This window comes from Schistocerca cancellata, chromosome 1, assembly GCF_023864275.1.
Source record: "Schistocerca cancellata isolate TAMUIC-IGC-003103 chromosome 1, iqSchCanc2.1, whole genome shotgun sequence".
In the NCBI taxonomy this organism is placed as follows: Eukaryota; Metazoa; Arthropoda; class Insecta; order Orthoptera; family Acrididae; genus Schistocerca; species Schistocerca cancellata.
This window is the reverse complement of record NC_064626.1, coordinates 397,084,058-397,228,236: the sequence shown is the minus strand read 5'-3', so window position 1 is coordinate 397,228,236 and position 144,179 is coordinate 397,084,058. Positions and strand designations below refer to the sequence as shown.

Sequence of the window (144,179 nt, the reverse complement as noted above, 5' to 3'; positions counted from 1 at the left end):
AGGGAGTGACAAAGGAGCGAGGAGGACGGCGTGAGAGATCTGACCGGCGAGTAAGACGAGGACTTGCACAAGCGGAGTCTGGCGAGTGATTGCTGGGCATACTTGTGGGCCAATCTGAATCTGTGGCTGACTTGGAGCGCCGCCTCCGTGAGTAGCCTGGCCAGCCAGCTAAGGGACGTGGCACACTGAAGAGAGAGTTGAAGCCAGTTTCGCTATGCTAAAGTCTGGGCTCCCTTTGGAACTGGAAAGCTTCAACTCCGATGGTGAACTCCAGTTTTGAGGTCTTAAGTGTTATTATTGAAGACTTTTCAGTTTCCTATTTGGCTTTTACTTAATTTAAACTACCTGATCTCTATTTGGTAATATTGGTTAACTGAAGCTGTTACTAAAAAAGGCATGGCTGTTTTCTATTTGGTAATTTTATTTAACCAGAGCTTTTATTAAAGAAGACTTGCCTCTTTTCTATTTGGTAATTTTACTTAATGCAAGCTGTTATCATGGATGGCCTGCCGGTTTTTGGTAATATTAATTAACTCAAGCTGTTATTAAAGAACGCCCGCCTGTTTCGTATTTGGTAATTTTACTTAACTGAAGCTCTTATTATTGAAGGCCTGCCTGTTTTGAATTTGGTAATTTTGCTTAACTGAAGTTCTTATCATTGGAGGCCTACCTGTTCCACATTCGGATCTATTTTACTTAACTGAAGCTGTTATTAAAGAAGGCCAGCCTGTTTTTATTTAGTAACTTTACTTAAGTTGTTATTAAAGAAGACCTGCCCTTTTTCTATTTGGTAATTTTACTCAGCTCAAGCTGTTATTATTGAACGCCAGTCTGTTTTGCATCTGGTAGTTTTGCTTAACTAGAGCAGTTATTAAAGGGGGGCTGCCTTTTTTCTATTTGGTACTTAACGGGAGCTGTTATTACTGAAGCCCTGCTTGTTCCCTTTTAATTAAATTAAGAACTACTTCATAATTTTAGTTAGTCGAAACTCTTATTAACCAAGGCCCTCCTATTTTTATTGCCCTATTATTGAGATCTGGTATCTTACTTAATCTGTGTTCTAATTAACTTAAATTGTGTTGCCAAAGACCTACCTGTTTCAGAGTTATTATGTCAACTAGGTAATAACAGGAAATAACACGTAATGGTAGATGGGCCCTAACCTTTCGCATTACATCGCTTTATCCATAATTGCAGGTTTGAACTGGTGTTGACAGGGTGTCGTTGAACTCTATTGGCAGGGAGGGTTATAGAATTCTCTACTCTTTCTCTGATCATTTGTTGTTTCCTATGATCATCTCCCTAGTGCGTAAGGTTCCCTTATTTTCTGTTGGGCATTGTATTAATTTATTTCGTTGTTCGCAGGGAGCTAGCCTGCTATGGATCCATAGGGCAGCTCTGGAATCGGTCATCTAAAGAAGGAGCACTTGCCGCATGAGCTTAGAATTCGGCAGCTTAGCACCGAGGGTATTGTTCCAGAGCTGGCGGCCAGGTTGCCGCTGCGTTGGGCACCCCGCTTTGCGTGTTGGCGAGCACTATTTGGGAGGTGTGTGTTCCGATAACATTTCCCCGGCGTTGGATGAGGTGCAGCATAGCATGTCCTTTCTGCAAGACAGTCATCCTCCTGTTATGCAAATTTGTAGAATTCTGGCCCACGTAGCACATTTGGGGAATCTTTTGAGGGATATTATGAAAGGTCTCTGTTGGATTCCTTTCATGTTTAATTTCTTAAATCTGTTGCCATTTATGGAATAAATTCCTCTTCTAAATGTACTGTGGCGTTTCTGACTATCTGGGAGGAGACTGAGCAGTGGAACGTGTTACTTTTACACATAAACAAGAACGATCAGTCACACTACTACACTTTAAAGCACAGTTTATATGTAATTCTTATATGTAATTCATGTCACACAGTCTCATACGGAACCTACATCCGCTTTCTTTTATATACTGTATATGATAAGATACTGTCATCCCCCTTCCCTTTTGTGTGAGAGGATGAATGAGCATATGTATTTCTAGTTGCATGCTTGAGGGTAGCAGACAAGGCTGTCTGCTAGAGAACAGTAGGACCAACGTCGGAACAGGTAGCTACGCTTCCTAAAAGCAAAGAGGTTTCTTATCCTTAGTGTGGTCCTGTCCGTCCGTTGTCATGTTGGTATAGGAAGCTGCCCCTCTGGCCACTTCCGTTGGTCTTTGTGAGCCACCCTCAGGAAGCACGCTCGGCAGTTGCAGTGTGGCCGTGGCGAGCGTCTGAAGTGGTAAGATCTCCGGCTAAGCGCGTGTCTGTTAAGTCCGTAGGACAATGGATTTCTTAAGTTCAGCCTAACTGAAAATTTAATCACCTTTATTTCGGGTTTAGGTCTAAAATATCCGATGTTATCTTAAATTGCAGCGCAGTATAATTCTCGTGTGAAGTTCAGATTATTTTCCGGTAGTTGCTTTGTTACTACTTTGTGAGTAAAGTGGAACTACGTGTTGATCAGTAACTCTAACTAAGATGAATCTTAAATGCGAATGCTTGTGTGATTATAACGTCTCGTCTTGACTATATTTTCAATATAGCAACTTTTCTTTATGTTCAGCCCACGTGGGGTGTACTTTGCGAGACCACTACCACGTGCTTATATAACTGTTTGACCCATCAGGTTAATAGTAAGACATTAGTAACCAGTTCAAGGTTTTTCTTTTGTCAATTGCTTTTCGATCTAATGTATTTTAATTATCAAAATTATTGTGGAGTTGTACGCTTTGTGTAAACCAAGTCGACCACGTGAAGCATGTGGTGTAATCATCAAAGTAGCCCTCAGCTATTCTTTTTGCGAAGACTTCACAAAGAGTTAATATGAATTTAGTATACCAGTGTGTGGTAATTACATGACGGACAGGATTGTGGTATGAACGTAATTTCTTTGGGAAAAAACTGAATCTGTTGGTTGTGGTTAATTTCTTCTTGCTTATGTTTCAATGTTCTTCGTGTGTTATTTTATGAATGGAGTGTTGTATGCAGTTTTCCAAATCTTGGCTCCATATTTTATGTGTTCGTAAGATTACAATCTGACATTCTTTTCAATCGTAAATAAGGCACCAGCTCAGTTATAACTCACGTATAATATGCTGAAATTTCAATGAACAATCTTAAAATAAATTTCCAAATATAAACTGATTTCTTTCTTTTTATTTAAATTCTCCTTTATATATATATATATATATATATATATATATATATATATATATATATATATATATATATATATATTACCGGTTTTGTATGACTATTAGAAGATTATCATTAATGTTAGTCTGCTTGGTAAACCTAGACTAAATATCTGATGAAACAGTTGCCCAGTAATCCACGGTTAACGTCCCCAGGCAGATCACGGCTTTTAACCCACTTTCATTGTCAATTAGCACCGAATTCAGCATACAAAATTAAAGTTACAATCTTACAATTATCTCCTTGAAACTTAGGCAGCCTGAAGTTACCAGGGTGGGGCAGTTGAGTGATATAGCGAGAGATTTGCAGGTCCAAGCTGCGTTCTTAAGCCTGGAAAGTCAGGAAGCGGGAGCAAGTTCAGCAGCTACACCAAATCAGTTGTTTAATCAGGCGTCCAGGGCCCAAGATTTAGGTGGCCCTCCGGCTAATCATTTCGCTAGACTACTCATCCCAATAATGTGCCTATTCAGCGGTATTTCAGGGTTTTAACTCGATACCTTGGACCATGTCCAGCAGTTTTCGTTGCTGTTGGTGTATACACATTTCATGCGGATGCCTTGGGGACGCCTCACCATGTGATATTAGCATTACTTTACCCCTTGGCGAAAGGTACTGTGAGTGATTTTATATCTGAAGTCCTCAAGCGGACAACTAAAGGGAGTGATTGTCGACAGGAAGCTCTCGTTACGGAGTAAGTATAGTTCACAAAATTTAAGTTGGTTGATTTTAAATGCAGTTACAGTGCCCAGGTCAAGCAAGCGTCGCAATGGAGAGGAGTAATATTGAGGAAGCATGTTTTGTAACAAGTGTCTACCCTCACTGTGGGTGTGCTTGAATGCAAATAGTACTGGCGGGAGCAGGCATCATTTGAACCGCTGAGCCAGTATGTCGAGCAAGTGCGCCTAGCCACCTTGGCTCTTGGAATGTCGGTTTCGGAACTCAATACTGTATCAAACATTTTGGAGGGCATACATCCCGTCGATAGGTCGCGCTTGGCCTTTTCTTCCCGCCCCACTTGCTTCCTGGAATTGCAACCATTGACTGATTCCACTGAATCCTTGTCATTCGCCGATGAGAAGCGGAGGCGTGAGGAGCACTTGGAAACTTCTCCGCCCACTTCGAAAACTAGTAGAACTCCTCAGGCATCCAACACATTTTCTGGGAAAGGTTGTTTTCGGTGCGGCGACCGCGATCGCTTGGTGCGCGAGTGTCCCGCGGCACGAGCTCCTAGAATCGGCAAAGGGCGCCAGATGAAGAAAGGGGGCAGGCGGGGATTATGTCCGTCGGAGGCGTGCGGTATGATGAGTGCGTATTCAAGCTCCCTCCAGATCTACCCTCCCTCTTGTCTGTACCCGTCTAGGACAAGAACTCTTGTGCGAGTTGTTGGATTCTGGTAGCTCCGTGCCCCTGTTGTATTATAATTGGTATCTGGAGTTTGGGCATTTGTCTTATTTATCATCCGTGCGCCTGTGCCCTCAGAGATGTCATGTGGCCAATGCGCAAAAGTTGTCTCCGGTCGGCGAGGTGCGCGGTAGTACGTCCATTTGTAATTTCTCATGGCACGTTAAGCTCAAGCTTTTTAAAGATCTAGCGCTCAATTTGTTGCTCGGTTGTGATTTTATTCAGAAAAGTTGATTAGTTCTCGACTTTGTGAGCCACACCTTCTATTTTACAAGATACCGTTTGGCTCCTGCTATTGCGGAAGTGTGGGGGATACGGTAAATTGTAACCACGGTGAGTCTCACTTGGCCCATCTTGCGTAGGGGCAGGCAGGGCAGTTGAATTTATTAGGGGAGTTTCCCGAGGTTTTCCTCTAAAAAGTTGAGGGTCACTAATGTCACACAGTACCACAAGCGCTTAGCTGACTACATTCCGGTGCGGTAGTCTCCGTATCACCTCTTGCCACCAAAATTAAAATCTCAAGACAAACGTTCCTAATGCTCAGGGCCAGGACTACAGACCGGAGGTTGGTTATAGACTCCTTAGTAAAAAGGTTATCTTGAAATCTGTCCCCTTGCCGGATCTTCACAACTGCTTTCAAAAAAATGGTTCAAATGCGTCTGAGCATTATGGGACTCAACATCTGAGGTCATCAGTCCCCTAGAACTTAGAACTACTTAAACCTAACCAACCTAAGGACATCACCCATATCCATGCCCGAGGCAGGATTCGAACCTGAGACCGTAGCAGTCGCGCAGTTCCGGGCTGAAGCGCCTAGAACCGCACGGCCACCGCGGCCGGCTACAACTGCTTTAAATGGTTTCCGAGGGCTAAGTGGTTCATGGTGCTTGATATCAATCAAGCTTGTTGTCACATTCCTCTTACGGAGGAGTCTAAACATGTCACCGCGTTCTGCACCGACTGGAACCTTCATGAGTTTAAGTGGGTACCATTCGGCTCGTCCACTAGAACGGCTGCTTTATCTCGTTTGTTAGATCATATCCTGGGGGACTTAAAGTATTCTCTTGTCTTCAGTTACCTGTCATTCAATGTTTTCCTCTATAGTCTCTCGTTCGAGGATCATAATTCCCATTTTCAGGTGTCCTCTCCAAGTTTCGGGATGTAGGGTTGACCATTAAGCCGCCCAAGATTACACTTGCTAGGAAACTGGTGACCTGCCTGGGCCATTTAATTTCCAGGTACGGCATTAGGACTGATCAGGAACGCATTAAGATGTCGAAGAAATTTCCTCAGCCACGAAAAAGGAAGAAGATGGGCATATTTATTGGGTGGCAATTATTTTTACCGTTTTGGCTCTGATTTTGCCCAGATGGCCGCTCACCTGAATAAACTGGGTACGAAGGCGGAGAAATGTGTCGGGGTGAGAGCCAACCGGCGGGTTTTGAAGCTGTCAAGACCACTGTTACCAACTACCGGTCTTAGTCGTCCCGGATTTCGGAAAAAGATTTATTGTTCAAACAAATGCCTCCGATGCTGGTATTGCTGCAGTTTTGTTACGGGAGGATCAAGGCATAAGATGCCAAATACCTTTCAGGTCTAGGAGGCTGTCTGGTACTGAGATGAATTACTGCTTTTATGAGTACGAAGCGCTAGCGGTGCTCCTCACCATAGCACAGGGAGTTTGGTATCGAGACGGACGAACAGGTCCTAAGTTAGATGTTGCCTCGACGCAGAAAAACTGGTATGATAGCCACGTGGGTGGTCCGCATCTCCGCGTTTTATTTCCAGATGCGAAACGTAACAAGATGTGACGACCAAGTCGCCGACGCCCACAGTCGCATGTTTCAGGAGAAGACGACTGTCGAGAGTGAGGGCGTTAGTGAGTCACATCCACTTGTGCATACCGTTTTATCTGAAGTTCCCCCGTTGTTCGTGGACCTTACAACCAAGAGGATGAAGATCCTTTGTGGGATGCCTTAAGAAAGTGACTCTTATCCGGTGGTGAGGTTAACGACTAATCCATCAGGAATGGCATAAACGCGCTACTGAAGCCGGGGACTTTAAAAATTGTTTACCTCAGGAGCTGGCTCATGCCATTTTCCGTTATTTTCATGTTTCTCTAGTGGGAGGACACCTGGGGCTCTGTAAAACCTTGGAAAAGATTAAGACTCACTTCACTTGGACCCGTTGTTTACGGATATCAGGCGAATAGCGGGTGAGTGTGAAGCCCGTAAGAAGACTAAACCCAGTAAAAGTCCTCCGAAGGAGCTGTTACATTCTGAGCACGAGGATAACCCTATGGACAGACTCCTTGTCGATTACGTGGGACCTCTTCCTCGTACCAGGAAGGGGAACCGATATATTCTGATAGTGGTTGATACATTTTCCAGATTTGTATTGTTAATCCCTAGTCGTGGGGTCACGGCGACCACTACCATTGCACATCTGACCAACATCTTTAGCTGGTTTGTGCTCCCTAAGGCGTTTTTTTAGCGATAACTCTCCCGCGTTTTTTCCGAACACTATAAGCAGTTTTACTTTCGTAACACGCAACCACCACGCCGTATTATCCCCAGGCATCTTTTGGCGAGAGTGAATCGCAGCCTTAAGCCAGATTTGATCATTTACCATCAAAAGTCTCCAAGTGACTGGGACACCACTTTTCCTTGACCCAATTTTGAATTTACCAATGCGCAGCACGTTCCATCCAAGGCAGTTCCTGCGACTCTCTTGTTTGCATACCGCGTCAATTCTTTTCTATCCAACTTGTAGAATATCAACAACCTCCATCCTTCGTCCGTTACTCCTGAAGATCTTCGGGAAAATTGGGAATGGGCCAGGAATAACATTAGACGCGGTGATATAACAGGAATAGACGTGGTGCAGAGCTCGGGAAGTGCACTCCTTTTTGCGTAGGCTCAAGATCTATCATCAAAATTGAGGGTCTGTTTAACTTGCTTGTCGCCGGCAGCTGTGGCCGAGTGATTCTAGGCGCTTCAGTCCGGAAGCGCGCTGCTGCTACGGTCGCAGCTTCGAATCCTGCCTCAGGCATGGATGTGTGTCATGTCCTTATGTTAGTTAGGTTTAAGTATTTCTCAGTCTAGGGTACTGATGACCTCATATGTTAAGTCCCATAGTGCTTAGAGTCATTCGAACCGTTTTAACTTGCTTGTCAGGGCTCTGGCCACTGGTAAGGTCCCCAGGGTACACCTTAATCAACTTATGTCCGTTAATTAACCTTTCCCTCTTCTGCAGGTTGCAACACGTTCCATTCGTTTAAGGGGGGGGGGGGGGAGGTTGACCGTGGCGGGGTTGTTGGCGTCGCCTTTCGATTTCCTGGGGCCACTAGCTTCATCTGTCGTGTGATACCCCTTTGGTTAGAGGCTACCAAGATCTTTCCTCAAGGTTGTTGACGGGGATGAAGCGTGGTGTGGCGTGGTGAGTTGGGGAGTGGTAATGGGGTGAGGATGACGGTGTGAGAGGTCCGGCCGGCGAGTAAGGCAAGGACTTGTGCAAGCGCCTTGGACACAGAGTCTGACGAGCGGTTGCTGGGCATATTTGTGGGCCAGTTTGAAACCGTGGATGACTTTGAATGATGTCTTCGTGCGTAGCCTGCACAGACAGCTAAGGAACGTGTCGCCGATGAGAGACTTGAAGCCAGTTTCGCTGTGCTGAATTCTGGGCCTCCTTTGGAACCGGCAAGCCCTAACTTCGATCATGAACTCCAGTTGAGTTTAGGATTTTTGAGGTCTTAGCTGCTATTGTTGAATACATGCAGCTTTCTATTTCGTTTCTACGTAACTAAAGCTGCCTCTTCACTATTTGGTAATATTAGTTAACTGAAGCATTCATTGAAAAAGGCCTGACTGTTTTCTACTTGGTAATTTTACTTAACCACAGCTGTTCTTAAAGAAGGCCTTCCTGTTTTCTATCTGGTAATTTTACTTGACTCAAGCTGTTATTAAAGAAGGCCTGCGTGTACTTTATTTAGTAATTTTATGTACCTCAAGCAGTTATTATTGAAGGCCTGCCTGTTCTCTATTTGTTAAACTTAGTTAACTGAATCTGTTGTTAAGAAAAAGTGCATGTTTTGTATTTGGTAATTTTAATTAATAGACGCTTATATTAAAGAATGCACGCCCGCTTTATGTTTGGTAATTTAACCTAACTGAAGCTCTTATTAAAAAAGGTCTGAGTGTTCTCTATTTGGTACGAGGCTATATCATTGAAGGCCTGTCTGTTCTGGTAATTTTGCGTACCTGAAGTATTTATTAAAGAATACATGCCTATTTTCTGCTTGGTAATTTAACTTAACTCAAGCTGTTACTATTGAAGGCCAGTCTGTTTTCCATTCGGTAATTTTGCTTCACTGAAGCTTTTATTAAAGAAGGCATGCCCGATTTCTATTTGATAATTTAACTTAACTGATTCGGTTTTACAGTAGGCCTCCCTGTTTTCTGTTGTTCTTTTTTTTTAAATTTTACTTAACTGAAGCTTTTTATTAAAGAAATCGTGCCTGTTTTCCATTTGGTATTTTAACTTAACTCAAGCTGTTATTATTGAAGGCCTTGACTGTATAGCATTTCGTAATTTTTTGTAACTGAAGCAGTTATCATTGAAGGCCTGTCTGGTTTCTATTTTGTAACTTTGCTTAACTGAAGCTATTATTATTGAAGGTCTGCCTGTTTTGTGTTTGGTAATTCTACTAAAGTGAAGGTGTTATCGTTGACGGCCTTTCTGTTTCTGTTTGGTAGTTTTACTTAACTGGAGTTATTATTATTGAAGCCCTGCTTGTTCTGGTTTAACTAAATGAAGAGATGTTTCATAATTTGAGTAAGTTGAAATTCTTATGAATCAAGGTCTTCCTCATTTTATTGTCTTAATATTGAGTTCTGATATCTTTCTCAGTCTGTTTTGTAAATAAGTGAAATCGTAATTGCCAAAGTCTACCTATTTCAGAGGTGTAAGTCAACAAGATAGTAAAAGGAAATGACACATGGTCTTTGGTCTTACATCCCTTTATCCGTAATAATAGTATAGTGGATGCTGTATTGAGAGTCATGTGCTGTGGCACAGCAGAAAGAACTCTGCCTATGATAGTAGCGTAGTTTGTAAAATGGGAACAGGGTAGAAAAGTAAAATTACGAACATTTACAAATTTCGCAACATGATGTTTGTAGTAGAGTATATACTGTGTAAGTAACTGTTGTACACCTATAGCCATTGTTTGGAAATTACTACCTTTCCGATTTCTGTACATTGCAAAGACAAGGAACTCTGTCGTCGTCTTTTTTTGTTTTATTATTCGTTTTGTCCCACACGTTCGCCCTTCAGTGACCTGCTCATGTATTTAATTTTCGGAAAATTTAGTATATTCCATTAGTTCCGAAATCAGTTTTCTATGTCTGTTGTTTGCTAAAATTGGGTATGTTAGAGCGAATGTAACAGATGTTAGCTAGATGTTTATTGTTTACAATAAATTGGCAAATAATGTGAAATATGTCTCCAGTTTCGTACAAACACTTTCCGTCTAAATATGTGGCGAATTCTAAAAACATTATCCTCTCTCATCATACATTGCTGGTGGTTGGGAACATCGATCGACTGTGTGCCAGTTAGTCTCTAATTCTACGGTCGTTACGCATGTATGGAGCTGGTTTATCTGAAAACCTTTATAAAGAAAGAGGCACATTGCCTTTAAGGTAATTTCTTCCATTAAACTTTTCATATGTATTCCTCGAACAGTCGCTACTCTCATTAATCAATCCCAGACATAATTAACATTCGAAATCTGGCGAAAGGTATGTCAAAAAAAGCTCTGAAATTTCTAAATTGGGCCTTATCTTTTCTTGCTGCCTAGACAGTAATTATAGTTTCGCTTAAGAACTCCACTTTCAGGCATTTTGGCACATATAGAGAGCAATCAGTTACATAATATCGAGATCCACGAAATAAAGTACTAAACCCTCATTGTTAGGTTTTAAATCTCTAGCTGCAGTCGTGTTTCCAGACTGATCTATGATGGTTGTGTTGCACTAATCAAAGATATTCGCTGTTGGTGTAGTAAACAGAACCAGGTTCCCATAAAATTAGTGAATGTGACAATGTGTACATTGAACGACTCTCTTGTGAAACCATGTTTGCTGAAAGGTTTTTTGCTTTTATCACCGCATTATTTCACCAGCGACAGGTGTCTCGACTAATTATGATAAACCCCGTATATTGTGTGCCCACGTTGTTCCGCAACGTTTTAGTTCGGACAATGTTGCCATGACATACGAGCAGTGTTATTTTTGATCTGTAACATGTCTTAATTTATGGGCTGTCCAAACAGGTCAAACTACCATTCCGACAACAATCCATGAAACCTAAAACAAAGATTGTAGAGCAGATTCTCTGGCCCGAGTTGAGCACATGGGTAGTATCTGAGACCAACGATCGCGTTGAAAAGACCCACTACAAATATACGTACGTTTCGTTCATGAAGGAACGCTTCTTGTTTTGAACTGATGCACATTTTAATCATCATTATAATTGTTCTGGCTCTGAGCACTATGGGACTTAACATCTATGGTCATCAGTCCCCTAGAACTTAGAACTACTTAAACCTAACTAACCTAAGGACAGCACACAACACCCAGCCATCACGAAGCAGAGAAAATCCCTGACCCCGCCGGGAATCGAACCCGGGAACCCGGGCGTGGGAAGCGAGAACGCTATCGCACGACCACGAGATGCGGGCTATAATTGTTTTGTTAAACTTACCAAAAGAGGGCTAAAAATTCGTATGGAGGTTATCTGCATGTCACTAGTAACAATGGGTTGGGGGTTGTTTGGGAAGGAGACCAGACAGCGAGGTCATCGGTCTCATCGGATTAGGGAAGGACGGGGAAGGAAGTCGGCCGTGCCCTTTGAAAGGAACCATCCCGGCATTCGCCTGGAGCGATTTAGGGAAATCACGGAAAACCTAAATCAGGATGGCCGGACGCCACTAGTAACAATGGATGTTCATTTAACAACGGATTTTTCACCACTGACAGGAACAAATGTACACTGAGATAACAAAACTAATGGGATATCTCCTAATATGGTGTCTCGTCTCATTTTGATAGGCGTAGTGCAGCAACTCGACCAGAAATGTACTCATCAAGTTGTTGCAAGGCCCCTGCAGAAACATGGAACCATGCTGTGTCTATAGCCGTTCATAATTGCGAAAATGTTGTTGATGCAGGGTTTTCTTCCCTAACTGGCCTGTCGATTATGTCACGTTTGTGTTATTTTGGATTCACGTTGGGCGATCTTGGTGACCAATTCATTCGCTCGAATAGTGCAGAATATTCATCAAAGCAGTCACAAACAATTGCGGACTGGTGACACGTCGCTTTGTCACCCATAAAAATTTCTTAGATGTCTAGGAACAAATGGTCTCCAAGTAGCCGAACATAGCCATTTCCAGCCAATGATCGGTCCAATTGGACCGGACGACCAAGTCCATTCCGTGTAAGTACAGTCCACACCATTATGGAGTCACCACCAGCTTGCACAGTGCCTTGTTAACAACTTGGCTCCATGACTTCACGGGGTCCGCACCAAACCCTACCATCAGCTCTTACCAGCTGAGATTGGGACTCATCTGACTAGGAAGCGGTTTTCCAGTCGATATGGTCAGAAGGTCAAGAGAGGCGCTGCAGCAGATGTTAGCAAAAGCACTGGCATCGGTCATCTGCAGCTATAGACAATGAACGCCAAATTTTAGTGCTTTGTTGCAACGGATGCGTTTATCGTAAGCCCCTCATTGATTCTGTGGTTGTTTCAGGCAGTGTTGCTTGTCTGTTGACACTGACAACTCTACGCAAACGCCGCTGCTCTCGGTCGTTAAGTGAAGGCCGTCTGCCACTGCGTTTTCCGTAATGAGAGGTAATGCGTAAAATTTGGTATTCTCGGCATACTGAATTCTCTATCGATTTCCGAAATGGAATGTCTCGCATTCAAAGTCTGTTAATTCCCGTCGTGCGGGCATGATCAAGTCTAAAACTTTTTCACATGAATCACTTGAGGAGAAATGACAACTTCACCAATGCACTGACTTCGTATACATTACGTAGAGATACTAGCGCCATCTGTATATGTGCATATCGCTATACGATTTTTTTCAAACCTGTATGTAACGGTTGACTCTTCTAGGAGCGTACGCTGTAGCGAGCAAGCCTTACCGTGAGGCCTCGCGTTGGACATTGCAGATGGATGGGCTTCTCGGTGAGACTACAGCTACTAGACCGCGTTGAAACTCCGTTGATTCATATCGTGCAGCCATAATAACGTTCGAAAATTTTTCACATGAATCACCGGAGTACAAATGACAGCTCTGCAAATGTACTGTCCTTTCATACCTTGTGTATGCAATACTGCTGCTATCTACAGGGTGGTCCATTGATTGTGACCGGGCCAAATATCTCACGAAATAAGAGTCAACCGAAAAAACTAGAAAGAACGAAACTTGTCTAGCTTCAAGGGGGAAACCAGATGGCTCTATGGTTGGCCCGCTAGATGGCGCTGCCATAGGTCAAACGGATATCAACTGCGTTTTTTTTAAACAGGAACCCCCATTTTTTATTACATATTCGTGTTGTACGTAAAGAAATATGAATGTTTTAGTTGGACCATTTTTTTCGCTTTGTGATAGATGGCGCTGTCATAGTCACAAACATATGGCTCTCAATTTTAGACGAACAGTTGGTAACAGGTAGGTTTTTTAAATTAAATTACTGAACGTAGGTGCGTTTGAACATTTTATTTCGGTTGTTCCAATGTGATACATGTACCTTTGTGAACTTATCATTTCTGAGAACACATGCTATTATAACGCGATTACCTGTAAGTACCACATTAATGCAATATATTCTCAAAATGATGTCCGTCAACCTCAATGCATTTGGCAATACGTGTAACGACATTCCTCTCAACAGCGAGTAGTTCACCTTCCGTAATGTTCGCGCATGCATTGACAATGCGCTGACGCATGTTGTCAGGCGCTGTCGGTGGATCACGATAGCAAATATCCTTCAACTTTCCCCACAGAAAGTAATCCGGGGACGTCAGATCCGGTGAATGTGCGGGCCATAGTACGTTGCTTCTACGACCAATCCACCTGTCATGAAGTATCCTATTCAATACCGCTTCAACCACACGCGAGCTATGTTCCGAACATCCATCATGTTGGGAGTGCATCGCCATTCTGTCATGCAGTGAAACATGTTGTAGTAACATCGGTAGAACATTACGTAGGAAATCAGCATACATTGCACCATTTAGATTGCCATCCGTAAAATGGGGGCCATTAACCCGTCAAGGTCGCTGAGGTTCCACTTGTCGCAGCCATCGTGGATTTTCCGTTGCCCAATAGCGCATATCATGCCGGTTTATGTTACCGCTGTTGGTGAATGACGCTTCGTCGCTAAATAGAACGCGTGCAAAAAATCTGTCATCGTCCCGTAATTTCTCTTGTGCCCAGTGGCAGAAATTTACACGACGTTCAAAGTCGTCGCCATGCAATTCCTGATGCATAGAAACATGGTACGGGTGCATTCTCAACACCGACGTTTTTGAGATTCTTGATTCTCCCGCAATTTGTCCGCTACTGATATGCGGATTAGTCGCGACAGCAGCTAATACACCTACTTGGGCATCATCATTTGTTGCACGTCGTGGTTGACGTTTCGCATGTGGCTGAACACTTCCTGCTTCCTTAAATAACATAACTATCCGGCGAACGGTCCGGACAAATAAAAAAAAATGGTTTAAATGGCTCTGAGAACTATGGGACTTAACATCTGTGGTCATTAGTCCCCTAGAACTTTGAACTACTTAAACCTAACTAACCTAAGGACATCACACACATCCATGCCCGAGGCAGGATTCGAACCTGCGACCGTAGCAGTCGCGCGGTACGGTCCGGACACTTGGATGATTTCGTCCAGGATACCGAGCAGCATACATAGCACACGCCCGTTGGGCATCTTGATGACAATAGCCATACAACAACACGGTACCGACCTTTTCCGCAATTGGTAAACGGTCCATTTTTAACACGGGTAATGTATCACGAAGCAAATACCGTCCGCACTGACGGAATGTTAAGTGATACCACGTACTTATACGTTTGTGACTATTACAGCGCCATCTATCACAAAGCGAAAAAAGTGGTCCAACTAAAACATTCGTATTTCATTACGTACTACACGAGTATGAACTAAAAATGGAGGTTCCTTTTTAAAAAACGCAGTTGATACCCGTTTCACCTATCGCAGTGCCGTCTAGCGGGCCAACCTTAGCGCCATCTGGTTTCCCCCTTCAATCTAGACGAGTTTCGTTCTTCGTAAATATTTGTTTGATGCTTATTTCGTGAGACATTTGGCCCGCTCACTGTCAATGGACCACCCTGTAGAAATGAGCATATCTTTATTACATGACTTTTGTCACCTCAGTGCGTTGGAGCTTGAGAAACGACAAGCAGGGAAGTTCCTCTACAACTGCACAGGAATCAGCTACTGCCTTGTAGCATGCAGAATACTAAACCCCACCTGTCTGGTTGGGGTATGTCCGCTGCTAGGCCAAGCTTCTCTACTTGCGCAACTCTCCCTGATGAAGTAGGTCAGTGTTGCTCTTTTCCTTCCACGGATCAGACATGCTGTATGTCGCGAGGCATTGTATCTTCTAACGGGAAGAAGTTTCATCAGCACTTTCCATCTAGCACCAGGGGAAATTTTTATTCCGCTTTGTGGACACTCGAAACTCTCGCAGCGTCTGAAAACGTCTGCTCGCCCCTTTCGGCGGCCCATCGCTTCTCGAACGCGCAGCTTTCACCAAAGTAGCGGCGCCGTGCAAAAAGCCCGGGGCGGCGCCAGGCAGAAGGTGAGCGCGGGGGCGGCGGCGGGGGGCGGCGGGGGCGGCGGCGGGGGCAGGTGGAACGCAGCATGCGGAAGGGACGCGGAGGCCTTTGCGTTACCGCGGCACATCCTGAGGAACGCCCGGAATCCGCCACGAAATTTCACCGCCGAAAAAAGGAGTTCCGCAGGCTTAATGGCGTAAGTGGCGCAGGAATTCCGTCCGGATAGCTCGGCCTTCCGTTACAAGGCCGCCAGCTAGTTTTTACCACGTTCTTGAGGCGAAATAAAAACTACGTTAATCTCAGATTTATTGCTAATTTTAAACGTCCTTCTTGTAGCACAAATTTCTGAAGAGCTAAGTTGTTTTTATTTGGTCGAAGTGTAATTTCTTAATTCCTTGAAGTTTCTGCTACGTTTATGATACCGTTTCCTCAGACTTGTAAATTCACTCGTAGCATACCTTGCAGAAACGTTATGTAAAAGTCGAAGTACAATTTCTTTCCCGTTTGCACAGACGAAAGATGTTTTTGCTGCGTCTACGAAATACCTACCACATACTTGTACAATCTTCACTAACGGACCCTCCAGAAATGCAACGTAAAAGCTTTCACCTCAACTGCATTACATTTGTAACTGTGTGAATAATCAGGAAGCCTTGCTTGGTATTCAATGGAAGAGGGAGTTTCTTCGTTATGTAATTCCTGGATAGAAGGGCAGGCATTTGAAGTCATAGCGAAAACGTTTGACAAAATACGAGGAGTATGAGAAAAGTAATGAGACTGCTTTTTATCTACAATTTTTTTCCGATAACAGTATTGTCTCCTTCAAAGAAATACCCTTCGGCAACTACGCACTACGGAGTCATTCTTCCCAGTCTAGGCAGCAACGCTAAAAGGCTTTAAATGCTAGGGCCTTTAACATGTCGGTCACATTCTTTTGAATGTGCTCCAGAATCTCAAGATGACGTACTTTTAAGACAGTTTTCAATCTAGGGAAAAGAAAATAGTCACAAGGACTCATATCAGGTGATATGGGTCCTGTGGAACAATGGAAATGCCTTTTGAGGTCAAAAACTGCAGAACGAAACGACCGTGTGACACGGGGCCGTGTGGTATGCAGCATCGATATCCCTACAATGTCCGGTCTCACTAGATTCACTCTTTTCGTGAGCCTTTCAAGGACATCTTTGTAAAACACTTGATTGACTGTTTGTCCTGGAAGAACAAACTCTTTAGGCATGATACCGCTACTGTCAAAAAAGCACATCAGTATTGTTATGATCTTTGATTTGCTAATTCGAGCTTGTTTCGATCGAGGAGATGTCTCAGTGTGCCACTCCTCACTTTGGCTCTTTGTTTCAGGATCGTGCTCAAAAATCCTCGATTCGTCACCTGTGATCACACGAATGAACCATTCGTGGTCATAGTTAATCATTTCAAGAAGATCAACGCACACGTTTCTTCGATTGTCCTTCAGCTCAGTTATCATGTTTTCGGCACCATTTTAGCATGCACTTTTCGCATGTGCAAAACTTCTGTCAAAATTTGATGTACAATGAAAGTGTTAAACAGGTCATCCATTGTCATTGTGAATCGTCTGTCTGATCTCACAGGTGTACACATACGCTCGAGGTTTCCGTCGGTTTTTGTAGCTGAAAACCTTTCTGAGCGAAGTTCATCATCAGCGTGTTCTCGGCCTACCAAACATGATTTGTGCCGGCGAAAAACTTGAGCTCTTGACAAGGAACGTTCCCTAGAGGCCTGTTTCAACTTTCCAATGGTGACACTTGCGTGTTCCTCAAGTTCTGCATAAAACTTGATCATGTAATCTGGCCCTAAATTCCGCTGCTCCATTTTTGTAACACACAAAAAAGACAACACCTCACTGATGGTGCTCTCAAAAACCACGAGATGATTGTTTGGGGTTTAAACTCTGAAAGAGCATCCGGAAGGAATAAACACACCTTAAGTAGAACAAAATAGCGTTGCCAGATTGCCCGCAATGTTGACAGTCCCATCACTTTTCCCACACAGTTCGTTGGCTACGTAATTGTTACTTATTGACTACTGATGATTACAGTCGAAAGACAGCTGCCGTTGTCTTATTTCCGTATCGCGTGATACTTCTGTAGCTAAACTGGGTGGACAGGGCACAGAAATTTTCGTTGATTTTATTGACAGCGACGATTTACTTCATAAAAAACTAAATGTGTGGTTCTGTAAGCATCAGGCAGAACTATGGAAGTTTGTGAAAGCTATAACTAAATCCCTTAACTTAGCTATGTGCTTATGCGTCTTCAGACGTCTTATTCTAAGCACAGTATTGTGATGGTATACCTAGTCGTCTTTTTATCGTGCTGCGAGTTGCGCCGATATGTGCGTCATACACGCTGCCTCCTCTCCAACAGGGCTGTCCGAAAAGCGAGTACACGTTTCAACATAACTCACAGCACCTGGAAATCCTCCTGCTTCTTTTTAACTACACTTAGTACATGAAAGATTTGGCTGCAGTGAAAATGTAAGACTATCTGAGGAATCTATTATGGCCTGGATATTTATCTATAGCTGTGCCCGAGACTTCGCAAGCATGGGATTAGTCTTTGACTTACAGAGCTGCTCTGGACAAAAAGTTTGTAGCAGTATGATTGGGGACATAAACGAACAGATTGTTTGCTACACAGACACTGGAGAGCTGGCCGTGTAAAACCTAATTGACACAAGTTCCACTTGTGCACTTTTTATTGTCATGGCATAACACAAGTTCGCAGGGAACTGATCACGTTTAAAGCGAGATGGTAAGCTGTTAGGAATAACTGGGACTGGGCTTATGGGAAACTAGCTCACCTGATCCACTTTCCAACAAAATTTCCGCTCTTCTGATGTTACTTTGGAGAGAAGTATGATAGAAATAATTTTAAGCCTCTGTGAGTGAAAGGTTCTGACGAGCGAGATAATTCTTGCAGTCTCCATCTGAGGAACGTCACGCCTCGCGTTTTGAAGGAATTTCCAAAGAGAAAGTTAAAGCGTAATGTTTTCGTGTCGCAGCAACTCTCGCCTTACGACACTCGTTGGGTTCGTGAGTCTGCATATTTCTCAGTCATTTAGGTGTCCGTGTGTATTCAGAAAGATTCGATCATTTTCTAGGCATTTTACTCAGAAACAAAACAAAATAAAAATATAGCGAGTAGGTTCCCAAATCACAAAGCAAACATAATAAATTAGTTTCCACTATCAAAGAATATAAATAAAACCTATGTCGTTAAAAAAGTTTCAATATACAAACGAAATTAGTAAATCCACATATTATAACCAAGTAAATTCAATGTCAGTCTGAATTCTTAAAGATAAGATTGCGCTACTTATTTCCATCACTGACGTAGACTTCCCAAAATTACTTCTGTCACTAAGTTAAAAATCCAACAGCGCCATTTATTCGTTCTTTGGTGTACTACGAAACTAACAGCACCGTCTCCTGTTTTTTTTTTTTTTTTGGTGTACTGTGCGGTGATGATTAAACATCCGAACTACTAAGCTCAGCACACGATTTTAGACAGGACTCTAAATCACGATATCTTTTTTTCCGTATGGCAATCTTGATGAAATAAAGCCTGTATGTTGGCCCAAGCTAAGCTCTAGTTATCTGTGAAAATCCAATGAACGTTCGTTTAGTAGCTTTGGAGATAAGCGTGGTCAAACAGACACGACAGATTTACAGTTTTATTTTTGTTGTTATTATTTGATTGTAGAATGAACATTAACACTACCTGACCCCAATTTCATCGATAATATTCAGAAGCAGAAAATGCTTTCACAGTGCAACGGAGAATATAAGGGGAGACTGAACAAATACTGAAATGCATTCAAAATTACGATCACAGTTTCTAATTCCCTGCCACAACCCATCGGTGTAATTTTGGCTTGAATAGTCGGTATATGACTTGCGAATGGTTCAAATGGCTCTGAGCAATATGGGACTCAACATCTCAGGTCATAAGTCCCCTAGAACTTAGAACTACTTAAACCTAACTAACCTAAGGACATCACACACACCCATGCCCGAGGCAGGATCCGAACCTGCGACCGTAGCAGTCTCGCGGTTCCGGACTGCAGCGCCAGAACCGCACGGCCACCGCGGCCGGCTATGACTTACAATGAGGATATAAAATCTCACACTATTCACAATTGGGCATGAATTACTAGTTGGTTATAATTAAAATTTCGCTACTTGTGAGGGCCCCATGAAGAAAAGTGTGACCTTAGGACAATGAAATCTCGTGGAAACATTTGTAAGGACTTTGGCAAGAGAATTAATGAATATACCATTGAAGAAACACATTTTAATTTCCACGTGAGACGGTAACATTTGTTAACTGCATATCGTGTTTACGTTCCAGATTACAAACGTTGCTCAGTGTGGCAATCATCTGCATCCATGGCAGCATGGAATCGCTCTGGAGATTGATCTACTGCTGTCCGAAACAATCGGTGACCATGGATTGTTCAGCTGTAGTGACACAGCTGTGTTCTGCTTGAAGATATCATATTGCGTCCAGCATTCTCGGCGGTGACAGCAGCAACTTCTTCAGCATTTGCGCTGACGAGCACTTCGCGGAGCAATTCCCAAATCTCGAATCAGTTCCAACTTTCGAATCACGTTCTCCAACTCCAATGCGAAAAGAAGCCCTCTCCGAATTCCTTTAATAGGCCGAAACTCACGTAGAGCAGCAGGACTGTTGTTGTTGTTTTGATAAAACAGCTTTGTGAGTAAAAACTTGCTCCCCTTGTACAGATACATGTTGACTGTCTGTTAACAGACTGTGTTTAAATTCTACGACGCCGTACCAGTACTGGCGCCTAAGCCATGACGCTAACGCCACTAACAACACAAATCCTGCATAGCACAGTCCGAACATCGTTACTACGAGGGCTGTGCAGAAAGTAAGTTACGATTGATTGCGAAATGAAAATCACAGTGAAAATCAGAAATGTTTCATTTGTAACAGTTAGCTACACCTTTCAGCTACTTCTCTACGTAGTCGCCGTTCTGACTCAGACATTCGTCGTAGCGTTGTACCAACTTTCCAATACCCTCATCATAGAAGGCAGCCGCCAGTGCTTTCCGCCAATTTTCTAAGCTGGCCTAAAGCTCGTTGTCTGTGCCAAAATGTTGTCTTCATAGCCAGCGGTTCGTTTGAGCAGAGATGAAACTCAGTGGGAGACATTTACGGGCTTTATTGTGGGTAACCAAACATTTCCAATTGAAACGGTGCAGGAACATCTTCATTGCCCCTGCAGAATGAGGCTGAGAATTGTCTTGAAGAAGAAACCGCAAGACAGTTATGTAATGTTGGTTGCATAGCTTCAGGGGAAAATTCTCACCAGCTCTTCGTACTTGGCGGGAGATACAATTTTCTATAACATCTTTACGCGCTCACTAAGAGCTCAGGAATAAAAAGAGCGACATAATTCTACCTAGAGTCATACTAGAGACACTGCCCAACACATCTTTGCAAAGCTTTATCGGATTTTCATAGTCGTTTCCATTTCGCGATCGATCGTAGCTTACTTTCTGGACAGCCCTCGTATAAAACAGGGAACCCATACAATAGCTGGCCACTGTGGCCGGGCGGTTCTAGGCGCTTCAGTCCGGAAGCGTGAGGCTGCTACGGTCGCAGGTTCGAATCCTGCCTCGGGCATCGATGTGTGTGATGTCCTTAGGTTTATTAGGTTTCAGTAGTTCTAAGTCTAGGGGATTGATGACCTCAGATGTTAAGTCCCATAGTGCTTAGAGCCATTTGAACCATATAATTAATAATTTTACGTCTTCACTGACTCAAGTACTGAAAGTTTCATTATAAACACCCTGTGCAGTAGTTACATGAAACATTTTAAGGATCAGTATGAAGTCTCGCCAATACTAACTTATCTTACGCAAATTCATGAAATGATCTGTAGCAGCCATATCTTCATCAGAACTCGTCATGAGTTAGGAGTTGAATTATACTTCGTGGTACAAAATTAATACGAACCAGCAGAAGATTATGCTACTTGAGTTAAATATAAAACGAAATTCATAGTCTAACGATCACACACTGTGGACTGAGAGCAAACTGATAGAATATGAAAGTAATGAGGAGCAGCAGAAATGAGGTTAGCAGCGAACGTAACATCAAACCGCAGAGTAGCCAACGTGAAGTAATCTTTCTACCTCGTAAGCAAAATAGCTTGACGGACGAAGTAGGGACATAAAAAGCCTACTATCACGGGAAAACAGGGCATATATGGTCATAACAAGTCTACTGATATCAAATATCTGTCTTAATTTAAGGAAGAAATTTATGAATACATACATTTGGAGCACAATATTGTATGGAAGTAAATGGAGAACCGAAAAAGAAGAGAATCAAACTGTTTAACATGCAATACTATAGAAAAGTGTTGAAAAGTCGGGGGACTGATAAGAAGAGACGAAGCTCTCCGTTTAATCGGCGAAGAAAGAAATATGTGGACCAGAAGAAAGAACATGACGGTAGGACTTAAGATATCAAGGGATAAATTATGTTAGTAGACTTAAAAAACAGTGTTATAACGGATACACGCTAAACTAAAAGTACCAAAGTAATGAGGAGCAGCAGAAATGAAATTAGCTAAGAAAGTAACATCAGACCAGAAGACCGCAAAGTAGCCGACAAAAAGTAATGTTGCTATTTGGATAGTAAGATAACACGACTGACGACTGGTTGTGCCTTTTCAAAGACATTCTTGTTAGCGAAATAACGGAGAAATTAAATCTAAATGGCCGGACGGGGACTGGAACCACCATCCTCGCAAGTAAGAGTCCAGTGACCTACCACTGCGCCACCTTTCTCAGTGGAGAATCGATCGAGCCCTTACAAACTCGCGACTGACGAACCGTGAATTTCCAAACACATCAGCGCAGCCAAGATGGCAAGAGAAAGAAGAAGAAATACAAGCAGACCACGGCCCTGCAAAACCGCCCGGGAACGGTTTTATGTACACCCGGGCGGGTGACGTCACGCAACGCGGCCGCAGCGAGAGGCTTTTCAGCGGTGGTGGGCATCCGTTTTCGTGTCGCTGTCATACCGGATCCGCTAACGACCTGCCTACTGGAGGCTGCCGATCGGTATTACAACCGCAGCGAGGGACGCGAGCCCACATCTGCTGCGCGGATTGTGCGCCGATTCGCGCTGCCCGCTGCCCTTTCCGGTCCAGCGGTTCGTGTACACAGCGGGTCCGCCCGCAGTCATCTCGATTCGTTACGTTCACTGCGCCGTTCCGCACCCGCTGCAATTTCAGGCGAATTCGGAAACGGTCGTAGCAGCAGACACGACAGTAGCCAGTTGCAATGGTAGCGCCGCGATGGGCCAAAATCCTGAACATGAACATCTAGCCAAAACTTAAAAACTGCTCCAATATGGCTAAAAACGCGTTTAATGGAGTTACTGACCCTTCTGATTATGATCTTTTTATCACAAGTGAAAAATTCAAAATGTGGGATCCAAACTGGCGAAAATAATATGGAAAATGTTAATGAAATGGACGAAAATATTTCGATGGACAATTATAATTTTAATGGTAAACTTTATTACAAAACTGCCTCTATTACTGTCTTTATTACAGAAGATATAGATAGTAACAAAACTTGATATTTTTATGAGTCTTCGTAATCTCTTTCCTTTTGTGCTCAGTGTTTTTCATCTTCATCTCTTTCTCCATCTTCTTCTTCATTGACATTTCTATCCTCTTCACCATCTCCAGTATTTGATTCCTCGTAATCTTCTTCAGCAGGTTCCTACAGGGCCACAGCTCTCAATGACAAGTTTATTCAAAATCCTAAATTTTTGGTAACATTTTTGGGAAACAGCGATCTTGTAAGCTATATGAAATCAGTGAAAGAAACCGCCTATATTGCGGCGGTTATTGTATTAAAACGACCGGTTTCGACATAGTCTTAGGCCACCTTCAGACAGCATTTCGCGTCGTTCGTGTCACTCTTTTCTATTATTATTATTTGCGTAACAACGCATATATGAAAAGAGCCGCGAAATACCTTTTAGTAATGCTGTGCTATGAATTTCTTTATCATCATTACTTTTTAACAAAACAGAATATATTGAGTTCTTATTGTTCTGTATCTGGCCTTCTATTAAAGGAACATTTTTCGTGACTGTAACTCATTCTAAAAATCAACATATCTTCCCTACTTTATAGTTATTGAAAATGAAAATTACTTTGTTATGAATACTGATGTTACAGTTAGTATGATTGTTCAACAACAAGATTTTGCAGTGGATTTTGTTTCTCGGTAAAACACCATTCAATACCACGACTAGCACAAGAACATGAGACTCTTATTGAAAAAATACGTTTTCACTATAAAGTTTGCCAGATCAGAACCGAGCACAGCAAGATTCCTATTAGATTTTGAAGGTACATTATCTTTTTTGTACTGTTAGTTATATATTATCAGCAGCCCGCGTCAACCTGCAACACATCATAAAATCTGCTGCTCTGCACTGCAAGTCCGGAAGCTAAAAGAAATAATATTATTTCACTATTACTTTCCCGCTTCCTTGCGGTATGATAGATTCTATTTGAGGTAGTTTGAATACGCCGCGGCAGCGGCTCTTTCGTTAGCCGCGCAGCTCGGAACCACAGATAATATTTAAATAACTGAAAAATGTCTCAACAGGATGGGATAATATGCAAGCAAGCTATAACAATTAATAATGCAAGTTTTCATTTAAATAACTCTATTCAAACATTTAAATACTTTAACTGTTACACACCTTTAAAATGCGCTCGTAATGGCGTACATCTTTCAGTCTTGACAAAAGAATGCTACGCTAGCGTACAATACAACGTCACAGGATACCCTACTCGCTTAACCCCAAGAAGAAGAAGACAGAGAAATTAATGTTCGTCATGTATTATATACTAGTTACATATTCTAATCTTTGTTTGATATTTACCGTCTGTGGCGGTTTCGTTACTCGCCGACGCAGATATTCTCTAAAATAAATAATAAAAAACATACATAATTTTATACAATAACACAATATGATACATATAATTTTCTCGTTACTACATAATATGTTTTTTTTCTACTAGACGTTACAAGCACCATCAGCTGGATTTGACGATGCGTAGAACAGTCAGTTGACCTCAGTCGCTGAAACTGCTGAGACACTTTTTTCACAGATTTTATTTACTCAGAATGAGTAAACTAAGAAATAAAGCTTATCCCATTTTTCGCTCGCGTTTTACAGTTTTAAAATTTCCGATGACAAGTTAATTAACTAAAAGTAAAGGTTAATTAATGATTTAGTAAGCAAATAAGTGTTCATAATTAAGTAGTACCTCCTGGAATAGCCTCCATTTAAAAAATAATTGGTCTGACTACAGCTGAAATAAAATTTTTCACCCGATCGACGCAGTAGTTTTTCAGCTCGGCGCGCGGCTCACACATGAATGCCGCGTTGGACCTGAAATTCAACCTTTGGAAGAGATACCTGGCCCCTTCTAAGGACGAGATACAACAGTCCCAACATTACTTCAGCCAATCTATTAAACAAATCTTCTAAATTCCAAAGTTTTTATGGCTATTTTTTCGAGATTTTGACCCGACGTGCGCCGTGCCGAGTCACGGCGTCTGGTGGAAAACGTGTAGGAATACAGCAAAGCGCCCAGTGTTTCTGTGACTTGCCTCACTAATGACGGCGAGTGTGAATTTGGTGAGGAAGCGTTCCTTGCATACAGTACCACTGCTCATGGGGTTAATGCAAGCTCTGCTCTGGCCAGCATTCCGCTCTCGCCTGCCGAGCCTTGCCGGCTCATATCGATAGTCCGTGGTAGTTACTTATCAACAGGTGCAAGTTTGTCCCACGAGAATGTGCAACCTGTCCACCTGCCGTCTTTTAAAGGGCTCACCCCGCAGGCTTACGGTCATTTCGTTTTGGAGTTCAGATTGCAGCGGACACAAGTGCCATGTGGCACCTGTCGAACTACGGGATGTGAGCTGCGTAGACTAACAAGTGGAAACGCTGGCCGGGATAGTGGCAGACAGATGCTAGACCGACAAAGGAAATTGTTGAGCTCGATACCATCCCATGGCCGCACTGTCGAGTGGAAACGCTGGCCGGGATAGTGGCAGACAGATGCTAGACCGACAAAGGAAATTGTTGAGCTCGACACCATCCCATGGCCACACTGTCTAAGGGCGTCTTGCCACGGTAGGCATGGCTCCCCCCCCCCCTCCACCACCACCACCGTCGGTGGTTCTTGTCCTCCCTCGGGAATGGGTGTGGTGTTGTCCTTAGCGTAAGATAGTTTAAGTTCGATTAAGTAGTGTGTAAGCCCAGGGACCGATGACCACGGCAGTTCGGTCCCATAGGAATTTCCCAGAAATTTCCGATTTTTAATATGCCATCCCTTGTGTCGAACGCCATCACCCACGACGCTGAACTGACTGACAGTTCACTCCGATTAAAAGAAATTTGCGATCAAGACTGTTTTTTTAATTATCATATTAATATAAGATCGCTGATAATGTTTTCAAAAATTTTATCTAATTCTATAGTATTTATTTCGTTATACTTGATCTGTTTTGATTCCCACGTTGATAAAGAAAATTTTTTTGTACTTCCGCATTTTTTCAGAGGCCGTAAGGAAAAGACTGAGAGCGGATCGTACGGTGGTGTAACTACAGAACACAGTACGTGTTCTTTTATTATTTGTTTATCATCGTTAAGCAGACCCACCATGCATTCGATTTACCGGTAATTTCTATCAGTTTTTACCTACTTTTTAAGTATGCATTTTATTATGTTGATCGGTAATTTACCACTGAACAAGGACATCGTCAGTCGCTTCATTTACTTCATGTCTCCAGCTCCACGAGATATTTCAAACAGTGAAAATGAATTATACGCTGATGTATAATTATCAGGATTTTCATCAGCATTTATTTTGTTATGTCTAGGAAATGCATCGGGGTCTTGAGCCTAACGCACAGGAGCCAATATGCGCGATTGTCTATGAAGTATTTCAATCGCCCCATGGACTCGAGCAGTAAGGTCCTCCGCTGATGTTACAGGTGTGTCATACGCCATACTATTTATACTAATCCACAGAAAATAGTGAAGAGGGGTCAGATCTGGCGACTGTGCTGACCAGGGAACTGGTCCACCTGTACGAACCCTTCAACTGCGATACACGACATCAAAGTGCGCTGGAGTTCCGCTGTGTTGCAGCCACATGTCCACCTCAATATTTCGTAGCACTACATCCAATAGGATTGGCAAATATCTCTAATAAATGGTAGGTAAATTAATCCGTTTAATCTGTTTGACATTTGATAAGGCCCAATGATACAGTCACCAATTACCATGGCCAAGATGTTAGTACCGATCTTGTGTTGGTGACTTTGAATCACTTGTGCACGTAGATTATTCCCCCTCCCCAACATGCATGTTGTGCAGTTTTAATATACCGTCTCTAGTAAACGTGCACTGATCCATGAATAGCACCAAGGTTGGGAATTGTGGTGGAGTATACACTGTTGTAAATAGCACTACACAAACTGCACCCTTTGAGGGTAGTCCTCTTTCTGCAATGCCTGTACTTTCTGGAATGGTATGGATGGAGTTGTTCCTGTACAATCCGCCGCACGGCACTTTCGGCCGCGTGCTGCGCCTGTGCCATCTGCCCGAGCGCTGGTGGCTGGCTCCTCTTCGAACGTTGCCAGTACGTCCTCCTCCAACTGTAATGTTCGAGCAGGGCGTGGACGACTCTCATCACGTTTCGTAACCTACCAGAGGACAGACAGTAGACTGCGGATAGTATTTCCAAGAACCAAGCATAAAGTGCTAATATTTTACTGTAAGGTGGATACACCCCAGACAGTAAATACCTACATGCAACACTTTCCGGCCTCTCTGAGTCGTCTCTCGATGGCTGCGAACGTCGATTGATGTGGGGTACGTCTGTTACGAAAACGTTCCATACATACTTTTATAGTAGCTCTCCCACTGTAATCCACATTGCTGTATGCAAGCACCACGTCAGTCACTTCCACAGCTGTGTACTGGACATGTTGCACAGCTGTCAACAAAATCACTGCACTAGCAGGCCACACAAGTCCTACAGTAGGACGAGCACAAGTAGTGTATGGAGGAACGTAGCGCATGTGCAGTAAATTGAGTAACTGAATATGATTAAAATTGAAATGGAATTAAGCACTTAGGTAATTAATACGTTCGATGAGCGATGTTGGTCTCACATGTGTTCAGTTAAATTCGTTGGCATATTTACAGAAGACTATGTCCGGCGCGAGTATAAAGGTCTAGGCTGGAGGCTGTGACATCAGCGGCCACTGACGCGGGTCGCCTTCTGGTTATAACGACCTGGAGAGAGAGAGAGCAGATGATCTTGTGTCATCATCCGACGTCACGGTAGCATCCTCTGGAGCCGACGATATGAACTAAGCCAGTTGGGTTCTGGAGCTCGTGGTGGATACACTGGGTGCTGCCATCTTGAATAACGGCACTTGCGTCATGATCTGACGTCATGGTGGCACCCTCTGGTGGCGACGATATGAACTAAGCCAGTTGGAGTCCAGACCTAGTGGCGAACACATCTGCTTTAAATTGGTTAAATAATAAAGACCAGTACTTTTTTCCCGTCATTTTCTTTGCTTATTAGAGATAAGCGTGGTGTGGTGCAATATCCTGCTGGAATTTGAACTTTGCGCCATTTTTCTGGGGGAGGGTGGTGTGGCACTTTCCCGCCAAAATTCAAACTCCCCGCTAAAATCCGCCATGTTGATTGACGTTATCGCCGCCATATTGGGTGACGTTATCGTCGCCATCTTGGGTGACGTCATCGCCGCCATCTTGGGTAACTGTACTTTGGGTGACACCCCTCTTGCCCCAATACTGCAGCTAGCCGGTGTGACTGAGCGGTTCTAGGCGCTTCAGTCTGGAACCGCGCGATCACTACGGTCGCAGGTTCGATTCCTGCCTCGGGCATGGATGTGTACACTATCTGTAGGTTAGTTAGGTTAAAGTAGTTCCTACTTCTAGGGGACTGATGACCTCAGATGTTAAGTGTCATAGTGCTCAGAGCCATTTGAACCATTTTTGAACCCAGTCCTGCCAACTGTTGCCTGTTGGCTCCTCACACGTCAAATGTTGGCACAGCTGTAGCAACGGACGCCTCAGTCCGTAGAGCCCACTGAGATAATTCATCCTGACGTGAAATGAAATGGTTCAAATGGCTCTGAGCACTATGGGACTTAACATCTGTGGTCATCAGTCCCCACTTAAACCTAACTAACCTAAGGACATCACACACATCCATGACCGAGGCAGGATTCGAACCTGCGACCGTAGCGGTCACGCGGTTCCAGACTGAAGCGCCTAGAACCGCACGGCCACACCGGCCGGCTGACGTGAAATGAAATGGAAAGAACACAAGGACTTCTGGTCAGATGGATATAGACTAATATCAACAGCAGCGAGGATGGTGTAAGAGAAATGATCAATTTAGTAATAAGGTTGTTCTCATCAGAATCGACAGCAAACCAACACTGACAACAATAGATCAGCTATAGATGCCGACGTCGTAAGTCGCCGAAGATGATGAGGTAGCCTCGCGGAGTGGCCGCGTGGTTTGAGGCGCCATTTCACGGATTGCGCGGCCCCTCCCGCTGGAGGTTCAAGTCCTCCCTCCGGCATGAGTGTGTGTGCGTGTGTTGTTCTTAGCGTAAGTTAGTTTATGTTAGTCTTAGTTACTTTAAGTAGTGTGTCAGTCTAGGGACCGATGACCTCAACAGTTTGATCCCTTAGAAATTCACACACACTTTAGAAGAGGTAGAGAAAGCATGTGAGAATACTGAGCGGGAATTCAGTACGTAAAGGGAGATGAAAATCTGATAATCATGGGGAACTGGAACGCGGTAGCAGTGGAAGGAGTTGAAAACAGAGTTGCGGAAGAATATGGGTTTGTTAGCAGTGAGAGAGAACAAAGACTAATTGAGTTCTGCAATAAATTTCACCCGCTAACAAGGGCCGGCCGAAGTGGCCGTGCGGTTCTAGGCGCTGCAGTCTGGAACCGCGAGACCGCTACGGTCGCAGGTTCGAATCCTGCCTCGGGCAAGGATGTGTGTGATGTCCTTAGGTTAGTTAGGTTTAACTAGTTCTAAGTTCTAGGGGACTAATGACCTCAGAAGTTGAGTCCCATAGTTCTCAGAGCCATTTGAACCATTTTGTTAACAAGGAATACTCTGTTCAAAAATCGCAAGAGGAGGAAATAAAGTTGGAAGAAAGCCTGCAGATATGGGAAGATTTCAATTTTACTTCATCATGGTCAGGCTGAGATTTCGAAATCAGATACTGGAGATTAAGGCGTATTAGGAAAGGATGTAGACTCCGGTCAGAATTCAGTAAAGATGAAGAGTACGCCAAGTTTAAGAGACTAGTCAGACAGAGTCAATCCACGAAGAAGTGAGATATGGAAGTGCTAAGGAATAAAGAGGAACGTTTGAAGGTCTCTGAAGATATAGATACTGCGATAAGGAATTACTCACTATGCCCTTCAGATGAAGAGGAATGGACATGTGCAAAGAGGGCAATCACAGATGTTGGAGAGGCCAATATAAATACAAAGATGGTAGCTGCGAAGAAACGGTGGGTAACAGGTGAACACTTCAGTTGATAGATGGAAGAAGGAAGTACAAAAATGTTCGGGGAAATTCAGGAATACAGAAATCCAGGTCACTTAGGAATGAAATAAATAAGAAGTGCAGGGAAGCTAAGGGAAAATGGCTGCATTAAAAATATGAACAAATCGAAAAAGAAATGGTTGTCGAAAGGACTGACTCAGTACAAAAAAAAAGTCAAAACAAACTTCGGCGAAATTAAGAGCAAGGGTGGTAGCATCAAGAGTGCAAATGAGGATTCCAGTATTCATTGCAGAGGAGAGACTAGATGGATGGAAGGAGAACACTGAAGGCCTCTATAGCGCTAAGATTTGTCTGATGAAGCGATAGAAGAAGAAACGGAGTCGATATACATTGAAGCGCCAAAGAAACTGGTATAGCCATGCGTATTCAAATGCAGAGATATGTAAACAGGCAGAATACGGCATGTGCATGGCGCAATTGTTACATCGGTTACTGCTGCCGCAATGGCAGTTTATCAAGATTCAAGTGAGTTTGAACGTGGTGTTACAGTCGGCGCACGTGCGTCGGGACACAGCATCTCCGAGGTAGCGGTGAAGTGGGGATTTTCCCGTACGACCATTTCACGAGTACACCGTAAATATCAGGAATCCGTCAAAACATGAAATCTCCGACATCGCTGTAGTTGGAATAAGATCCTGCAAAAATTGGACCAACGTCGACTAAAGAGAATTGTTCAACATGACAGCTTCCGCAAGTTGCTGCTGATTTCAGTGCTGGACCATCGACTAGTGTCAGCGTGCGAACCGGTCAACGAAACATAATCGATATCGGCTTTCGGAGCCGAAGGCCCAATCGTTTCAAATTGGATGGACGTGTGAGACAACCTCATGAATCCATGGACCCTTTCGCTGACCACGAAACTTCCCAGACATGAACGTTCTTGAGCATATTTGGGATGCCTTGCAACGTTCTGTTCAGAAGAGATGTCCACCCCCTCATACTCTTACGGATTTACGAACAGGCCTGCAGGATTCGTGGTGTGAATTCCCTATAGTGTTTTAAAATTAGAATTTAGAAGAGCGTTGTAAGACTTAAAATCGAACAAGGCAGAAGTGATAGATGAGGCTCCATTAGATTTTCTAAAGTCATTGGGGAAAATGGCGACAAAACTGCTATTCACGTTAGTGTGTAAAGATTATGAGACTGGCAGTAGGCTCTAGGATAGGTAAAGGCACCCGAGAGGCGGTTCTCCCGTTGCGGTTGACAATGGAAGCAATGCTAAAGGACTATCAAAACCTCTTCTTAGGATTTGTCGAGAAAGAAATTTTTATGCTGCAGCGGTGTATGCGCTGATGTTAAACCCACTGGTAGATTAAAACCGTGTGTCGGACGGAGACTCGAATTCCCGAGTTCGAATCTTGGTCCGACAAACAGTTTTAATCTGCCAGGAAATTTCAGGATTTGTCGACTTGGAAAAAGCGTACGATAATATAAAACAGTGCACAATGTTTGAAGTTCTGAGAAGAATGGGTTAAGCAGTAGACAAAGATGGGTAATATACGATTTGTACAAGAGCCAAGAGGGAACAATAAGAGTGAAGACCAAGAACGAAGTGCTCGGACTGAAAAGGGTGTAAGACGGGGATGTAGTCTTTCAGCCCAAGTGCTAACTCTTGACATCGAAGAAGCAATGATGGAAATAAAGGAAAGTTTCAAAAGTGGAATTAACATTCAAGGTGGAAGGATATTAATGACAAGATTCGCTGATGATATTGCTATCGTCAGTGAAAGTGAAGGCGAATTACTGGATATGCTGAAAGAAATGAGCAGCCTAATGAGTACCGAATACAGTCGGAGAATAAATCGAAGAAAGACGAAAGTAAAGAGAAGTAGGAGAATAGCGAGGAACTTAACACCAGGATTGGTGAGTTAAGCAACTCTGCTACCTAGGAAACTAAATAATCCCTGACGAACGGAGCATGGAGTACATAAAACACATTAGCAAATAGGGCATACCTGGCTTCACGAAGTCCATTAGTATCAAACATGCGCCTTGATTTGAGCAGAAATTTATGAGAATATGCGTCGGAGCCCAGCATTGTACGGTAGTGAAACACGGACTGTGGGGAAACCAGAAAAGAAGAGAATCGAATCATGTGGTGCTACAGAAGAATATTGAAAGTTAGTACCGATAGAATAACGAATGTGGAAGTTCTCTGTAGAATAGAGAAGGGAATGAATATATGGAAAAAAATGAGAAGAAGAGGGGAAAGGCTGGCAGGACATCTCTTAAGACATAACGGAATAACTTCCATAGTACTAGAGGAAACAACAGAGGATACAACTGTAGAGGACAATAGAGACTGGAATACATCCAGCAAATAATTGAGAAAGTCGTTTGCAAGTACAAATCTGAGATGAAGAGTTCCAAACAGGGGAGGAATTTTTAGGTGGCCACCAATTAGAAGACTGATATCTCAAAGGGAAACAAAGTTCTGAACAATAGTACAGAAAGAGAAGGGAAGGTCGGGAAGGATGACAGATCTTTGCACTTTGGAAGAACTTTGAAACCAAGGCCCGAGTTGACGTGATTTTCCCGGAATTACTGAGGTCCTTTGGGGAGCTAACTATGAAAAACCTACTTCACATTGTGCAAAAGATACATGAGAGGCGGAATTCACTCAAACTCCAAGGGGAATATAATGATTCTAGTTTCAAAAATGTCATGTGCTGACAGGTGTGAATATTTTCGCAGCATCAGTCAGTCGTGGCTGACAGATACTGATATGAATTGGAATACTGACAGAAGCCCACCTCTGTGAAAATCAATTTTGGCTCCGGAGAAATGTAGAAACATGTGACGCAATACTGATCTTACCATTTGTCCTAGAACATACGTTTAAAAAAGGCAAACGTAAGTCTATAGCATACACATTCATGAGCCAAAACTTTATGAACACCTCCTTCGTAGCTTTTTTGTCCGTCTTTCTAAAAAATTCATCATTGATACTCCGTATCATGAATCCGACTGTTCGTCGGTGGCTTTTAAGAGGTGTGTGGCGCCAGATGTCTCCGCACAATTCATGTAATTCGATTAAATAAGGGGCCTCTGATTTGCGTACCCGGTGATGGCGCCTAATAGTGACCCAGGTGGGTTACATAGTACTTATATCAGGAAAATTTGTCACCGAGACATTAGAGCGAGTTCACTATAAAGCTCCTGAAGTCATGTAGCACAATTCTGGTACCGAGACATGGCCAATTATTACTGCTGAAAGATTACATCGCTGTCGGGGAAGACATCAAGCGTGAACGGATGCAAGCGGCTCGCAGCGTGTCTTCCATTACTACCACAGGACCCATGCAAACAAAGGAGAATGTCGCATATAGCACAATACTGCTCCCATCAACCTAAGTCCTTTCACTCGGTGGCGGCGTTTGCGGAGACGACCATCGACCTAATGTACCAAAAATGTGATTCATCCGAAGAGTAGAGACGTTGTAATGTTGATGCATTAATTTGTTCTGAAAGCGGTGCTGATATTCAAGACAATAAAACCGGGTTAAAAGCTGTGAGCCATCTGGGGAAGTTATCCTTGCATTACTGAGCAACTGTTTCACCAGGTATCCAGTCTAGCTTACCAAATACCCAACCAGACTAACATTAATTATAATCTTTTAATAGTCATCTTACGAGAACCGGTGATATATATATATATATATATATATATATAAAGAGAATTTAAATAAAAAGAAATAAATCACTTTATATTTGGACATTTATTTTAACATTGATCATTGTTCCATTTAAATTTCAGCATATTAAACTTGATTCATAACTAAACTGGTACCTTATTTAGGATTGTGAAAATGTGAGTTTGTAATCTTACGGAACACATCAAATATGGAGCCAAGATTGGGAGACTGCATACAACAAAATGGTTCAAATGGCTCTGAGCACTATGGGACTCAACTGCTGTGGTCATAAGTCCCCTAGAACTTAGAACTACTTAAACCTAACTAACCTAAGGACAGCACACAACACCCAGCCATCACGAGGCAGAGAAAATCCCTGACCCCGCCGGGAATCGAACCCGGGAGCCCGGGCGTTGCATACAACACTGCATTCATAAAAAAACATACGAAGAACGTTGAAACATATGCAAGAGGAAATTAACCACAACCAACCGATTCAATTTTCACCCAAAGAAGTTACGTTCATAGCGCAATCCTGTCCGTCATGAAATTACCACACACTGGTATACTAAATTCATACTAACTCTCTGTGAAATCTTCCCGAAAAGAATAGCTGAGGGCTACTTTGATGATTACACTACATGCTTCACGTGGTCAACTTGGTTTACACAAAGAGTGTAACTCCACAATAATTTTAATAATTAAAATAAATTACATCGAAAAGCAATTTACAAAAGAAAAACCTTGAACTGGTTACTATCGTCTTACTATTAACCTGATGGGTCAAACAATTGTATAAGCACGTGGTATTGGTCTCACAAAGTACACCCCACGTGGGTTGAACATAAAGAAAAGTTGCTATATTGAAAAATATTGTCAAGACGAGACGTTATAATCTCACGCACATTCGCATTTAAGATTGATGATCTCAGTTAGAGCTACTGATCAACACGTGGTTCCACTTTACTCACAAAGTAGTGACAAAGCAACTACTGGTAGATATTCTGAATTTCACACTCGAATTACACTGCGTTGCAATTTAAGATAACGTATTTTAGATCTAAACCTGAAACAAAAGGTGATTAAATTTCCAGTTAGGCTGAACTTAAGAAATCCATTGTCGTACGGACTTAGCAGACACGCGCTTAGCCGGAGATCTTACCACTTCAGACGCTCGCCACCGACAGACTGCACTGGTCCCTTTCTGAGGGTGGCTCACAAATACAAACGGAAGTGACCAGAGAGGCAGCTTCCTATACCAACATGACAAGGGACGGACGGGACCATACTAAGAGTAGAAACCTCTTTGCTTTTAGCAAGCGTAGGTACCTGTTCCGACGTTGGTCCTACTGTTCTCTAGCAGACAGGCTTGTCTGCTACCATCAAGCATGCAACTAGAAATACATTTGCTCATTCATTCTTTCACACAGAAGGGAAGGGGGATGACAGTAACTTATCATATACAGTATAAAAGGAAGTGGATGTAGGTTCCGTATGAGACTGTCTGACATGAATTACATATAAACTGTGTTTTAAAGTGTAGTAGTGTGACAGATCGTTCTTGTTTATGTGTAAAAGTAACACGTTCCACTGCTCAGTCTCCTCCCAAATAGAAACACCACAGTAAATTTAGAAGAGGAATTTATGCCGTAAATGATAACAGATCTAAGATATTAACACGAAAGGAATCCAACAGAGACCTTTCAACGTTTCCATTGATCGACGGTCGAATGCCTAGGGTCTCGTGCCCACTACAAATGTAACTGACCATGTCGTTAGGGCAACATGTGAACACGTTGGGGTGGTCTGTGGGGCTCCACGTTCAACAATGTACTATGAACTGAGTGCTTCGAAACACTTGTGCGTGCACCAGCATTGTGCTCTTTCGGCAGAGTCGCCACATATGACAGTCCATCCCACTTTACAATGCGGACAAGCTCCCGAAAACCACGTTCTAAGAAGAGTCGCTGACGTCCAACCGTTCAACGCCTAGTGGTAGTTACGCTGTCCTTCTGCCACTCTTCGTAGATGTTCACCTCAGTAGGACATGAACATCCGACCAGCTTCGCCTTTTACGGGATACTCGTTCACAGAGCCAATGCGCGCTTTCTGAAAGTCGCTTATCTCAATGGATTTCCCAATTTGCAGCCCATATCTTCGCTAGGGTGATGCCCCGTCCGTATTTGCTCCGGTTACATACTTCTGGCCGGCCGAAGTGGCGCTGGCGCTGCAGTCTGGAACCGCGAGACCGCTACGGTCGCAGGTTCGAATCCTGCCTCGGGCATGGATGTGTGTGATGTCCTTAGGTTAGTTAGGTTTAAGTAGTTCTAAGTTCTAGGGGACTAATGACCTCAGAAGTTGAGTCCCATAGTGCTCAGAGCCATTTGAACCATTTTTACATACTTCTGTTACCGCGTCACGTGCAGGCGACACCACCAAGCGGCATCCAACATTGCTGTGGGCTGTGGTCATAAGGTTTTGGCTTATCAGCGTGTAGAACTTGGTAAGGCTTTTGACAATGTTGACTAGGAGACATTCTCTGCAGTTTTGGTGATGGATGAGATTCAGCACATGGAGCTATAGGTGACACAATTTCTACAGGAAGCAGACTATAACTATAAAGAGTTGAAGGGCATGAAAAAGAAACAGTGGCTGAGAAGGGAATGGCATAATGTTGTAACATATATACACACACAAAAAAAAATGTTGTGTCACTGCGGTTCCCAGAACTCCTGAAGACAGACGTGGAATGTGGATACTGTATCACAGACACAGTCCCTTTGACTGTTCAGAGATGTCACTAAAGCCACCCAAAGATATAAACTACCATGTATGAGCAGTGCCTAATAGACGGAGGGGGTCCGACAGCCAATCACTTCCAGTCATTCCACCAGGAAGGAAGTACAAGGCTCGTCTGTAACTCAACCACGCATAGACAGTCAACACCGCGGTGCAATCGCGTCCTCATTGTTACTTTGTCCCAGGAAGGGCTCTCAACAAGGGAAGTGTCCAGGCTTCTCGGACTGAACCAAAGCGATGTTGTTCGGACATGGAGGAGATACAGAGAGACAGCAACTGTCGATGACATGCCTCGCCCAGGCCGCCCAAGGGCTATTACTGCAGTGGATGACCGTTACCTATGGATTATGGTTCGGAGGAACCCTGACAGCAACGTAACCAAGTTGAATAATGCTTTTCGTGCAGCCATATGACGTCGTGTTGCGCAAAGGTTGCACGATGCTCAACTCCACTCCCGACGTCCATGGCGAGGTCCATCTTTGAAACCACGACACCATGTTGCACTGTGCAGATGGGCCCTACAACATGCCGAATGGACTGCTCAGGATTGGCATCACGTTCTCTTCACTGATGAGTGTCACATATGCGTTCTACCAGACAATCGTAGGATACGTGTTTGGAGGCAACCCGGTCAGGCTGAACGGCTTACACACACTCTCCAGTGAAGGCAGCTAAGTGGATGTTCCCTGCTGTTTTGCGGTGGCATTATATGGGGCCGACGTCCGCCGCTAGTGGTCGTGGAAGGCGCCGTAATGGCTGTATGATACGTGAATGCCATCCTCCGACCAATAGTGCAGCCATATCGGCAGCATATTGGCGGGGCATTCGTCTTCATGGACGACAATTTGCGCCCCCATCGTGCACATCCAGTGAATGACTGCCTCCAGGATAACAACACCGCTCGACTAAAGTGGCCAGCATGTTCTCCAGACATTAACCCTATCGAACATACCTGGGATAAATTTAAAAGGGCTGTTTGTGGACGACGTGACCCACAACCCACTCTGAGGGATCTAAGCCAAATCGCCGTTGAGGACAGGGACAATCTGGACCAAAAGTGCCTTGGCAAACTTGTGGATAGTAAGCCAGGACGAATGAAGGCATGCATCAATGCAAGAGGACATGCTACTGGGTAATAGAGGTACTGGTGTGTACAGCAATCTGGATCACTACCTCTGAAGGTCTCGCTATATTGTGTTACAACAAGCAATGTGTGTTTTCATGAGCAATAAAAAAGGCGGAAATGATGTTTATGTTGACCTCTATTCCAATTTTCTTTACAGATTCTGGAACTCTAGGAACCGAGGTGATGTTAAATTGTTTTGATGTGTATACGATGATGATGTTTGGTTTGTGGGGCGCTCAACTGCGTGGTTATCAGCGCCCATACAATTTCCCAACCTTTGCTCAGTCCAATTTCGCCACTTTCCTGGATGATGATGAAATGATGAGGACAACACAAACACCCAGTCCTCTCGAGGCAGGTGAAAATCCCTGACCCCGCCGGGAATCGAACCCGGGACCCCGTGCTCGGGAAGCGAGAACGCTACCGCGAGACCACGAGCGGCGGACTATACGAGTTCATTCAGTCCCTACACAGAGGAAGCTGTGAAGAAAACTAAAGCGATATTTAGAGAAGAACTTAAAGTCCAGGGAGAAGACATGTAATGACTGAAGTTTGTCGACGGTACTGTCAAGCTTTCAAGGCGACAAAGGTCGTGGAAGAGTAATTAAAAGGAATACGTAGTGTCTTGAAAGGAGATTGTGACCGTCAACAAAAGTAAAACAGGGGTAATGGAATGTAGTCGGATTAAACTAAGTAATACTAATAGAATCAGATTAGTAAATATGCCACTAAGAGACGTAGACGTTTTTTAGTATTAGGGCAGGAAAATAACAGATGATGGCCGAAGGAATGCGGATATAACATGCAGACTGGGCATCGCAAGAAAATAATTTTTAAAAAACAGGATTTTCTTAACGTCGAACATAAATGCAAGTGCGAGGAAGTGTTTTCTGAAGTTATTTGTGCGAAGGGATCCATGTACAGTAGTAAAATGTAGAGGATAAGTAGTTCAGAGAAGGAGGGAACAAAATGTTTTTAAATGTGATATTACAAACAAATATTGAATACTGGGTGAGTAGATCAAACGACAAATGAAGAAGTATGTAACCGAATTGGGGGGCACCTTCCGGTCAGGGCTAGGGGAGGTTCCGACTCTGTCAAAGATACACAAATCAGGCCACAGAATTCCTTCAGTGAAAACTGCCCAGCTCCAAGGGGACCTTCGCCCTCCCTTATGCGATTCACTGACAGCTTCCTGCCGACAAAGAGAACTTAGAAATCACAACGAGAAGATACAATCCCAGTGGGAAAAACGCAAAGTTTACCTCCTCGCGAATGTGCCCACACACCAAGTAAAATTAACATCGAAATGGAGGAAAAAATGAATAGTATTGCCCAGTGATATGTATTAGTAATGTCACGAGCATCGCCTTATGCACTTTGAAAATGGTTCAAATGTCCGCGGCTCGTGGTCTTGCGGTAGCGTTTTCGCTTCCCCCGCACGGAGTCCCGGGTTCGATTCCCGGCGGGGTCAGGGATTTTCTCTGCCTCGAGAAGATTGGGTGTTGCGTGTCTCTCATCATCATTTCATCTTTATTCACCCGCAAGTCGCCTTAGTGGCGCTAAAGAACTTGTGGAGCGGCGGCCGAACCGCCCCGCGAGGGGTCTCCCGGCCACCAATTCATGTTTCAAATGGCTCTGAGCACTATGGGACTTAACTTCTGAGGTCATCAGTCTCCTAGAACTTAGAACTACTTAAACCTAACTAACCTAAGGACATCACACACATCCATGCCCGAGGCAGGATTCGACTGTAGCGGTCGCGCGGTTCCAGACTGTAGCGCCTAGAACCGCTCGGCCACTCCAGCCCGCTATGCAGTTTTACTGGATTCCATTATCTTCGTTTTATTGATACTCATCATCTCTTTTCAAAACACTGTCCATTTCCGTCAACTCATATCCGAAGTACTCGTAAGTTATACACTCCTGGAAATGGAAAAAAGAACACATTGACACCGGTGTGTCAGACCCACCATACTTGCTCCGGACACTGCGAGAGGGCTGTACAAGCAATGATCACACGCACGGCACAGCGGACACACCAGGAACCGCGGTGTTGGCCGTCGAATGGCGCTAGCTGCGCAGCATTTGTGCACCGCCGCCGTCAGTGTCAGCCAGTTTGCCGTGGCATACGGAGCTCCATCGCAGTCTTTAACACTGGTAGCATGCCGCGACAGCGTGGACGTGAACCGTATGTGCAGTTGACGGACTTTGAGCGAGGGCGTATAGTGGGCATGCGGGAGGCCGGGTGGACGTACCGCCGAATTGCTCAACACGTGGGGCGTGAGGTCTCCACAGTACATCGATGTTGTCGCCAGTGGTCGGCGGAAGGTGCACGTGCCCGTCGACCTGGGACCGGACCGCAGCGACGCACGGATGCACGCCAAGACCGTAGGATCCTACGCAGTGCCGTAGGGGACCGCACCGCCACTTCCCAGCAAATTAGGGACACTGTTGCTCCTGGGGTATCGGCGAGGACCATTCGCAACCGTCTCCATGAAGCTGGGCTACGGTCCCGCACACCGTTAGGCCGTCTTCCGCTCACGCCTCAACATCGTGCAGCCCGCCTCCAGTGGTGTCGCGGCAGGCGTGAATGGAGGGACGAACGGACACGTGTTGTCTTCAGTGATGAGAGTCGCTTCTGCCTTGGTGCCAATGATGGTCGTATGCGTGTTTGGCGCCGTGCAGGTGAGCGCCACAATCAGGACTGCATACGACCGAGGCACACAGGGCCAACACCCGGCATCATGGTGTGGGGAGCGATCTCCTACACTGGCCGTACACCACTGGTGATCGTCGAGGGGACACTGAATAGTGCACGGTACATCCAAACCGTCATCGAACCCATCGTTCTACCATTCCTAGACCGGCAAGGGAACTTGCTGTTCCAACAGAACAATGCACGTCCGCATGTATCCCGTGCCACCCAACGTGCTCTAGAAGGTGTAAGTCAATTACCCTGGCCAGCAAGATCTCCGGATCTGTCCCCCATTGAGCATGTTTGGGACTGGATGAAGCGTCGTCTCACGCGGTCTGCACGTCCAGCACGAACGCTGGTCCAACTGAGGTGCCAGGTGGAAATGGCATGGCAAGCCGTTCCACAGGACTACATCCAGCATCTCTACGATCGTCTCCGTGGGAGAATAGCAGCCTGCATTGCTGCGGAAGGTGGATATACACTGTACTAGTGCCGACATTGTGCATGCTCTGTTGCCTGTGTCTATGTGCCCGTGGTTCTGTCAGTGTGATCATGTGATGTATCTGACCCCAGGAATGTGTCAATAAAGTTTCCCCTTCCTGGGACAATGAATTCACGGTGTTCTTATTTCAATTTCCACGAGTGTATTTCTACAGGGTGTTACAAAAAGGTACGGCCAAACTTCCAGGAAACATTCCTCACACACAAATAAAGAAAAGATGTAATGTGGACATGTGCCCGGAAACGCTTAATTTCCATGTTAGAGCTCAATTTAGTTTCGTCAGAATGTATTGTACTTCCTCGATTCACCGCCAGTTGGCCCAATTGAAGGAAGGTAATGTTGACTTCGGTGCTTGTGTTGACATGCGACTCATTGCTCTGCAGTACTAACATCAAGCACATCAGTACGTAGCATCAACAGGTTAGTGTTCATCACGAACGTGGTTTTGCTGTCAGTGCAATGTTTACAAATGCGGAGTTGGCAGATGCCCATTCGATGTATGGATTAGCACTGGGCAATAGCCGTGGCGCGGTACGTTTGTATCGAGACAGATTTCCAGAACGAAGGTGTCCCGACAGGAAGACGTTCGAAGCAATTTATCGGCGTCTTAGGGAGCAAGCCACATTCCAGCCTATGACTAGAATGACGAGGACACCTGCAATGGACGAGGTAATTCTTCGTGCAGTTGACGATAACGCTAATGTCAGCGTCAGAGAAGTTGCTGCTGTACAACGTAAGGTTGATCACGTTACTGTATGGAGAGTGCAACGGGAGAACCAGTTGTTTCCGTACCATGTACAGCGTGTGCAGGCACTATCAGTAGCTGACTGGCCTCCACGGGTACACTTCTGCGAATGGTTCATCCAACAAAGTGTCAATCCTCATTTCAGTGCAAATGTTCTCTTTACGGATGAGGCTTCACTCCAACGTGATCAAAATGTAATTTTTCACAATCAAAATGTGTGGGCTGACGAGAATCCGCACGCAATTGTGCAATCACGTCATCAACACAAATTTTCTGTGAACGTTTGGGCAGGCATTGTTGGTGATGTCTTGATTGGGCCCCATGTTCTTCCACCTACGCTCAATGGAGCACGTTATCATGATTTCATACGGGATACTCTACCTGTACTGCTAGAACATGTGCCTTTACAAGTACGACACAACATGTGGTTCATGCACGATGGAGCTCCTGCACATTTCAGTCGAAGTGTTCGTACGCTTCTCAACAACAGATTCGGTGACCGATGGATTGGTAGAGGCGGACCAATTCCAAGGCCTCCACGCTCTTCTGACCTCAACCCTCTTGACTTTCATTTATGGGGTCATTTGAAAGCTCTTGTCTACGCAACCCCGGTACCAAATGTAGAGACTCTTCGTGCTCGTATTGTGGACGGCTGTGATACAATACGCCATTCTCCAGGGCTGCATCAGCGCATCAGGGATTCCATGCGACGGAGGGTGGATGCATGTATCCTCGCTAACGGAGGACATTTTGAACATTTCCTGTAACAAAGTGTTTTAAGTCACGCTGGTACGTTCTGTTGCTGTGTGTTTCCATTCCATGATTAATGTGATTTGAAGAGAAGTAATAAAATGAGCTCTAACATGGAAAGTAAGCGTTTCCGGACACAAGTCCACATAACATATTTTCTTTCTTTGTGTGTGAGGAATGTTTCCTGAAAGTTTGGCCGTACCTTTTTGTAACACCCTGTATACCAGATGACCACGCTGTTTTGGCAGACAACTGTGTGACGGACACGGGCGGAACAGACTTGCAGGCGGGAAGTAATTCGGAATGCACAAGTTTCCCGCGCGGCTCCCCCTTTACAAGCGGCGGACTGGCCGGTCCGGCCTCTATGCCCTGCGGAGTACAGCGAGGCAGCGCGTGATACATACGTGATGCGGGCGGAAGCGCCGGCCTGTCCGGGGGGAAATCTGAGCGGCGGGCCGCGCTATGATTGATGCGCTGACCCTGCGCGGATTGCCTTACGCCGTCCGGCGTCCGCCAGATAAGGAGAGCTGCCGCCGATTGGTCCGCCTGCTGACGCCGACGCCATGGGAACAGACGCCTTCGCTTCCTGCGCCACAGCCAGAACCGAACAGGCCGTGGACTGTAAGTACACTCTAAGACGGAAAAAAGGAAGCGACGCACCACGAAGGAATTATCCTAATGGGACGGAAATCGGTAGTTGTGATGTACATCTACAGACAAACAAATGATTACAGTTTCAGAAAAATTGGGTGATTCATTCAGGAGAATGAGATTCACAAAACGAGCACGCCAGTAACGCTTTGGTCCACATCTGGCCCTTACACAAGCAGCTATTGGGCTCGATGTTGACTGATAGTGCTACTGGATGTGCTCGTGAGGGATATTGTGCCAGATTCTGTCCAACTGGTGCGCTAGATCGTCAAAATCGCGAGCTGGTTGTAGGGCCCTGCCTATAATACTCCAAACTCTCTCAATTGAAGAGAGATCCGACGACCTTGCTGGCCAAGGTAGGTTTTGGTATGCACCAAGACCAGCGGTAGAAACACTCGGTCTATGCAGACGGGCATTAGCTTGCTAATATGTAAGACCAGCACGGCTTGGCATAAAGGGCAACAGAACTCTGCGTAGAATGTCTTCAACGTATCGCTGTGCAGTAAGACTGCTGCGGATGACATAAGAAGTGGTGCTGCTATGGAAAGAAATTTTTATTTTTTATTTACTTTTTTATTTATTTATGTATTGTTCCGTGGGCCAAATTAAGGAGAAGTCTTCATGGTCATGGAACGAGTCAATACATGAAATTATAACACGATATTAGAAACAGACAAAATGAAATATAAAAAAAACATATTCAGGTGACAAGTCGTAAGTTTAAATAAAGAAAATCAACAATGTAACACTGGAATTTGCTTAATTTTTTAGCTCTTCCAGGAGCTCCTCGACAGAATAGAAGGAGTGAGCCATGAGGAAACTCTTCAGTTTAGACTTAAAAGAGTTTGGGCTACTGCTAAGATTTTTGAGTTCTTGTGGTAGCTTATTGAAAATGGATGCAGCAGAATACTGCACTCCTTTCTGCACAAGAGTCAAGGAAGTGCATTCCACATGCAGATTGGATTTCTGCCTAGTATTAACTGAGTGAAAGCTGCTAACTCTTGGGAATAGGCTAATATTGCTAACAACAAACGACATTAAAGAAAATATATACTGTGAGGGCAATGTCAGAATTCCCAGACTATTGAAAAGGGGTCGACAAGAGGTTCTCGAACTTACACCACATATAGCTCGAACAGCCCGTTTTTGAGCCAAAAATGCCCTTTTTGAATCAGAAGAATTACCCCAAAAAATAATACCATACGACATAAGGGTATGAAAATATGCGAAGTAGACTACTTTTCGTGTTGAAGTGTCACTTATTTCAGGATCTGTTCTAATGGTAAATAAAGCAGCATTTAGTTTCAGAACAAGATCCTGGACATGGGCTTTCCACAGCAGCTTACTATCTATCCGAACGCCTAGTAACTTGTGAAATGTCCCCTTATAACAATTTATACAAGACTGTGCTTAACCTGACACACAATATTATTTAGCGCAACGCAATCTGACTTTCAAAAATCCCTACAAAAGAATGGCCCTGACTAACATTAAACTATACCTTTCACAAATAACTTACCTCACAAAAATCTTCATTACTCGAACTACTGCAATACAGCGAGCGCCACTATTGCCAGCTAAATAAAAGATTCAAACTACAGAAGGCACTAACTACTGATAGGGATAGTTAGCAAATGAAAGATATTAATAGAGAACAAACAATGTATTTACCTTAATAGTCATAATATATATATAGCAGTACATGACAAATAACAAAACTCCGCCATCTCTCTCCCCACATCCACCACTGCTGGCGGCTCACCTCCAACTGCGCAACGCTACGCGCTGTTCACATCCAGCTGCCGCTGCCCAACACTACAATGGCAGACAACAATGCAAACTAGCCACAGACTGCACACAGCACAGCCAGTGATTTTCATACAGAGCGCTGCGTAACGTTGCCAATATAAAAATCTAAACAGCCTACTTACATAGCCCCCATGCTCCCCACAAAAAATTTTACAAATTGTTTTGGCCAGTGGCCAATAATGATTTGATAAAATTTTTCATAATTACACTAACAAAGATATCCAATGCACACACTTATTGATACAATGTTGGTCAAAAGCTAAAATTTTCTCACAGTCCATAAAGACAGTCCTGATCATTCATCATAATAGTAATTACAGTTTTTTTTTTCACAAAGTCTCATTAGTAAAAAAAATTGCACATAGAAGTAGTGGATTTCCATGCAGTCTTGAAGAAGTAGTGTTGTCCTTCCAACGGAAAGACAGTGTTGACTCTTGACATGCTAACAGGTAATGGGCCACAATGGAGCAAACCCACAGCAGAGTCAGTCGAAGTTGATGAATATTAGTAAGTAGGTCATCACAGAGAAGACCCACTGTAGTCCTGGTAGAGATTGTGGTATTGGTGGGCCACCAGAGGTGCAGACCCACTGCAGTCCTTGTAGAAATAATGGTATTGGTGAGTCAGCAAAGGTGTAGACCCACTGTAGTCCTTGTAGATATAATGGTATTGGTGAGTCATCAAAGATGCAGACCCATTGCAGTCCTTGTAGAGATGGCCAGCAGCCATCTGTTGTGACTGTGCAGGTGCACAATCACAATTGAAGAGTCTTGCAGTTAATATAGCAAGTCCATAATCACCACTTGTGCACTCACAAAGTTTTTGGAATTGTCCTTAGAACCAGCAATGCTGTTATCCAGTCCCTTGCTGAATTATCAACACACATGTAAACACTAAGAGCCCCAACTTCTCACATATTGTCCATATACTATGACCAACAGAAATGTGTGCAGTGAAATGTAACTTACAAGTTACTTAACTGATGAACTGGTGTCAATTACAATATTATAACATTAGAATACAATTACAAAGGTACAAAATACACCATTAAAGAACATAACAATACAGATAACATTCATAGTACAGGCTTTACAACAGAATAGAAATAAACATATACATCAATGTTACAGGAATTATGAGATAAGTAGATACATAAACGATCAGAATAACTTTTGAAACATCAACTTTACACATGAGCATTAAAACAAAACAGAATAAATAATGTCTAAGCATCTTTACAAGGTAAATAACATATTATTAATGCAAATTATATTTGAGGATAACAGTATTCCTCATCGTAGTGAATATAGCTTAGTATTAGAAGAAGAAAAAATTCTATGAAACTACACAGAAACAGGAAGAAAACAAATACACAGGGGTACACAAACACATAGTGGGATAACACAAAAGGAAAGGACAGGGTTTGTTTCATTGCAGTATTTTGCAAACAAAACTTTCTTTGCTTCTTGGAGATCTCCCTTCATTCATCATTATTCCCAAAAAGTCCTATCTATACCTCCTTCCTGGATTCTATTCATATTTCTTTCAAAATAATTGTTTCTCATTGTACAATACTCTTTTTGGCCCAAATCTTTTTCATATAACTTAGCAATGTATTCTTTACCAATTCTCCATAGTCAGTTTCTTAAATAGTCTACCCCTCTTAAGCTAACTTAAATCTACTGAGCTCAGATGCTAAACTAAGGGACGAGGCAATGCAGCAGCATAAAACAATTAACACAAACATCAAGGACAAAAATTTTAAATAGGCAAAGCAATTGCAGTACTACAACTAATATAAGGCACTGTGCAGGAAACAAGAAAAATAAATTAGTAGTAAAACTGGCTTAGAAGAGTAACACAAAGTCAAATTCAGTAACACTATGCCTGGCAAACAGCAGCAGCAACTTATATCTAAACATGACATAGCTCAAGCAAAAAAACATTACACTGAAGACAACAATGCAGACAATGGAAATGCCTATTCACATCTTAATGTCTATGTAATTAAAGTGGTGCACCATAAATTATTCTACAAAAAATTACCAAGTACTCGAAAAGAAAATTATATATGCAGTTACTGTTATAAGTCTCTTCTTATTGTTCTTTCCATTCCAAGAGCTCCTTTTTCGAAGAATGTGGATCATAAAATAATTATTTAATAGATCTGTTGACAGAAAGTATTCACATTAGCAAATGCATTTAAGTTTATTTTATAAAACCAATGCTGCAACACAGCTGGAAAACAGATATCAAATGAAATAAGCAATTACGCAAACCAAAGCATAAAAGTATCATTCAGTAGTCATGTGACATTTCATAAGTTAGCAGAAATTCTCTCAACTCTCATAGAAAGACGCTTGTCATAATCAGGTGTGCAGATGTAAGCATCTTTCCAAGTAATGAGGGTGTCGCATTTGCAATATTTTCTCTAAAGGAATGTCAATGGCGAGAGTAATGGCCTCCCTTTTTTTTTCACTTAATGGCTTTCTTTTGTCAGACGACTACCTCTCAGCTGGGCGCCCAAAACGCATTACGTGCAGGTGGTCACTCAACTTTCTTACGGAAATATTTACGACAGCAGTTTCCGCTACAGTGACAGTCTCATATAAAAATATTTCACAGGTCAAGAATTTGCGTTGCAAATGTGTAGAAACAAAATCTTATGAATATAGCAGTGTCCAAAAAATTTTCGCCGGCATTGTGATACATTCACGCATTTACACACATTTCATAACTCTTAAAGTACGATTCTTGGTTTCCAACATCCTTTTTCACAAGTCAAGAGTCCCTAAACACTACTCATTGTTCCTTACCTTATTCGTCAACACTTCTTCAATATTTCATCATAACATACGTAGCATAATCAAATAACTCATATAGCATTAGCTTATTGATCATAAACATACCTCAGCAGCATAATACACATCGTCGTCATAATAATAACATCATAACACCTCAGTCAAATCTCAAAAACGTCGTAGCTTTCTGCAATAATTTCAAAACCTAAAGAAAATTCTCTGCTCATTTCAGTAGTGTCATCTAACTCAAATGTACTTTAAAAATCATGATCTCATACCAAATACATCATTCAAAGCTCTCATTGTATCACAATGGTTCTGAAAAAATATGAAGAGTTCACACAGTACAGACAAAATACAATTTCATAAGTGTGAAGTTACCCAACTGTGTAATTGCGTAAACATCTGTCACTGACGTAGTAAAAAAGTTTATCTCTCAGTTAAATGATCAGATAGCTGTGTAATTTATGTGTTAGAGGAATATGGTACCGATGTGTAAAGTTGTATAACCAAATACCATATTAGCTAGGGCTCCTTGTGCTTGCCAAACACATGGTACACAAAGCAGGCGTGTACCCCCCTGAGGATTAATGTAATTATACCCTCAGGTGTTACAGATTACAAGAATGGAATGAAATGTATTACGGAAAACCTTTGTATCATTGTACCTCAAATATCTTTAAAAATAAATGATTTAAGTACAAAATTAATCACTCAAATACGTGTCCTGTAGCGCTAAATATGCGTCTTGCTGCAAGATCATCTCTGTGGAAGTGTCATAGTTATTGTCCTCCGAAAGCTAAGTTCAGCAGAAGTAAATGTACTTACCTCATGATAAACAAAAGTGAAATGCTTTGCGTATAGATTTCTTAGTTATTACGCTTATTGTTGTGATGAAGAAATTACTGTGCTGTAACGTATTGTTGTGCTACGGAAAATGCTGTCTCATTGTAGCTGTACCACAAACGTTACTACTAAAACGTGTTTTACTTTCCAGAATAATACAGAAAAGCTGTGCAGATATAAAACAGATACACTGCAAGACCAATATTGTAAATTGTCACTCATTAGTACCGTCGTGATAAAATCGTGTAGCTGTCACATAAACTAACCACTGTGTCATCGTTAATCTCACCGAATGTACTACAAATAAAGAGTATCTTTTCAAGTAAACCAAAACGTTGCATTAAAATCTCATTAGCAGTATATGTTCTAAGTATGTAAGCCTTATAGTCGTTACGTAATCGTGCAACTAACAAGCAAGAATGTACACACACAATAACACTGTGTCGGCTGTTCGCAATAACAGTGCATTCGTAATTTCTGTTTGAATAAGTTCTCTTGGTTCTTGACTGGATATTTAAGTTTAAACATTGTTGCATGTTAACAGTTTCTTAAGTCTGACAAAGCATACTAGAAATGTGAAGCGAAACGTTTTATGGCAAAGACAAAGTTAAAAAGCAGATTATCTTTCAATAAACGGTTTTACATGTGAAATGTGGTGGAACCCTTTGCTCTTCCTAGTATGTAGAGTTTCAACTTTAACGCAATTATCATGTGGTATACGTCGGTAAAGAATACTGGACTTTTTCTCAAGGTTATTTTTCCCTGAGCCAGCGGGCACACGTGGTTGCCTGCGGTGCGAGTCATTGTCTGTTTCTTTGTTGGCGCGCGTCGTTATTGGGATTAGGAGACCTAACTTCTACAAATTCTCCTTGCCGAGAATCCCGCCAGTTCTGATGCAGTTCAGGTCTGTCGTTACGATCATATCGTCTGTCGTCATGTCGGTAGATTCTATAGTTTCTTTCCTGTCGGTCACGTGGTGGAGAATTTCTCCCTGAATCGTAACTGCGTGCTGGACCGTTGCGTCTAAAGTTATTCTGTCTCCCGTGATAATAATTGTTCTGGTTGCCAAATTGTCTATTTCTATGAGTGTCTCTGTGATATTCATTACTACGGAAATGCGATCTTTCTCTGTAATTATTATTACTCTGCCAGTGGTTGTCATACGGGTGGTGTCTGTTTTGGTCACGATTTACGTTGTAACAATAGAATTGTCGTGTCCAGTTATTGTTTCTGTCGTCACGGAATTGTGACGTGTGTGACCTATAGTGATTGCTTTCCTATTTTCGCATCTGGCGACTGTCTGTGTCAATTTCTAATTCTTGTAGGAGTCCCTGAAAAGCTTCAATGTCGTCTTTGCAACTTCCTGCCAAAATAATATGCCGTAAATGTTCAGGTAATTTGATTAAGCAAATGCGTATGAGTTCTGAGGGGCTGTATGGGTTTGACAGGTACTGATTCTTGTGCAACATGTCTTCCAAATATTTGACAAGACTGGAAAATTCAGATTGTTCAAAGTGTTTCATCATCATGATGCTATGTTTTACTCAGTTTTGTGTAGCTTGTGACCAATATGCTGAGAGGAACGCATGGTAAAATTCTCCCTCACTGTGACAATCGTGAATGACCGATCGCATTCTTACAGCTGGTTCATTCTCCAAGTAGCCACACATAAATTCTAACCTGTGCTCTAATGACCAGTTGGGAGGAAAACAATGAGAGAATTGATGGAGCCACGCTTATGGATGAATGTCGTTGGCAGAATTCTTAAACGTTTTGAATTTACGTGTAGTAATGAACAGCTTATAGTCAAAATCATCATGTCGGCAAGTCGCATATCGGTCATTGGTTCGTCGTGTCGGCGGTTCCATCTCAAAATTCGGTGTACCTTGCCAATTTCTTTCATAATTTCCGAAGTGCCCTGAGTTATTATTTTGTGGCTGTTCCGTATTTCTATGTCCCTCTGCCCGTATTGGAGCGCGAGTGGCCTCTGAAATACGTAATTCTTGTATTACCTGTGTCAGCTGATCTTGTACTACCCGGATTTCTCTTTGGTGTTGCGTATTAATTTGATTCTGATTTTGTTTGAATTTCCTAATTTGTTCGCACTCTTCTGTGTCAGTGATGGCTACAGGTCTTGTGTCATTCAGATTATCATCTACCTTTGCAGATAAGTTAGTGAACTGATCCGAAAGTTCGGCTACTTTCTCCGATAGTGTACTTATTTCCTCAGTGTGTTTTTCTGAACCAAGTTTCAGAGTGTCCATTTGTGTTGAAATCGTATCTACTGTGTCCTTTAAGTTTTCCTGATTTTTGCAAGTTGCGTAACCGAATCGGTAGATGCAACTGAGTCAATTTTAGCCCACAAGGTCTCATGATTTTCATGAACAATGGTTTGCAGTTCTTTTATGGCTGCTTCGTGATTCTGTAATGCATTTTCATGACGCGCAAAAATAAGTTGGAAATGCTCACAAATTTGTGTTTTTACGTCATTACAGACTTTCTGACATTTCGATTCAATGTTATGTAACTCAGTAGTTAAATCTTCACGTGTTAGTTCAACCTTATGTTCCACTGAGTCTAACTTTTGAAGCTTTTGTTCCATTGCGTCTAACTGTTGCTGTGTTTGTCTCTGGTGTTGTTCCATTGTGTCTAACTTTTGAAGCTTTTGCTGTGTTTGTCTCTGATTTTGTTCCATTGTGTCTAACTTTTGAAGATTTTGTCCCATTGTGTCTAACTGTTGCTGTGTTTGTTTCTGATTTTGTTCCATTTCTTGCATTAATTGCAATAATAATGTATTAGTGTCTGGAGTCTGTTTCTCTATGCTTTTTGGCAGTGCGTTTTCACCGGCAGCATTCACATTTTGACAAGCAGAAAATGTGTCTTGACTCATTTGAGAAAACGGTGAGGACCCAAAACCTAAGTCTACAGTATTTGCAATATTGTGTTCTGTCATTTCGGATTCCTGAGGTGAGCTGTTGCCGACCGATCGATCGATAATGCTTCCCTGTTCACTACCTGTTTGACTGTCTGCACCATTATTTGCCGCCCGCTCCATATCCCTATGCACAATTACCAAATTACTACTTCGAATATCTGTTAATTCACTACCCAGTGGTGCTGATAAGCTACGCTCGTCGTCACTATTATTTCTCAGTTTACTTTGGAGCCGAGTGTTACGTTTTTCACACGCCATTCTTGTCACAATATTTCACACGATAACACAGAAAAGCACAATTTGAATAGCAAAAATAAGAGAACACATTAACATAGCACTGAAAATAATATGTAGTTAATTACAAGCGCAGCTGCGAAATCCTTGGTGCAAATCTACATGCATGCCACACCTGTTTTACTGTACAACAATGAAAGACTGCAACTACAAAGGAGATTCTCTCTACAATTACGCACTAGCAATAAACAAAAGCTACACTAAATACACAAACTACAAGAAAAAAATCAGAAGATTGCAGTGAGGTATCCTAGGCTAAGGGTCGACATATGAAACGTCCCCTTATAACAATTTATACAAGACTGTGCTTAACCTGACACACAATATTATTTAGCGCAACGCAATCTGACTTTCAAAAATCCCTACAAAAGAATGGCCCTGACTAACATTAAACTATACCTTTCACAAATAACTTACCTCACAAAAATCTTCATTACTCGAACTACTGCAATACAGCGAGCGCCACTATTGCCAGCTAAATAAAAGATTCAAACTACAGAAGGCACTAACTACTGATAGGGATAGTTAGCAAATGAAAGATATTAATAGAGAACAAACAATGTATTTACCTTAATAGTCATAATATATATATAGCAGTACATGACAAATAACAAAACTCCGCCATCTCTCTCCCCACATCCACCACTGCTGGCGGCTCACCTCCAACTGCGCAACGCTACGCGCTGTTCACATCCAGCTGCCGCTGCCCAACACTACAATGGCAGACAACAATGCAAACTAGCCACAGACTGCACACAGCACAGCCAGTGATTTTCATACAGAGCGCTATGTAACGTTGCCAATATAAAAATATAAACAGCCTACTTACGTATGAACTGTTCCGTCTCGCTTATAATATGCCCATTCTGTCTGATCAAAATATCGGTTCTTGTTGAATTGTGAGTTAGAAACTGTAAAAACTGAGTCTTACTGTGATTTAGCATCAAATTATTTTCCACAAGCCACGAACTTATTTCATGAAGTACATTATTTGATACTGTCTCAATATTACACACAAGATCCTTCACTACCAAGCTGGTGTCATCAGCAAACAGAAATGTTTTTGAATCACCTGTAATACTAGAAGGCATATCATTTATATAAATAAGAAACAGCAGTGGCCCCAGCACCGACCCTTGGGGAGTGCCCCACTAAACAGTGCCCCGTTGGGACTGAACATCACTACCACTCTCAATATTGCGGAGAATTACCTTCTGCTTTCTGTTCTTAAAGTAAGAGGCGAACCAATTGTAAGCTACTCCCCTTACTCCATAATGTTCCAACTTCTGCAGTAATATTTTGTTGTCAACACAGTCAAAATCCTTCGTTAAATCAAAGAAAACACCTAGCGTTCGCAACCTTTTATTTAATCCGTCCAAAACCTGACAGAGAAAAGAGAATATATCATTTTCAGTTGTTAAACCATTCCTAAAACCAAACTGAACATTTCACAGGAAATTATGTGAATTTAAATGCTCCAGTAACCTTGTATATACAACCTTCTCGATAACTTTAGCAAACACCGATGGCATAGAAATAAGTCTAAAATTGTCAACATTATCAATGTCTCCCTTTTTATAAAGTGGCTTCACTACCGAGTACTTTAATCGGTCAGGAAACCGACCACTCCTAAAGGAAAAGTTACAGATATGGCTAAGTACTGGGCTAACATACATAGAACAATACTTCAGTATTCTGCTAGATACCCCGCCATATCCATGAGAGTTCTTGATCTTTAGTGATTTAATTATTAACTCAATCTTCCTCTTGTCAGTATCATGGAGGAGCATTTCAGGTAACGCTCTCGGAACACTTTTTTCTAAGAGCGCTATATGATTCCCTTTTGGGACTAGGTTTCTATTTAGTTCACCTGCTATATTCAGAAAGTGATTATTAAATACTGTACATATATGCGACTTATCAGTAACACGGACATTCCCACTATGCACTGATTCTATATCCTCGACCTGTCTCTGTAGACCAGCCACTTCCTTTACGACTGACCATATGGTTTTAATTTTATCCTGAGACTTAGCTATTCTATCTGCATACCACATACTTTTTGCCTTCCTAATAACATTTCTAAACACCTTACAATACTGTTTGCAATGGGCTGCTGCATTTAGATTTTGACTGTTTCTAACGTGTTGATATAATTGCCACTTTGTTCTACAAGATATTCTTGTCCCTCTAGTCAGCCACCCAGGCTGCCTGTTTGTGCTAGTACCCTGTTTTGAACGTTCTAACGGAAAGCAACTTTCAAAGAGCACGAGAAAAGTCTTGAGAAAAGCATTATTGGATACTGTTTCAATATTACACACAAGATCCTTCAGTATCAAGTTGGTGTCATCAGGACACAGAAATATTTTTGAATCACCTGTAATACTAGAAGGCATATCATTTATATAAATATAACACTGCTGCATCGACGATATTCTACGCATCGTTTTGTTTTACAGACGACACGCCATGGCGTCTCCAGACACGCCTTCACTAGCCACCGCAGCTCATTTCGATGCGGGACTCATCACTGAAAACAATTACTGTACTCGAGTCAATGACATTTCAAGCCCCGGACAGCGGTGGGATAAGGCCCGACAAGCAGAAGTGCTGGTCTGGGGAACCATTTCTTATCTTAGCAGGACCCCTTTGGTTGTCATCAGCCACACCTATACGGAACACTGCTGCATCGACGATATTTTACGCATCGTTTTGTTGTTTTCCAAGGGAAGCGGCCCTGGGCTTACATTTCAGAAAGATAATGCCCATCCGCACACGGAGAGAGTTTCTTCCGCTTATTTTTTTTCTTGTAAACGCTAACTTGGCCAGCTAGGTCACCAGGTCTCTCCCCTGATGAACCCATTTGGAGCATGCCCTTCAACCAGCTCGGGATTTTGAGGATGTAATCCGCCAGTTGGACAGAATCTGGCAGAATGTCCCGCAGGAGGAGATCCAACGACTCTGAAAGTCAATAGGAAACCGAATAACTGCTTGTATAAGGGCCAGAAGTGGACCAACGCGTTACTAAGTTGCTCAATTTGTAAATAAATCATCCAGTTTCTCTGAAACTTTAATCTTTTTTTTTTTTTTGTACATGAACATCACAACTACCAGTTCCCGTTTCGTTTGGGTAATTCCTCCATGGTGCTCCTTTTCTTTTATTTTTTTGACTGTATTAGCAACGACGCCACAGTGAATTCGTCCACCATAGCGTCATCAAATCTGCATACAGTGTGCCCCGTTTAATTTAACTGTCCTACATAACTTTTTGTCCAGAAGCAAATTAAGAAATTTATCAGGCGGACACTATTCAGCAAGACTGTCGTCCATATAACTTTACTCTTCACGAAGATATGAACAGCACAACGTCTTTTGTTAAACAGCACCCTATATTTTATATTAGGTAATCCACTTCCATTCCCCAAGTCCTGTTCAAACACGTATCACAATGCAATTGCTAATATTTGTTTTACACTCGTAGTGCCGTGGTCCAAGGCATACTTCTGTGCCTAACGCTTTTACCGACTCGAACAAGTTCAGCAAGCCGAACCGTTTATACAAGGTCCAGTCAAATTAATGTGACCATCACCTATGTTCGGCGTTAACGTGCAGTAGATGCTGGTTACACCAGCAGTGGAGGGTACATAAAGCGTGTTTGGGCAGGGAGAGGGAGGGGGGGGGGTACAGGCAACAGTGTAGTCATCATAATGCGGAAATGGAGCGATTCATCTGACGTCCAAAAGGTTATCATTGTTGGCTTTCGTGTCAAGGGTGAAGCATTACTGAAACTGCTAAGTTTGTAAATAGTTAGCGTGTCGCCTTGGTTATAGTATACTATGGATAGTAAAACGGCGTTATCCAAAACTGGCGCCGAGGGAACTGTGGTGCACCACGGGCCATACAAGACAGAGGTGAACAACGGCTGCGGATATGTGTCCAGGCGAACAGATGTGCCACTGCTGAATAAGTGACAGCCGAGATGAACCAAGGGGCCACCATCAGTGTTTCCTCAACGACCGTTCAATGAACGTTGCTGCATACAGGTCTACCACCTTGTTCACAAACCCATAGTGACTGCTGGTTGTCGACGAGGAAGGTTGGAATTTGCTCGCCAAAACCGCGACTAGAGTTCCACTGAGTGGTAAGATTTGGCCTTCTCAGATGGAGGAGGCCGTTGGCGGAACGTCTGTAGGCAAACACCCTGCAAACCTTCCAGACCGGAAAAGGGAGTGTAATGGCCGAGAGAATGTTTTCCTCCTCATAAATGGCACTATGGATCAATCCAAGTATGCGTCTATCCTTGGGGACCATGTCCACCCCTACGAACAGTTTGCGCTTCCTCGGCATGATGGCTTCTACCAGCAGGATAACGCATCGTGTCGTACAGCGCGCAGTATACTCGCATAGTCCGTTAGAGCACCAGGATGTGTTTACTGTACTCCTATGGCCACAAAATTCCCTGGTCTTAAACGCAATCGAGAATCCGTGTGAACCTCCCGATCGGGTTGTTTACGATGGATCCTCAACCGACAAACATAGCGCAGCTGGCTATGGCAATGGAATCGAGCCGGCCGCGGTGGTCTAGCGGTTCTAGGTGCTCAGTCCGGAACCGCGTGACTGCTACGGTCGCAGGTTCGAATCCTGCCTCGGGCATGGATGTGTGTGATGTCCTTAGGTTAGTTATGTTTAAGTAGTTCTAAGTTCTAGGGGACTTATGACCACAGATGTTAAGTCCCATAGTGCTCAGAGCCATTTGAGCCAATGGAATCGACATGGCTCCACATCGCTGTCGGTACCTTCCAGAACCTCGTTGACAACCTTCCTACACGCCTCGCACCGTTTCGCGCTACTGAAGGTAGTTATTCAGCCTTTTGACTGGTAGTCACATTAATATGGTTCAAATGGCTCTTAGCACTATGGGACTTAACATCAGTGGTCATCAGTCCCCTAGAACTTATAACTACTTAAACCTAAGGACATCACACACATCCATGCCCGAAGCAGGATTCGAACCTGCAACCGTAGCGGTCACGCGGTGCCAGACTGAAGCGCCTAGAACAGCACGGCCACACCGGCCGGCCACATTAACGTGACTGGACGGCGTACGTTTCGTCGGAACGTTCGATTTTTGAAGTCGTCACACCGCTGGCTAAGATCGCGGAGTCACGCCGACGTATGATATGGAGCTTATAGTAGGATAGAGCTATCGATATTTGTTTTACGTACCACTAAGACCCACAACTTGCCAAATTTCACTCATTTTATATGTTAAAAATGTTTTTGTACTTTTGAATATCTGTGGCCTCTCTGCACATTCAGTATAGAAATTATTAATATTGCTAAAACCACAGTGTCAGAGAAACGAATTTAGTTGTTTCTCGATCCTAGTGCCTTACGATCATAAAACAATATTATCAATTACGCAAATACGGGTCGTGAAAGCAAGCATCTATGATATCACATTGTGCCACCCGCATAAACATGAAGTTTTTAAACCGTAACACAAAAAGGAAACAAAAGGAAAAAAAGAAATTTACATTCTCCATAGATTAGTAACATTTCTGGCTTCTCTGGTCTGTTGTACATTGTACTCACCTTCAATTGCAGATGACTGACACAACGGCTGAGGTTTTTGTGTTTCTGTTTCTTAACTCCCAACTACAACAAATGTATCAGTTACGTTACTCTGCATGCCTGTTTCTGAGTTAGTGTAGGAGAATCAAAGTCAGTTTTGTGGTTCAAATGGTTCAAATGGCTCTGTTCACTATGGGACTTACCATCTATGGTCATCAGTCCCCTAGAACTTAGAACTACTTAAACCTAACTAACCTAAGGACAGCACACAACACCCAGTCATCACGAGGCAGAGAAAATCCCTGACCCCGCCGGGAATCGAACCCGGGAACCCGGGCGTGGGAAGCGAGAACGCTACCGCACGACCACGAGCTGCGGATTCAGTTTTGTGTTTTTAATAAATTGTTCGTAATGAACATAGAACAAACGCAATCATATTGTTAACAATAATTTTATCTGGAAACTCTTCCATTGATCCGTTTCCGCATACAAAAACAATATGGGATTGTGTGTCCGCCTGACACAAAACACTTGTTATGTAATTATTTATTCCTGAATTTGTTTCAGCGACAAATGTCGCCATCATCTGGAGTCGTTTGATTCTAATACATGAAGAAATAGCATACTTATAAGCTTATAACTATGCTAGTTCAGCATGCAGAAGCCGGCCGGGGTGTCCGAGTGGTTCTAGGCGCTACAGTGTGGAAACGCTCGACCGTTACGGTCGCAGGTTCGAATCCTGCCTCGGGCATGCATGTGTGTGATGTCCTTAGGTTAGTTAGGTTTAAGTAGCTCTAAGTTCTAGGGGACTAATGACCTCAGAAGTTAAGTCCCACAGTGCTGAGAGCCATTTGAACCAAGCATGCAGAAGCATAGTCAAGAATCTAAATGCAGTGTATAGATAAATGATTTACACATAACTCCATTACAGCTACAACCGGTATATTGTATTGTCCTCTTCATTGGTAAAGTAGTCAGCTGACGGTATCTTCTTTCTTACTTATTCTGTCTAAATACCTCCCACTGAACAGTATATCTGTACACTATATTAGTGTAGCTATCACTTTACATGTTGACGTAAGTATTTTATTCAGTTACATTTTTTCCCCACGCGATTGTTTTGATCGAAATTTGACAGAGAACGCCGAAGTGATGTCGGTTTCCTTTATTTTTGTTACGTGATAGGAAACTCTCTTCAAAACTGAGTTTTCTTGTCACATATCTCAGATTATGGAACTTCCTGGCAGATTAAAACTGTGTGCCGGACCGAGACTCGAACTCGGGACCTATGCCTCTCGCGGGCAAGTGCTCTACCACCTGAGCTACCGAAGCACGACTCACGTCCCATCCTCAAAGCTTTACTTCTGCCAGTATCTCGTCTCCTACCTTCCAAACTTTACAGGAGCTCTCCTGCGAACCTTGCAGAACTAGAGCACTTGCCAGCGAAAGGCAAAGGTCCCGAGTTCGAGTCTCGGTCCCGCACACAGTTTTAATCTGCCAGGAAGTTTCATATCAGCGCACACTACGCTGCACAGTGAAAATCTCATTCAATCTCAGACTACTTTCCGCGACTGCAGAAACTAAAAAGAAATTGAACACAATTCTTCAATTAAAAACTTCCCTCCACATTACTTTGATTTCATAAAGTGCGACAGGGAACAGTATCCTTGGGCTACGGGTAGCGGACCGGCTCCGCGTGCCAGGCAGCGTTCCTGGGTTGTTTACTTCCGCGGCGCGATATCTGTGTTGCGTAGCGTCCATCGCTATTGTACCTCATGTGTGTGTGTGTGTGTGTGTGTGTGTGTGTGTGTGTGTGTGTGTGTGTGTATGTGTATTGCTAAGGGACCAAATTGCTGAGATCATCTGTCCCTAGACGTACAAACTACTTAAACTAACTTGTGCTAAGAACAACACACTCCCATGCCCGAGGGAGGACTCGAACCTCTGGCGCACTGTTACCGCCGAACGACAATTAAAGTAACACTCCAAGCCGAACATGTACGACCACGTGTTTATCAAATCGATCAATGTATTCGCGTAAAGCAACGTCTGGATCCACAGGAAGTGATACGTATTCACTTCTCTATTAGCGGCAGTATCATCTACATTAAAATAACGATGGTAGGAAGCACGTGCTGACGTAGTTCGACAACATTCACACGGACTCAAGTTTAAACATTCTGACGGGCAAACTGGGGACGTGACGGTGGACCATGCTAGTTTCGGTCTTCGAAAGTGCCACAAGACGCAATCGTTGAGACATTTCGACCCTGCAGCAATGTTGTGGGTCACATCGCGAAAAAATGGCAGACGTTCACGATGTACCACTTGTTAAACGGTTGATCAAGACGAACTGTGCATACACGTACCATGCTATCCGCTGATAGGTGGTGTGCCAGCCATCGGTAAATACACTCCTGGAAATGGAAAAAAGAACACATTGACACCGGTGTGTCAGACCCACCATACTTGCTCCGGACACTGCGAGAGGGCTGTACAAGCAATGATCACACGCACGGCACAGCGGACACACCAGGAACCGCGGTGTTGGCCGTCGAATGGCGCTAGCTGCGCAGCATTTGTGCACCGCCGTCGTCAGTGTCAGCCAGTTTGCCGTGGCATACGAAGCTCCATCGCAGTCTTTTAACACTGGTAGCATGCCGCAACAGCGTGGACGTGAACCGTATGTGCAGTTGACGGACTTTGAGCGAGGGCGTATAGTGGGCATGCGGGAAGCCGGGTGGACGTACCGCCGAATTCCTCAACATGTGGGGCGTGAGGTCTCCACAGTACATCGATGTTGTCGCCAGTGGTCGGCGGAAGGTGCACGTGCCCGTCGACCTGGGACCGGACCGCAGCGACGCACGGATGCACGCCAAGACCGTAGGATCCTACGCAGTGCCATAGGGGACCGCACCGCCACTTCCCAGCAAATTAGGGACACTGTTGCTCCTGGGGTATCGGCGAGGACCATTCGCAACCGTCTCCATGAAGCTGGGCTACGGTCCCGCACACCGTTAGGCCGTCTTCCGTTCACGCCCCAACATCGTGCAGCCCGCCTCCAGTGGTGTCGCGACAGGCGTGAATGGAGGGACGAATGGAGACGTGTCGTCTTCAGCGATGAGAGTCGCTTCTGCCTTGGTGCCAATGATGGTCGTATGCGTGTTTGGCGCCGTGCAGGTGAGCGCCACAATCAGGACTGCATACGACCGAGGCACACAGGGCCAACACCCGGCATCATGGTGTGGGGAGCGATCTCCTACACTGGCCGTACACCACTGGTGATCGTCGAGGGGACACTGAATAGTGCACGGTACATCCAAACCGTCATCGAACCCATCGTTCTACCATTCCTAGACCGGCAAGGGAACTTGCTGTTCCAACAGGACAATGCACGTCCGCATGTATCCCGTGCCACCCAACGTGCTCTAGAAGGTGTAAGTCAACTACCCTGGCCAGCAAGATCTCCGAATCTGTCCCCCATTGAGCATGTTTGGGACTGGATGAAGCGTCGTCTCACGCGGTCTGCACGTCCAGCACGAACGCTGGTCCAACTGAGGCGCCAGGTGGAAATGGCATGGCAAGCCGTTCCACAGGACTACATCCAGCATCTCTACGATCGTCTCCATGGGAGAATAGCAGCCTGCATTGCTGCGAAAGGTGGATATACACTGTACTAGTGCCGACATTGTGCATGCTCTGTTGCCTGTGTGTATGTGCCTGTGGTTCTGTCAGTGTGATCATGTGATGTATCTGACCCCAGGAATGTGTCAATAAAGTTTCCCCTTCCTGGGACAATGAATTCACGGTGTTCTTATTTCAGTTTCCAGGAGTGTATGATGGCCAGCCGCGGACGTGTGTCGGTCACAGTTGCTGTGCCGGATGTTTCACGCCAGCCAGACATCTCTGCCGGACTCTCTGTGCCAATAGTGGGAGCTCGTCCGCAACATTACCGAATCGTAACGACGAGTCTTACCAGCATTCGGGCTCCAATAAACTGGTACTGTTCTGAGAGACTATTTCGCTGCTGATGTCAACATTGCTCTCCTCCAAGATGTGATCGTCACTGATTTCTACGACCCCACTGCCTACAAGGCACACATCTCCCATGCTTTCCTTTGACAAACGTAGCGGTATCGTCATCATCCTCCACGCTGGGGTCCCTGCTGAAGACGTAGTGTACTTTCCTAATTCTCGAGATATGGTCCTCACGCCGTTCGACATCCGCATCCTCAACGTATATGCGCCGTCCGGCTCCAGTTGGCGTCGTGAACGACACACCTTCTTTGCTGACGAGGTGACTCCACTTTTTGAGGGTCACCTGGATGAAATAGTCCTCGGTGTCGACTTCATCTCCACTTGGGCCTACTGACCCACTTCCACGACATTCCCCGTCTACGACCTCAGCTTGTTTACACATGAACAAAGGTAAACGGCATCCGCGCAGGTTTCACATGCTATACAGCGCACTCATCCAGTCGCCTCGATAGTATATACCTTACACATCCCTTGCTGGTGACACTCAATACCGAACTTTGGCCTCTTGGTTTCTGCATCCGTGAGGCCTGCATCTGCGATGTCGTCCTCCCCTACCAGCAGGTGCGGCACAGTTGCGGCCTGTGGAGGTTAAACGTTTCCACCGGACTGTCCCTCATTGGCGACGGATCGCTGAAAATGCATGAGTCCACTGTCGTCGACTTCGCCCAGCCTGAGCCGTGGCGCGACTCTCGGGCGCAAGACTCTATCGATTACTCCTCTGGTTGAGGTTGGCACTATGTGCGATCGCGAGCGCCTCCTGTCGGAGCGGGTCCTAACGAGGCAGTGAGTGCGGGTACGGGAGTCTGGGGCGGACAGCAGGGGAGAACGGACATTGCGGCCGCACTCTGAGGCGACAAGAGAAGAGTTGTTGTGCACAGCCGAGAAGGGAGCGTTGACCAAGGCGGCAGTCAGCATCGCTTTCCAGGGAACAGAGAGTTGCGGCAGTCGAGCGAGCAGACACCAGCTCCGGGAGCAGTGCTCCGGTTTGTGGACGTGACGTGGGTCGTATTTTGGCGCAGTATAGTTTGCTTGGTACGCATCTGCTGCTCCCTTTATGCCCACGTGTATAGTTCTGTCCGTATGTGCATTGAAAAGGTTACATTCCGGCTGGAACAGTGGCTTGTGCTTTACGTTCATACACCCTGACTCATTTGTTTTGCTGCAGGCAGCTGTAATTTCAGAGACTTTTTTTTTTCGTAGCGATTGTCGTAGCCCGGTGGTGCTTAGTATCCGAGAACAAGACAGCTAACGTGTGACCTGTTGTTTTTGGTTTTGGAGTCCTGTTTGGGCAACCTAGTTATCACGCACACAAATGTATTGCTGCCGAGTGAGGTTAGTCCTAATCTTGTGGAACTGAGCTTTCAGTGACGGGCTCGTCTGCAAATTAAGTAATTTAACCTTTGTGGTGTGTTGTTTTTTGCTTTCAATGCTGAATTTCTTGTCATTCATTTGTGTATGTTTCGCCGTTAATGATAACTGTGAGTAAAATAGCAAGGTCTTGAAGGGCTTGCGTATCGTGACTGTATTTTTGGCAACTGTTTAATTTGATTTCTTCTTTATCTGTCTGGTGAAAACTTATGCCAAGTTTACTAATTTCCGCCTGAGGTCCGGAAGTTGGTTTGAAGGTAAATCCGTTGGTAAATCTTTACTGGACCTAACTGTTAACTGATCTTGCGTTGAACTAATGCCATTATTAAATCGTTTATTGTGTGCTATAAATTGTATTACCACAGACAACGAGACACGGCATATTCTGTGGTCGAGGGGTAGGCACGGTTGCTGCTTTGCGCGTGACGTCTTGTCGCTCGCTATCATTTCCCGCGTTAGTACGGGCTGCGTGAGATTTGTTTGCTCGCGGTTGTATGGCTGCTAGTCAGCTGTGCCTGCTCCCGCTTCAGGGTGTGCCGTGTTTCGTAAGGCGTACACCGACTTTCAGTCACTGTTACTCCTGTGTTGCTGTCGGTCGCTTACCGAAACGTTAGTCTGTTTTAGCACGGTGGCCACTGGGCCGTGACGATGTCGGTTGGCCGTGACGATGTCGATTGATGACCAGCGTTGGGGGGGGGGGGTCGTCCGCTCTGAGTGGCTTCGGTCGCTTGGACTTGGTAGTTACCTTCTGGTTAAACGGATCAAACTTGTTTATTTGCTGTAAATTTATAAGTAGTTTGTGATAAAGGTTGTAACTCAGCTTTTCATGATTTTACACAATTCAAGCATTTTGGTAAGGCATTTTCCTATCTATGTTTTATTTAAATGAGAATTCTTTATTGATGTTATTCACCTGTTGAAGCTTAACATAAAATTTGTAACTTAGCTTTCATGATTTTACTTAATTTAAGCATTCTTGTAAAGCAGTCCTTTATCTACGTTTTATTGATTGGTAATTCTTTATTGGGGTTATTCACTGGTTGAAGGTTATCATATGTTTGTAACCAAGTTTATGTCCTTGCTTAATTGAGATTTGTTAAGAGCATTTATTGCTGGAAGATCATTAAAGCTTGGTGCTTGTAATTGTGAATACTGTTGTCTGTCTATGTTGTGGGCTACCCTTCCACTTCCACAGCCAAGCTGTCCTATCTACCAGTACACCCTCTCCTGGAAGCTATCCTGTGCGAAACCAGCTCTATGCAGGGCACTGATGGGAAATGGCAAAGACAGCAGAGCTTGGCGAGCACCACGGACTTTTATTATGTGATTCTATGTGACTCCACTTCCATGGCATTCTCTCCGGTCTGTCAGACGACAGTACATCGTGCTAAAGCGCAGGTCGCTTCACTCATGCGACGACACTAAGATCCTGTACCCATGACTGTATGCCTCATGAAACGCCATTGATCTACCACCTCCTCACGATCTCAACAGACAGCCTCACCACTGTGGAAGGACGGCTACGCAATGCGCCATTGGTCAAGCTGTCCATTCTCTTTTCAGCCAGCAGTACACTACCGTCCCACATCACCCAACCTTGATTGAGGAGGTAGCAGTACTGTCCACCAAGAGCATGCTGGAGGACGTGGCTCAAGAACTTCAGAAAGAAGTGACCCTTGATGATGTTATAGACGCTATCAAGATGGGAGCTGCCCATTAGTCCCTGGACTAACTTTAAAGGTGTTTTAGCTGTCTGATGATACCTACTTGGATGTCCGTCTGTCGTGAACTGATGTCACCAACAACGATGATCCCAGTCACCTTCCTTGACGTTATCATCATCCTGGCCCCTAAGCCTTCAGAAGAGCGAACACGGATCTCTGATTACTGACCCATCACTTTACTCAACAATGACATGAAAATTTTCACCCTTTTGTTGGCATCGCGACTCAAGAAGGCAGGAAGATATGTCAACTCCGTTGATCAAACTTTACTGAGTGATGGAAAGAATATTCAAACTGCCGTTTGTCATTACAGGGACGTGATCGCATTTCGCCAGATCGTAAAATCTACCTAGTGCATTGACATCACTTGACTTCAGTCTGGCATTCGATCGCGTCGACTACACCTTTTTGAAAACAGTCCTCCAGCGTATGGATTTTTCTGCTCATATACTAACAGTGGTAATGCGCCTCTTGAACGGCGCGACTTCAAGAATACTCTGTAATATTCGCCCCACTGTGCCTCTAGCGATCGAGCACTCTGTCGGACAGGGTTGCCCACTTTCATGATACTATATGCTTTGGCGTTAGACCCCTACACCATGGGCTTCGCCACCGCCTGGTGGACTTGACAATGCATGGACACTTCTTCTGTTGTATGGCCTATACTGACAGTCTCGTCCTCTGCCTACGCAGTGAAGATGACGTCCGCCAGGGGCTGACTTGGGTTGCAACTTAGGGTGAGGTATTGGGTTGTTCTCTTAACGTTTCTAAATCGACGTTTCTGCTCATTGGTGAGGGCCTGACTGAGAGATATAATGGTCCTCTATGTGTGGCCACCAGTGTCCGCTGTTTGGATATTGATTTTATGAATGACTTCCGTCGTTCAGCGGCAACAAATAGCAGACGTCTCCTCCAGACGATCAGGGATGGCCTCGCGGACCACCACGTTAGATCCCTCGACACAGTACGGCGTCCACAATACGTGATCTTCTACCACTCCTCTCGCACCTCCCATGCGGCGTAAATGTTCCCGGTCCGGGTTACCCTCGCCCGTCATATATTGATGGCGATGGGATGCTCTGTCTGTACTGGGATCCTATTTAAAGTTCAATATTCCTCCTTTGACCTCCCACGGGAGTGTGGTGGGGTGGGTTTATTCTACATGTCATGCGGAGTTACTGCACGTTTTGTCAGCTCCCAGCTGAAAGTCTGGCGCCATTGCCTGACGAGCCTAACTGGACTACATTTTCTTGAATGTGCGCCAGTCTCTATGTCAGCCCCAATCATATTATCAAACCTTCCACCCCGTTTTATCACTTTCGGCATTTCTTTTTGGAATTAAGTTACATCCTCCTCTCCTTACCACTTTCAATTATACTCTGAACGAAGACTCTTCACTAGGCATTACAAATGCGTCGACACTCCAATCCCACTGAACAAAAGTGCCTCCAGACCATAAGGAGTAGGTGCATCGAGGCTTTCTCGACATCAGCGTCCAGTCCACCTGGTATATCACCGCCAATGGCAAACAGGTCAACCAGTTTCATTTGCGTGGCATTCACCCCACTGACACTCGATGTGTGCACTGTTGTGTGGACGACACAGACGCTCACCGATTCTAATGTGGTCCGTCGTCTGTCATCAGGAGGATCGCGCAACGTAACTTAACTTCCGTTGTCCGGCAGAGGCCTGCTCAGTTCCAGACCCTTTTATTCCCGGATGTGATTCACTACAGCGCTACAAAAACTAACGCTGTGAATGGGATATGTGGCCATACGGTCCACTACCATTTTGGCCCCGACGAGAAATTGGAACTGGGTTATTGGACGTACCTTAACGATCGATACTGTGCACTTGCTTGCAACCCCAGATACAAGCAGTTCTTCTCCAATTTTCTGTGGAGTGCCTTTCGTAACCCGCCTTACGGTCTTCCAAGTCATGAGATGCTGACTCTTATTTTATCGCTATGATGCTCTGAACGAATTTGAATTTCCATCAAAATTTCGATAAGACACGTTTGTATGTTCCACCAATGTGAAGGCGTTAGCGACTCCTGGAATTCTAGTAAACAGAGTAAAAAACAAAATAAACAAAAAAACAATAACGAAAAAGTAAAAAAAATAAGTAATTAATAATAAAAACAAACAGAAAAACACATACGATAAAATAAAAATTAAAAAATTACTAATCAAAACGTTCAAAGCCCCGCGTTAGAACACCGACACGCTTAAATTTTGGTCACTAATCAGCATTGCCGGCCGAAGAAATCCGGCATAAGAAGCCACCCTCATTCAGTCAACGGCCTTGTCAAAAGAGGGCAGAGGAGCGGACAGGGTTTCAGGACACTGTCTTCTCCTTGGCGTGGGAAACTGCCCCCAAAAGCTGAAGAATCAGCAATGATGAACGGCATGAGGATTCAGAGGGCAATGGAAACCACTGCATTAAAGACGCGTAATGTGTATCCACAGAACGTATGGACTATAACTCAAAAAGTCTCGAGATGATCTCTCCATTGGCCATAGTCACCCAGTCGGATTTTCGGGAGGGGACTGCTAAAGCGAAGGTGACCATGAAAAAAGACTGAATGCCCAACGTAAGCATAACACTCTGTTAGTTGAGGCGTGGAATGTCAGGAGCTTTAACGTGGTAGGGAAGCTAGAAAATCTAAAAAGTGAAATTCAAAAGCTCAATCTAGATATAGCACGGGTCTGTGAAGTGAAATGGAAAGAGCACAAGTATTACTGGTCAGTTGAGTGTAGGGTAAATCAGCAGCAGCGTAAAATGGTGTAACAGGAGTAGGATTCGTCACGAATAGGAATGTAGGGCAGAGAGTGATAGGGTTGTTCTTATCAGAATCGACAGCAAACCAACACTGACAACAATAGTTCGTGTATACATGGCGACGCCGCAAGCTGCAGATGAAGTGATTGAGAAAGTATATGAGAATATCGAAAGGGTAATACAGGAGGATGAAAATCTAATAGTCATGGGAGAGTGGAATGTATTGGCAGGGGAAGGAGTATAAGGATAGGTTGCAGGAGAATGTGGGCTTGCGTCGAGGAATGAGAGAGGAGAAGGACTAATTGAGTTCTGTAATAAATTTCAGCTAGTAATAGCGAACACTGTCCATGAATCGCAAGAGGAGGGAGAGTGATACAGGATGATTTCAGTTAGATTACATCATAGTGAGACTGATATTTCTAAATCAGATACTGGATTGTGAGGCATACCCAGGAGACTCAGATCACAATGTAGTAGTGATGAAGAGTAGGCTTAAGTTTAACAGATTAGTCAGGAATATGCAAACAAGACGGATACGGACGTAGTAAGGAATGACAAGATACGCTTGAAGTTCTCTAAGGCTATAGATACAGCGATAAGAAATAGCTCAGTAACCAGTACAGTAGGGATGGAAATCTCTAAAAAGGGCAATAACAGAAATTGGAAAGAAAAACATAGGTAAAAAGATGGTAACTGCGAATAAACCATGGATAACAGAAGGAATACCTCAGTTGATCGACGAAAGAAGGAAGTATAGAAAAGTTCAGGGAAATTTAGGAACACAGAAATATAAGTCGCTGAGGAATGAAATAAATAAGAAGTGCAGGGAAGGTAACATGTAATGACTCCATGAAAAATGTGAAGAAGAGATGATTGTCGGAAGGACTGACTCAGCATTTAAGAAAGTCAAAATTACCTTCGGTGAAACCTAAAGCAAGAGTGGTAACATTAAGAATGCAACCGAAATTCCACATTTAAAGGCAAAGGAGAGAACTGATACATGGAAAGAGTACACTGAAGGCCCCTATGAGGGGAAAGGTTTGTCTAATATGACAAAAGAAGAATCAGGAATCGATTTAAAAGAGACTGATGGTCCAGTATTAGAATCAGAATTTAAGAGGGTTTTGGAGGACATAAGATCAAATAAGGCAGAAGGAATAGACAACATTCCATCAGAATTTCTAAAATCATTGGATGAAGTTGCAACAAAACGACTGTTCACGTTGGTGTTTACAATGTATGAGTCTGGCGACATTTCATCCGACTGTGGAAAAAATATCATCCTCACAATTCCAAAGACTGCAAGACTGACAAGTGCGAGATTTATACACAATCAGCCGGACATCTCACCCGTCCAAGGTGCTAACAAAAATAATATACACTAGAGTGGAAAAGAAAAGGATGTGTTAGATGATGATCAGCATGGCTTTAGGAAATATAGAGGCACCAGAGAGGCAATCCTTACGTTGCGGTATGTAATGGAATCAAGACCAAAGAAAATTCAAGACTCTTTCATTAGCCTTCGACAATGTAAAATGGAGCAAGATGCTCGAAATTCTGAGAAAAAAGGGGTAAGCTGCAGGGAGAGACGGGTGCAAGAAGGAAGTCATCGGATTAGAAAGGATGTAAGATGTGAATGTAGTCTTTCGCCCCTACAGTTCAACTTGTACGTCGAAATATTTCTGTATGAAAATAAAAGAAAATTCGGGTATGGAATTAAAATTCAAGGTAAAAGGATATCAATGACACGATTTGCTGATGACATTGCTATCCTAAGTGGAAGTGTAAAAGAATTGCATGATCTGGTGAATGAAATGAACAGTCTAATGAGTACAGAATATGGATTGAGAGTCAATCGAAGAAAGACGAAAGTAATGAGAAATAGCAGAAATGAGAACAGTGAGAAGCTTAATATCAGATTTGAAGGTCACGAAGTAGATGAAGATTAGGAATTCTACAACCTAGGCAGCCTAGACGGGAAGAGCAAGGAGGGCATCAAAACAGTCTAGCACTGGAAAAAAATGGCATTCCTGGCCAAGAGAAATTTACTAGTATCAAACATAGGCCTTAATTTGAGGAAGAAACATTTGAGAATGTACGTTTGGAGTGCAGCGCTGTATGGTAGAGAAACATGGACTGTGGGAAAACCGGAACAGAAGAGAATCGAAGCATTTGAAATGCAGCACTACAGATGAATGTTTTAAATTGGGTTGACTGATAAGGTAAGGAATGAGGAGGTTCTGCGCAGAATCGGAGAGGAAAAGAATATGGGGAAAACATTGACAAGGGGAAGGGACAGCATGATAGGACATCTGTTGGAGGTCAGGAAATGACTTCCATGGTACTAAAGGGAGCTGTAGAAGGAAAAACTGTAAAGGAAAACAGAGATTGGACTACATCCAGCGAATAATTGAGGACGTAGGTTGTAAGTCGAACTCTGATATGAAGAAGTTGGCACAGGAGAGGAATTCGTGGCGGGCCGCATCAAATCAGTCAAAAGACTAATGACTTAAAAATAAAAAATAAATAAAAAAGTGCGGCACTCCTACAGTTCCCTTAAATTAAATTTCTTCCGGGTGCCCAGCGTAAGTAAAAATACATGTGAGAGAATAGAAACTATAAATGTAGCAGAAGAAGACTTTTTATCTTAATGAGTGGCAAGTGGCTTTAAAAATGATATGTTCGTTGGTGATAAGCAGAACTCGACGAGGTCGTACCTATTGTTATATTTATCGTTTGCCTGTAGAGTGAGACAATAATTTTTCATGAATGTAATATTCTTGCCTGAAGTATAATTAGTCACGACAAGGCATTGTCTCTTAAGTAGCGTACATTGTACAGTGATTTTCCTTGGCTTTCGTTGTTTAACGTGCGTCCTTTTACATTTGAAAGGCGTTGACAAAGACTTCGCAGGTTTTAGTAATTCTAGCAGACTTCCAACCTTCCCTGTGACCCAACAAAAACTATTCTCGTCAGTCTCACCGATTACTTACTTTGATTTGATAAGTAAAAGTTACAGGTGTTGGAGGACATATTCGCTGCCAAATCCTGCATCCACACGGCTCAAATATATTCTTATCTAAACTATATGGGGCATATGATCTAAGGCACTGTAGTAGTCTATTAAAAGTGACTTTTACTATCTCACTTTGTTCCATGCACAAACAGAAGTAAACGATGTTCCTTGCCTAATGTTCGCAAACTGTATTTAAGTCCTTTGAGGTACGAGAAATGAAGAAGGTTAATGATGTTTTCAGCTCAATCACAGAGTTCTAAAGAGACACCGATTTAGCATACATTTGCTTTTCAGAAATTAACCTATATTATGAAGCATACGTTGTTGTTGTTGTTGTGGTCTTCAGTCCTGGCCGAGCGGTTCTAGGCGCAACAGTCTGGAACCGCGCGACCGCTACGGTCGCAGGTTCGAATCCTGCCTCGGGCATGGATGTGTGTGATGTCCTTAGGTTAGTTAGGTTTAAGTAGTTCTAAGTTCTAGGGGACTGATGACCTCAGATGTTAAGTCACGTAGTGCTCAGAGCCATTTGAACCATCTTCAGTCCTGAAACTGGTTTGATGCAGCTCTCCATGTTACTCTATTCTGTGCAAGCTTCTTCATCTCCCAGTACTTACTGCAACCTACATCCTTCTGAATCTGCTTAGTGTATTCATCTCTTGGTCCCCCTTTACGATTTTTACCCTCCACGCTGCCCTCCATTGCTAAATTTGTGATCCCTTGATGCCTCAGAACATGTCCTACCAACCGGTCCCTTTTTCTTGTCAAGTTGTGCCACAAACTTCTCTTCTCCCCAATCCTATTCAATACTTACTCATTAGTTATGTGATCTACCCATCCAATCTTCAGCATTCTTCTGTAGCACCACATTTCGAAAGCTTCTATTCTATTCTTGTCCAAACTATTTATCGTCCATATTTCACTTCCATACATGGCTACACTCCATACAAATACTTTCAGAAATGACTTCCTGACACTTAAATCTATACTCGATGTTAACAAATTTCTCTTCTTCAGAAACGTTTTCCTTGCCATTGCCAGTCTACATTTTATATCCGCTCTACTTCGACCATCATCAGTTATTTTGCTCCCCAAATAACAAAACTCCTTTACCACTTTAAGTGTCTCATTTCCTAATCTAATTCCCTCAGCATCACCCGACTTAATTCCACTACATTCCATTATTCTTGTTTTGCTTTTGTTGTTGTTCATCTTATATCCTCCTTTCAAGACACTGTCCATTCCATTCAACTGCTCTTCCAAGTCCTTTGCTGTCTCTGACAGAATTACAATGTCATCGGAGAACCTCAAAGTTTTTATTTCCTCTCCATGGATTTTAATACCTACTCCAAATTTTTCTTTTGTTTCCTTTACTGCTTGCTCAATATACAGATTGAATAACATCGGGGACAGGCTGCAACCCTGTCTCACTCCCTTCCCAACCACTGCTTCCTTTTCATGCCCCTCGACTCTTATAACTGCCATCTGGTTTCTGTACAAATTGTAAATAGCCTTTCGCTCCCTGTATTTTACCCCTGCCATCTGTAGAATTTGAAAGAGAGTATTCCAGTCAACATTGTCGAAAGCTTTCTCTAAGTCTACAAATGCTAGTAACGTAGGTTGGCCTTTCCTTAATCTATTTTCTAAGATAAGTCGTAGGGTCAGTATCGCCTCACGTGTTCCAACATTTCTGCGGAGTCCAAACTGATCTTTCCCGAGGTTGGCTTCTACCAGTTTTTCCATTCGTCTGTAACGAATTCGCGTTAGTGTTTTGCAACTGTGACTTATTAAACTGATAGTTCGGTAATTTTCACATCTGTCAACACCTGCTGTCTTTGGGTTTGGAATTATTATATTCTTCTTGAAGTCTGAGGGTATTTCGCCTGTCTCATACATCTTGCTCACCAGATGGTAGAGTTTTGTCAGGACTGGCTCTCCCAAGGCCGTCAGTAGTTCTAATGGAATGTTGTCTACTCCCGGGGCCTTGTTTCGACTCAGGTCTTTCAGTGCTCTGTCAAACTCTTCACGCAGTATCGTATCTCCCATTTCATCTTCATCTACATCCTCTTCCATTTCCATAATATTGTCCTCAAGAACATCGCCCTTGTATAGACCCTCTATATACTCCTTCCACATTTCTGCTTTCCCTTCTTTGCTTAGAACTGGGTTTCCATCTGAGCTCTTGATATTCATACAAGTGGTTCTCTTTTCCCAAAAGTCTCTTTAATTTTCCTGTAGGCAGTATCTATCTTACCCCTAGTGAGATAAGCCTCTACATCCTTACATTTGTCCTCTATCCATCCCTGCTTAGCCATTTTGCACTTCCTATCGATCTCATTTTTGAGACGTTTGTATTCCTTTCTGCCTGCTTCATTTACTGCAGTTTTATATTTTCTCCTTTCATCAATTAAATTCAATATTTCTTCTGTTACCCAAGGATTTCTATTAGCCCTTGTCTATTTACCTACTTGATTCTCTGCTGCCCTCACTACTTCATCCGTCTCAGCTACCCATTCTTCTTATACTGTATTTCTTTCCCCTATTCCTGTTAATTGTTCCCTAATGCTCTCCCTGAAACTTTGTACAACCTCTGTTTTTTTTTCAGTTTATCCAGGTCCCATATATATTTCATGCTTATTTTACAGATTTTGTACAAAGCTACAAGATTATGAGGGTGACTATGTATCACTACATCTGTAACGATCACGTTGTGGATGGAACTTCCTTCCTTACTTCTATGTGTCACACTTAAAGCAAAAATCCTTAGATTCATGTGTCGCAATGTCTCTCAGTTCTTTTCGTGTCTATGTAAACCACTTGATACGAAAGTGGAAAGTGATTTTAGTGACGGACGTCGTACAAATTAAAGGCATACACTATGTTGAACCGAAAGTTCTACCGTGAGACTAATAACAAGCACTTGTTTTTCACGATAAAATGCAACGTTTTTAAAAACTGGTCTCTTGGATTTCGGCGATTCCATCACTGAGTACTAACCTTCAGTTGAACTGATGGAATTGCTTCAAATGGTTCAAATGGCTCTGAGCACTATGGGACTTAACATCTGAGGTCATCAGTCCCCTAGAACTTAGAACTACTTAAACCTAACTAACCTAAGGACATCACACACATCCATGCCCGAGGCAGGATCCGAACCTGCGACCGTAGCGGTCGTGCGGTTCCAGACTGAAGCGCCTAGAACCGCTCGGCCACATCGGCCGGCTGATGAAATTTACATCTTTTACAGGCCTGTGGGTATTATACATAAAGAAAATTATCAATATGACAACTTCTACTCTTTCTTTGCAAATTCTGGATAGCACATCGCCTAATCCTTTCAGATTTAGATTACTTTTCCGATATGTGACAAAACGTAGCAATTTTGTGTACAATGGAGGGATTTATTTTTATTTTCATAAATTAATGAAAACAAAAAAGAGTTAATTAGTAAACTGCACTGCACACGGTTACCTTACAAAGCAATGAACATTACAAATGCCATAAATGGTATTCATTAACATAAAGAAATCAAACTGTATTATTCAGTGAAAACTATGTGTCAAAATCGTGCCCTTTAGAAAGGGCAGAATAGAAAAAGAAAAAACAAGAACGTTCAGTCGCGTTATGATAACCACGTCGAACTGCTACAGAACGTTCGCCATAATGGTGCGTGCCGTTATTATAAGCGCGAATCTGATCGAGTGATGTATTCTTCCACTTCCGACAACAATACCTTGCAGCTCCTGGTCTTTCCCTAGAGCAGAGTGAACCAGGCAAGTATCGACAGCAGCTAGGTACAGGCAGTGCCCCGGAATCCATTGTCCGAACCAGTTTCGCTTACATTCGGTACTTTTCCGAAACTATTCTTTCCAAGCGCCGTCTGGCCTTTGAGCGTAGTCACCGATCAGTGGAAGTAGCAACCTTTCAACAGTAGGAAGTCCTGAACCTCCAGCCAGATCCTAACTTCCTTAGCTGCAGTTCCTCAAAGGGAACTCTGGACTATAGAGACGGTGTTTAAGGCGTTTGAAAAAGGCTGCTACTAAATACTGTGATCGATGCATCTCCAGTACGGTGCAGTAACATCAGACAGTAAAGTCAGTATGTCTGGGAACAAAGGCTTCCCTTAGTTTCCAGCAGAATGTGGAACGGAAAACACGACTGAATAAAACTACGGTATCGCACGTAGTTAGTCCCCCACAGAAAACAAGTGAAGCTAGTCTCTGCAACATTTAGAGCTGGACATACTTGACTGGTCCAGATCCTCCTCAGTGCTTGGTGTCAAAGACAACACAAAGCAGTGGGTGCTAGAAGACGAGGTGTGGGCCATGTCTTGTCCTGAGTGGACTTATTTTTCTATTAAGGACAGTCGGCAAAGTCTACCATCAAAACTAACTTGTACATCAGTTTCTCTTCATATACAGTGTCGTATTAAACCTGCAGGGTTAACATTACAAAACTGCTACGGAATTCTAAAGCGAGTACTTCGAGTTAAGGAACTAATGGTCGGGTATGAATATTTAGCTTTGTATTGAAACGAATATGTGCTATCCTGTAAAAACGATCTAAGTTGATTGCCGCGTTGAAATGGCTGCCGCGGTGCTGTCCGGCGTTGCTTAGAATCGAAGCAGCCGACTGCCTCAGCTCAAATTCCCGACGCCTGCAAATTTAATTCACCTTGGAATCAAGCTTTATCACAGTGATGGTGGTCATGGTTAATTAAAAACTTAAGCACGGCAGTGGACTCTGCTTCAATAAAATCCAAGTACAGATATGTTGATCATAGCGACCCTTGCATAGCCGGCTGGGGTGACCGAGCGGTTGTAGGCGCTACAGTCCGGAACCGCGCGATCGCTACGCTCGCAGGTTCGAATCCTGCCTCGGGCATGGATGTGTGTGATGTCCTTAGGTTAGTTAGGTTTAAGTAGTTCTAAGTTCTAGGGGACTGATGACCTTAGAAGTTAAGTCCCATAGTGCTCAGAGACATTTGAACCATTTTTTCGATCCTTGCATACATTTCCTACAAGCGTCATTAGAAATGCCCAAAATGAGTGCTAAAAATGTCGTTATTGTAGATAATGAACGGTTAAGGGACGGGCGGACAGCGCTCGGTCAATAAGTCCACTTATATCAAATCATAGAGCAATGTAAATATATAAATTGGTTATTAAAAACTGGGAGCTAAAACACACATTCAGTTTAATGATACAGACGAACCTTAGCAAAGAGTTACAAGCGTTTGTGGTCCGGGTGCTGTCGTAACTCCGATTTACCAGCGCAGTTCCGATGTAATATCACCCTCAAAACTACCGAACGACCTAAATTGCGTTTCGCCTGATTTATATGAAACCCACATAACGTAAAACTGTCTTGGAAGTCCACTGCTCTCTTTCCGGTGCAGTCACATTACTGTACGTAATGGTTACTACGAAAGGCTACTAGAAATAAATGCTGTCTATAGCTACCAATCCGTAGGCAAATTAATCACACGGTAAAGCAAATGTCAGAAAACACGGTATTAGAAAAGCAACAGTCATTACGTTTGTAAACTCAAATTTATTACAGTGAATGACATTTCATAAAGCAACTTTCACCTTGAAATTGTGTGATGAAGACTTTGTACTGGACTGGGATTCAAGATTCCAATCTAGCAACGACTGTTCTCTTTAACTAAGCACAAAAGACCTTAAATACGGTTTTAGTCACAAGCAACAAAGTGTGTGCACACGTTTAAATTACAAATGACATGGCATAAAGTCTTACACTTGACGGGGATTCGAACACAGCACATAATCGAATTCTAAACCAAGCACAATCAAATGTTACAAATCGTAATTTTACACCAATAGCGAGGTGACTGAGACTGAATGACGACACGAAAAAGTTTTACCTTACCGGGATTCGAACCCAGCACCTATCAATGTTGATTTCTCCTCACGAATAGACGTTAAAAATCGGTTTACTTCGGCAGTAGCGAGATGTGCGCACGTATCAACTGAAAATAACATGACATCATGTTCTGTGCTGACTGGGACTCGAACCCTACACACATTGCCATTGTTGGCTATCGATTTATTTTCACCGGTAACTAGGGGTGGCATGTTTGAACCTGAAATGATATAATGAAAAGTTCTGTGTCTGACTGGGAGTCAATACCGACGCCAATCAATATTGTTGGAAAACGCACGAGTGGCCTTAAAAATCTTAATCATTTATCACCTTTCGTTTGGTGTGCGCCTGTTACAGTTTGAAATGGCACGATGGAAACTCTTGCGCCAGAAGAAGTTTCGAAGCCAGACATGCGCTTTTAGTGGATATTTTCGTATGCTGGAATATTGGAGAAACAATGAAACGGAATCATTTCAAAAGGGTCAAACATGGCGAGAGGGCAGATCCGAGTTTAAATCCCAGTCCAGCACCAATATTTTCCACGTTTCAACCTCAAATAAAATAAGAAATACATGCCCTGTGACCTTACATGACGACTGCCTCATTAATAGAAAGAAAATTCCCTTCTAACGGCCCTTACTGGTGGCAGAGTTTCAACCTGGAGTGACTTCCGCTTCTGTCATACCCAAACCTGCACCAACTCTCCTCCAGTGGTCGTGAAGGGAGGTTGTGCTTAATATGAATTCGGAACTCCAAATTGTTCAACTGGAGTTACCAGAGGTGAAGATGGGTTGTTTGCGCTTGTTAAAAATGGTGATGTGAGGATGGAACCGAGTCCTTAAACATACGTAACAAGAATAATTCCAATAGACAGAAACCTACGTAGAGCTTTGGTTCACTGTCGTCTCATAGACAGGGATTCTGCACACTGAAAGCGAATTGTGATTCCCTATTCGAAACATTCACTTCCTTTTTCGTTCACATCGATAATCACTAGCTGCCTTTGCTACCCAATGAGTGCTTTTGACTTGATTTTATAATCACTGAAACAAAATCGCATAACAGCTAGACACACGAACTGGCAAAACCGTACGATGCGGAAATTTCTGCATGAGTTGTTACTTTCCACTTGCCACTCTGTGTGATGTTATGCACCTATATTCTGCTCGTAAATAGGACGCAGAGTAAACGCAAAGACCATATATCGAGTACATTCTTATCTTTACGCTTTTAAACCGCATTTCATATCACATAAGCCTATAGGCAAGTGGCTAGTGACATTTACTCGTGCAATGTTATACCCTTAAGTGAGAACCGGCCAGATTATTTATCGGAAATTACAGCGAAATACCAAGTGAATTTAGCAGTACAAATCTGAACCAGACCAGGATGTAAATGGACGATCATATAGCAGCCAAGCATATTCTGCAATGTTGACAGTTTTCCATTAGACTAGCGACAGGGAGATTACGTTTGCTCAGCTGATGTGCTGAGCCGCTTAGCTCGCCGCATTTCGAAGACGCGGAGAAGCTGTCGCGTTACTGATGGCACAAATATCTGAAACATAGGCCAATGAGTTTTATTAGAATTTCTGGAACTATGATGTTGACCGAAATCATAGATACGAATAAATCCGGAATCACCAACTGTAAACCGAAGATCATAAATAAAAAGTAGGGGGAATTATTTTGATGCCCCTACTCTTCAGAAGTTGGCGTAGTTATTTTTTTTCTGTCGAACTAAGAAACTCATTGGCCAGACGCGATTCGCTCCTTTTTACTTTCCGGCATCACTGGTGGTTACACCGTAAAAACTAGAAGGAGCTGACTCTTTCTATATATACACACTATGTGATCAAAAGTATTCGGACACCCCCAAAAACACATGTTTTTCATATTAGGTGCACTGTGCTGTCACCTACTGCCAAGTACTCCATATCAGTGACCTCAGCAGTCATTAGATATCGTGAGAGAGCAGAAAGGGGCGCTCTGCAGAACTCACAGACCTCGAACGTGGTCAGGTGATTGGGTGTCACTTGTGTCATTCGTCTGTACGCGAGATTGCCACACTCCTAAACATCCCTATGTCCACTGTTTCCGATGTGGTAGGGAAATGGAAACGTGAAGGGACACGTACAGGCCGACATCGTCTGCTGACTGACAGAGACCGCCGGCGGTTCAAGAGGGTCGTAATGTATAATAGGCAGCCATCTATCCAGACCATCACACAGGAATCCCCGACTGCATCAGGATCGAATGCTAGTACTATGGCAGTTAGGCTGGAGGAGAGAAAACTTGGATTTCATGGTCGAGCGGCAGCTCATAAGACACACATATAGCCGGTAAATACCAAACGACGCCTCGCTTGGTGTAAGGGGAGTAAACATTGGACGATTGAACAGTGCAAAAACGTTGTGTGGATTGACGAATCATGGTACACAATGTGGCAATCCGATGGCAGGATGTGGGTACGGCAAGTGCCGGGTTAACGTCATCTGCCAGCGTGTGTCGTGCCAACAGTAAAATTTGGAGGCGGTGGCGTTATGGTGTGGTTGTGTTTTTCATGGAAGGGGCTTGCACCCCTTGTTGTTTTCCGTGGCACTATCACGGCACAGGCCTACAATGATGTTTTTAAGCATCCTCTTGCTTCCCACTGTTCAAGAGCAATTTTAGCATGGTGATTGCATCTTTCAACACGAACGAGCACTTGTTCATAATGCGCGGCCTGTGGCGGAGTGGTTAAACGACAATAACATCCCTGTAATGGACTGGCCTGCACAGAGTCCTGACCTGAATCCTATAGAACACCTTTGGGATGTTTTGGAACGTCGAATTCGTGCCAGGCCTCACCGACCGACACCGATACCTCTCCTCAGTGCAGCACTCCTTGAAGAATAGGCTGCCATTCCCCAATAAATCTTCCAGCACCTGACTGAACGTGTGCGTGCGAGAGTGGAAGCTGTCATCAAGGCTAAAGTTTGCAAACACCATATTAAATTCCAGCATTACCGATGGAGGCTGCCACGAACTTGTAAGTCCTTTTCAGCCAGGTGTCCAGATACTTTTTATCACACAGCGTATATATAAATCTATGAACAACGTAAGTTTCCAAATCAAGGAAATGAAGTGGGCTCAAAAACTCGCTAAGAAATGGACCCGGCAAGCCGGCGAGTGCTTGCAGAACAAATTCGATTCGTGCATCCTCTAACACGAAGGGAGAAGCAGCTGTCTTCAGCACTTGAAAGTAAGAATACAAAATGCTGGTAGTATTGCCTGTATTGTCTGAAACACGTCTTTGTTAAGCAAAACTGCCATTCAGTCTACAGTGATCAAAATAACGACTTTTTAACATCTACTATACTGATTACAGTGCAATCACTGATATTACTTTGTCAGTGGAAGAAAAATGCGACTGATGAATGACCGTGTCAACATGAAGAACACTTCAGAAGGAGGGAAACTAAAATATCACAAAGAGGTCCTACAAGATGAGTGTGGGCTGAAGTTTCTGTGGAACGCTTAGCAATTGCTGAAGTTTGCTCTGCAATTAGTTCCTGATTGTTTCATACTAGCGAGGCCTCCCAAAATTCCATATAAGAACTAACATTGTGATTGTTAAAACAGACCACTGCGTTAAATAGTACTCTACTTTCGGCTGGAACTGTGCAACAAAAAAATTTTACTTTGAATGTTTCGTGCACTTTATGAGTTAATTTACACTAATTTTGGATCGACGAAAGCGAATATGACAATGAAAAATTTTCATTAGCACTAGTTTCTGTGGTACACAGTAGGTGGAAGTATTCCATATTAACGGATTAAGAGGAAAAGATACATTTTAATTACATGTGCTAAAAAATTACATATGCCAACAACATTTAAAGAGTATTTGAAATTTTTCAACGGTAGTTAGATTTTAAGAGTCCTAAATTGCTGGAAGAAAATCTCATATGTGGTTAGAACTGAAAAGAATCATGTGGTGCCTGCATGAGATCGTCGTCTTTTAGTTTGCCTCTTGTAACGTAGTTCTGGAGCATCCCCACACAGAAACCGACAATAATGCGCAAGCAATGGTTCATTCCAATGGCTGATATCTTCTTTCGAGAACAGAAAAGTATTGATGGAGTCTTTCCCCACGTTCATCACTGACAGCTCCACAACTATGGGGGGAAAAAGTCAAGGTGGGAGTGGAGAAAATGGATTGTAAGGGACATGTTGCACCCAAGGTTATGATATTCTTGCAGGAGCACTTTCACCAACTGAGTGTAGTTGTCATCTCTTTTGTTCCCTAAAAATCGACGGACAACTCCCTTGAAGCTTCCATTGCTTTCTTCTCCTAATGAACCATTCTTGGTCACTAGAAAAATTATTTAGTGTTTCTGATAAGAGCAAAGGCAACAAACAAACAGGCAGCCTCAGAACTTTACGCAGCAAAATTAATTGCAACCACTGTTCTCTACTCTTACTAGGTCCTCTTTCCTTCCTAGAATTAAATGATTTAAATACACTAGTGGCCATTTAAATTGCTACACCACGAAGATGACGTGCTACAGACGCGAAATTTAACCGACAGGAAGAAGATGCTGTGATATGCAAATGATTACCTTTTCAGAGCATTCACACAAGGTTGGCGCCGGTGGCGACACCTACAACGTGCTGACATGAGGAAACTTTCCAATCGATTTCTCATACGCAAACAGCAGTTGACCGGCGTTGCCTGGCGAAACGTTGTTGTGATGCCTCATGTAAGGAGGAGAGATGCGTACCATCATGATTCCGACTTTGATAAAGGTCGGATTGTAGACTATCGCGATTGCGGTTTATCGTATCGCGACATTGCTGCTCGCGTTGGTCGAGATCCAGTGACTGTTCGTAGAATATGGAATCGGTGGGTTCAGGAGGGTAATACGGAACGCAGTGCTGGATCCCAACGGGCTCGTGTCACTAGCAGTCGAGATGACAGGCATGTTATCCGCATGGCTGTAACGAATCGCGCAGTCACGTCTCGATCCCTGAGTCAACAGATGGGGACGTTTGCAAGACAACAACCATCTGTACGAACAGTTCGACGACGTTTGCAGCAGCATGGACTATCAGCTCGGAGACCATGGCTACGGTTACCCTTGACGCTGCATCACAGACAGGAGCGCCTGCGATGGTATACTCAACGACGAACGTGGATACACGAATGGCAAAACATTTTTTCGGATGAATCAAGTTTGTTTTTACAGCATCATGATGGTCGCATCCGTGTTTGGCGACATCGCGGTGATCGCACATCGGAAGCGTGTATTCGTCATCGCCATATTGGCGTATAACCCGGCGTGATGGTATGGGGTGCCATTGGTTACGTCTCAGTCACCTCTTGTTCGCATTGACGGCACCTTGAACAGTGGACGTTACATTTCAGATGTGTTAAGACCCGTGTCTCTACCCTTCATTCGATCCCCGCGAAACCCTGCATTTCAGCAGGATAATGCACATCGGCATGTTGCAGGTCCTGTACGGGCATTTCTGGATAGAGAAAATGTTCGACTGCTGCCCTGGCCAGCATATTCTCCAGATATTTAACCAATTGAAAACGTCTGGTGAATTGTGGCCGAGCAACTGACTCGTCACAATACGCCAGTCACTACTCTTGATGAACTGTGGTATCGCGTTGAAGCTGCATGGGCAGCTAGCTGTACCTGTACACACCATCCAAGCTCTGTTTGGCTCAATGCCCAGGCATATCAAGGCCGTTATTACTGCCAGAGGTGGCTGTTCTCGGTACTGATTTCTCAGGATCTATGCACCCAAATTGCGTGAAAATGTAATCACATGTCTGTTCTAGTATAATATATTTGTCTAATGAATATCCGTTTATCATGTGCATTTCTTCTTGGTGTAGCAATTTTAATGGCCAGTAGTGTAAATCTGTCCTTTGGTGTTAGTTTTTAATTTGATAATTGAAATTGACCTTTTCATCGAAAATAAAATATTTGGTGCTGTGGATCTTAACTGCTGTCGTCTTGGCTGAAAAAAGTCAATTATTAATTTTTCCGTAATGCTTAAAATCTCCGGAGCGCAATCGAGCGCACTCAAGATTAAAATTCTTCTTTGCAGCCAGGGTAAGACAAAGCTTTTCAAGATCAGCGTCGTAATGTAGCTCTGAAAAATTCTTTACGCTGTTATTGAAGAGCAAGTCAGACGGGTACCATTCTGAACAACTATGATAGTCTGTGTCAATAGGGAAGTTCCAAAAATTTTCGCTTTTCACAAAAGACAATCTGTTCATTCCAAAAGACCGTGATATTAAACAGGGATCTCACAGTATGACCTAGCACTCAGAATCCTAAGTCTTCTGCTTGCTTGCACTTTGTATCGTAATTACTAGGAGAGGAAAGTCATTTCAAAAAATGAGAATAATTTTACCTTTTAAGATAACAATTATTATTTCACAAAACGTACTTCTCGGAGGTCAAATATTACAAGATTCATCCTCTTACAAGAGCATATACTGACAAGAATTAAGATTTTCTTATATCTCGCAGCAATTGCGGCTGTCCTTTCCTTTTTAGCCATGTAAGTACTCCTCCTTTTTAAAATACGTCCTTCTGTAGTCAAGTCTACTATTAGGGAAAAAATTCATTAGTTAAGTCATGGAATACATAAGTGTGTGAAAAATCACGGAACGCTGACAAGCCAACGATATGATTTACAATGCTGCGCTCTCGCAGGCAAAAGCAATAAATCAGATTATTAAAGAAATAAGCTTCGTACTCTCTATTCATATGAGGAGCCGCTTGCAAGCCCCCCATTTGACGGAAGGATATAATCTCCCGTCCCAGCCCATCAGACACACACATGCCACAGAACAAATACGCAAGCTTCCATTGACGAAAGGAAACATTAGCTATTCCAGCCCATCAGATACACATGTCACAGAACAAATAAATAGAAATAGTGGTTATTAGTTCGTAGGTTATCAATCCCTTTCATTGTACGATGTCACAGAACAAATACATAGAAATAGTGGTTATTAATAGAAATGGTGGTTATTATTTCGTAGGTTATCTCTCTTTTTCATTGTACGGTACACGCTCCATAGTACCGTTGTGTGTGTTTTAAAGATCGTACAATTTGCGAACAATTGCAGGTCTTTCGATGGCGAGATGCTTCGAGGAATGCCAATGGTTGCATAGACGAACATCGGGATGTGGTGTAGTTGGTTGAGACGATGGCGATGGTGGAACAGTAGAACCGGAGGTGGGAATGGTCTGGACCCTGGCCTCACAGCACCAAGATCGACGGTCTCGCTGGATGAAACAGAATACAACAAGATTAAGCAAAGCCAGATACTAATAATCCGACAGCGCCTACCTGAAATAAAACTGATTAGCGTTCAATTTCTAACTGGTTGCTGTAGGAATCAGTAGTTTCTGGTTTGTGTGTAGTTGCACTTTTTCGTGTCCACAAACGAAAACACTAAAAAAAATCATAAACGAACCATGTAATCTGAAGATTTCACTTTAACAACATCATTGGCTATAATATCCAGAGATCCATATATCCGCCACAAAAGTCTTCAAAGAAGAATCGGTGCATTCACAGTACATGTTCCTGGAAACTGAGCAGCAGACCACGGTCTATACTTAGTTACATGTCATGCCAGAACAGGATAATTCAACATCACAGGAATAAGCATTCACTGTTCATGGACATCGCAGAAGGCGATCAACACATTTCCGAAAGATACTGTTCGTAACAGACATTAGTCAGGGTTCATGTTACACTGTAAAAATACACAATTACATTTACAGAAACATGTTACCTCTTGAATCTTTCACGAAAACAAAAGCAAGATTTCGTCTGTGGCCCCTGGTATGCTCTGAATATGAAAAACTATTCCCTATTTATCTGAAGGATAAAAAAAAAATCAAACCCGAAGCCTAGACAGGTAAAGGACTGTCCATGAAAGAAAACAAAGACAAAACACTGCGAAGACAAAGACGACACAAGCAAATAACTAATCTAATAAACTATTATGCTAATCAGCTAGTTACCAAAGAATAAACTTCTAAATGCATCACAAATATACCCTACCATATTCAGAACAGAAAAATAACTTCAGATAATCTGATTCGAATACTAGCATTGCTTGCTGAAAACATGAGTTACATATTTACACAAACTTATACTAAGGTCAGAATAATCAGAATTCAAAATTATCTACGATGACAGTTGACTCAAGGATTTCCTAATCACAAAGAACACACATGCTAAAACATTTCCTATGTGCAACCAAAAACATACAGACTATAACCACATAAGAAACACTAAAATTTTACTGTCATTAACAGTTATTTGTAAAATGGTTTCACGTCTTGATGTGTGTAAACATCTTTCCTCTTCATCGTAGCAGCACATGATAATACATATGCCCCTGGATGTGGTATATTTACAGTCATATACGGGCCTTTAAACATCATTTGCCATTTGCGGTTCTTCTTCAGCAAGACTGAATGCTGAACACGTGATTTCAGCAATACGAAGTCACTTTCAGCATATGTTTGTCTCCTCTTCACCTTTCGGTCATGATTAGTCTTCCTTCTTATGGCTTTCTGCTTCATATTCAAGTAGGCTGATCTAATATTTTCCTCCCAAGCAATTTCCTTTCGAGGTAATCATAATAAAGTCTTCACCAGTTCATTATCATTTGTTTCCTTAAACATTAGCTCCGCTGGCGTGTAACCGGTGGTTGTGTGCTGTAAGTTGTTCACGACTTCTAAATCCTTTAAGAAGCCTATCCACTTAGTTTGTTTCGTGGCACAATATGTTCGCATTAATTTGTTCAGTTCGTGAAACACTCTTCTCAAATGCTTGATGTTGGCTTCTCTCAGAGCATTCCTCCACACATGACTGGTAAACATAGTAGCATTATCTAGTAAAATAGCCTTAGGTTTTCCGACGAGTGGAACATATTTTTGAAATAGTTTCCTGAGGATAGTCTTCGTTGTTGCTGAGTTTCCTGGATATAACTTTACATATTTCGTGAATGTGTCAAGAAATCCAATGATGTACCTCCAACCACCTCTTGAAAAGGATGCAGGTCCGCAGATCTCAAGAGATATTAAAGCCAAAGGTTTTCCGGTACAATTGAATGCATCAGACCTTCGCTTCTTCTACTGGTTAGTTTTACTAGTCGGCAAAGTTTACATTTCCTTAAAACTCTTTGAATTCTTCGTTGTAGATTAGGAAAGTAACAATATTCTCTTATCTTCTTAAGACGTTTTAAAACTCCAATACGTCCCCATGTTGAATGCGTATAGAGAATTAATTTGTCAATGTATTCTTCAGGAATGTATACACACCAACAATCAGAGGTTGCATTTCTATATGCCCGCATCTCGTGGTCGTGCGGTAGCGTTCTCGCTTCCCACGCCCGGGTTCCCGGGTTCGATTCCCGGCGGGGTCAGGGATTTTCTCTGCCTCGTGATGGCTGGGTGTTGTGTGCTGTCCTTAGGTTAGTTAGGTTTAAGTAGTTCTAAGTTCTAGGGGACTGATGACCGTAGCAGTTAAGTCCCATAGTGCTCAGAGCCATTTGAACCATTTTTGCATTTCTATGGAGAAACAAAACATTGTCAACAACTTGATAAAACTGTTCCAGTCTCCACTGCTGTGGCTGACTTAACTTCTTCAGAAACGATGAGCAGCGTGTGTCCTTCTGCTGTAATGTAGACAAACTCTTGCAGAGGTCTAGATAGTATCTCCTGCTCTCAGCATCCTACATCAATAGTATCTTGTGCTCCTGTTCTTCATTCGTAGTTCCAAGATCGGATTCCATGCCTTCAGGTAGACGTGACAAAACATCCGCAATTTGGTTGTGCTTCCCTTGAACATATACTACCCTGAAGTTTTACTCATGAAGTGCTAAGGTCCATCGAGAGAGTATTTCATGAAGTAACTTGCATTGTTGAAGAAAAGGCAACGCTTGGTGGTCGCAGAAAACAGCCGCTCTCTCCATAAAGACAGTAATGGAATGTACGGAATGCCCACACCACCGCTAGTGCTTCTAATTCCGTTGTAGTGTACGATCTCTCGCAACACTCTAAAACTCTACTCGCAAACGCAATGGGGCTAAAGGTTGGTTGTCCATCAACGTTCTTGATCTGGAACAAGCACGCTCCTATTCCAATGGTTGACGAGTCAGTCATCAATCCAAATTCTGGGTTCATATCAGGGTGGTGCAGTAGTCTTGCATTTACAAGAGCATTCTTGATATTCTGAAAAGCAGTTTGACTTTCTCACGGCCACCTCCACGGTACATTCTTATTCAATAACTGATGCAGCACCTCCGCATTCATAGACTGATCTTGAATGAAATAGAGGAAGAATGACGTCAGGCCGAGATAAGATTTCAACTGTTTCCTACTGCATGGAGCAGGAAAATTCTTTATTGCACTGGTCTTAGCTACGTTGGGTAATATTCCTTTGTCGTCTATCATGTGTCCGAGGAACTTGATCAGGTCAAGTGCAAAGTGAGATTTTTGAAGTTTCACAGTGATTCCTGAGCTTTCGAAAGCTCTAAGGACTCTGGATAACCGTTCCATGTGATTTTCCCATGATGATGTAGCTATTAAAATATCATCAACAAACTATGTCAGCTGACTTCTCAGTTCCAGAACTAATACAGCATCTAATGCTTGAATAAATAAGACGGAGCTTACATTCAGTTCAAAGTGAAAAACTTTTAATTGACAGATTTGTCCAGCATATACGAATGCAATATATTGTCTGGAATCGGGATTTAGTTTGATCTGCCAATATGACATTCCAAGATCGATGGTGGTGAAGAACCTTTTCCCGTGAAACTCCTGAAGGAATTCGTCATTGTTTTCTGGATGGGTCCTAACTGGTACGATTATCTTGTTGATTTTTAGTGCATCTAGTGCAAGGCATACTTTGCCACCAGGTTTAGGAATGACTAATACAGGACTGAACTACGGACCAGTAGATGTTCTATAAGATTCCATTTCAGCATGTGTAGAACTTCTTTATCTACCAGTCGTTTCAGCTTCCATGGTATGGGATAAAAACTGCGACAATACGTAGTGTGTGGATACCCCTCGAGCTTGCATTGGTACCCACTGACTTCATCAGGCTTCTCATAAAAAACTTGCACCTTCTTGGATAACAGATCCGGTAGTTGATTGCATTGACAGTTATCTAAGCACGTTGATTCGGTTGTTTTCCTTACTATTTCATTGTTCAAGGTACAAATTTTACAATAATGATCCTCTAAAGCTCTTCTGTGATCCTTAAAGTAACGTATAAGTTTTATGGTAGGCCCGTGGCAATATCTGCCATGGCTGCATTGTTCCCTGATCAAATCTACAACTACACTATCCCCATTACTCACAAATGAGGCACATCCCGCGGGGAAGTCAAATTTCATGTCCCTCTCTCGGATTACATAAATTCCAAGGATACAGTCCTCAATCAACTGATTAGGGATACGCACTGTATGGCTTCGTTCCTTATCCTTAACTCAATGAGAGTCTGTACCTTAATCTTACGTGCATTGGAGCCTATCGCACCCACAACTTGACAATTAGTGACCGGGAATGTGGGCAGCTTCTAGTATCTCGATAACTGATCATAGAGCGTACCAGATATTGCGCTTACATTAGCTCCAGTGTCGAAATTACCATTACGACATTGCCATGAACTTCTGCTAATATTTCCGGAATCGGAACTGTTAAATCGTGCGATTCACATCTACTTATATCCGCGGTTCATTCACCACGTAGGTTTTCTCCTCCGTTACAGCGAAACACGAAATTGTTTCTGGAGCTCCTCTCAGCTACCTCGACTGTTCCTGCGGGACACGATCCGGTCGGGATTAGTCTAACTTAGTTATCGCGTTCTGTGTGTCATCGACGATTTCTGTAATTACTGGTGGATTATTACGCCAATCATTACTTGAATGATTTTGCTGGTTTTGTGGGTTAGACGGGTTATTCTGATTCCATGATGCTCGAGTTTGATCATGGTTTAGGTTATTGTTGTTAGAGATCGTGTTAAATCTTCTATCGTTGCGGCGATTTCTATTCCAACGTGGTTGGAAATTTTGTGCGTTGGGATTGTATCGCTGAACGTGATTCAGTTGTTGCATGTTATTGCTCTGCGCTTGGCCACCAGCGATGATATTATGTTTTCTGTGGTTGCCATTGTGCCCATTCTGATAATGGAAATTCCTGTTACTACCGTGCGTCGTTGCAGTGTTTGAATTTCGCGCACGATGGTCTTCTTGTAATAAATCGAATTCGTCGACAACAGATAAAAAGTCTTCGACGTTGTCGTCGAGTGTATATATCAGTTTTTCCTTGATCTCTACAGGTAACTTCGCTTTGATGACTCTCAAAATTTCCTTTCGAGACACAAAATCGTCCCAGTATTTGGATTTATTGAGATACTTCTCAAAATAGTTTATCAGATTTCCATTTTTGACGGAGCAAAGCTCCGGGTTGTATACCTCTTTCTTTAAGCTTTCTTGGATGCCTTCCGACCAATATCTGTTGAGGAACTCCTTTTCAAGTTCTTCGTAAGTGTTGCACGTTTCCATGACATCGGTACACCATAAGCTTGCTTCTCCTTGTACGTAGCCTGCCACGAAACTTATCTTTTGTGCATCAGACCTCGCTCTTGGAAGTACACCACGGAATGCACGGATAAAGACAACTGAGTTTACTGTCTTCTTCTCCGGCATAAACATCTGAAATTGCCTGTATTTAAACAACTTCTCCTCCATCAGCATCTGAGTATACACCTTTCATGTTGGAGTATTCGCAAAATTTGGGTCCGTCACAGCATGTGCACTTTCAGCATATGTTCTTGGACTACCCGTAACAGTTGTTGCATTAGTCGTATTCGGTATTTCTTCGTTCGAGAACACAACATCGGTGTCAGAAGCACCTACTTGGATATTCCACATACTCTAATTGCATTTACCAACCGATTTGCCTATCTCCTCTCTCCATCTTGCGAAACCAGGGCCTGTGTCCTGGCGAACAAACTTAATTTCGTTTTCTAGTTCAGTTGGATTAGTCATTTGAATATTTTGGACGGCTTGTTGCAGTTGTTCCTGAACACAATGAGGCTCTGTTTCCTCTATGACATTTACACACCCAAATGAAACTTCATTGACCTTTTCGACTAAAGAATATACTGTTGTTTGCATTGATTCCTGTCTACAATTTATGTCTTTCACATTACTCTGTATTTGCGAAATATCATTGGGGGTTCTTTCCTGGGCTAATATCAAGTTTTCCATTTCGGTAGCCAGATGTACTTGATTATAGTCAATCTGTCTGCTTCATTTTTGAGGTTTTGGAAATTAGCCTTGGTAGGTAATAAATCTACTTTCGCTATTAAGCCTCTCACAGTGGCAGAAATGTTGGACTGCTCGGCAACTAAGCTATCCTGTTTACTTGATAATTTTTCTTGAGCTTGAACTAAGCTATCTTGCTTAGCTGTAACACTCGCTTGTTCTACAACAGCTGTGTGCACAACTGCTGCTACTTTCTTCTGTTCAGTGATCTGTTTAGCGTGCTCATTGGCTAAAGCGTCATATTTTCTATCCTGCTTGGTAGATACCTCTTGTAGGGTTAAACTTAACTGCTAGACACACTGGGTTATGCTAACCATAAAGTCTTGCAAACTTATTCCCACAGAACCAACAGTAGTGGTGGGAACTGCAGCTGACACTTCAGCTGATTCTACTTCCTCTATTCATTGGACGATATCGTTGATTTCTTTATCAGATTCCATCTTAGACATACTATGTGTAATCACCATTAAAATATTCACAGTACAAGAACCTATCAGATCACACTTAACACTAGGACATAGACAGGAGTACACACATAACTAAAACACATCTATTACTAATAGTGTAAGGAAAAGACTATAGTAAGAAGATTGAGTGTCACGGAACCGGAATGGTTGCAGACGCTTACCGGTATTCTGTAGAGTTGACTGTAGTTTTCGTTAATAGGATCAGTCAGCACATAGATTGGCCTCTCTTCAAGTAGTGGGCTGCACAACTCGTCCAGTGGATGTACATACAACAGAAGAAATACACAAAATATTACAGTACAGATCACATGAATACAATACATGCATTCATATTATCATTCTTCCCCTATCAAAGAGGACCTGATACATTGGTCGTCAATTTTTCTAATCGCCCACCCTGTACCATTGGAGAAATTGTTAAGTGTATCTGATAAGAGCAAAAGTAACAAACAGGCAGCTTCAAAACTTCCCGCTGCAAAATTAATTGCAATCACTGTTCTCTGGTCTTACCAGGTCGTTCCTAGAACTAAATGATTTAAATTAATCTCTCCTTTCGTGTATTATTTTTTAATTTGATAATTGAAATTGATCTTTTCATCGAAAATAAAATATTTAGTGCTATGGATCTTAATTACTGTCTTCTTGACTGAAAAAAGTAAATTATGAAATTTTCCGAAGTGCAACTGAGCGCACTCAAGGTTAAAATTCTTCTTAGCAGCCAGTGTAAGAAACAGCTTTTCAAGATCTGCGCCGTAATGTAGCTCTGAAAAATTCTCAACGCTGTTATTGAAGAGCAAGTCAGACGGATTCGATTCTGAACAACTATGATAGTCTGTGTAAATAGGGCAAGTTCCATAGATTTTCGCTTTTCACAAAAGAGAATCTATTCATTCCAAAAGACCATGATATTAAACAGGGATCACACAGTACTACCTAGCATTCAAAATCGTGTCTTCTGCTTGCTTGAGCTTTGCATCGTAATTACTAGGAGAGGAAAGATGAGCATATTATTTGCTTCAAAAAATGAGAAAAATTTTACGTTTTCAGATAATTATTATTTCATAAAACGTTGTTCTCAGTGCTCAACTATTACAAGATTTATATTCTTACAGGAGCGTATACTGACAAAAATTAATATTTTCTTATATCTCGCAGCAACAGCGGCTATCGTTTCATTTTGAACAATAGAAGTACACCTCCTTTTTACAGTACGCCTTCTGTAGACAAGTCTGCTAGCAGAGAAAAAAGATCATTAGTAAAGTCACAGAATACACAAGTATGTTAAAATCACGGAATGCTAACAAGCCAACGATATTATTTAAGATGCTGCGCTCTCGAAGGTTGCCTTAACTTGAGTATTTGTAACCGGATAAAAGAGCGTATTTAAAATACCATGATTATTCTTCTTATGTAAGTACATGCCCATCCTTATTGAATCATAGTTTTTGACAAAAGCTTGCATCGCATATCACCTTGATATGCACGGGTGGAAGAAGAATATATTTTGGCTCCACGAGAGGCTCGGCAACGACACTTTTCTCTCCAGGGTTAAAATTTCTTCCAATCCATGTCTTCTGTAAGATAATGCGATTTCCGGTCCATATTGTCCAACATACATACGAAGCAGCAATGTTTTGTGCGTTTCATTTACATTTCTAAGAGTATGGCAATGACTTTAAGACGCCACAGATTTTTCATTATACCGAAATAATGTTTTTAGGCAGTCTTCACAAGAGGCGTCAGACTGCCATTGTCTGAGAAAAATGTTATTTCACCACAAATGTAACAAAAATCACTAACCTTATTTATACACTTTTGTGGCATTTTCACGAATTTTACACTACAAAAGCACTCTCAAATCAGAAATTCTGCTTTAATTACAGCAGAAACTATATGAAACTTACAGTCACAGCAAGAATATCTATGTTTATGACTTACAAACAGCTACAGAGCATTGGTGTTTTGTTATTGGACAGGTCTGCCAACTCCGAAAAGAAAATTTTGCCCAAATTCAAGATGTTGACTATAAAAATGAAATGTCACTTTACCTCCAAAGCAAGAGCTAATCTGTCATTTTCATGATGATTTTTTATTTCATCAGATGGAAATAAACGAGAATTAACTGTTTTTGCCGCGCGGTATTAGCCGAGCGGTCTCAGGCGCTGCAGTCATGGACTGTGCGGCTGGTGCCGGCGGAGGTTCGAGTCCTCCCTCGGGCATGGGTGTGTGTGTTTGTCCTTAGGATAATTTAGGTAAATTAGTGTGTAAGCTTAGGGACTGATGACCATAGCAATTAAGTCCCATAAGATTATATAATAAAATTAATTATTTTTAAGCCCGAAACATTTTCATTATTGTCCAGCTACATGACTCAGTCGGTGGTACTAATTTTAATTGCATTTCACCTTCTGACGACATGCAGTACGAGTCCGATCTGCTGCGAAAATAGTCTTGCCTGCCTTGTGAAAGTCTCAAAGACAATGTTGTACAACCGCAAGTTCGATCATTGTTGTACAATATTTCCTGAGCACTCGTTGTTCGTTACCGTAATTCGTTGCTTGCTACACTTGTGTTAATTCCCAGAGCCGCTTCTAGAATATTTTTCAGCACGGAGCTCTCCCTCTCCCCCTTTCTCCCGATACTGATTGTAATACGTCCTGTATAGAAATGTAACAGTTGTGGCGCGTCTGGCACCTCCCTCAGCTTGGCGCCCTAGTGGGAGCTGATATCGGCCCTGTATATTCTATTGATAATTTACATAACAAAATTTATCGTCCAGTACGCAGGGAAAGTAGTGGTCGCTGCTCCTGTTCTGCGTTTTATAGTTTGATAAATAATAAGTTCACTGCCACATATATGTTACTGAAACTTAGCACGTTCTCCTTGAAAGTTCCCGAAAGTACACAACATTTTTGTAGACTCATTTCCGTCTACACTTCACTTCCCATGCACTACCCCGACTTTACAAGTCTGCGCCTCTTTACAAAAGCTCAAAATAATTGCCGAATGGTAGAGATACTGGCTGTTCCTCAGTGTTTTTCCATACGATACAGATGTCTATACCGTATTCTATTCCAATGGCTCGTTCTAAATGTTTCTACACAGGAACTTTCCGCTTTGACATTGTTGTGACACAATTATATTTTCATCTAGAAACTGGAAAAGAAAGTAGATTCGTTTGAGGTGTGGTTTTTCAGGAGAATGATAAAAGTTGAGCGTCTTATAAGGTAAGAAATGAGGAGCTTCGTGGAAACATTAATTTGAGACACGGTGGAAGAAAACCTGTCAAGACAATTGAAGAAAATATCGATGGTACTAGAGAGCCGCAGAGGCCAAATGTGTAGGGGAAGACGGATATTGAGACTCATGGATCATATAACTGGAAACTTCAAGTGCAAATGGAGATGTTGACGCAGGAGAGGAAGTCGTGACGAGCTGCATCAAATCATTCAGAGGACTAGAGGGAAGAAACACTTTATTAGAGAATTATGTCTATGTTCTTTGCTGTTCTTGCAGGTATGGTCTATAATCCGAAGATTTGTTTGATGCGGTTCTCTACGGTAATCCAAGGTATGCATTATCTCTGCATAACTGCTGCAACCTGCGTCCACTTGGACCTTCCTGCTTTATATATTCAAGTTGTTTATTCAGTTGTTCTTACCCTCCCCCCCCCTCCTACACACACACCGCCATCCATCACCAAGTCACGATTGCTTGATGCCTCAGGACGTGTCCTATCAAAGAATCCCTACTTTTATTCAAGCTGTGAAATAAATTTCTTTTCTTCCCTTCCTCACTATCCGATCAGCCTTTCCAACCTTCAGCATACTACTGATGTACCCCATTTCAAAATCTTCTATTTTCTTCTTGTTTGAACTCTTTATAGCCAACGTTTCAATTCCATTCAAGGTTACACACTACGCAAATACCTCTGTAAACTTTCCAACATTTCAAGTTTTATTAGTAGAAAATTAGTTATTCCTCTTCAATATGTTTTTCATGCATCCTGCTTTATCTCTCCTCCCTACATCGACCATCTGCACTTATTTTACTGCTTAAATAACGTAACTCATCTGCTATTTTTAGTGCCCCTTTTCCTAATCCAATTCCTTCACCTGATTCGACTGCGTTTCATTATCCTTGTTCTACTTTTGTTGAAGTTTTTCATATCGCCTCTTTTCATGACGCGATTCATTTCGTTCAACTGCTCTTCTATGTCTTTTGCCGTTACCAAGGGAATTACAATGTCGCTGGCAAAACTCCAAGTTTTTGTTTTTCTTTCAGAGCTTCAGTTTCCTTTCAAAATTTCTCCTCGGTATCGTTGAGTGGTTGCTCAATTCACAGACTAAATAACGTCGGAAATCGTCTACAAGACTCTGTCACTGGATGATATTCCTCCACAACTTTCTTTATTATACAAGTTGTAATTAACCTTTAGCTCCCCCTGTCTTATCTCTGCTATCTTCAAAATTTCGCTGTGTCTTCCTCCCAGCAATGTTACACGTTTTCTCGAAACGTATGATAACCTATCGTCAAAGACAGAGTCAGCATTGCGTCACATTTTCCTACATTTCTTCGGGATCCAAAGCTATCATCACTGAGCCGACTTCCACAAGTCTTATTCGCCAATACTTCTGTAAGTAATTTGTGTCAATATTTCGCAACCGTGACTTATAAGATCAGTAGTTTAGTAATAGTTTCATCTGTCAGCAAATGCCACTTTCGTCATTGGAATTATTCCTCCTTCTTGAAGTCAGAAGGTATTTTCATTACTTCATACATAAGCATATTGCATACCCAATGGAATAGTTTGTCATAGTATTTTCTACCGAGGATGTCAATAAATGAACGACGTCTACTCCAAATTTCTTTATTCGTCTTAAATGATGTAATGCTACGCCAGTTTTCTTCAGTCTCTCATGTGTTATCTAAGCACTTCTTTGATCTATTATTAAATCTGCTGTCAGTATTAAGCCTTGCAGCAACTATTCTTAAGCAAAGGTATTTAGTCCCAACAGGAATTTACATTACGTAAAATAATAATAGACAGAATTAATAAGTTATTTACCAACCATGATGGGGGGCCACTCTGTAGTGTGTGGGATCATGAGCTGCCATGTAATCAGCATATGGTCGTCGTCTCTTCCTCTATCAAAGATTGAGTATGAGTTATAATGACGCGACAAACTGATCCTGATGGACTGTGTCCAGCAAATGAGCTTTTCAGTTTGCGTCAGTCATCAGACAGAAAAAATAATTTCAACAGCTACTGAAGAGGTGGATCACCAAGTAATTCCCTTTGATCTTAATTTATGGTTTTTAGACTGCCGTCGATGAATCTGAAAACCTTTCATGAAAACGGTTTAGCATCGACCTCTAGTTACGGAAAAGCAAATAAAATTCGTGCCTGCTCCGGGTCTTTCAAAAGCAAGCAGGACACGTTCAGAACACAGCTAAAATGTTTAAACATTTTTTTCTGCCGCTAACTAGAGACATGCGAACATATCCACTGTGAACTTGATTTAGTTCCTAGAGGGACAGAGAATCGCCATGCCTCTTTCACTTGATATATTTCTGTCATTTTGATTAAATATTCTGAATGGTTTTCACTTAAGGAATGACGTACAGTTAGAAAATTTGTGTTTTTGACTTCAGGAAGCTGGTTTTTAGCTGAAACTACAAGAGTTCTCATGTTTTACATAGTAAGCTATCTATATTGGCCATCATTGAGGCAAAGAGTGATCTCCATGCGACAGTTGACTGCTAGCACAAGAGTAGTGTTCATCTTTCAAAGGGAAGATGGTGGTAGCTGTGGGTTGAAATATCTCCTGAGATAAATCTTTTACCTCCTCTGTCACAAAGTTATTATAAAGAAGATCGACAGTCAGTAAAGAAATATTTAGAAAACTTCTACCTCATGATTTCTCTTTCATATTTTCTTTCTTTCTTTCTTTTTGCATTGTCCGACTCAGTACATAGTAGATCTAAAAGTGGAAAACTTACAGATTTGCACAATTGTTATGGCTGCCTTTTCTGCTTCTGCAGAGACAATTTTTAGATCGACAGGAAGTGCAAAATGGCTAAGCAGGGATGGCTAGAGGACAAATGTAAGGATGTAGAGGCTTATCTCATGAGGGGTAAGATAGATACTGCCTACAGGAAAATAAAGAAACCTTTGGAGAAAAGAGAACCACTTGCATGAATATCAAGAGCTCAGATGGAAACCCAGTTCTAAGCAAAGAAGGGAAAGCAGAAAGGTGGAAGGAGTATATAGACGGTCTATACAGGGGCGATATTCTTGAGGACAATATTATAGAAATGGAAGAGGAGGTAGATGAAGATGAAATGGGAGATATGATACTGCGTGAAGAGTTTGACAGAGCACTGAAAGACCTAAGTCGAAACAAGGCCCCGGGAGTAGACAACATTCCATTAGAACTACTGTCAGCCTTGGGAGAGCCAGTCATGACTAAACTCTACCATCTGGTGGGCAAGATGTATGAGACAGGCTAAATACCCTCAGACTTCAAGAAGAATATAATAATTCCAATCCCAAAGAAAGCAGGTGTTGACAGATGTGAAAATTACCGAACTATCAGTTTAATAAGTCACAGCTGCAAAATACTAACACGAATTCTTTACAGACGAATGGAAAAACTGGTAGAAGCCGACCTCGGGGAAGATCAGCTTGGATTCCGTAGAAATATTGGAACACGTGAGGCAATACTGACCCTACGACTTATCTTAGAAGAAAGATTAAGGAAAGGCAAACCTACGTTTCTAGCATTTGTAGACTTAGAGAAAGATTTAGACAATGTTGACTGGAATACTCTCTTTCAAATTCTGAAGGTGGCAGGGGTAAAATACAGGGAGCGAACGGCTATTTACGATTTGTACAGAAACTAGATGGCAGTTATTAGAGTCGAGGGACATGAAGTAGTGGTTGGGAAGGGAGTGAGACAGGGTTGTAGCCTCTCCTCAATGCTATTCAATCTGTATATTGAGCAAGCAGTAAAGGAAACAAAAGAAAAGTTCGGAGTAGGTATTAAAATCCATGGAGAAGAAATAAAAACTTTGAGGTTCGCCGATGATACTGTAATTCTGTCAGAGACAGCAAAGGACTTGGAAGAGCAGTTGAACGGAATGGACAGTGTCTTGAAAGGAGGGTATAAGATGAACATCATCAAAAGCAAAACAAGGATAATGGAATGCAGTGGACTTAAGTCGGGTGATGCTGAGGGAATTGAGACGCTTAAAGTAGTAAAGGAGTTTTGCCATTTGGGGAGCAAAACAACTGATGATGGTCGAAGTAGAGAGGATATAAAATGTGGACTGGCCATGGCAAGGATAGCGTTTGTGAAGAAGAGAAATTTGTTAACATCGAGTATAGATTTAAGCGCCAGGAAGTCGTTTCTGAGTGTATCCATGTATAGAAATGAAACATGGACGATAAATAGTTTAGACACGAAGAGAATAGAAGCTTTCGAAATGTGGTGCTACAGAAGAATGCTGAAGATTAGATGGTTAGATCACATAACTAATGAGGAGGTATTGAAGAGAATTGCGGAGAAGAGGAGTTTGTGGCACAACTTGACAAGAAGAAGTGATTGGTTGGTAGGACATGTTCTGAGGCATCAAGGGATCACCAATTTAGTACTGTAGGGCAGCGTGGAGTGTAAAAATCGTAGAGGGAGACAAAGAGATGAATACACTCAGCAGATTAAGAAGGATGTAGGCTGCAGTAGTTACTGGGCGATGAAGAAACTTGCACAGGATAGAGTAGCGTGGAGAACTGCATCAAACCCGTCTCAGGACTGAAGACCACAACAACAACAACATACTTTATAGCGTTTTTTTCTTTAGTTTCCTGAACACATCTGACAAAAATAAGAAATAAGTGGATTATTATCAATATATTCCCCACATTATCCAACATTACCGAATTTGCACTGCACTTATTCTCTTATTTCATTTCCTGTATAGTGTTTTCAGAACTGTTTTTTCGTCATTGAAAAGATTTTGTGGATGTTCGTGTTTTCTAGTCAGCGTTGTGCTGTGTTCTCATTTGTGTTGTACCGGGTGATCAAAAAGTCAGTATAAATTTGAAAACTTGCTAAACCACGGAATAATGTAGATAGAGGGGTAAAAATTGACACACATGCTTGGAATGACATGGGGTTTTATTAGAACAAAAAAAAAAAAGTTCACAAAATGTTCGACAGATATTCTTGCGCGCGTCGTTTGGTGATGATCGTGTGCTCAGTCGCCACTTTCGTCACGCTTGGCCTCCCAGGTCCCCAGACCTCAGTCCGTGCGATTATTGACTTTGGGGTTACCTGAAGTCGCAAGTGTATCGTGATTGACCGATATCTCTAGGGGTACTGAAAGACAACATCCGACGCCAATGCCTCACCATAACTCTGGACATTCTTTACAGTGCTGTTCACAACATTATTCCTCGACTACAGCTATTGTTGAGGAATGATGGTGGACATATCGAGCATTTCCTGTAAAGAACATCATATTTGCTTTGTCTTACTTTGTTATGCTAATTATTGCTATCCTGATCAGACGAAGCGCCATCTGTTGGACATTTTTTAAACTTTTGTATTTTTTTGTTTCTAATAAAACCCCATGTCATTCCAAGCATGTGTGTCAATTTGTACCTCTCTATCTACATTATTCCGTGATTTATTCAGTTTTCAAATTTATACTGACTTTTTGATCACCCGGCATGTTAGAGGTCGTGCCAACGAAAGCATTCTTAAGGATAACTGCTTTAAGTGAATAATACTAAAAAGAACGTCATTCAATCATAACTTCAACAGTATCAGATGGTGTTAAAAAAGCGAATCACTTCTGGTGAATGAACTGCACGTTTGTAGCACACGAAAGACGTAAAAAACAGAAATAGCCACAACAGCCACTGAAAGTCCGCCGCTCGTGGTCTCGCGGTAGCGTTCTCGCTTCCCGAGCACGGGGTCCCGGGTTCGATTCCCGGCGGGGTCAGGGATTTTCCCTGCCTCGAGATGACTGGGTGTTTGTGTTGTCCTCATCATTTCATCATCATCCAGGAAACGTGGCGAAATTGGACTGAGCAAAGATTGGGTAATTGTACGGGCGCTGATAACCACGCAGTTGAGCGCCCCACAAACCAAACATCATCATCATCAACAGCCACTGAAAGGCCATACAAGTAGGTCTCCCCAGCTCTTTATTTACGATGTTCATTTACAGTCAGCGAGTCAGGATATTATTCGCAACTAGATCAAAACTGTAACTACAGAATTCTGGGCAATGTCTCAGACATTTCGATTGCCAGTCGACGCAGTAGCAGGTAGCTTCCACGCGCCTTCGAAAGGCGAGATTCCCTAGTGCTAGCCAGCTCAACACATCAGCTAGTCTAATTGAGAATTGGCGACTTTGTAAAATACACTTCGCAACTATGTGATAAAGAATTTACTTCCTGGTCTAGTTCAGAACTGTCCTTCTAATTTGACTGGACACTGCACTCTCATTTCAGATGAATAACCATACTGGTTCTCACTTTCTGTGTAAAATTGAGTGTCAAATTTATTATTTAATTCCAGAAAGGTCATCCCACAAAGAATCTATAACTAAAGTCATATATAAAATTACTAATTGTTTCTATTAGTGAATAATACGCATTTGAGCACACTCGTGGTTGCTCTGCGTTTAGAACGCCGTGTTAGCTGTAGACTGTAAACTCGCTAGGGCCCAAACCATTTTTGTTTCTCTTTTACTTCTTATTTTACCGAGCTATAAGTTCCCAGATCGAAAACCACTAAGGAAACCACAAATTCACCATCTTGTCTCTTCACAATTTTGATTTAGTACCCCCTAGAACTGTAAGTGAAGAATTAAAAAAATTTTGACCTTCCACTCTTGTTAAAGCTTATATTTTCCTGCTTATACCGACACACTTCTCAATTTTTAATATCTAATTAATCGATTAAGTGTAGCATTGCATAATGTGGTAAACAGGTTCTTTTTGGGTCTACCCTCACTGCAAGGTTTACTTATTTTTGCGGAAATCCAGAAACGCTTCTTGGGCAGGCGACAGGACTTCACGCAGGCAAAGACCATCAGGGGTAAAAAGAGCGTAATATCTTGTTAATGTGTGATATTTGGGCAGGCTCGAGTCACAGTGCTATTCATTTTATTAAATTAGACTTTAATCGTATGTGTGTCTTGGTAATTTGTAATTCATTTATGTTAGAATAGAGCATTTCTTTTAGTGTTTCTCTTTGATTTATGCAACAATAAAGTAAAATGTAAGAGAGAAATTAATCGTCAGCAGTATATTGCCCCCAACCCTCCAATTAACTAACTTAGCCTGACAATGGTCAGGCTGTTTTTGGATTCCGGCCTGTAGAAATCTACTCGTTTGCAGATAAAGATATCGATAAGCCAAGTTTAAAGGGCATTTTCGTCCTCAATCAAATGTTCTTGAAGGTTGTTCGATAAGGAACCTCAAAGATAATCACTTGAGGACGCTAAATGTGAAGGAGAAGTGCGGTAGGGACTGCTTTCCAGCCAAACTCCTGGGCAGTTCCTCTTGTGAAATCGTCAGAGTGAGGACGGGCGTTCTCGTACGGTAGTAACACTAGCTGCAGTTCCCTCGGTCGCTTTGTTGCGACCGCATTGCATCTCAGTTGTTGACAACAGATGCCAACTTCCATAACCACACCCCTCTGATGTGGTTCTTATTACAAAACATCATCTTTGTGGTATTAGACGCAAGAAGTTACATTTTGAATCCTCACACTGGACTATGCTTCTCCTTTCTCTTAGTGCCAAACATTATTTTGAGTTTCTGAGGTTAACACGCAGTAGTTCAAATGGTTCAAATGGCTCTGAGCGGTATGGGAGTCCCCTAGAACTTAGAACTACTTAAACCTAACTAACCTAAGGACATCACACACATCCATACCCGAGGCAGGATTCGAACCTGCGCTGTGGCGGTAGCGCGGTTCCAGACTGTAGCGCCTAGAACCGCTCGGCCACTCTGGCCGGCAATACACAGTAGTTTTCCGTTATTTCCTCAAATCGATTTCTTCTTCTTTTTGCATTTGTAGTTCGTCTGTCTGTCTGCACGCGCCAAAGAAATTCAGCTGCAGTCAGTAGTGAGCCATGGTGTGAATAGTACATTATGATCGCTTTGGAAAATACTCCAGCAGATGGGAATAAAACTTCGGTTTTTAATGTGAAATCTATTCGATCACAGAATAACAGCCCGAAATATTTTATTAATTGTGACATTGAAAAGCAGGCAGTTATTTTACTGTGTTTCAAACTGAATAACGTGGTAGGAGGTTGCTAATCAGTAAAGAGTATTGTATATACTAGATATATGTAAGTGTTATAATATGTGAAATCTCTATAGTGACTGTGAAATTGTAAGTTGCTCTATTGGGCAAGGCAGTGGGTCAAAAGGCAAGTTTCTAAACAGGTCGATATAAGTATGACAATCTGAAAATCTGGCAACGTCCATGGCCAAAAACTGTCAATAATTACGTAAACAGCGTGGTCGTTTGGTCTTCGTGTCTTGATGGGTGAAGTCGCTTACATTAACATTTTGTGAGGCCAGTAGGCTGATTGGACTTAAGTGTTATTCAGTGGCCGGTGTAAACACAGATGCACAGTGCGTATAACTGAAGGATATTTTCACAGATGGATGTCAGATCTGAAAATGTGAAATTATTCTCCGACTACGATATTCGTGGAAGTATGACAATCTACAATCTGGCACCGTCCGTAAGCAAACATTGTCAATAATAACGTACGATGGAGAAGGCGGTTCGGTTTTCTATAAATTTACAATCATACACTTTATAATGACCCCGTCGTATTTTTCTGTTGGTATGAGAAGACTAATCTCAGGAGCTACTGTAAGGATTATGATTGGGTTTTCACTAACTCAAGAGGAAGTTTTGTGTATATAATTAATTAACTCTACGCCAGACAGCCAGACACGTCGTTCGGCCGTAGATAGTGCTACAATTTCCAGCCACATCGGGTCGCTAGTCACATATAATTAATCACAGCGGGAACAACGTTAGAAATTATTGTTATTATTATTGTTTTAACGGAACGATTTAGCCTGTAACGATACGTGTTGGAACCGCTAATCATCTGTATTCGCCCCTTTTTCTGCTAGAAAGCTATCATCTAACAGCTATAATGTATAGAGAGAAAATTATAGTGGTTTCTCTTCTTACCTTACGCAACTAGTCTCATAAACAATAATTCATTTATTTAAACAGATCTTATTAGGGCTATCTGGCCCTCTCCTACATAGGACCAGGGTTTTAAACGTAGACCACCTTTTTACATCGTAGTTACGTAAGAAATAACAATTTTGATTTGACAGATAGTACTAAAATGATTTCAGTATCTATAATCACAATATGAGTAAATAATATTCTCTATAAACTAATAAAGTTAATCCTGGCAGTACCTGTATTACTGCTGCTGCTGCCACTAATAGTGATAATAGTAATAATAATATTAATGGCAATAAGAACAATAATAATAGTTGCAGGTACCGCTCATTCCAGATTTTAGCACAGAGCACTCTCTACAGCTGAATATTGAAGAGTGGCGGAAAATAAGGCGTGCTGCAAAGTAGCTACAGCAGAGTCCATACGTGTATGCAACACAAATTGACAGAGTCGTTTATTACAGCCTACTTATCCCAGATTTTCCTCTTGCTCTGTTTCCATTTCCCCCTTCGGCATACTTTTTACTCATCTTTCATTCATCCATTTCCTCCAACGACTCAAGTGATATCTTTTTAGGAGGGAGTGGGACATTTAATTACTTCCGAACCCCGATGTTAATTAAACAGGATTCCACTTCCGCAATTAACTGCAGCATGGAACGGTTTCCCTGCAGGTCTCGATCGGCGCAGGCAGACCTCATCGGGGGGAGGGGGTGGGGGACGTCATCCATTGCAGATTCAACGAACAGTAGACGGCAGTCGGTTAGTGTACGCCAGGGGAATCGGGTTCATAGTGCTAGAGCAGAAGGTATACACACACACACACACGGGGTTAACCAAGCAGATGTGTCGACTCAATTCGTATCCGTTTAAATAACTGGATTGTCCGGTAAAACAGTACTTTTTTTGTATGAAGAGGAAAAGTCAATATGGCCAGCACTTGCACGTTACAGACTATAACATCGACGTCGACGATACCCATCTAAATTTACATCTATATTCTGTAAACCACTATGAAGTGCACCACATATTAGGCTTTTCGCGTTGCATTCACATACGGAGTATGTACAGCAAAAAGCATGCACAGCATACAGCATGACTGGCTGTCAGGTCAGTAACTAGTCTAACCTCGTCTTCACTGTACTTATGGTGCTACAATAGATTCCTAGGTCCATCATTTTGTAAGTAGTTCGTTGTAACTTTATAAGCAAACTTTCTCGGAATATTTGACGTTTGTCTTCAAACGTGTACCATTTCAAGTTTTCGGTTTTTCATAGTCCACCTCTACGTCTACATCTACATCTACATCTACCTGATTACTCTGCTATACACAATAAAGTGCCTGGCAGAGGGTTCAATGAACCACCTTCATGCTGTCTCTCTACCGTTCCACTCTCGAACGGCGCGGGTGAAAAATGAGCCCTTAAATTTTTCTGTGTGAGGCCTGATTTCTCTTATTTTATTGTGATGATCATTTCTCCCTATGTAGGTGGGTGCCAACAGAATGTTTTCGCAATCAGAGGAGAAAACTGGGGATTGAAATTTCATGAGAAGATCCCGTCGCAACGAAAAACGCCTTTGTTTTAATGATTGCCTCTCCAATTCACGTATCATGTCTGTGACACTATCTCCCCTATTTCGCGATAATACAAAACGAGCTGCCCTTCTCTGTACTTTTCAATGTCATCCATCAGTCCCACCTGATGCGGATCCCACACCGCACAGCAATACCCCAGAATAGGGCGGACAAGAGTAGTGTAAGCAGTCTCTTTGGTAGACCTGTTGTACCTTCTATGTGTTCTGCCAATGAATCGCAGTCTTCGGTTTGCTCTACCCACAATATTATCTATATGATCGCTCCAATTTAGGTTATTTGTAATTGTAATCCGTAAGTATTTAGTTGAATTTACAGCCTTCAGATTTGTGTGAGTTATTTAGCTGATTTCTTTTAGTACTTCACACTTTTCTTTATTCAGGGTCAATTTCCACTTTTCGCACCATACAGATATCTAAATCATTTTGCAAGTCGTTTTGATCATGTGATGACTTTACAAGACGGTAAATGATAGCACCATCTGCAAACAATCTAAGACAGCTACTCAGATTGACTCCTATGTCGTTAACATAGGTCAGGAACAATAGAGGGCCTATAACAGTTCCTTGGGGAACGCCGGATATTACTTCTGTTTTACTCGATGGCTTTCCGTCTGTTACTACGAACTGTGACCTCTCTGACAGAAAATCACGAATCCAGTCGCACAACTGAGGCGATACTCCGTAGGCAGGCAGTTTGATTAGAAGACGCTTGTAAGGAACAGTGTCGAAAGCCTTCTGGAAATCTAAAAATATGGAATCAATTTGACATCCCCTGTCGATATCTGGTGTCGATGTCTTCTTTTTTTCGTGTGATTTTATAACCTTGCATTCTGTAACAGGCGGCATAATGATTTAATCCCATGTTTAATTGCACAGGCATTCACAAACACCTGCTACATTTTACAACACTCGAATGTCTTTATTTATTTTGTGATTTCTTAGCATTTCAGGGTACATGTACAGAAGAGTGATGGCCTACGTAGCAACAAAACCAGCACACCGTGCAGATTAACTCTCACAAAATGTTCAGGGAAAACCAGTTTTTGTGTTCAGTGGCCAGAAGTTCTGCGTTTAAGAAAGGTACACAGTTGTTTCGCGTTATATAAACAGCATAACTATATGTACTGCACGGAAGATCGTATAAATCGACCTGCATTACAATGAGAGTTCATAGGCTTTGCATCCCATTAATTACATTTTTCCCTCTGTAGTACTAACTCGTCATTTCTTTTTGAGACATACGAGTCTGTTTTCCATTGTGCTTGTGAAGGTTAACTTAGGTCGGCATAGAAATTATAGTCAGCTGCAATCATTTATGTATGATTCATATTTTGGTCTGTTTCAGTAGCTAATTTAAAAGGTGTATGTTCAATTTCAAGCCTTCCACGACCGATTACTTTTCAGGAATTTTCTGGTTGTTTGTAAGCATATTATCCAACGTTTCTGTGATACTTTTCATTTAGTTTACATTGCCAGAATTAACTTTTAAATAACTTATCTTTCGATGAGCAGTTTCATGGAAATCTTCTGATCATCTATACGCATATCATCGAGGTGTGCTGGTTCTTTGACCTATGAGCATATTTCACCTTGTTGGTTATGTGAAGGCTGATCTGCGATTGGGGTGAACTGTGTGATAATGTTACATTCCCTAACATTGCGTGTGTCCTTTTCCATCATTTAGGTCTTTTTTTTCTTGTTTAGAGAATTTTAACTCAGTTCAGACCAATTCTTTGCATGGTTACGTATTTATCAAATCCTGAAATGTCTGTAGTGCCAAAAAATTTTTCACTTTTATGATGTCTTAAAATTTTGTAAAAACTTGCTGCAGTGTCGTTGAACATTTAAACATTTCTTAGTCTTTTCGTGGAATTTCGGATGGTTGTGCTGCATGTTGCATAAGTGCTGACGCAAATTGTCTCCTTTGGTTTCTGAAAAACAGCATACACTTTTGCTTGGTGGTGTTTGCTGTGTGTCGGCCTCCGTAACTGAGTGATCAGGATATCTACTGCCATGCGGAGGATCAGGGTTCGATTCCCGGTACTGCTAAGACGTTTTCCTTGGTGGGACGATTGGAACAGGGTGCAGTCAGCCACACGAGGCCAGTTGAGGAGCTATATGACTAACAGGCTCCAGGTTACGAAGCTGACAACAGCCAGGAGAGCGATGGGCTGACCCCAGTCGACCGTACCGCATTCAATGTCACCATTCGCGGAGGCTGACCCGAACGATGACTGGTACCTGCCGCCCACCAGGGCCCACGCACAGAGTTAATACGTAGTATTTTCGGCGTGAAAGTCGTCCAGGTTTGTTGAGGACGCAACCAGGTGTACCTAATTCTCTCACATATGGTGTGAGTGATTTCATTGTATAATCGTCAGATCAAGGTAAAGTAATGTAGAGGACGGACACAGCGATTATTAAGAGGTTACCCCTATTCTGCAGTATGCTAACGTTTAGTGGTTATCAGCAATAAATCGTAAGGATTATACTCATATTAGGTGCTTTTCGCCACTGGATTTGAATATAGTTATCAAGTTGTGGCAGTAGGCCTGTGTAACTCCACATTTTTCGCTTGTGACTTCTCTGCAAGCAGTATTTAGTCCAATTACATTACTGAAATCAACTTCTAACTGTGTAGGATTTTCTGTAGAAATTTCTGAGATCATAATATGAAAATTATGTTAAGCGGAGCCTTACAAACACGACAGCTTTACTTGTTTACAGAAATAGAGTAGCAATGTGTAGTGAGATTGTGATGAAACTGAAATTGTGTGACCTCTCAAAAGTTTTCTGTAGGACTTCTCTAACATTATTTTGTAGTATGTTACACTGTGAGCCTGCCACTGTGACCGAGCGGTTCTAGGCGCTTCAGTCCGGAACCGCGCTGCTGCTACGGTCGCAGGATCGAATCCTGCCTCGGGCATGGATATGTGTGATGTCCTTAGGTTAAGTTAGGTTTAAGTAGTTCAAAGTCTAGGGGACTGATGGCCTCAGTTGTTAAGTCCCATAGTGCTTAGAGCCATTTGAGCCATTTTTTACACCGTGAATACTTTTCTTGTTTCTTTGGGTCATTGTTTGCATGATGTTCCTTATGGCATTGTTGCGGAACCAGTGACAGGTAGCATAGAAAAATGAGATACATTCTCATTTTTTTGTGTTTTGTGGACTTTCTCCACATATTTCACCTTGTGTACTCAAAGGAAAACTGGTTCTTGAATTTCAGTAGTATTGCTGGAACACTAGATGGAATCTCTGATAGACCTGAAGATTTCTAAAAAATAACCCCCAGCCCTCCGTCATGTTAGTTGTGACTCGTTAATACAGTGAACCGTATAGTCGATTTCGAATATTTTGTGGTCGCTTAATTGGGATGAAGCATATTTAGAAATGTTAGCTTATTTTGTAAAATGCTGAGAAACTTTAGGCGTTTAAAAAAGTTGTGATGTTGGGCTCCATGGATGGAAATTTTTGAATCCTGCACATTGACTCTTTTGAACTGTTTGCCTCTAACATTCTGTAATACACCATGTATATTACGTGTGTTGCCGAGTTTAGGGTTTTTTTGCTGTTTCTATGACCATTGTGTTACGTTTTGACTGATTGAGATTTGTTAGTCTCTCTTGTGGATGGTGAATGTCTTATTCGGTTCTGGTTGAACATACAGTCGTTCACTTGGTCAGAATTTTTCTTGTGCTGGCATTTAATATTGTGAAGCAGAACTACTTGTTCCGCCAATATCATCCGTAGTTGTTGAAATCATTTGCATGTTAAGGTGGGTAGGGTTAGTCACAACAGGTAGAGACTAGGGGCAGGATAGTAATTACGAATGTTGGCAGAATAAATAACCCCTACGTCAACTGCAATTTAACAGCACTGGGAATATTAATTATGAGTGCCTCAGGTGATTGTCCCCATAATGCTTAATTAATCAACAGGAAAAACACGTTGAAACAGTGGCAGTACTATGTACTGAGAGACTGATTTCACTAGTACTTCTGTAAATGCAGAAATTCTCAGCTAACACTTTCAAGGGAACTTGTCAGTGTGAACTGCTGGCCCTGTTAAAATCAATATTGCGTGAGTAAATGCACCAACCAGGTGTTGCTGTGATCTCTGAATGTATTTTTACGGAAACTAAGTTTGACAGATTTGTGAGATCCATGAAGGAGTGGCAGGAGATACATATCAGAAAATCTGAGAAAGTATTAGAGTAATTTTAGAGAAGAAATTAGAGAACAACTGGAAGTATATTATAGGAGATTAAAATAACTGTTTGGAGATAGTTCAAATTAGCTGTTCGAGAAGCAAGGGAACAGACGAACGATACCGAAGTTAGGGTCACATTTGTTCAGATAGAGCCTCTGGCTAAACTTGAAGGCCATACTATACAGACGATAAAAAGTTGAGAGGGAAACATGAACAAAGTTCACTGCACTAAAGTAACGAGTTAATGAAGTTGAAGTTTAAAAGGTAACATAACAGAGGAGTTATAGCAAAAGATGAATCAGCAGTAGAAGAGTCAAATACGTTACAGAAGATTCGGGAAAAGAATGAAGAACTTCCAATAAAATACATTAAGTTGTGGTTCCTGAGGATTTAAATTAGTTGCGGCAACAAGTGGTATGCCGCGAATCAGCTATCTAAATTTTGGAACAAGGCTGGAAGCTGTCAAATACCCTAAACTCAGCAACACGTATACAGTGTGTATTATAGGACGTCAGAGAGAAACAAGTCAACAGAGTCTGTGTGCAGGACTCATAAATTCCATCCATAGAACCAAACATCACAACTTTCTCCACAACCCACAATTTTTCAGCATTTTACAAAATAAGCCAACATTTCTAAACATCCCTCATCCCAATTTGTTCAGTGACTACAAAATATTCGAAATCGACTACACAGTTCACTGTAATAACGAGTCATATCTAACATGCGGGGGAGAGGGTCGGGGGAGGGGGGGGGTTGGGGGAGGTGTTATTTCTCAGAAATCTGTAAGTGAATTAATAAGAAACAAGAATATGGCGCATGGAAATTTAGAGAGAATACATGAGTTCAGTTGTTATTGTTGTTGCGTTTGTGGTTTTTAGTCCGAGAACTGGTTTGATGCATCTCTCCATGCTACTCTCACCTGTGCAAGCCTCTTCATCTCCCAGTAACAACTGCAACCTACATCCTTTTGAATCTGCTTACTGTATTTATCTCTTCATTTCCCTCTTCGGTTTTTACCTACCCTCCCCCTTCCCCAAGCCCGCCCATAGCTTCCTAAATTGGTGATCCCTTAATGTCTTAAGATGTATCCCATCAAGCGATCCCTTCTTCTAATCAGGTTGTGCCACAAATTTCTTTTATCCCCAGTTGTGCTCAGTACCTCCTCATCAGTTTCGTGATCTACCCATCTAATCTTCAGCATTCTTCTGCAGCCTTATTTCAAAAGCTTCTGTCTCCTCTTGTCTAAATTGTTTATAGTCCATGTTTCACTTCCTCACATTGCTACACTCCATACAAATACTATCAGAAAATACTTCCAAATACTTCCTTGTATTTAAAAGATGGCTCTAAGCACTGTGGGACTTGACACCTGAGGTCATCAGTCCCCTAGACATAGAACTACGTAAACCTAACTAACCTATGGACATCACACACATCCATGCCCGAGGCAGGATTCGAACCTGCGACCGTAGGAGCAGCGCGGTACCAGACTGGAGTGCCTAGAACCGCTAGGCCACAACGGCCGACTTGTATTTAAATCTATACTCAATTTTAAAACATTTCTCTTTTTCAGACGCTTTCCTTGCCATTACCATCCAAATTTTATATCCCCTCTACTTCGACCATTGTGTTATTTTGATGCCTAAATTGCAAAGATTATATACTACTTTAACTGTCTCATTTCCTAAACTGATTTCCTTAGCATCAACTGATTTCATTCGACTACATTCCATGATACACGTTTTGTTTTTGTTGATGTTCATCTTATATCCTCCTCTGTAGACACCGTCCTTTCCGTTCAACTGCTCTTCCAAGTCCTTTGTTGTCTCTGACAGAAATACGATGTCATCAGCAAACCTCAAAGCCTTCATTTTTTCCCCCCTGAGGCTTAATTCCTTTTCCAAATATTTCTTTGGTTTCCTCTACTGCTTGTTCAATGTACACGTAGAATTGCATCGAGGATAAGCTACAACCCTGTCTCACACCCTTGTCAACCATTGCTTTCCTTTCATGCACCTCGACTCGTATAACTGCCGTCTGGTGTCCGTGCGTGTTGTAAATAGTCTTGCACTCCCGGTACTTTAGCCCTGACACTATTGTAATTAGAAAGAGAGTGTTCCAGTCAACATTGCCAAAAGCTTTCTCTAAGTCTACAAATGCTATTGACGTAGGTTTGCCTTTCCTCAACTTGTCTTCTGTAAGAAGTCATAAGGTCAGTATCACGCCACGTGTTCCTAAATTTCTCAGGATCCAAACTGATTCTCTCCAAGATTGGCTTCTACCAGTTTTTCCATTCTCCTGTAAAGAATTTGTGTTAATATTTTGCAACCGTGACTTATTGAACCAATAGTTCGGTAATTTTCAGACCTCTCAGTATTTGCTTTCTTTGGAGTTGAAAAGATTCTATTCTCCTTTAAGTGTGTGGGTATATCACGTTTCTCGTTCATCTTGCTCACCAGATGGAGGAGTTGTGTCAAGGCTGGCTCTTTAAATAATGAACGTATTTCTGATTGTACAATATCAGCAGCGGCTGGAGATCAAAAGAGGCCAGTACCTTACTACAGTTTAACGAACGTATGTTTGTGGTTCCTGATGGTTGGAAAGCCGTAAATGGAGTAATGTAGTCAAGATGTTACTTTTCATGTCTTGATTATATGGTTTCAGTTACTATGTTGCTACTGAATGGTCCTCAGTTTCATATTCATGAACTTTCGTTTGTTGTAATTAATATACCTCTAAATATGTCCCCATGTCTAAATTTGTGTGCCATATGAGTGGCATTGTTCATTGTTTGACAACAATCTGATGGATTATGACCGAAACTTAGTGTTATAATAAATGAACACAGTACAACTCTGTGTACGAATGTTTCAAAATATATTACTGCCTGAAGAAAATTATTGACTGTTGACATAGGTTTTATCAAGAAAGTTGTTGGAACTGTGTGAAGAACATGGAAAATGTTGATAAGACTGGAAATTATTTATTATTGTTGTTGTTAAACATCTTTTAAAGATATTAGTCTATTACTGCGTCTCTAGTGGTGTCTTTCCTCTAGCTGAGGTCTGTGTTAGTGGAGGACGTGTTCCTACGGTGAAGTCACACCATACCGAATCTGTTACTGGTTATTAAGTGGAATTCCTTCGCTGTATAGATGCGAGGCTTGCCCAGGAAATAATGCACCACATTATTTATCAGCCAAATGCGACGAATGCGAAACGTTACATATGCATTATTTGGTCTTCTGACTGAGCGCGCCAGGTTTCCGTCACTTCCGACAGATAGCGTAGTTGGAGGACAGTATCAAAATGGCGTCTGTAGGTGATGTGCGTTACAGGCAACGTGCCGTCATTGAATTTCTCGCTGCAGAGAAAGAAACTGTGAGGAATATTCATAGACGCTTGTGCAAAGTCTATGGAGCACCTGCTGTCGACAGAAATATAGTTCGTTGCTGGGAACGGATTAGAAGGCGGTTCGGCGGAGTTCCACCATTTGCAGCGGCCGGGGATACCACGCACGGCTGTGACGCTTGACATGCAGCGAACTGATGTCATTCGCAAGGGCAGACGCATTACGAGTCGGCATTTTGCGGACGATGAGGAGGTGAGTCACACAGCGAAGCACTACCTCCGCCACCAGGACAAGGCCACACACGCCCTTGTTTCGCGCTGGAGGAAGGCCATAGAACGGGATGGAGATTACGTAGAAAAATAGGGAGTGTAGATAAAACACCTTTCTTTCGTGTGTGTTATTTTCATTATGTTCAATTAATAACTGTCGAAGGAAAAAAATGCCGTGCATTACTTTCTGGGCAACCCTCCTATATTTGTATATTATGTTCTCCTGAATTTCTGTGCTAGCTGAATGATTACTCTGCTGGTGGCAAGAGTATATTGTTTTGACATTTGGATAATGTCAAGGTAGTTCCACTGTGACAGCTCATTATTTTTGGTTTGTGTGACCTTCAATATGACATATGCATTAGCGATTTGACAGGAGATACAGGAAAACGGCGGAAAGTACATGTGGGAGAATGAAGAGTCAATTATTTCTCGCGAAACAACCATTTATTAACTAGAAAGATTTTCCTTTCCGACACGTATATCGTGTACGAAGACAATATTATTAGTATGGTTGCTTAAGATAAAGGTGGAGTTATCTGAGCATTCTTACGTTTCAAAAAGAGATCTTTGTTCAAAAATAATGGGACACGACTGCTCTTGAGGACGTAATAAGCTCTGAACATCGCAAGATGCATGAGTCGTACGACTGAAAAAGAAAATACTACAGGAGGGCGTTGCACAGGATGTACATATCAGTATGCACCACCATTGCTGATGGATCTCAGAGGAAACCAAAAGTTGAGTCCTCCGTACTGAATAACGGCCTAATAATTCCAATAAATCTAGACATGTCAATATTTTATCTGGCTTCTGAGCATTGTGGTAGCCAGTTTAGTAGAATGTGGTTGTATGGTCTTATCTGCGGATAGGCACTAAACTGACAGTCAGCAGTAAAAAATATAGGGTGTATCAGAAAGAACTTTACAACTTTGAAAATTCATATAATTTAATTCATAGTACCTAGAGAGGTGATTGTAATGTCAATTTGTAGGGAAATACACTAAGATTTCTCTCGCGTAGTTCGCTAGTGTTGAATCGCACAGTAAGGAGCATTAGCGGCATTTGCATTGAAGATGGCTGGCTTGACTGGACCCGAGCGTCCTAGCTGTGTGTTTTGGTTTGAAGAATCGAAGTCGGCGACAACAGTTCAGCGTAATTTCCGTACCAAGTTCGCTGAAGATCCTGGTGTGCCTACAATTTATGAGTGACATAAATGTTTTGTAGAAACAGAGTGCTTGGTAAGACATGAGAAATTATCAGGTCGTCGAAGTACATCTGACGACATCGTTAAGCGAGTGAGACAAAATTTTGTAAACGGCCCTACGAAATCGGCCCGGCGTGCATCTCGCGAACTGCAAATCCCATATACAATGGTTTGGCGCGCGTTGAGAAACCGTTTGCATTTGAAATCCTACAGATTGATCATCGGACAAGTCCTAAAAGACACTAACAAAAATGGTTACAAGAATTTCTTTGCGGATATGTTTAATCGTTTACGTGAGGATGAACGTTTCTTGGAAAAAATCATCTTTTCTGGGGAGTCAACTTTTGACTTAAATGGCAAGGTTAACACACTTAACTGTAGGATTTGGGGCAGTGAAAATCCACATCAAACATTTCAACATTTTCGTGAAGATTTTTTTGTGCATTGAGCAAGAACGAAGTGTACGGCCCCTTTTTTTCCGTGAGCAAACCATCAACGGGGTAGTGTATATGGATATCTTACAACAATTTTTGATGCCACAGATCGATGAGGATGACCAAAAACTAAATGTTTAGTTCATGCACGATGATGCACCACCCCACTACGTGGTTGGCGTCCGGGATTTTCTCAGTGATCACTTACCAGGTCATTGGATTGGCCGAGATGCGGCAATTGCATGGCCCCAAAGTTCCCAACACCTAAAATCACTCGATTTTGTTTATGGGGATTCATCAGGGATGTCGTGTTTACCTCCTGTGCGGGCTTCTCTACCTGAACTTAGAGCAAGAATTTACGCCGCCACTGAGCAAGTTACACCTGCAATGCTACAGCGAGTTTCGGAAGAAATTGACTTCCGATGGGGTGTGTGCAGGACAACCAACGGAAGCCACATACAACATCTTTAGTTTAAGGTAAAAAAAAAAACTTGATGTTTTTCCCTACAAAATAACATTCAACCCAGCTCTATATCTTCTTTCAATAAATTTATATGAATTTTTGAAGTCGTAAAGTCCTTTCTGAAACAGCCTGTACATCGGGTTCGGCACACGCAGTCATGTATATGTATCCCAGTACTCGTTCTGTACAACGACAAAAGCGGTTATTGGTTACCGGGGTGATTATTTGTTACAGAGATTGTACTCATGGTTCACAAAAGGGAACTACGAGACTATGTAAATATTCGCTTCACACGTTATCAGAGAACATTAATTTTCTGGGTTGCTTAACGGATCCCAAGCAAAATTGAAACTCATGTTATTCATATACGATCCACTCACTTCGCTGCCACCAGTAATGTTCTCTCCAAAATTCCTTTCTCTTCTGCCGTTGTCCGTCGCGTCTTTACAGAGTGGGCGGGGGAGTGGGGGGGGGGGGGGGTGAGACAATCCCAAAAACAACAAGGCGCCATGGACCTTCTTAAACGGGAGATCGTTCTTGTAGACTTATACCAGCTTAACGGACGAAATTTTGAACAGAGTTCAGTAGAAAATTTCCACAATTCCGCGCGTTTGGTTTACTTGACCAATTCCAAATGTTAAAGGGCAAAGAAAGCGGGACGCCCCTTGTCCTTGGCCTCATCAGACCACGATCCAAGTTGAACTAAATTCAACGAAAAGTTCCCAAGACTCTGCAAAGAGAAAGAAAAATCTACCCTGATTGCTTCTGGTAACTGTAGTCATCCGATTTCCCGCACATCCACGCACTACAGAGCTTATTCATGGTGGGGATCATGGAAAAAGCGTAAAACAGGTTGCTGATGTTAAACGCAGAAATGATAAACAATAAAAAATGAATCCTTCTGGAATACGTCTCCAAGCACAAGCATTAATAATGAAAAATACCAGAAGAGTTGGCTGCTAGACTAATTCAGAGTAAGCTAGGTGTTGCAAATGACAGTTACACGAAAGGGAGCTGAAAGAGGCACCTTCCACATGAATTTAATGTAAGATGTGATTATCTCTTATTTGTTTTTTGCATGCAATGGAAACGAATCATGATAATGAAATCTAGGAGTCAAATGATCTTTCCCGTGTTATGGGCAAACTCAAAGTCCCACCTACTGCCCTTTCATCCTTTGTATTTTACAGGGTGTATCAAGAAGAATCATCCGATTTATAAAAATAAAAAAAATATAACTATTCTGTTATTTGAGATACGTGCGTGAACAACGTACTGTTGAAAAGAGTAAACTCTCTAGTTTTACATGGTACCCGCTAGATAGCAGCAGTGTGCGCCCACTTCAGTTCCAGTAAAAATGGTGTCAGGACGACAGGATGCGTTTTTTTTTCTACATTTTGCGCAGTGCGGGTCAGTAATAGTATTCAGCGTGACTTTCGTAATAGGTGTGGTGTAGATCCAGCAGTATAGAGCGTTATACGATGACATGAACAATTCCGAGAAACAGGTTGTTTGTGTAAAGGCAAATCGCCGGGCCATCCCCGAGTGTCTGACACAGACGTCGAACACATCCGCCATAGTTTCACAAGGAGTCAGCAGAAATCCGTTTTCCGTGTAGCTCCACAGCTCAACATGCCCCCGATGTCCGTCTGACGTGCGTTGAGTCGATATTTACACATGAAACCATACAAAATTCAGCTAGTGCAAACTCTACGTGGAGGTGACAAACAGCAACGTGTGGAGTTCTGTAATTTCATTCTTGGCAAGATGGAGGACGACAGTTATCTTCCACGATTAGTGTTTAGTGACGAGGCAACATTCCATTTAAATGAAAACGTCATGAGAACATAGGGTATGGAAAAACCGCATGATGTACAACATGAGAAAGGCAAAGGTCTCGAGTTCGAATCTCGGTCCGGCACACAGTTTTAATCTACCAGGAAGTTTCATGAGAGGGACTCTCCAAAATTTAATGTGTTTTGTGCAGTTTCGCGGGTAAAGATATATGGTCCATTTTTGTTTGCCGAGAACACTGTTACAGGAAGCACATATTTCGATATGCTTGAGAACTTTCTTTTCCCACAGTTGGAGACTGTTTCGAAAGACTTCATTTACCAACAGAGTGGGGCACCGCCACTCTGTCATCTGCAAGTCCACGAATTTTTAAATCAATGGATTACTGAAACATGGGTCGATCACACTGTACCAAATAATTCAGCCTTACACTGCTGACCTGCAAGGTCACCACACCTCGCTGTATATGATTATTTCTTGTGGGGGTTTATAAAAGACTCTGTTAATATGCCTCTGTTACCAACAATAATGAATAAACTGAGACGTCGCATAACAGCAGCTGTGGAAGCTGTAATTCAAGACATGCTCGCTGCAGTGTATGAATACCGCACTCACATATGCTGTGCATCTGAAGGGCGGCATATTGAACACCTATTGAAAGGTATGAGAAAAATCTTTTTCAGTTTCCCATTCATCAAAAAACAAAGTTCATTGTATATACACTCCTGGAAATTGAAATAAGAACACAGTGAATTCATTGTCCCAGGAAGGGGAAACTTTATTGTCACATTCCTGGGGTCAGATACATCACATGATCACACTGACAGAACCACAGGCACATAGACACAGGCAACAGAGCATGCACAATGTCGGCACTAGTACAGTGTATATCCACCTTTCGCAGCAATGCAGGCTGCTATTCTCCCATGCAGACGATCGTAGAGATGCTGGATGTAGTCCTGTGGAACGGCTTGCCATGCCATTTCCACCTGGCGCCTCAGTTGGACCAGCGTTCGTGCTGGACGTGCAGACCGCGTGAGACGACGCTTCATCCAGTCCCAAACATGCTCAATGGGGGACAGATCCGGAGATCTTGCTGGCCAGGGTAGTTGACTTACACCTTCTAGAGCACGTTGGGTGGCACGGGATACATGCGGACGTGCATTGTCCTGTTGGAACAGCAAGTTCCCTTGCCGGTCTAGGAATGGTAGAACGATGGGTTCGATGACGGTTTGGATGTACCGTGCACTATTCAGTGTCCCCTCGACGATCAACAGTGGTGTACGGCCAGTGTAGGAGATCGCTCCCCACACCATGATGCTGGGTGTTGGCCCTGTGTGCCTCGGTCGTATGCAGTCCTGATTGTGGCGCTCACCTGCACGGCGCCAAACACGCATATGACCATCATTGGCACCCAGGTAGAAGCGACTCTCATCGCTGAAGACGACACGTCTCCATTCGTCCCTCCATTCACGCCTGTCGCGACACCACTGGAGGCGGGCTGCACGATGTTGGGGCGTGAGCGGAAGACGGCCTAACGGTGTGCGGGACCGTAGCCCAGCTTCATGGAGACGGTTGCGAATGGTCCTCGCCGATACCCCAGGAGCAACAGTGTCCCTAATTTGCTGGGAAGTGGCGGTGCGGTCCCCTACGGCACTGCGTAGGATCCTACGGTCTTGGCGTGCATCCGTGCGTCGCTGCGGTCCGGTCCCAGGACGACGGGCACGTGCACCTTCCGCCGACCACTGGCGACAACATCGATGTACTGTGGAGACCTCACGCCCCACGTGTCGAGCAATTCGGCGGTACGTCCACCCGGCCTCCCGCATGCCCACTATACGCCCTCGCTCAAAGTCCGTCAACTGCACATACGGTTCACGTCCACGCTGTCGCGGCATGCTACCAGTGTTAAAGACTGCGATGGAGCTCCGTATGCCACGGCAAACTGGCTGACACTGACGGCGGCGGTGCACAAATGCTGCGCAGCTAGCGCCATTCGACGGCCAACACCGCGGTTCCTGGTGTGTCCGCTGTGCCGTGCGTGTGATCATTGCTTGTACAGCCCTCTCGCAGTGTCCGGAGCAAGTATGGTGGGTCTGACACACCGGTGTCAATGTGTTTTTTTTTCCATTTCCAGGAGTGTATTTATTAGTTTCAAAAATATAATGCTAAATCGGCGGATGAGTCTTTTTAATACACCGTGTATTTCTGTTGCGCATGATTTATCATATCCTAGTATGAGGTATTTGAACAATGTTGCTATGACAGGAACTTAGGAATTACTTGTTTAGTTTGATTTGTTGCGTATAAGAAGGGAATTTAAGGAAATGTAGAACTGAGAATGAAAAAACACACACACAACCAGAATGTACATCTGTCTTCACAAACTGGGCATCACCAGCAGATAATGCGGAGGCACTTCGTAGCGAAGCTCTGTTCTCAGCACAAAAGTGGCACCAGACAGACGGCCTCCTGGAGGGCCAAGGTAGGCGTTTGTGATTACGCCTGGACGACGGTGAAGCTTTGTCACTAGAAGATGTCCTCATAGAGTCACAGAATGTCTTAAATCAAGAGGATAACGTACTAGCCTGTGCTGGGTGGCGCACTAGCTCTCTACATTATTAATATCACTAGCTACTTAGTGGTTACTTAAAGATACAAGCCGCCACGTTATGGAGCAGTGATGCACTTCTGATGTACGGTATGAGGCTGTCAGTACTAAGAATAGCGACTCCTGTATTCCAGGTACTATCAGATACGTCTCCTATGAACTGTTGGATACCTTATTACCTTATGGTTCAAATGGCTCTGAGCACTATGGCACTTAACTTCTGTGGTCATCAGTCCCCTATAATTCAGAACTACTTAAACCTAACTAACCCAAGGACATCACACACATCCATGCCCGAGGCAGGATTCGAACCTGCGACCGTAGCGGTCACGTGGTTCCAGACTGTAGCGCCTAGAACCGCACGGCCCCACCGGCCGGCCACCTTATGATTTAATATGACTTCTCCATGCTGCTGACTTGTCATGTTCCGGGAATCATTCAGCAGCCCTCCCAATGACATTTTCTACCTCCAGAGTTGGTGACATTTCATTTCATAGTAACCGTCAAAGGCCCATTGATGTGAACTTCAAGATACCTGATGCAAAAGTGTGTGTCTTGTGTGTCACATAACAATTTCCTTCATTCTCTGCTAGGAAAACAATTTGAACACTAGGGTTGTATGTTTAGTATATTATTAGACTATTTCGAGGACTGTCACACAACTTAGCAGCCAAAATTTTTATTTATTTAATGCTACTATTTTCTTTAATCGGGCAGGTAGGTTAGAAAATTTAAAAAGGGAAATGGATGGATTAAAGTTAGATATAGTGGGAATTAGTGAAGTTCGGTGGCAGAAGGAACAAGACTTCTGGTCAGGTGACTACAGGGTTATAAACACAAAGTCAAATAGGGGTAATGCAGGAGTAGGTTTAATAATGAATAGGAAAATAGGAATGCGGGTAAGCTACTACAAACAGCATAGTGAACGCATTATTGTGGCCAAGATAGATACGAAGCCCACACATACTACGGTAGTACAAGTTTTATATGCCAACTAGCTCTGCAGATGAGGAAGAAATTGAAGAAATGTATGATGAAATAAAAGAAATTATTCAGATTGTGAAGGGAGACGAAAATTTAATAGTCATGGGTGACTGGAATGCGAGTGTAGGAAAAGGGAGAGAAGGAAACGTAGTAGGTAAATATGGATTGGGGCTAAGAAATGAAAGAGGAAGCCGCCTGGTAGAATTCTGCACAGAGCACAACTTAATCATAGCTAACACTTGGTTTAAGAATCATGATAGAAGGTTGTATACATGGAAGAACCCTGGAGATACTAAAAGGTATCAGATAGATTATATAATGGTAAGACAGAGATTTAGGAACCAGGTTTTAAATTGTAAGACATTTCCAGGGGCAGGTGTGGATTCTGACCACAATCTATTGGTTATGATCTGTAGATTAAAACTGAAGAAACTACAAAAAGGTGGGAATTTAAGGAGATGGGACCTGGATAAACTGAAAGAACCAGAGGTTGTACAGAGTTTCAGGGAGAGCATAAGGGAACAATTGACAGGAATGGGGGAAAGAAATACAGTAGAAGAGGAATGGGTAGCTTTGAGGGATGACGTAGTGAAGGCAGCAGAGGATCAAGTAGGTAAAAAGACGAGGGCTAGTAGAAATCCTTGGGTAACAGAAGAAACATTGAATTTAGTTGATGAAAGGAGAAAATATAAAAATGCAGTAAATGAAGCAGGCAAAAAGGAATACAAACGTCTCAAAAATGAGATCGACAGGAAGTGCAAAATGGCTAAGCAGGGATGGCTAGACGACAAATGTAAGGATGTAGAGGCTTATCTCACTAGGGGTAAGATAGATACTGCCTACAGGAAAATTAAAGAGACCTTTGGAGATAAGAGAACCACTTGTATGAACATCAAGAGCTCAGATGGAAACCCAGTTCTAAGCAAAGAAGGGAAAGCAGAAAGGTGGAAGGAGTATATAGAGGGTCTATACAAGGGCGATGCACTTGAGGACAATATTATGGAAATGGAAGAGGATGTAGATGAAGATGAAATGGGAGATACGATACTGCGTGAAGAGTTTGACAGAGCACTGAAAGACCTGAGTCGAAACAAGGCCCCCGGAGTAGACCACATTCCATTGGAACTACTGACGGCCTTGGGAGAGCCAGTCCTGACAAAACTCTACCATCTGGTCAGCAAGATGTATGAGACAGGTGAAATACCCTCAGACTTCAAGAAGAATATAATAATTCCAATCCCAAAGAAAGCAGGTGTTGACAGATGTGAAAATTACCGAACAATCAGTTTAATAAGCCACAGCTGCAAAATACTAACACGAATTCTTTACAGACGAATGGAAAAACTAGTAGAAGCCAACCTCGGGGAAGATCAGTTTGGATTCCGTAGAAATACAGGAACACGTGAGGCAATACTGTTCTTACGACTTATCTTAGAAGAAAGATTAAGGAAAGGCAAACCTACGTTTCTAGCATTTGTAGACTTAGAGAAAACTTTTGACAATGTTGACTGGAATACTCTCTTTCAAATTCTAAAGGTGGCAGGGGTAAAATACAGGGAGCGAAAGGCTATTTACAATTTGTACAGAAACCAGATGGCTGTTATAAGAGTCGAGGGACATGAAAGGGAAGCAGCGGTGGGGAAGGGAGTAAGACAGGGTTGTAGCCTCTCCCCGATGTTATTCAATCTGTATATTGAGCAAGCAGTAAAGGAAACAAAAAAAAATTTCGGAGTAGGTATTAAAATCCATGGAGAAGAAATAAAAACTTTGAGGTTCGCCGATGACATTGTAATTCTGTCAGAGACAGCAAAGGACTTGGAAGAGCAGTTGAATGGAATGGATGGTGTCTTGAAGGGAGGATATAAGATGAACATCAACAAGAGCAAAACGAGGATAATGGAATGTAGTGGAATTAAGTCGGGTGATGCTGAGGGAATTAGATTAGGAAATGAGACACTTAAAGTAGTAAAGGAGCTTTGCTATTTGGGGAGCAAAATAACTGATGATGGTCGAAGTAGAGAGGATATAAAATGTAGACTGGCAATGGCAAGGAAAGCGTTTCTGAAGAAGAGAAATTTGTTAACATCGAGTATAGATTTAAGTGTCAGGAAGTCATTTCTGAAAGTATTTGTATGGAGTGTAGCCATGTGTGGAAGTGAAACATGGACGGTAAATAGTTTGGACAAGAAGAGAATAGAAGCTTTCGAAATGTGGTGCTACAGAAGAATGCTGAAGATTAGATGGGTAGATCACATAACTAATGAGGAAGTATTGAATAGGATTGGGGAGAAGAGAAGTTTGTGGCACAACTTGACCAGAAGAAGGGATCGGTTGATAGGACATGTTCTGAGGCATCAAGGGATCACCAATTTAGTATTGGAGGGCAGCGTGGAGGGTAAAAATCGTAGGGGGAGACCAAGAGATGAATACACTAAGCAGATTCTGAAGGATGTAGGTTGCAGTAGGTACTGGGAGATGAAGAAGCTTGCACAGGATAGAGTAGCATGGAGAGCTGCATCAAACCAGTCTCAGGACTGAAGACCACAACAACAACAACTATTTTCTTTACGTTTTACCTTTAAGTATGTAACTACAGAATTTTAAGGCCTTTTATACAACTTAGAAGCCAAAATTTTAATTTCTTAATTTCTTATATGTTACCTTAAGTACATTACCAGACTTCTTTATTCTTGTATTGTCAATACGTCAGACACATCTTGGTTCTTCAAAAGATGAGAATGAGACTTGCAAAACTGTAATACAACGTTAGACAACGCACACCGTGTTCCAATTTCAGAAGTGATGAAACATGACCTGTTTTGTCCAAACATGCACACATGTTGACATGCTGATGTTGATGGTATACTGTCCACCATAGCTCTTTGTCCTGGCCAGACACTTGGCTCTTTTTTTTTTTTGGCGGCCAATCAGATGGTTTGCTGAGAGAACTCATTCTGAACTGGACTTGGAGAGGACACTCTTTGCCGTTACCTGAGGTTCAGCAATTGATTCCACCCGGCCGTCGGACCACAGGTTGCTGTTCCACATCATGATGCTACAAATCTTGTCGTGTTGTTACATGCTGTCGGGTTAAGAAATGCGTTGCAAATGTATTTGGCTACAGTAATCTAGGATGATTTTGTTTTCCAATGTTGGAGTCAGGCATTGTAAAAACCTCATGCCTTCATTTGGCACTCCATTTGTAACCGGAGCTTAGTTTCTTTGTGAACTGGTATCAGTCATGTGTCCACGTGGACCAGGATATCCATACATGCTATTTGTCATCCACGAGCCCCCTCTCTTCCAACATAAAGTAAAATCCATTATTTGATATCATTATTTTTAACTATTCTGTAATATATTTCTTTTGCGCTCAGTTTAAATTTCGGTACTGGTTATGGATGTTCCTGCAAACTACGAAAGCGAGAGGATTCTAATAGAGCAAGTGATTAATAAGACTCTTTTATATAAAAAACAAGAATCATCCTCGTTCCTTTTGCAAGCAAATGGTTATACCAGCTGACATACTGTAGCTGAGCCCACAATGATCGCATCCCCTGTTTGATTGCCCAGGCATTCACAAATGTCCTGTAAATTTCACAACTCCACGAGTATCATTAAGTACAACGTGATTTTCAGCACACATACTTGTACAGCAGACTGCTGGAGAGTGCAGAAGCGCTGCCGGCACATGCTGCAGTTAAACTCTTACCATACGCTGAAATAAAATCTGTTTTGTGTTCAGAGGCCAAAGTAATTGCATTTAAGTAAGATTTAGAGTTGTTTCAGATTATACAATCTGCATAAACATGAGCATGACACAGCAGATCGTCTAAACTGTGACTTGCATTACGTTGAGAGTTAATAATTTTAGCAACCCCCTTGAAATATTAAATTATCGTACCATTCTGAGACACATAAGTATGTTTTCTGTTGTGCTTGTGAAGGTAAACTGTTGCCGCCACATACATTATGTCAGTTGTGTTTTCACTAGGGCTGTCCATATACCAGCAGTAATCAGTTGCACATAAATCATTTTTTTTCTGTTAGAGTACATAATTTAAGAGACAACACTTACCTTTCAGCTTCTCATCTGGAACTACTTACAAAGCGCTAGGAGCTGTAAAAACAATATAGTTGTTTGATGAGCACGCCGTTGCAGTAGAATTAATTTCTCTTCTCGAAATTGGATATTGGAAATGTGTGGTAAGTTCCAATGGGACCAAACTGCTGAGGTCTTCGGTCCCTAGACTTACACACTACTTAATCTAATTTAAACTAACTTACGCTAAAGACGACACACACACACACACCCATTCCCGAGGGAGGACTCGAACCTCCGTCGAGGGGAGCCGCGCGAACAGTGGCAAGGCGCCCGAGACCGCGCGGCTACCCCGCGCGGCTGTCTTTGAGGACCATGGACGAAACTGGCGAGTAAATTTGGCGACTAAGTCTGGCGACTAAGTTTGGCGACTAAGTCCAACTCCGACCACAAGGGACCACCGCTTGATTCATTTAGTCCTAAATAAGGGCACAACGGTTGAAATGAAATTTCGAACTGGTTCTTAGAAAAATTGCTGATAAAGCAGGTGTATGCGGCTCCGGTGGTAATGAAATATGGGGAGAATATCGAGGAAAAGTCTGTAGAGATTAGGGGGAGTCTAACTGTACAGCTCGTATTGCATTTCCTGTTGGCCTCCAGAAAGTATCGCTAGTAGCGCGGAGCTCACTCAGGAGAAGAACCCGCTGAATTCGAAGATTATCGGGGAAGTCTTGATTCATGAAGCAGAGCAATACTGTTTGCTTAATTCCGAGAGCTAAAACACACTTTCCATCGAATTACATGAATGAAAAATATTTAATTCGTGCGAATTTATTTGTGAAAAATGAGTATTCATCTATGCGGCATTCCATACAAACTGGTAATCCCTAAGACCGCGTCACCCTTAGTTCTCTCAACGTCAGGTGGCTAACTGGCGACTAACTCTCAAGAATCAGCCGATTTTTTTTTTCGGTACTATTGACAGATGATTGTCAAGAAGAAGACACCGACTATCACGAGATATCGAGGAAAGAGCCGACTGTATGCTACGAGAACAATTCCGTTTGTTGGTAGTTCTGAAGCTCCTCAACACACTGAAAAATAACAAGGCACACGGTCCAGATGGCTTTCCTGCCCAAACGTTTAAGTACGTAGATACATACATTGTTCCCACTTTAAGCGGACTGTTCAATGAGTGTCTTGTCAAGGAAAGAATGTCGAAGCATATGGAAATCAACAGAGGTTCTAATACCATAAGAGGGGGAAATTAAGGAACCTACTCAGGTAAAATGTTACAAACCCATCGGCCTACTCCATGTTCATGACAAAAGTTGAAAAGTGTGCTAAAAAAACGCATTACGTTCACAGGAGTGAAACTGAAATAAATGGTGCTAGATATGGCGTCAGAAAAAAAATCTAGTGTGATGCAATTAACCACGCTGTAGAACAGGTGCAGAATTGAGAGACCCTACATATCGTCCCTACTACGGTTGATACATTTGGCTCCCTCGACATCCTCTGGTGGCGCTGTTTATTTCAACGAAAAAAATGGTTCGAATGGCTCTGAGCACTATGGGACTTAACAGCTATGGTCATCAGTCCCCTAGAACTTAGAACTACTTAAACCTAACTAACCTAAGGACGTCACACAACACCCAGTCATCACGAGGCAGAGAAAATCCCTGACCCCGCCAGGAATCGAACCTGGGAACCCGGGCGTGGGAAGCGAGAACGCTACCGCACGACCACGAGCTGCGGACTATTTCAACGAGTAAGGCACGTTAACTGCCCGGATAAATTCTATAAATGTCTTTATTATGCGCCTAGCGAGATTAGTCTGCCGAGTCCCAACAAGAAACTGACAAAAATGAACACCGAAGACTACCTCTGGGTTGAATCCTTGGACGTACATTTTGGGAAATTAATCTCTAACCTATTCTGAATAACCTACAAGAAAATTAGAGGTTTTTGGCGGATTGTACATGTTCATGTCCTGCTCCTACCTCAAGGTAACTACAGCAGACCACAGCTAAAAACGAACGTGGGAGCTCTGCTGGTTAAATTTCAGGAATGGTGTAGAGCAGGGCTTCCCAACGTGTGGTCCGCGGACCCCTAAGGGATCCACCGGCTCTTTCAAGAGGGGCCGTGGCCACACTTCATCAAATCGTGTAAAATAATGAGTAAAATTATTGAATAAAAATGTGATAATCAAACTCATCACTATTTTTTTTTTCGTGTGAAAAACATGTGTACTTTTACTTCAGGTCGTATTCCCAAGCAGCCTTTGCGGTTCCTAAGTGAGAACGAGCGCGGAACGAGCTTTGTCGACCAATCACAGCGCTCGCTGGCACGTATGCGGCCCCAGGAATCATTAGATGTTAAACTTGCTATTTCATAAGTCGATTTTTGACCTTCAAGTTGTTTTCATTCATCTCTAAACCAAAGACTATTGATACTTCGGGGAGGGGGGGGGGGGGGGGTCATTGGGAACATGGAACTTGCATTAAGAAGCTTTCAGTTCCCATGGGTTTCGCTCTGAAAATTTTAAGTTACTGTGCTCTTGACTGACTAGGGGTCCGCCATGTATTTTCGACTGAAGAATGGGTCCACCAGCAAAAAAGGTTGGGAAGCCTTGGTGTAGAGTAAACCTTTCCATCGCACCTCAGAAGTCAAAGTGTATAATGTTGCAGTGGAAATCTTGCAATCAGATCTAACGGTGTGGCCTCATTCAGAAATACCACCAGTTATTATCTCGGAGTGTACCTGGATAGGAAATCAATTAAGAATCAGTTTTCACACTAGTATCAATAACCGAAAGATTTAGCAATTGTGAACAAAACTCATGATGTTACACAACGAATATTTGGTCTACCCCTAACAGTTTTTCGTATCTAACGTGAGACTAGCGGCCAAAGTTATGGTGCGAGTTTACGGGCTCGTAGGTAAGAGCTCGTATACCAAGGGTGTTAACACTACCTGACAGCGGACGATCCATACCAAAGTATCCACATAGAAACCAGTATGAGGAACGGTCCAGCTTTGAGTGCAAAGCGATAGGTACACATAACCACGTTCCATGTAATGTCCGGGTTATGAGCCCTTGATATGTGGTGTCTGTTGTCAGACATGTCCGACATAACAGACACCACATATCAATATACGTATTTGAGTTAGGTCGGCTCTAGGCGCTTTCATTGTGGGAGCATCATATTTACGGACCCATGAGGGACTTTGCGAATGCTACGGGCAGTGGGCCTAATGAATGGGACGCTGCTTGTACTCGACAGGTTAAAAATTTGATTTGGACGAGAAGCGTGTCCGTACGACCTAGGCAGTTAAGCCAACCGTTGTAGCTGAGCAACAGGGTTCGAGTGCCGGTCTGGCACAAGTTTTCAGCCTTCGCTGTTGTTTTATTTCAATACCTGTAGGAGGCTGAAGTCCTGATTTCTCGTAATGTATTAATCATAGATGGCAGAAGCGAGAGAGCAGCATCAGAGCATTCCTTAATGACCTGAAATTTGGCTTTTTGAATGAAATAGTTCCAGTCTTATAACAGACAAAACAGGGAATGCTGACCAACTATTTGCAAGCGAGTGCGAGGAAGACGTGACGAGTCGTGTAGGACAGGACTGGCTAGATACCGGGGCAGGAATGGAAAGAAATAATTTAGTAGGCCGTCAGCTTGTGTACGGATCCGAAACCAAATCCGAAAGGGAGGCTGAAAGATAAGTATCTAACTTACATACACGTTGTGATGGGGGAAATATTCTGATACATCATCGACTATTTTTCGGATCCAAGAGGCTCATTATGCTTGTGTGAAAGGAAACTGAATCTAGAGTACCCTGGCTAATAAAATTACTCAAAAACTGTCGAAGAACTTGTCTCTTCGTTCATATATTTTTGTAATAACAACAAATTTCTTTTTTTCTTTCTACTCTTCTTTCCATTCCTTCCTTCTCACTTTGTACTGTTTTCTCTCATTGTTGTTATTATTGCTAGGTTATTTTCTGTGATATAAAGTACATGAGTAGTTGTAACTGATAAAATAGTAATCGTTATTTTATAGTTAATGCTTAGAAAAATAAGTGGAGAGAAACATAGGTTGCCAGAGTCGTCGTTCGCCGGCAACTAACTAGGTCACTAGAATGCGTTACGTAAGGTGCTCTAAGAAATAACAACAAATGTACGAGTATGTGATTTTTGTAGGGATTGTTTAAAGATGTAATGCATGAAAACGGTTTATTTAATTACACACGCAGATCTAAATCTGCTTGCTACAATCAGTGAAGGTATGCAAATGTAACGTGATGTTTTTCTGGTGGATACCATTTTGTATTTGTGGTGTCTTTGAGCCGTTCCGAGTTTTATGTGCTCTCTAATGTTAATATGAATCAGTTGTGCAGACTGACTCCACATCAGCTCAAAGGTGAAATCATAATCAGAAAATTACTTGTGGTCAACCATCTCATCGATCCTGGAATATTTAAATCTGATTAGTCCCTTTGTCGCCTTACCTGCATGAGAAAGTTTCAAGTCTCCTAATCTTTCGAAGTCTGCTCACTGGCGGCTCCTTCAAGCATTTCTTGAGTTGGAGGATGACAGGTTCAAACCTGCTGCTGTTGGACCATGTTTAATAAAGTACTGAAAAGCTGGAAGTAGCCTAATGCTTGACAGAGCCATTAATTTTTACTTTAGGCAAGAGATTCTCACTTATCTAAATTTGCTTGATACAGCACTTGCATTATGTTTTCAACATGAATCCTTCTGAACTTCTGACAGGTTATTGCACTTTGAAGCCCTCAGACAGGTCGTGAATGCTGATAGAATTCCTCTGTCGGTACGACCATTGCCAAGTGGGTTGCTCTGTGCGATAAAATTAAGGTGTGCGACACAGTTTTAATCTTTATGAAAGTTCCCTGCTCCCTGTAATCCTAATGCAGTTATCAAGCGGTAGGCCGGGGGTACGTCGACTGGGGTGCCTGTGTTGAGTTGAGTGTTTCTATTAATGAAGCGTACAGCTGATTTTTACCGATTCTACAACCGCGGCAGCAGCTACACACTACAACGCCGGTTTATGATTAATCGGATGTGCGTAATGTAGATCACATTTAAAACATTTGCTGTATAAAATCTTAAGTGGCAAAAGGCATGCAACTTCAATGACCTGAACATAGTTCTGTAGTTTATCTTGTTTATGTCTGTATTTATGTATATCACGTCTTCGTCCCCGTAGCGCGTACAGTGTATCTACGACAAGAAGGATCTTTGCGCTAGTGCCACACGTAGAGAAGAGAAAAGACACGAGTCGAATGACGCTACCCAGTATTCACTTGTCTCCAGTTGCTGCTGCCTTTGACAAACAAACATTACGTGAGCGGTAGAACTTCAGTACCTACGGCATATTTACTGTGTACTGCAATGTGTCTGGTTGTCTTCGTTTACTTTCGTAAATAAAGATACAACGTCAAACCTAACCAAAATATCCGACGCTTGCAGCTTTAAGTGCCTTCACGCGTCTGATGAAGTCCTCTGAATTCCTGATATGGTGATCACACTTGCCTATGAGAGGTCCCAATAGTATAGAAAGATGTTTGGCTATAAAATAGGTAGGAGCTTCAGTGTTGCTCACTATTGGGCGGAGAGGATTCCCATCCTTACGTATCTTGCGTAGGCCGTATAGTATTGGGGGAACTGCAGCCTGTTGGTGTAGGATATTAGTAACTTTAGAAGCAATAGAGCTCTTCTTGAGAAGATCTAATATTTGTCTCTGGATTTTGCCAGTCGGATCCTCTTAGCTTGCGGTAGGCACACAGGGGGCACTAGGAGCGGCGATTTCCTCCAACTACTAACGTCTCCCCGCGCACGCGTATTGCCTGCTCCTGGCCTGATAAATTTCGCCGCAGCCGCGCGATTATCAGCAGTTGCGGCTTGCAGCAGTAACAGCAGCAGCTACTACCACCTGATAATGTCTAGCAGTTGCATCTATGAAATATAGTGCAAGTTACACAATACGATCTAGCGGCAAACCCGAGAAGTATATTTGAAATCCCATATATGATACAAATGCAAAAGTTTTTGTGTATGTTTGTTATCCCTACACACTGAAACTACTGGATGGATTTGGGAGAAATCTGGAATTAAATTAGCTTATACTCTGAATTGACATACAGGCTGCTCTTAAAAGTCTTCAGTACAACATATTTATTTATCTGAAGAATACAACGTGAAATGTGGAACAATGATTACTCTGAGGAGAAGCTACTTCTTCTTTGACCTTTGAACTTTATCGTATCTGTGAAAATACCTTTATTGTTTACTGCGTCCTACATAATACTATACAATGTAATGAAGGCAATGCCTGTACAATCCTCAGTGTTTGAACCATACTTCCATACAAGACCTTTACATTTTAGCTGCTCAGCGTCAGGCGTGCCTAATAGCTTCTGAGACACTTGAAGTCTCACGACCACTACCTCATTTAAATGCTGTACGGAAGAGGGAGACGTCTTGCCTTTATATGTAGAACGTGGTAGGCTTGTAGTGAGGCTGGATCTGATTACGGTACGCCAGCGTATCTGCTGGTAACAGGCATACACGTGTGAGAAGATGACTTTGTTGCACGTACGAGGACTATAGAATTGCTGCACAGAACTAAAAATTGCTTCGTCGAGTTAGTACGTTTGCTACTCTTTCACGCTGAAGCGGCTGGACGGATTTGAACGAAATTTGTGATGGAGATAGCACACACCCAGAATTAACACACAGTCTACTTTTTATTCCGAAGAAAATCACTTTTCCCTTGGGATGGTCAACGTGATTACTCTTCCCTTCGGGTGGGTAATGCGACAAAAAGTCATTCATGAAAGTTAACTATCAAATGATTGCATCAAGTAGCTGATTTGACCAATGAAATAAGTTCGTACATTTATCTAGGACAACCGAAATATTCCTGTGCTATAAAATCTTCGCATCGTTACAGAGTTTAATGTAACATATGCACATGAAAAATTTCGCAGCAGGTAGAATCTCTTGGAAGTGTATTAGGTTGTGATATTACCGGGATTCTTAAGCATTCGCTTGACTTTTCAGTTTGGATCTGAGTGATTAACAAATTCTTTGACAGTTCATTTGCTTCAAGGGTCTCGATAGTTGAGAAGATTTGATGTTGAGAACATGGATTGTGGTAATTGAGTTGTGAGCGAGATGTATTGTGTCAGTTTCTCCCATCGTCTCAAGAGTAGTTGTTCTTTCCGATATCGGGTTGGGGGAGGGGGGGGGGGGGAGGGGATTGGTGGGCCGGAAGTGGCTCGCGTCTCAATACTTCCAAGAGCGAACTTTAGTGGCAGAGCATATGCGTAGATAGTGAGTTTCAGCATTAACATTTCTTCATAAATAACTTTTTGACCGTGGGTAACGCCGCGTGACACAACCAGTTACACGCAGTACACAATTAGATCTTTCTTTCCATTTCAAATTTTGGAAAACAGACTTAGAGTCCCACTGAAACACAGATATCATGTTCTGTGCATATTATGTTGCAGAATAAACATATTTATAAAAAACATAATTATTTCAGTTTCGCCAGATGTATCAGTCCAGCTTCACACTGCAGTATAAACTTAAACACTATAGGCATGTTTGTGAACTTGCAGGAAAACGGGAGTGGGAAGAGATGCGAGTTAACAAAAAGAATCACACCATGTATTTCAGTCTATTCATTAGTTTATTTATCTCTTTATAACATTCCTCCTAAACACGTTATCACAGTCACTTTGAAAATAATCGAACATTAATTACTGTTGCTGCAGAAGTTTAAGTCGTCAGTCACATACCGCCTGCCTGTGGACTCAGGACGGGCCGGCGCCGTACGCTGCTTTCAGTGTGGGCCAGACGGGAGAGCCAGCCCCAGTGAGCAACTACTCACAGCATCATCCGTTGAGTACAATATTTACATGATATTTATACCCTGCTAGGTCAAGATAAGTTTGGAAACGTGTGCACTTAACACTTCCTCTTTGCTTTGTTAATGCGACTCGCCCATGCACAATAGAATATATATTTGTATATATATATATGTGTGTGTATATATAATATAATTCTTTATATTTTTATTCATGGAAGGAATGTAAAAAGAGTCCAGACCTCATTCCCTTTCGTTCTCGATATGAATAGTCACATTCATTTTACGATATTTGGTAGTTTTGATAAATGTGAAGCGTAAAATAATTGTTTGGTTTTTGATATAATATATTTATGTGTGTGTGTATATATATATAATAGAATAAGTTCACATAAACACTAGAACAGTTCATTGGCTGCAGAACACACTCGAACGTCGTCAACTCTAAGGAGCAGAGAAACGGGAAGATTCAGGAACTATGCAGCAATCGACGCTCTTTGTAGAGTTACTTATCATATGGACTAACAATCATTAACGTAGGGGATCTCTTTCTTCGAATAGAGCCTACCCACAATAGATTAATATTTCCATAATATCGAAATATACATAATTATTGATATCTATATATTTATATCGTATGTTGTCAATATCTTACCAGTATACAATGAAAGCTCAGACAAAACACATGACTCGTGCATGGCCTTCTAAATATTTTTCGCCTCTAAACGTAAAAAACGTTTTCTTCCTCAAGCAAATCGCAACACAAATAATATAACACAGATATCCTACGATGAGTAACAACTCGATCCGAACAACAAGGCAAAGTAATAGCCTTCAATCGAAGTCTCATCCCCGCACTGGAAGGCTAACACGGATTGTCTACCGTAGGGAGAGGGATGTCCCCGGTTTCACGAATGCCAACATCCACCGGCTGACCAACGTGAACGCTCAGTCCAATGTTCGTTTGTTTAGCAAGTATTTAAGGCAGCAGTGATGAACACTCTAAGTTTCCTACTTAATTTTATGCTTCTGTCGGCCATTACGAAAGGGGTCCTTAGCAACCCGCCGAAAATGAAATGGCCGGTTGGCAGGCGTTATGCTTGAGGGACGTACGTAACGTTAAAAAAGAATTTTGCTATGGGAAGAGTTAAATCCTTTTGGCTAAAAAACATTTACTTCGCTCGTTTGACATCAGATCTGTAAATCCACAATTTTATGTAGTACAGCACAATCTGGTTCAGTAAGTCCCTCGTTATTCAGAACCCCGTTCGAGACGACATTCTTAGCAGCGCAGTATCACGCAATAATGTGGTCACACAAGGTGAAACTAGGACATATAAGTCTACGCGATCATGCTTTTTTTTCTCGTGACAAGAGATGTCCGATAGTATTTGCGCGTCTGTTCGTCTTTCTCTTGCAGTACAGGCATCAGTACTAAAGCTCAACAGCAAAATCATTCTTAGAGGGCCCTGAAGCAGCGAAAACACCAAATTTCCTCTTATATGAAGGCTTTTTCCGTATTTTCTTGAAGAGAATATCACTTTTCTGTTGTTATACCACGAACAAAGAAGAAAAAAAGCATTAAAAAGGCAAAATCGACAAATGATGTGAGGTTAAGAGTACGAATATTAACATAAGAAAACCAAACGTCGGTACAAGAATATCTGTACGGAATAAAAATTGTTAACGTGAACCAATTTGACGGCGTTAAGAGTTTACGTCAAACAGAGTGTGATATTAGGACACGCACTGACTGAAAAATAGAAAGACGCATACGAACAATTACACTTGAAACAGACGGCAAACAGCACGAAAACAAATATGAGTTATCAGTAGGATCATACACCAGCAATATGAACACACGATGAGTAAGAAAAAAATTCTCATATTTGTGTGTGTGGGTGGGTGGTAAGGAGGCGCTAATTCCAACCTGAAGTTCTGTTAGTTGTTAATATACGACCTGCAATTTTTTTCTCTGTCGACGTGCCCAAGAGTTCCCTATAATCCTAACCTCTTCGGAAAATGTCAGGATTGTTGCAGTTAATCACTATCTCTTGTAACTGTGAAGCCGTGTGTTTGGGTGTGTGGGGAACCCGTAATATGGCCTTGGCACTATTCGTAGCGATTCAGTCGATGAGAGTGAATAACGATTCAAATCAGCATTTTGCTAAATAAACGTGTTTCGAAGAAACTATGCATACATCGTTGTCAGAGTCCTCCTACAAACAGATCGTAGGAATGATCTCAGATTACGTCCCAAATGCTGTACATTATATAAATGCGTCCTTCTTTTCTTATTCATATAATTTTTACTGACATTGTACTCATATCTGAATAGTAACTTCGACTAGAATCGTTTCAGCATTATTTGAGATAACGGGCACTTCTATATATATATCAGTAATAACAAAAGGTTGCACACATTTTCCAATCAAAATGGTCGGTAGTTGACACAGCATTTGAAATTTTGTATCTCAGGTGAACTGATCCCTCAGCCTTTCTTAAATCAGCTAAATCCTACATTTTCTCGACAGGGGCCGAAAAAGAGAAATGAGCGTAGTGGATTAACGGAAAAATAACCTGCTTCCGAGTAAACTGAACTTCATAAGCGTAGTCACATTTACCTACTCGCTAAGCTAACCTTTTGAGCACTTCCTTTAAGGAATAAGAAGAGCCACACTTGGATCAAATGAAGTTGATATTATAGCGTGGTATTATAGTGTGCCAGCAATAGCACTAGGTACTCTTTTCTTCTTGTTCCCGACATGGTCGAAGATTTATGTAGTTGTCCATTTATTTTAAAGTACACAGTACTCGAGTTAATGAATATAGGAAACGAGATGGGTTCCGCGCTGCTCAGTATTTCATCTGAATGTAATACTATGCTCGGACAGAAAAGCCTAAACGGGCATGCACTATACTGTCAAGACTAGAATGAGTAAACTCATTAGACAGCGGCCCATTGGAGAATATGGTTTCCGCTGTATGGGGAAACATGATGTACGTAAATATTAAATTTTAATGAAAGCACAATCTTACGAAGAAGAATGAAGAATAATTTATTTTAATATGTCTTTGATAACGAGATCCTTTACTCAGTAAACGTCATCTCGTTTTGTCGAATTATGGAAGACAGAGGTTTGGTAAATCGCTGAGGGCATACGAGTACATGAAATGACCGTGAAATTAATACATCACAGCACAAAGGAATAGTCAACAGAAGGAACATTTTCTGTAGGGCGTTATCATAGAAACTTCACGAAGCTATAGGAACTCATAATCTACAAATGACTGGTAGGCTAATAACAAGGTCTCCTAAATATGGACATGGATTTCAGTCATGAATCCGCAAATAACTTACCCGCAGATGGTTTTACAATGGTTCTCAAAACATTTATTTTCATTTTGCTATTGAGATCTGTTTCCTCCACTTCCTATCACAAAACTGGCAAGTACTTGCAACAGAGTATATATCTGTGAAAAATTTAACATTAAGCACAGAAATCACACACGGAACTCGCGATAACGACCCCATTTACTCGGAATAACTTGTTCACTCAGATGTCAGAGCTAACAAAATAATCGATCTAAGACTAAAAAATTTGGAATCACGAAGTATAATATCAGTCTTTCGTCTCTTATTTTCTATACGCAATTTTAAAAAATAAAGTATTCATTCGAATTCATTTTGTATAAAGTGGACACATGGAAACAAAACGTTGCGTTCCGTTGGTCTTTGAGCCATGAAAGCACGTGGCACGGTCTACATGAAGTTTTACGAAACGCAGTCTATAGAGTCAGACATATGATTGTGGCACACGGCTCTCTTTGAGGAAAGCCGGCGAGACGTTGACATCCCTACATTTGACGGACATCTAGTCGCCATCGCAAAGTCCCCAGGGAATTCCATTTCTGAATACAATACTTACAGTCAGTCGCTAAAAAGGAATGTTCTCGCAAAACAGAGCAGCGCACGAGTCGATTACAAGATTCTTAGACGCATCCACAATGCAACATGCATTAACCATCTAGTAGTAGTTTTGAGATTATGTTTTACGTAAACTAAAACATAAAGATATACAGTATGTTTCCTATTAATACATTATGAGTGATTAGCTGGCGCTGTGGAATATTTTGTTGCCAGTAACAGCAGTAGTGTGAAGACATGTTTACTCTTCCAAAGGCGTGTTTTGATCTCTAAACAGTTCGTCTTTCCAGGTAGCTGCGTGTCTTCGAAATAGTACCAGAATTCCTTCATGTACAGTCTGTGGAATGTGGTCAGTAAGCCGAAACGAAAGTCCTTAGACACCTAAGCTAAATGGTGGTCGAAAACACCCCCTCTTAGAAGAGGATTTCAGGTGACTGGCGAAGAAACTGCATATATTTCCCCACCTGAATGGAGCTGACAGTACGTAATTACTGCTCTTGTCTGCTATCAACTTCAGAAGGTTAGTTTGCAGTATCATTAAGTGCTTCTACCTAGCATTATCAAGACTCGGACTCAGGACCTTTGCCTTTCACGGGCAAGTGCTCTACCCAAGCACGACTTACGACCCGTACTAACTGCTTGGGTAACTCAGATGGTAGAGCATGTGCCTGCGAAAGACAAAGGTCCCAAAATCGGGTCTTGGTCTGGCACACAGTATTAATTTGCCAAAAGCTTTCATATCAGCGCACACACCGCTGCAGAGTGAATACCTCATTCTAGCGTTATCAAGTCAATAACGTCTCTAATACCTCTCGTTTCAGCAATGTTGTGTTCCCACTCTTATTACAAGCAATGCATGCCAGTTAATTCCAACAAAGGAATCAAATTTACTCCATGAGGGGAACGGCATATTGTTCGCTAATTGAGGAGGGGATCGAACTTAGCCGAAATGGAATGATAATGACTCTGAAACAAGATTGTGGAAACAGAAACACCATTTGAAAAAGAGTCGCTTGCTAACCGTGGAGTGTGTCTCAAAGAATATGCTAGTAAGTTTATACGTATGTGTTGGGCCCACTGACACACATCAACCGCAGTCTTCCCTGTACATCACTGCCTGACTGTTTCCTTGTACTTCCTGCCTTCATCAATATTTCGAGAGAGCTTCTTGTACACACGCAGCTGCCTGGAAAGATGTTGGTGACTGACCCTAGTAGAGTATCATTAGTAACGCTAAGACCATCGCTTTGCGACTGTGCGGTGCTGGTTTCGGCTGTTACAGAGGGCCGTTTGCTACACCTGGAATAGGCGCAGCATGTTGTCGTTATTCCAGAGGACGCGAGAGCTGTCTTCACTGGCACCACGGCAGTGGCTGTAGTACGAGGACGAGCCCGCAGCATCACTAGAAGCCCAATGTTCTCCGACGCACGCCACGTTGTTGTTATTCTGCTGTTGTTGTTGTTGCTGCTGCTGCTGCTGCTGCAGCTGGAGTTGATTGTGTTGTTGCTGCTGGGCTAGGCAGGCCTTGCAAGCAGTTCCGCATTCTTTGCATGGCACTTGTGGTTGTTGGTGGGATGATGGTACTGGTTGCTGTTGTAAGGGTTGTTGTTGTTGGTGGTGCTGCTGTTGTTGTTGGTGCTGGTGTTGAGCCAGCCACGACTGTTGTTGATGTGTAATTGCCTGATGATGATTCTGGTGTTGTTGTTGTGGCACATGGTTTTGTAGCTGCTGCTGCTGCTGCTGCTGCTGTTGTAGCTGTTGATGTGACCAACTGGTAGCAACATCCTCAGCTGCCGAGGCAGCGACTGGTTGCAGCAGCTGCTGCTGCTGCTGTTGCTGTTGGTGCAGGACCGGTGCGTGTCTCGCCCTCTTCGGAGCACGGCCCCACGGAGCGTTCACGGTGGTGGAGGCTGCGCGGCGAGCAGCGTGGTGCTCTGGTCCGGGCTCCGCCGCTGAGCTGCACAGCTGCAAATGCGGCACCCCTTGGTGATGGCTGTGATGGTGTTGGTGTTGGTGATGACGCGCAGTTGCCCGCAACTTGCCGGTGCTGCTGCCGCCCGCGGCATGCGCCACCGACGCCGCTCCTGCCGGGGTCGCCACCCACGGCTGCTGCAGTACCCTCTGATAGGAAGCGGCCGCCGCCGCAGCCGCCGCCGCCGAAGATGACGTCATGGCGGCCCCAGAGCCGACGCTGGCGCTGCTGCCACTGGTGACGGCAGCCGCACCGGCAGGCAGCATACAGGCTCGGCAGCAGCTGACGGCAGCAACGGCTACGGCGGGCTGCCTGTTCGTCGGTGGTGCCAGCTGCTGTTGCTGGCGGTGGTGGTGCTGTTGCTGTTGCTGCTGCTGGTGTTGGTGGTGATGCTGGTGAATCTGGTGGTGGTGCTGCGCATGGGTCATTTGGGCACCCAGCCGCCTATCTTTTGGTGCTGACAAAGCGGCCATCTCAGTTCCCGAAGACGCTCCCAACAGTTCTGAAATACACAGAGAAACAACCTTATTTAGTGTCCAAAAAAAATGGCTCTGAGCACTATGGGACTTCACTTCTAAGGTCATCAGTCCCCTAGAACTTAGAACTACTTAAACCTAACTAACTTAAGGACATCACACACACCCATGCCCGAGGCAGCATTCGAACCTGCGACCGTAGCGGTCGCGCGGTTCCAGACTGTAGTGCCTAGAACCGCTCGGCCACCCCTGCCGGCTTATTTAGTGTCGATCGTAGAGCTAGGAGAATGTTTTCATCCCATTGTCAGGAGGGGACAATAATAAAACGTACACTACTGGCCATTAAAATTGCAACATCACGAAGATATTCCTACAGACGCGAAATTTAACCGACAGGAAGAAGATGCTGTGATATGCAAATGATTAGCTTTCCAGAGAATTGACACAAGGTTGGCGCCCGTGGCGACACCTACAACGTGCTGACATGAAGAAGGTTTCCAACCGATTTCTCATACACAAACAGCAGTTGACCGGCGTTGCCTAATGAAACGTTTTTGTGATGCCTCGTGTAAGGAGGAGAAATGCGTACCATCACGTTTCCGACTTTGATATAGGTCGGATTGTAGTCTATCGCGATTGCAGTTTATCATATCGCGAAATTGCTGCTCGCATTGGTCGAGATCCAATGACTGTTAGCAGAATATGGAATCAGTGGGTTCAGGAGGGTAATACGGAACCTCGTGCTGGATCCCAGCGGCCTCTTATCACTAGCAGTCGAGATGACAGGTATCTTATCCACGTGGCTGTAACGGATCGTGCAGCCACGTCTCGATCCCTGAGTCAACAGATGGGGACGTTTGCAAGACAACAACCATCTGCACGAACAGTTCGACGACGTTAGCAGCAGCATGGACTATCAGCTCGGAGACCATGGCTGCGGTTACCCTTGACGCTGCATCACAGACAGGACCGCCTGCGATGGTGTACTCAACGACGAACCTGGGTGCACGAATGGCAAAACGCCATTTGTTTCGGATGAATCCAGGTTATGATTACAGCCTCATGATGGTCACATCCGTGTTTGGCGACATCGCGGTGAACGCACTTTGGAAGCGTGTATTCGTCATCGCCATACTGGCGTATCACCCGGCGTTATGGTATGGGCTCCCATTGGTTACACGCCTCGGTCACCTCTTGTTCGCATTGACGGCACTTTGAACAGTGGACGTTACAATTCAGATGTGTTACGACCCGTCGCCCTACCCTTCATTCGATCCCTGCGAAACCCTACGTTTCAGAAGGATAATGCACCACCGCATGTTGCACGACCTGTACGGGCCTTTCTAGATACAGAAAATGTTTGACTGCTGCCCTGGCCACCACATTCTCCAGATCTCTCACCAACTGAAAACGTCTGGTCAATGGTGGCCGAGCAACTGGCTCGTCACAATACGCCAGTCACTACTCTTGATGAACGGTGGTATCGTGTTGAAGCAGCATGAGCTGTACCTGTACACGCCATCCAAGCTTTATTTGACTCAATGCTCAGGCGTATCAAGGCCGTCATTACGGCCAGAGGTGGTTGTTCTGCGTACTGATTTCTCAGGATCTATGCACCCAAATTGCGTGAAAATGTAATCACATGTCAGTTCTAGTATAATATATTTGTCCAATGAATATCCGTTTACCATTTGCATTTCTTCTTGGTGTAACAATTTTAATGGCCAGTAGTGTACTTTGGCAATATTTCCTACAATGCACTACTAAAACGAAAAATTTAATATTAATGAGTTATGGCATCAAACTGGAGTACATGACCTGTTCTTCACAAATTTATTTATCATATTCGGTAGATATATACAGCTGATCAATTTTGAAACTATTGCAGACAGAACTGAAAATCCACTATCACTTTGATTTTGAGCTACCACTGTGAGTCCTTGAGGACAGCCTCCTGACATGTTACTTTCTTAACACGGTATTATATTAAGAGTTCCTATGTTGACTGATTTAAATCTGTGTTGGTGAATTATAATATAGGGTGACTCTTGTTGACTTTTAAAAACCACCATATGACGCTGGGACAAGTGATTTAATATATGACATTTGAGTCGCATATGTTGGGAAATATCCCAAAACTGGATGACATATGCTGAACGTATGACGTCACCAGATGGCGTACCAAGCTACCCGTGCAGAGTGGTTGGGCTTACGCATGAAGGGACAACTGAGCGATACAATACTTGTATTCGAGCAAACGGTGGAAATTTCGAACGGTGCAAATTTCGAACACCTTCTGTAACTGTGATGTGGTGTAAGCCTAGAAGTTACAACAATTTTGTCATCGCTGTAACTAAGTTAAAGCTGTTCTTTTTTTCTGTACATTTACTTTTGTCCCGTCTTTTTTTCAGACATTAGTTAGTAAACAAAACGCAGGTTATTAACTGGTTACGACGCAGTTTGGAAGCTTATACTCAATTAAACGTGACGCAATACAGTAGGTTTTCTTATATTTCACTGTGCAATAAACCAGCCGAGACTATGAGACGGGTAAATGACACAATAAATCTTTTTTCAGTCAACGGTCTTCTCACTCGTTTGATGCAGCCCGGTACGAATTATTCTCTTGTGCCAACTTTTTCATCTCAGAGCAGCAATTGCAACGTATGGCCTCAGTTATATGCTGGATGTATTGCTATCTCTATCTTACTCTGCATTTTTTGACCCTCTGCATGCCAATTGTTGCCCGTAGTCTAATATCGTTTTTGTGGGTGTTTTCCATATATTCCTTTCCTCTCCGATTCTGCGGAGAACCTCCTTATTAGTGCACCTAATTTTCAACATTTTTCTGTAGCACCGCATCTCAGAGGTTTCGTTCTCAGAGGTTTCGATCCTCTTCTTTTCCGGTTTTCCACAGTCGCTGTCACAGAACCATACAGTGCTGTGCTCCAATATTAGGTCAGTGTAAACACACAATGGTCTAGCATAATGAGAAACATACGGCCTACCAAACGCAATACCCCAATCCTGAGTCCCACGCAAAGTTCCCAGCGTCACACCGACGGGAATACGTGACTTGAGATGAGATGATGAGGCGCGACAGACCGATAAATGTGGCAAGGAATGTCATGTGGTGACATTTTCAACCTTTGTCATCTACTTTTCGGGAGTATCCCGACATTTGCGACCCCATGTGAGTTGAATTAATTGTCTTAATGCCATCTACGTCGCTTCTGAGGTTTTTAAACTTTAATAAGTATCACCCAGTATATCTACCAAATCGGATGAAGAAATTTGTGAACAAAGAGTGAATTTACCATTAAATAAGCTAGGGTCCAGAGTTTCTAGAACTCATTTCTGACTGGATATATCTATATTAAGCGAGTCAGTGTGCTCTCTGTCATGTGGTTCACGAATGTGATGAAGGAAAACCAAAATACTTGTATTAGTTTACTGAGCTAGTACGCACACGAATGGTCACAATTAAGTTAGTTAACATCGCTGTGCAGTATGTGGTTTAACGTTTGTATCTGTTGCACAACTCTGAAATATCAAAAAATGGTTCAAATTGCTCTGAGCACTATGGGACTTAACTGATGAGGTCATCAAGCCCCTAGACTTAGAACTACTTAAACCTAACTAACCTAAGGACATCACACACAGCCACGCCCGAGGCAGGATTCGAACCTGCGACCGTAGCAGCAGCGGGTTTCCGGACTGAACCTCCTAGAACCGCTCGGCCATAACGGCCGGCTCTGAAATATCATATTATGTGCAAGTCTGATAAGTAAAACTTGTCATTTAACAATTATTTGTATCACAAATGCAACTGATAATTTACAGTTGATGTGAGAAAACTTTTGAGTATTATTCTAATTATTCTTATCTACTCCTGGGCTCAAATTGCTCTATACTGCGCCGGCCAGAGTGGCCGAGCGGTTCTAGACGCTACAGTCTGGAACCGCGCGACCGCTACGATCGCAGGTTCGAATCCTGTCTCGCGCATGGATGTTTGTGATGTCCTTAGGTTAGTTAGGTTTAAATAGTTCTAAGTTCTAGGGGACTGATGACCTCATCAGTTAAGTCCCATAGTGCTCAGAGCCATTTTGAGCTCTATACTGCAAGTAATAAAATCAGATCTACTTACATCTCGTTTCTTATGTCATTAACAGAACCTTGTTATCAATATCGTTATATCTGGGATGGAACTTGGACCTGAGAACGTAAATTTCGAGGACTTATCTCATAAATCGATTGCGTGAAATATTGCGTGTATCATTTCATGGTACGAAGTGAGTTGATCTCTAGATTCTGTGTTAAACAAAATAAGCTCAGATGATTCTTGCTATACGAACTGTAATCTAAGGTGTGAAATGAAGACGACTTCAGCAGGAAATAACTGCGTAAGTGCAAATACGTTGTGTGTCTAGAACAGAAAACTTCAATTACTGCTGTCAGTATTTCATGTACAGAAGAGCTATTAACTGGATAAAAGAACAATGTATGCTCAGTTATAAAACGTTATCCATACCTGCATGAACATTACACAATTGTTTTATCGTTATGACCTACAAAGTGGTGCTGACGACAGAGGAAACTTCGTAGCACAGAGCATGTAACGTGTCAATATCGAGGGCTCCCTTTGAACGGAATGAATACACCGAGACCAGAGGACGGTCCTGTACTCTGTCCTAGTTGTCCCTTCTAGCCACCGTGGCAAATTGTCTTCTTGTCAGCTAGCCGAGCGTAAAGAGACAACGTCAAAGCGGAACGAGCCACGGAGGTGGTGGGTCGTGAACCGCCATTACGCTGATGTGTCGTCGGCCGGAAGACCATCGGCGGCTGTCCTCCCGCGTCAGATCCGATGGCGGCAGTAAACAAGGCGGCCTGCCGTCGCCCGCCATAACCCTCACCAGAAAACTTATTTTCCTTCTTTCCACGGCGTCACTTTGGTCACAAGACAAAGAGTTACGCCCGAATGAAAGTCCAGGCTTTCATCGAAACGCTAATCTAGTATTTGTGGGCGCGGTAAGATACCTTCCCTTTTACGTCACGGTCAAATCGACACAGAGGTAATAAAGAGAAGAGGGATAAATCTCCGAAACAAGGACGTGTGAATGAAATGGCTGTAATCTTCTGGAGGAAGTAAAATTACTGCATGTATACTCTTTAAATTACACAGGTACGGTGTCTGTTCTTTAGCACATGTATTGCGTCGATTCGCAGCCGCGTACAGGGTGGCCAGAAACAGTCTGAAAAGCTTGTAAAGGTGTTGCAGTGTGGTTAGTCCTGAGAAGTACTTGTCAGGAGAAAAATTCGATACGTTGCGCCGTTTTAGAGTTAATTCGAATTTCAGTTAGCCAATCAGGCCGTTGCGCTCGAAACTTCAAGTGGCTCACCAGAGACTGTGTCATAATATATATTCTTCGTTTGGTTCCGTAAAACCGAGCAAGAGAGAGGTACAAAAAATTACGCACAGACCGCCAGTAAGGATCGAACACGAGCCAAAGTTTGACGTGTCCTGTGCGCTATCATCTACGCTGTGAGAACAAGTGGCACTGATTATACATGGAGGGCCGTTAGAATATTCTCGCGCCACCGCCTGATTGGCTAACTTCAAATCCAATTAACTCGGAAGCGGCATAATTTATCGATTTTTTTTCTGAAAAGTTATTTCTCAGCACCCTTACAAGCCTTTCAAACTGTTTCTGACCACCCTGTAGTTTATTGATTTTTGCTTCATTGGGGCACTGAAATAATTCACTGGCAACGGATGAAAATTTGTACCTGAGCGAGATTCGCATTCGGATTTCCCATTATACGCGAGCGATCAACTTATCCGCTTCGGCTACCCGGGGACATCTGCTGTTCCGACCCATATCTCCGTATGTCACGCACTACAGTGCAGTATCCCCTTTCAATTAACCCTCTTCGCTCGCGGCCCTACATGCATATCCGAAACAACAGACACCATTCCTATATAATACATGCGCCTGACAATATATCCATCTTTCAGTGAAGACGCCCAATAATGTCCGACCTCTAACGGCAACACAGTAGGACTGCGAGCGGAGAGGAATAATGGACAGGGTATTACACCCGGTAGTGTGCGGCATGCGGAGTTTGGGCCGGACGGGAGACGCGCTCAGAAATCCGAAGCCGTTAGTGTGACTGCTCGCGTAAAGCGGAATATCAGGGTTCGAATGTCAGTATGACACAAATTTTAAGCTGTCGGCAGTGAGTCATTTCAACGCCCCAATGCAGCAAAAGTTGGAAGTTTATTTAAGCATACGCTGAAATCAGTTGCACCCTACGTCACGAGATCATCCCCATCCTCACCTACAGACCCCCAAATACTTGTCCACTGACTTAACCACTGCAGCATCACGCTGGTCTAAGTTGCACTATTATTTTTATGTTACGACAGGTTTCGATCAAAGCTGATTGTCTTCAGATCCCTATAGCTGCGCAACCAAGCCGCTGTATTGAAATAGACCTACACGTGAGAATGCGTGCAACTACATAAATCTGAAGGTGATCCACTTTAATTGTAGCTAGCCACATCGTAAAAATAAATAGGGGAGAGCAGGTTAAACCAATAAAAGGTAATCAC

The 144,179-nt window shown here is 42.7% G+C and overlaps 1 protein-coding gene across 1 annotated transcript; it reads right to left on the bottom strand.

Moving 5' to 3' along the window:
* Window positions 1-23,208: 23,208 nt before the first annotated feature.
* LOC126178577 (G-box-binding factor-like) lies at window positions 23,209-137,184 on the bottom strand. The gene is made up of 3 exons (XM_049924546.1): window positions 137,161-137,184; window positions 136,676-137,083; window positions 23,209-23,316 (listed from the first exon to the last, which is right to left on the bottom strand). Exons 1-3 carry the CDS (start codon window positions 137,182-137,184, stop codon window positions 23,209-23,211), a joined length of 540 nt encoding a protein of 179 aa, XP_049780503.1.
* Between the last annotated feature and the right edge of the window lie 6,995 nt (window positions 137,185-144,179).

Coding starts and splice junctions, on each gene's coding strand:
- LOC126178577 (XM_049924546.1), bottom strand. CDS start 137,184: ATGCCGCGGGCGGCAGCAGCACCG. Junction 137,084..137,160: donor CGCGGGCGGCAGCAGCACCG/GCAAGTTGCGGG, acceptor CCGCATTTGCAG/CTGTGCAGCTCAGCGGCGGA. Junction 23,317..136,675: donor CATCCCACCAACAACCACAA/GTGCCATGCAAA, acceptor GTGGCCCTGTAG/GAACCTGCTGAAGAAGATTA.